Genomic DNA, 120,931 nt, shown 5'->3' on the forward strand with positions numbered 1-120,931 from the left:
TTCAGTTTATTAATTTATTTTTATTTTGGTGCAATATTAGTTGTGCTATTAGTATTATTACAAATGTTTTATTTAGGAAAATTGACACCAAATTTATTTTTTAAATGGTGCTACGCACAGGACACTCAGTGGTGATGTTTGTTCCATGTGAAAGCAGCTTTAAGTTTTTATATAATAGTTATTTATTAATTTTATTTTATGAAAATATGAAATATAGCTGGTGCTATTCTTATTTTTTCCTTTTACTTTTTGTTAACAAGTAATAATTTTAAATTATTCTTTTATTTAGTATCTCAAATTAAAATTCCTTAAAATTGTTCAATGACTTTAATTTATTTTTCAACACATTAATAAGGAAATGTCTTTCAATTGTAATAGAATAGAATAGAGTACTTACTTAAATATAAGCTCTCCCCTAAAGCTCTGTCCACACTATCAAACTTTATGTGACAACAAAATATGATGTGCCCATATATGGACATGATGATGTTGTATCACTACCATATTTAAGCATATCACTACCATATTTGGGTACATCACACTTTTTTGTCACCTAAAGTTTGATAGTGTAGACAGAGCTTTAAAAGTTTTACCAATGGGCTTATATACAAAAACAATATATCAGAATGGGCATGGTAGTCTTAATTTACCTGATGATAAGTAGCTAATCACCAAATTATCTCATTCATAAATCCTTTATATTCAGGCCAGTATAATATAAGAAAAAAACTTTTGTTTTGGAAGGTAGATGAAGGACGAATGTTAAAATGAACAAATACAGTTTAGATAATGAGCCAAAGGGTGTATACTGAGCTTACATGAATGCATAGATTAGTAATATCTTGTCTCGTTCTTAGTGGCCCAAATCGCTATTGTTCAGTACAGGTGGGTATACATGATGGGAACAGTTGACTGTACCTCTTTTGTATAATATTATCAGGAGCGTACTAATATATCTTTTTTTTTGTTATATTTCAATTCGATTTTATGGAATAATGTGTATGCTTTTATCCCTCTGGTAGTGTATCCTGAAGCAGTTTAAACATTTTAAAGTAATTTTGTTAAATGATTAAATGTACTGTATTATAATAAACAACTCATGTTTGTCATGTGAAAAATTCACTTACTTACTTCACTATATTGAATAATTACTTTCAATATAGTATAATAATAAGATTTATTGTAAAGAAGAATTCTGTTATCAGGTAAAGATAATTTTTAAAATAATATGTGTAAATGAAATTCAATTTTGCTCATTAAAAGTAAAGAAATGTGTTATTGACAGTTATTTGAACAAAGTGTCAGAGAGGTTTTAACAAGTTTTTATATAAAAATGTGTATATAAAGATTGTGGATCAAATATATAGTATTGAAAATAGTATTTATGTTAATTAAGGATATGTTAATGGTTGATATTAATAGGCCTATGTGTGTGTATTTTCTCATTTTGTGTATTATATTTCTAATAATAATTGATATTAATATTAATACAAATTGTTCTGTAAATTTAAAAGCAACAGGTGTATCTGTATGATAGCTGAGGAGTTAGTTTCGGATTTGTATGAGATACAAAATTGCAACACAATAGGCTTTATTTGAGATGAAAAGGTAACATTTCATAGCAGACAAGAATCTGTGATAGGCCTAGTTGTCGATCAGGGTAGAAATGTGTGTTCTTGTTTCATGAACTCATTGCATTATGATGGTGATTATGTAATAATATTGTGTATTTGTTATTTGTTGTAGTCACCTTTCAAATTTTCACCACCCCTTAAGTTTGTTAAATATGCGTAAGAATAACATAATTGTTAGTGGACAAAGCTAATAAGAATGAATAAGCACATTTTTTCTGTTCTACACTCTAACAATCTTATTCATTTTATAATTATTTTATAATTAATATAATTATTGCTAGAGTACATGTAGTATATTTTATTTTAAAACAATTATTAAATTTAACATTTATATAATACATTAAAAAATGTTAAATAACAATTATTTGAATAAATTAAGTAAATGTTGTAAATGTATGTATAAGATATTTTATGAGGCTGATATGTAATTAGATGCTGTAGTCTACGGTATGTAGAAATGACTGGGTTCAAATCCTAATGTGAACCTTCCAGAGTATACAAAAAAATTGTTATTGTAGTAAAAAAAAAATTGATGTTATTAGCAAAGTAAAGCATAAAGTAATATGCCAGAAATGGTAGGCTTCTAAATAATAGTACAGCTGATTATCCCATGTATTTTATAACCAATCATAACCCCAAAAATACCCCCTATTGCATTTCCCATTTACTGTATCTTTTTTTTTACTTTACCCTTTAAAATAATAATAATTACTATATTATTCTCTGTATTTTTAATAATATTTTTCCTGATAGTAATGTTATTCTCAAATCTATGTGTGTGTGTTAAAATTCCTTATAAATGTATAATATTAAAAATATTAGATTTAATTATATGCCTATATTGTATTTTAAACTGTTTAATGTTCTTTTTCTTCTTTCAACTTTAATAGATTGTTATTAACAGGGTTTTAAGGCACAACTGTATTGTGCGAGTAAATTTAGTAAACATTTACACCCTAAGCTCTGACAAATATTAAATTCTAAAACCATTAAACAATGTATAATGATAATTAAGGTGTATTTTCAACCTGAATTTAGATACTTTATGTGTAGTTTAGATAAAGATAAAACCCTAATAATCTACCCTGCGTGAGATTTTTTATTAGACCAAACTTACTTGCCAATATCCCTGGTCATCGCTAGTTAACAGTTGGCATTTTAGTACTTTTAAAAGTGTGTTGTATTGACAAATAAAATGTTTTACTGTTTTGATAATATTTTACTTCACACCAATGGGAGTCCTGCTTTAGGTTCGATGCGTACATATTTTAGCCTAAAATATTAAGTTAATCCACTGTGCACTGGTATGATATATTAGTGTAAGTTTCATCAGTTTGAGTCAGATATCTATATTTTTTCCCTCTTTCCGTTGCTTTATTGTATTCATATTTAATTCATTGCACAGAACAATTTTAAGTTTACAACACCTGCATGTAAAATTTGAACAATATGGGTATAAAGTATTTATGTTTATGTGTGTCACGCGGGGTGTCCGGTGCAATAAAATAGAAGCAAGGACATTAAAATCATCTGCAGTGTTTTCTTTTTAAGTACAAGTATGAAAGGTATAATAATGTCTACAGATAATTATTCAACTAAATTTTTTGTTTTTGAATTCAGTTTGTCTACTCCAGTTTTTTTATTTCACTGAAGTCAGTTTATCGAATCCAGTTTGTTACTGAAGCTAGTTTGTTACCAAAGCCAATTTGTCGACTAAAGTTTGCCACTGAAACCAGTTTGTTGATGCCAGTTGATCACTTAGGCCAGATTGTCGACTCCAGTTTGTCACCGGCAACAGTCTAACACCGAAGCCAGTTTGTCGACTACAGTTTGCCACTGAAACCAGATTGTCACCGAATCCAGTTTGTCTAATCCAGTTTGCCTAATCCAGTTTGCAACTGAAGCTAGTTTGTCGACTCCAGTTTGCCACCGAATCCAGTTGGCCACTGAAGCCAGTTTGTCACCGAATCCAGTTTGTCTAATCCAGTTTGCAACTGAAACCAGTTTGTCTAATCCAGTTTGCAACTGAAACCAGTTTGTCGACTCCAGTTTGCCGCAGAGCTAGTTTGTCACCAAAGCCAGTTTGTCGACTCCAGTTTGCCATGGAAGCCAGTTTGTCGCTGAAGCCAGGTCGTCACCGAAGCCAATTTGTCGACTCCAGTTTGCCATGGAAGCCAGTTTGTCGCTGAAGCCAGTTCGTTACCGAAGCCAGTTCGTTACCGAAGCCAGTTTGTCGACTCCAGTTTGCCATGGAAGCTAGTTTGTCACTGAAGCCAGTTCGTCACCGAAGCCAGTTTGTCGACTCCAGTTTGCCATGGAAGCCAGTTTGTCGCTGAAGCCCGTTCGTCACCGAAGCCAGTTTGTCGACTCCAGTTTGCCATGGAAGCCAGTTTGTCGCTGAAGCCAGTTTATCACCGAAGCCAGTTCGTCGCTGAAGCCAGTTCGTCGCCGAAGCCAGTTTGTCGACTCCAGTTTGCCATGGAAGCCAGTTTGTCGCTGAAGCCAGTTTGTCGCTGAAGCCAGTTTGTCGAATTATTTTTGCCACTGAAGCCACTTCATCACTTACTTAAGTTTGTCTAATCCAGTTCGTCACCGAATCCAGTTTGTTTAAGTCAGTTTGTCACCGAAGCCAGTTTGTCGAATTATTTTTGCCACTGAAGCCACTTCGTCACCGAATCCATTTTGTCTAATCCGGTTTGCCACTGAAGCCAGTTTTTCACCAAAGTGGGTCAAGTTAAGCATGATTCAGAGTTCGAGTCGCCATTAGGCTCACTGATTTATTTTATCGTATAGTTAGGCATATACATTGATTTTTTTCAGTGGGTCAAATCTGACAAATTAGATACCTCTTTTCGTTTAACATTTAAAAAAATAAAAAAGAAACATCTGAATAAATCGGCCTATTCGTTATGAACTACAACGTATACTGCCTCTACAAAAAAACAATTATTAGGTAGGACTTTATAAAGAAAGGTCAGTATGATCAGGTAGGAATAATTTGTTATTATCCTCAAAGTTAAATTAGAAAAGTGAATTAATTAAAGTTCGTTGAAATTGCATCTATTAAAGTATCTCCTAAATCCGTTGAATTGAGCAATACATTTGAAAAAAAACTACTAAATGTCTTGTATTTCATTCTAAATTGAATTCATTTATTTTATACGTCAAAGGGTGTTATGAAAATCAATATTTTCGAGATTGGGGCTCTTCGGGGAAATATGTGTCTATTTTTATTATAGATTGAAAGAGGCGTCTTCTAAATAATCTATTTACAGATTCTAAAGTTTATTTATTTTATGTATCGTTTTCATGCTGGTTTCATGATCGGGATTCTTTGAGGAAGAGTATCCATGTTTATATGCAGATGCAGATCACCAATATCTCCCATCGTACCACCTATCCGTCATCGAACCCCGTTTGGACACTGTCATCCAGGGCCCCTCTCACCGTACCTATTCGTTTGGACATGCCACTACTGTCACCCAGGATCCCTCCCACCGTACCTGTCCGTTTGGACACTGTCATCCAGGGCCCCTCCCATCGTACCCATCCGATTGAACATGCCACTACACGGTCTTCCAGGACCCCTCTCACCGTACCTATCCGTTTGGACATGCCACTACTGTCATCCATGGCCCCTCTCATCGTACCTATCCGTTTGGACATGCCACTACTGTCTTCCAGGGCCCATATCATCGTACCTGTCCGTTTGGACACTGTCATCCAGGGCCCCTCCCATCGTACCCATCCGCTTGAACATGCCACTACACTGTCTTCCAGGACCCCTCTCACCGTACCTATCCGTTTGGACATGCCACTACTGTCATCCAGGGCCCCTCTCATCGTACCTGTCCGTTTGGACACTGTCATCCAGGGCCCCTCCCATCGTACCCATACGCTTGAACATGCCACTACACTGTCTTCCAGGACCCCTCTCACCGTACCTATCCGTTTGGAAATGCCACTACTGTCATCCAGGGCCCATCTCATCGTACCTGTCCGTTTGGACACTGTCATCCAGGGCCCCTCCCATCGTACCCATCCGCTTGAACATGCCACTACACTGTATTCCAGGACCCCTCTCACCGTACCTATCCGTTTGGACATGCCACTACTGTCACCCAGGGCCCCTCCCATCGTACCACCTATTCGTTTGGACACGCCACTGTCATCTAGGGCCCCTCTCAGATCGTGCACCTATCCGTTTGGACACGCCACTGTAATCCAGGGCCCCTCTCCCATCGTACCACATATTCGTTTTTGGACCTTCCACTATCACCCAGGGCCCCTCCCATTGTACCTGTCCGTTTAGACACTTTCATTCAGGGCCCCTCTCATCGTACCATCCGTTTTGACATGCCACTATCATCCAGGGCCCCTCTAATCGTACCTGTCCGTATGGACATGCCACTACTGTCATCCAGGGCCCTCTCATCGTACCTATCCGTTTGGACTGTCATCCAGGGCCCCTATCACACTTAAATATCAAAATTCAAAGGATATAGATTTAACTCTAGGGAGCTCTTATTCCTTCAAAGTTGTGTATAGCTCTGAGTATACTTTGATCCTATTGATTTCGATAATAAAAACACGTAAAAGTAATTTTTTTTTATATTAAAACTCAGATTTTATACTAAATGTCATTTCAGAATTGAAGTAAATTTATCGAAATCCTTGAAACTAATAAAGAAAATCTACAAATGATATTCATACTAAGTACCTATATTAACTTATTTTATAGTAGTACAGTTTAAACAATAATCGCTGTTCCGCAACCTATGGGTCACGACCCAATGTTTGGCTCGCGAAAACAAATTGATGGGTGGCGAAATTGTTTCCGATACTGAAACTTTTTATCAATTATACACTGAACGATATGTGAAATATTCTCAGTTTTGTAGAATCTACAACACTGATTACATACAGTTTTACAGTTTTTATATGTTGACGTGCGGCGAGTCCGTAGCGTACACACAATTTGGGAATCGACGACGGGGCAATGGACGCTTTTGATGCATAGTTCGTTGTTACCTATGGCCTCATTAATAAAGATTACTATAACGATAGTGGTATTAATATGACGGTAGAAATCGCAAAGATAGCTTACCTATTTCCTAAATTAATTTAACTGTCTCAATATCTTTCAAAATAAAATAAAAACAATATTTATTTCATTAAAAAAAAAAAAAAAAGTCCGCAGAGTTTAGAACCCAAGCTAGCGCTTAGAGTATTCGAGCAGAGCATATATCCGTTAACGCCACAAAGTACATGACTGAGCAGCTGGCAATAGTCTATTTATACGTACTTCATATTACGTAACTCATCGTTACGTCATAAATACATTCATGACCGCCAAAGCTGATATTAACCTGTTTATATCCAAGATGACCGGTTAGCTCAGGTGAACAGCGTCGTGTTAACAACACGGATGTCATGGGTTCGTGGTGGAAAAGAGTTAAACCTTTCGAGGTACTGTGTTTAGGGTTCACAGAATAATACGTCCCCCATTCCATCACACAGGCAAGTCAATGCATCTGGTGATGCCGTGGAAACGACACAATGTCTCTGCCACAGCTTTGAGGTCGTTTCCACGACATTACCAGATGTAGGGAGAGGACTATGACATAGTAATAAATGGGTCACTTATCTTTTGGTTAAGTCAGTGTTTTTTTTCTCGTAAATTTTATGCTTAGCGCCCTCAATTTTAAGAACACAAATACATGTCAGCAAATTAGGAACAAATGTAGAACATTGTAAAGATGATGCCGATGGGGTGTTTCTGTAAGATCAAATACGCAATGTTGGGTCGCGAAAATTCCCAAAATAGGATCATGGGGTCGCGGTAAAAAAAGTTTGCGGAACGCTGATCTAAATGGTTCTTTTATGGCAATTATTAAATATAAATGTTAAAGTGGAGCTCCACTCAGACTTTCTCATCTTGTATTATGTTATGAGAACAGATCTCCAGCAGCAGCGTGTCGTGGAAAATGTTCACGTGATCATACTCCCTAGCACAATTTAAAAAAAACAGTTGCACCCTATTGGAGGAAAGTGTCTATGTATACTCGATAAAAAAATACCAGAAATAGAAATATCTGGAAAATTACATTAAAAAAAACATTTTAGGATTTTTTTAGTGAAGAAGTTAATTTGTTTGGATTATTCAAATATACCCCCTTATTTGCATGTAAAAGAATATAAAATTACATGGTATCCCCCAAATCGCGAAAAAACGTGATTTTCGAGAAAATCGTACACATCGAAAACAATTTCCAAAAAATATGAAATATGAGTGATGATATTTAAAAATAACAGTAGAAATGTATAAAAAAAATAGAAATATAGCTCTATAAAGTTTTAACGCCCTCAAAACTAATATAAGTTGTCATAGCTGCTGTTTCATGTACTGTAGTAGGCCTCTAATTTTGTACATTTTGCGCGTTTTCAGTGCAACGCTTATAAACTCAAATACATCTAAGGCACCTTAACTCTATCATTTAATACACTTTATCATCCGAATGAACTGTTAATGTGCATAATTAATGACCATTTCTTACGTAATATTCTTGTGTTCTATCATCTGGTGAACATTCATTTTCAAAGCTGGCCCGACTAAGTGGAACAACCTTACTAATACAATCACGAAATTCGCCATCAGTGACACATTTCAAAATCTCTTTTAAAACACACCCTTATTTTTTCTCGAAATAGTAACATTTGTCTGATGATCGGAAAACGCTTAGATTCCTGAACATGTGCTATCTGTTAGGTTAATTGCTAATGTTATATTAGTCTACCTAATTTATGTACTTTATCCATTTTTAAAAATTCAAATAGGTCAAAATCTAAAAGGCAAATGAAGTTGGTTCGGTGTGAAAGTCTTTAACATGGTGTTTTTCCATTAATATTTCTTTTGCTAGGTCTCTTAAGTAATCACGTTAATGTTATTACAACGTTTGGAAAATTCCCCGTGATGATTATTCTATGGCACATTTCATTGGAAATAGTTAAAGAATCATATAATAATAATAATAAACTGTATTGTTAAGAGACACAGTACTAAAGAAAGTTATCTCCAGCTGTCAGATGAAACTGATGATTTCCTCTTAGGGCTATTTCCCATCAGCGGTCTCTTTAGACCTCGAAAGTAATAATAATAACAAATACGTATTATATCGTTTATTATAAATAAACATTGTCGTAAAAGCAAGTTTGCTTGTAACAAATAACTACCAGGACATTGCTATATAATACAAACAGACATTAAAAATAGAAAAGAATAGAAATACATTCACGATATTGTCGTAATGCTGTGGTTCTTACTAGAGACGCAACGCAAGGACATAACGCAACGTAAGGGATTTGACCAATCACAAGCGATGGATTTATTCGACTGTCACTTGTCATTGGTCAACACGCTTGCGTTGCGTCTACGTCCTTGCGATGCGTCATAGTGGGAACCAAGCTTAGCTAAAGCTTTTCTCCCAGCGCAAGGACGTAGACGCAAAGTCAGCGAGTTGACCAATGGCAACCGACTGTTCCATCGCTTACTAAAGCGTGCCCACTAGCGACGCAACGCAAGGACGTAACGCAACGCAAGTGAATTGACCAATCACAAGCGATGGCTTATTCGCTTGTGATTGCTAACTGTCTATAACTTCGCTTGTCATTGGTTAAAACGCTTGCGTTGCGGTTACGTCCTTGCGTTACGTTCTAGTGGGAACCAAGCTTTACGGTACGTTACTGCGTTTGCGTCTCTAGTGGGAACCAAACTTTAGACTCATACCACAAAAAATGTATCACATCAGGGTCAAAATTTCACCAGCAATGCATTCTATTTATAACCATTCATCTTCAATATATACATACAATTTTGGGCAGAAAAACCTAATTTATTCATTGAAATGAAATGTACTCATTCTATTTTCTATTTTAATATTTGGACAAATAAATTGAATCTTGAATCATCATCAATTGCAATAATATAGTAGGTCTACAGTAGTAGATAACAATTTGTTTAATATGTTAGTTCAACAACATTCAAAGTGTTAAAAATATCTTGAATTATGCGTATTCTAATGGGAGATTGAAGAAAATGCAACAAGGGAAGTATACTGGATCGAGTGTGTGGTTAAATAGTACAGGAAGGGAAAGAAGATCATGCATTCAGTACAGTACATATATCTCGCATCGTTAAATATATTTTGCTTTTTAGGGGCATTGAAAAGCGAAAACCAATATTTAATGGCTGTATTAAAATGTAATTTAATATAATCAATATAACCACGGGATACGTAAACAAGATACCATGATAATGATGTCATATCCAGATACACTGTAAACAAACAACACTCTAGAATCAATGGATTTATAAATAGTAAATTTACACGATTGGTTAAAGAACGCCTACCTAGGCGCACGACCAATCATCATCGTATTTATTAGCGATGAGTTCGCATTGTGTTTGACTGTGAAATATTATAATTGTATATTTACAGTATTATGAGTAATTTAGCCTCATTGGTGAAATTTAGTAGAGTTTGCATTATAATAGTAGGCAATATTAAAGGTATTGTGGTGATTAAATTAAAAACGACGCTAGCGTTTAGATTTGTCAAGCGAAAACATCTCTACATGTTCACCACCATCAAAGCATGAAGTAGATTATTACTATATTATTATTATTACGGAACTCATAAGAGCGTATGTCGGGGGGTTCGAATCCCACGCTGGTCGGAACGTTCCGTGGTGGATTAGAGTTAAAGCTATGCGAACTACTGTGTTTAGGGTTCGCAGAATTATACGTCCCTCTTTCCACCAAATCATGAGGCAGCCAGATCAATGCATCTGATGTCGTGAAAACGACCCCAAGGCTGTGGCAGGGCCTTAGTGCTGGGGCAGGGAGAGCACACCATAACATTTTTTTTCTGTGGCTTCGCGTGCCACCCGCTTCGATCTCGTAAATGTTATGTTTAACGCCCTCAATTTTGAGAACGCCCGCGTTTTAATGTCAGAAAATTAGGAACAAATATTATAGAACATTAAAAAAGATGCAGATGTCTAGACCAACTTTGAAGTTGGAATAACCCGCCATCGGGCTAAGCATATGAAGCCGAGTTTTTTAAAATCCCACCTAAAACTTTGAAGGCCCAAATTAATAATTAGGCGTTTTTGTGGCTCGTGCTGTTTGTATTGTATAATTTTGTTCTGTTGGCCGCATGAATTGCATGCATTTGTATTCCTCGCTGGCTCGCACTTTGGCAACACTCACCATGTAGGGCTGGTCCTGCTTATTTATTTCGTTTCATATTTCAAAAACTGTATCATTTTTTGTTTAGAACCATTGTCTTGGAATTATTCTCATTTTGTAGTTCAGTGTCATAGTTTCTTCTTTTATAGTCATTTTATTAGGCCTATAGGGCTCAGACTGTGTAAAAACAATTGAAAATTTAAACTCAGCAACCGACAACAAATTACGCAACAGCTAATATAAGTCATTGTATATCAATTATTATTAATCAATATTTATTTATTTTTTATAATTACGTGCGTCCATTACTATTTTCAATCCGACAATTGTCAGTCAATCCATGAATTACATTTCGTTGAACCATAGAGATATTATAGTTCACTATAATATCTCTATGGTTGAACTATTTGAAATACATGATACTGAATGCCAGTGTCATCGTTTTTTTATGGTTGAATAGTCATTCAAACTGCGACATATCAAGGTAACAGGAAGGGTGTGGGATTCAGTCAAGTCAATTTCATAAATATATCGTGTATTAATTATCACCATTACATTACATACTTACTGTATTATTCAAAATAGCTAGCTAAAGTTAATTTATTATAGAAATTAAATTATTATACACGTTTTGTTGTTACATCTATGATGAATACATTATATACATTATTGCCCGATAATTAGGATGAAATAATAATAAAATCATTTATGGTATTAGTAGCCATGTGATATTGGAGGAATTAGTTTTAATTTCTTTTAATAAAGCCCAGACGATCAGTGATGTTGTAAGTTTAGTATTTTGGGGTTATGTACCCAGAGCTCCGCCCATCAAAGCCTTCAATCAATCTAGGACCGGCCTACTTGTTGTGACATCATACATAGCACAACACAGTGTACGCTGTCGTGTGCTTAGAACGTTTTCTTCCGGGTGTAACGTTGTTTTGCGGTAATAGTTTAACTCAAAAGAACCGCCTGTCATTTGAGTCTAGCTAACACGTTGGATAAGACATCCAGGCTAGTCGTACATAAAGACAAGAGAACATATATATACATATATATACAGAACATATATATATATATATATTTATTTATTTATTTGCCGTCGGATAACATAAATTCGCTAACTTTAAAATGTGGAGGACGTTATTTACGTTGTGTTTTTTCGCGATTTGTGGTGCGTATGTTTGCCAGGCGTGTGTACCTGATGAGAATGATGAATTTAGCATAGAATCAAAGACATACTTGGCTCCAATTGTAGTTGATGCCAAAGTTGTATCCTGGAACAAGGGTATGCCTGCTGCTACTGTTAACAAGATCAGAGTACTAAAAGGAGAGATCAACAGTAAAGAATTTATGGTTGTAGGACTAGGAACTGATGAGCCTTGCATCATAGAACCTATCATAGAGACGATATATTATTTATTTTTCTTAAATATCTCGGATGATGGGAATTACGTGGTAGTAGCAAATCCAGTCGAGTCAACTTCAAATAATAAAAGGAAAGTACGGCATTTCTTGAAAGAAGAAGGTATGTAAATTTACATATTTACAGATTTAGACATAAAAAATAGCGCAATTATTAGCGAATTCTGATATAGTAAATAATAATGATTACACAATACGGTTATCGCTGATGCAGTTTTTATCAAAAAATTAGCAACTAATACATACTAAAACATAATACTCAATTTGAGCAGAATGCTGTCGATATATTATAAAAATAATATTGTATAATTATTTTCCATTTATTTGCATTATGAGCAGAAGAAAAGACAAGGATTTATATGTACAGTAACATATAGTTATTTGTTTAATGACCAGTCCGTGTATCATTCATGTCTGAATCATGGAGTAGAACCATTTTTGTTCTGATTAATGTATCTGAAACCTTACTGGTCATGTCGTTTGCTTTGAAATGTGTTTTAACCAACATTCATTAGTCTAACCTTCGATTGTCACCAACAATGCATTTTTCACAATCACGACAACAATGGCAGCAGCATCGAGAATCGAACATTAATGTAGAACAAAAATGAATATAGTAAAAAAACATGCATGTAATTATTGTTTAACACATACAAAATAGTAAAAAAAATATAGAATAGTAGGTGCAAGAGCCTTGCAGTGTACAGTATCCAACAACATTTAAATGGATTAATTTTGATTTTGAAAGAAACAAATTGAAATGTTTATGTCCGCATCAAATACCGGTACTAATGATGATACTTCCATTGGTAACCGCTTTTTAAAAATAATTCTGATTTGTACTTTATGACCGCAAAAAAAAAGAAAATCGCAAGTCTGTAGGTCTGAACATGAACTAAGTACAGTCAATCAGGTCTTTGTATGTAGATATAACAATAGATTATCAATACATAATATCAGCCACACACCTATTGTGTTAAAGGCTTATAGTTCTTGTGGTAAATTTATTAGTAGAATCATTTTTAAAATGACAAAATAATCCTTTCATACCCATATACAATTCAACTGAAGGATGTGGTGTAAAAGTAAACTTGATAAAAATCCCACCCAGCTTTTCATATTATATGCAGTAACAACTGGTATCTAAACTATTTTTGTTAACAAAGAGTATTTATGTATGTTTAAAAGATAGATTTGTGCACATTATATAGAAAAATACATTACTGGAACAAGCAAAGGTATGTTACAAGTACTTAAAGTTGTTAAACATTAAATAGCATACATTTATTTATGGAACAGATACTGTAGGTTGTGTTTGAAATTGCCTGAGATTAATTATCTGGGAATAAAAATTGTGGTCTTTCTGTGTAATCCAGAGATTGTTATCCATGATGAAAAAATAGATGTTTATTTTCTTTGTTTTAAAAAAATAATGTCATACTACTCTAGCTTGTACAGAAATATTGCAGGTAGATTTATATTGAACCATGCTTACCTTTAGTGAGCATGGTAAGCATGTGCCTGTTATAATGGAACCCACACAATTCTTTGTTCTGTGATATTTCCTATTATATAATCAAGCTTTTGATTTTAGTGTTCCACAGAAAACAGGTTGATTTGTCATTAGGCCAGACCCTTTAATTACAAACACACTAATCAAATGTGAAATCCTTTTTTGCTTACCTGGATTCTAGGCCTATGAAACCTGTGGAATGCAGGTTTTAATATCATTTATCAAGGCTGGCCAGGGTGTAGTGATACAATTACAGGCTCTAGGTGTTTTATCATTCCTATAATCTCCCTATCTGTTTGCCAAAGCTGTATTTTTAGTGTGGAATGTACTATTAAGAATTATATTAACTGTAGTTCAGTGGTTGATACAGAATTGAATCCAAAATAGTAGAAATGACCTTGGTATACTACCAGGGTGATCTACTGTGTGGTTATAGCCATTTTCAAATATTGAATGGACCATACCATTGAAATATAAAATTTAAAAAGAAATATTGTGTATATTATTTCTGACTTGCCTATGAAAACTTAAATATCTTCTTCAATTCAGTGCCAGTATTTAAATATTTACATGTTCTGTACTATTAAAAAAAATATAATGTAAAAAAAAAAATCAGTCTTGATGTCTGAGATGAAGCCCCAAATAGGACAGTAGACAACAACTATCGTGCCAGCCATATATTTCCTTATATAATCCTCCGAGATCATACCTTTATGTGTAATCTGTCTAAAATAACCACACAGTTGATGTGTGTGTCTGTGTCGGAGGGGTGACGTCTGTCCTTGGTGGTGGATATTTTTTTGGATTATACTGTGTTACAAATAATTCAATTTTGGTATAGTGTACTGTAGGTTGTGTGGAATGGCTTGGAGGTGTACAGTCCATGTGGTTTGCAGGTTTTCATTCATAGTCTCATTTCATTAAACAAAATGCTAGTCATTGAGTTATTTTTAAATGAATATATTAGTTGGCAACCTTTAAAATGATTTCAAATAAGATTCCTCTATATCATTTTTTACAATTTCAATGATATTATTCAATGGTCAATAATTCAACAATATTGTTTCTGTTAATGTGGTAATGTTTTGTTTTCTACATTAAAAAAAAAACACTTCTGAGGACAGCTGTGAACAAGTTTTGATTTTAAGGCTATGGTTTTCTGCACCCCTGCCTTAACTGATCGGCCACTCGACTCAACAAAAAAGAGTTGCCTTGTAAATCATATGGTGGCATGGTCACATAATATAGTCAGTACAGAAAGTTAACATAAATATATCTATAAAGGTTCTTTAAAGTAAATAATACTGATGATAAATACTGACCTATTGAGTTCAAAGTAGAAAGTAAACTTAAAACGGTACCCTTTCAGATAATTAATTAATCAATTGTTGTTCACATCAATTACTATCATAATTTATGTAATTAGTCTCCTTTTTGATGTTTTGATTGGTTAATTTGTGAAGGCTACTTTGTGTTTCTTTACAATTACTGTTTCGTGTTTTGTAATTGCCGTACGGTACTGCTTTGATGTTTCATTAATTTGTGAAGGTCTAGTTATATTTTTGACAATGACGATGCTTACTTTCGTATTGCTTTTAAATGCCAGACAGGTTTGTGTACGCAAGATAGACAGAATGTTTCCACCCAATCTTGAAATCAAACGACATAACATGGTTTTTCCTGTTGTTTTCACCATTTGTCGTAAACTATTGTCTGCCCATTTGATTTCGTTTTCTAATGTCAGAAATTAAGCTTGCTGAACGGTAGTGGTCACGAATATTGAAATTATTTATTCTTACGGGAATGTTTTATTTTAATTATCATTATTTCTCCTGAATTTCTAATGCTGTGAGGTACTGTCTTGAGGTTTGTGGCATTTAACACAAGGGAGTGTGTTAATCTTATTACTGTGTGTAATTACTACGCTCTGTCTGATTCTTCACTATAAACACTGTATTGATAGACTGTATACACACAGAGCTACTCCATTTACATAATTTATACTCAAATCATAACCAAGAGCAGTATAATATTCCATACCTACAATCATAAATTGAATTTATACTTTTTACTGTTTTATTTTCAAAACCTACATTTCTGACCATGAGAAACATACTATGTAATTATTTATATTGTTATACAGGTATATCAAGTTTAAAATGCAATAATGTTGTAAAAACAGTAAGTAAATCTTATAGAGCTGTTATTAGACAGTTTGAATACAGGTCCAGTATTCTGGAGTTGGGATAGGGAAATTCCATTATTCAGTGCAGGTTTTAATCCCACTAGATGGGTGAAACCTAGAGAACACAAACCCAAAGTGAAACTTGTTAAATACACCAGTGTTGCCATTGATTTTCAGCTAGTTTTTTAAAACACAATTAAAATTGTAAACATTTATGACATACTGTATTTTATTTAACAATATCAATTATTGACAATAAAAGCATAAATAATGTATACCTGTACCTTATAACATACATATACAAATAATTATTAAAACATATTTAAGAATTAGGTTGTTTTACCATGAACCAATCGATGTCGCAAACTGCCTACTCACTGTCTGATCTCTTCATCATTCTTACATTTCTTATTTTAGTATTCAGGTAAATCCTTCAGGATCTTACATGACAAATATCTGCCTTTCCTTCCAAACACGTTAAAATTAGCATGTATATATTAAATTTTCAAACGAATTGTATAAATTATTTATTGCTTATATTAATTTGTCAGGCAGAAAACATTAATTTATTCACACTTAGTTTCTCTTTTAATTACTACTTAATAATGTCTAACACTCTATATACTAGGTCTTGTAATAAGCATATTAGCATAATTTAGCAAAGATTTGTGGAATGAATCATCATATTCTAACTGACTCAATCTGTTGACAAATTTCACATTGTCACAGATTCTGCAAGAAACGCAATAACGGCCATAACCTCATGTTGATGGTTGCGCACTATGTGATTCATCAACGACTAAGAGCTATTAATAGATCAGGCTCGTAGTTGCTCGTACGGTACAACGCATTAGAACGGTTTGCCCTGGTTAATATTGATAAATCAATTGAATTATCATATCATTCCACAAGTCTTTTTAAATTTTATTGTACGATTACTAAAGAAAAATACAGATTTCAATTTCGTGTCAAACATAAAAGCAAAGAATGTATAGTATTCAACAAAATGAATGAATACATACAGTACACACAATTTTCTCAGTAGATTACCTTCTTTCATAAATCATTTTTCCTATTCATTGTATACTTCTTAGTAGTTGTGAGTGGGAATTAAAATGATACATAATTTCTCAAGAAGTTTACAAATTATAAAAGTGCAAGCAAAAGGTACTGCAAAACCCACATCCATAAAACTTCTGATAGTGTTATTTTAAGCTGTTTGATTTATCCCTAATGCTTTGCAATTAATTAATTAAGTTTCTCTGATTTAACTGATATTTATCGATGTACTGTAATGCTGAACAACTAGGATTTCTTCTAAAGAGTTTGGCGTTCGTTTCAATGTTTTTCATCTTCACGGAACATGCTTGAAGCAAATGATCCTGATAAGAACGTCCTTTCAGTTTTCTAATTCTTCAAAATGTTTAGGATTTTATGAGTATTTAATCATTAATGAATGCAGATGAAATATATACAATTTCAAAAAAATTTCACTCTGTGCATAAAAAGTTGTAAAATTTAGTCTGGACTGTTCACTTTTATTTATCACAACCAATATCTGAATTCATTGACCCTATCATCTTATTAAAAATTAAGGGTTATTTAATTTACTAATGATACTTCAATTAAATAAATACATTACCCGAGATAGGTCTAATTCAATCATTCTGGTTTGATTTTCTGAAGATACTTTAAATTTGACCCTAGTGAATGTGTTCCTAATACATTTGTACCAATACATTTCCCTCAATAAATCTGTCTGCTAACTTCATGCTTGTTATAGACCCTGTCTTCAACTTCATCAAGTTTTGCTTAATTTGATTTAAAAAAAATGTATAATCCTTCAATAAATGTGTTACCAATAAATACTGTTTGAATACCAAATTACATTTTTACCCAATAAAATTGGCACTAAAGTAATAAGTTTTTTGTCATGGCGAGTAGGTTCACCAATATTGATCTTTACACTACCAAATAGATTATGTTATAGGGCCTAGTTCGTCTAACTTTTTGAACATAGTCGTACAATGTATTATGTGATGAAGGGTTGAACCCAAACATTTTCTTAAAGGCTTGCGTCTTAACCACAGTGCCATTTTAGTTCATGACCTGTAGAGTAATGACCTCTTTAATTATGATAAGCTTGATTAGCAATGGTCAGTATTGATGAACTAAGGACAATTACTACCTTAAGCGATAGAGCTATCGGCCCTTTATTTACCGTACATATGGTATCGATTTAATATTTTTATGATCTTGCTTATTCTTGATTACATTTTCATAATTAATATTCCAAAAAGTAACTATACAGAAGTGCAATTGCCTTAAGATATATAAGATATAATAAATAATAATGATAATCATTGATAAGTCTTATCAGTCAACTTCCTCTTCCATCACCAGGCCTGTTTCTGCTGTGACCTGATAATAAACCAATTAATTAACCTGTGAATAAATTAGAGTGTAGAAACAAGCTGCAGAAACTGGACAAACTTGAAATAAATGGTGTATTCAAAATATCGGTTAAAAGCACAAATAGATTGTTGGAATGCCATTTAACTGTTAATGTGCCAGTTTTATATACAACGCATCATAGATATTATTGACAGCAGAGGTAAAAGTTTTTCTTTTGTATAGCCCTATTTTCACTATCACACACTAATGTATGAAGTTATTTAAGGAGCAACAATGCAGTTATATCTGTCTGTCTATTTATATAAAAATATAGTATGACTATAAATAAACTGGTTATTTGAAGTTTATTTTGGCCTTTTTTCAATTGAAAACAGGTTATTAAAACCTTATCTCTGGTTTTCAACAGATTACTGATTTAATCTTATTTAAGCTGCTTGAAAGCATAATCCCTATCATATATAAGATTAAAATCTAGCAAAATAGTATAGTAGTCTGAAAATATGGTTGGTTGATTATATTTTACTATAGTTGGTTCCGGTATTAATATTGTTTCTGGTATTGGTTTATTGTATACTGGTATAATATTCCTTCTAGCCAACAATTTAAAGAAACCATGTGTTTATACTATGCATTAAATCACAACCAATGTAATGTACGTTTTCAATTTAACAACATTATGGCAATGATTTAAAACGTTTCCCCTGCAAGATGCTACTGTATGTACACATAACATTGAGCCTAATTCAATTTCACAGCGACTGATCAGCTGATTTGAGCGGTTGTACTTTAAAGTTTTCAATGCCAATTACAACAACCATGATAATCAATTTAATTAGTCACATTGATGAGTAAATATAATTAGTTGATTGTTATAGTGTATTGGAACAGTTTACCTGTGAGTAGATAAACAAACAATCATGGAGAAATCTCCATGGTAAAATATTAACATTGAATTTCTCCTATTAGTATTAATAAACATTATTATCTTATACGTATATATCACATGGCACATGGAGAAATAATTTCCATGCATGGCATGACCTTTCTAAAATAAAATTATATATCAGGTTTGTGGCCTGATAATGTACTAACTAAGCTATAGTAATTTGGTTTACTTTTAACCAGGGAATTGTGAACTTTTCCCTGCTTTTAACGCTTAAGCATCGCTTCAAGTGTGTCAATAATAATAATAATAACACTTTTTTACAAATTTGAGTAGAATTTGTTTATTTTTTTTAATTTACTGAAACATTTTCAGGTTCAAGGCTATATAGGTTACATTATGCTTGTTGTTAGAATAGAATTCTGGTTGTTGTTAAAACCAATTATTTCTTGATAAATGTTTGAATCGTTGGCGTCAATCTCATCATGAGGTTAAGTTTTTGCTACTTCTATTTATCCATCGGCAAGGATGATAATTTACCGCCATGATAAAAATAATAATTTGCTTTGTCCGATTTCACAAGGATAGTTTACCTGTGTTTTTTTAGGCCTCAAACCTGTTTATCTGTTTTTTTTTGTTACAAGTAACTATTTTATATTAGTGTGATTTTTATCTAATAGGCTCTTAGCAATGTCATTGATTCAAATTGTGTTGATTTATTAAAACAGATCAAGATGGCTTTAAATTATAAATTCAAATAAAACTGTTAAGTATCAAATGATTATCATTATTACTCCTATCTCTATGATATCATTCCTCGCTTTCTGAAAATGTTTGGATTTAGTACTTTATGATAGTGTCATTTTTGTGGATTTCCTTCTTTTTGTAAGATTTAAAATGTAACCACAGAAGCTTGGAAAACTTCTAAATGTGCTTTGTCACTGACATTGACAACTTGCACACAATCTTTGAATCGGAAGTAGCTATTGTATGGAATTCTTTAGAAACTAAATACTGCTTGAAAATGTGAACCTTAAGACCAATCTTTAACGTGCTGGGTGGGGTAGAACTAGTTATAACGTGCCCAAATGTATGTAAAAATATGTGTTGAACCGGATGAAACTACTGTACTTGAGAAACTGATAGACTGTCAATGGCCATACCTTAACAACTGGCATACCTTAAAGTAATTGTTCTGTAATCAAACAATATATGCCCTAGATTTATTTACCTAATATAAGGACATTCTCCCCTACCCTGTAGACCTATTTATTAATATCCAATCACCTGTAAAAGATTGTAAGGCGATTTCCTCTTTTATAAAATATTATGGAAGATTTTCTAATCCAGAGTATATATTGTCATTCCAGAAACCATTCTTATTGTCTGAATGTATTTAGTAAATGCCAATAGGCTTATATTTAGTAGTAGTGTTGGAGATATGTTCCATGTTCTTTTCTTTTATCACAGTTACATTTACAATTCACTTGCTATCCACTACAACAAACATTTTTAAGATTGCATTCATGGTATGAGTACGCCATGTTAAATATTTCATCATATGTAGGCCTAATTATATTAACTCATTTAAAGATTCATTCATGTAATTATTATACTTTTTTTGTGATAATCATACATGCTGTTCAAGTCCCTGGTTAATTCTTATGTGGGGAAAACATGTGTAATACACTGATAATCCACCACAATGTAATATACACACCGGAAGATTAGTTCTTCCCTTGATACTTTACGGAATTTGGACACAATCCTTGTGAAGTACCCTGACTCATTCGTCTAGCTTCTTACGCTGTAAAGTCTAGCCCACCTATCTATCCTGTAGCGTGGACATGCTGGTTAGCAAAGATTATCGTTTTCAACATCTTGATATGTTAAGACCGTAGGCTATGAAAACACAATTTTAGGCTCAAAGGTAACATTTTTTTCTTTTAAAATGAGAGTTCTTGAATTATTAATTTTAGTAGTCTTGATAAAGAATTTCCGTGGTAAATAGAAAATGTTTATGAGCATGCTCAAAACGATTTTCTGATTATTCGGAGTAGTTTGCATGTACTGTATTTCCATAATATTACCATTTTGGTAAATCTGTCACTATAAGTATGTGGTACCTGAAGTTTATTTAGTTGTAATTAACATGCTTTGAAAATACTATTTTTTTTAGGAATGCACTGATGATATCTGTCTGGTGCTTCATATATTGTGAAAGCCATATTCTTTATTTGATTACAATATACAGTAGGCCTATGCTTTGTAATTTTGTAGGGTAGATCATCATCAACAGATCTAACGAGATATACCTTTTAACCTCATTCAATGTATTTAAAACTATTTTTTGTTAGTGTATTGCATATATAGCAATGATTTATGATGTGTCGCACTTAGGTATTGTATAAGGTAGCATATAGAATAATCTATAGCATGGTATGGGCATTGATCATGTTGATAACTTCCTGTTCAACTTATTTGTTTGTTTTGCACAGATCGTTCACATTCAACCATAGAATTCCATTTGAAGTATTGCTGAATGCAATTGTCTACATGTTTATTTTTACAAATCATTTTATTAGACTTATTGAATTCTAACTGTTGTACTTTTAGTGGATAAAGCTGCCAATGTGTAGGGTGGTATTGACCACGAAACAAGGTGCATAGCTGCAGAGTTGGATATTTTAAAAAAATATATACAGTATTAGGTTCATTGTCTTTATTGAGGTCTTAATCATGGATAAGTTCATATTTTAGGAAGAAATTTGAAAGTTAATGTTTAGTTTCAGCTTAATCTTGACATCTCATAGTTTATTTTTAGAGTCCTTCACCTCTCCCCCTCCCTTCCTTCCACTAATTCCTACACTAATGATGGCATAAAAAAACTAAATAGTGTCCCAACAACGTTTTTGACCATGATGTTTTTTGGAATAATGTGTGACAAAAGGACCACTTAAATTTGAGAGCCCTTTTGTCGAAAGAGTTCAATACCTGAAAATTGTCAATAAATAGGATAGGCTACCGAGTAAATATAAAAAGTATTCAATTATACAATTTCTTTACTTCAAAGTGATATTAAAGATGTATTGTCCCTTGAAACACAAAAAAATGAAGGTCAAAATATTCTAAATTTAAATTGGCCATATCAAAGTAATATTAAAGTTATTCACTTTAAGTCGAAAATTCGAGCCAAAAACAACAAGTATACGTAATTAACAGGTAAATTAGTTTGATTACATTTCGTCTGGAAAATCGTCGCGAGCGAAAGTAAACAAAGATTTCAAACCACGAGTACGCATTATGCTTATGCTAATTAGGATTGTTTACAACTCGTCACGGTTGAGAAGGTATTTTCACACAGATCGTGAGGAAGTTTTATGATTATGCATACAGAGTAGCCAAACAAGCGCGTTTCATTATGGGATATGTTTTGATCGAAAACTTTGACTGGAAGTCAAAGTTATTTTTTTAACAAAAAAACGTCTGTATTTCAGTTAAATGATTTTTTTTTCGACAAATTTTTGGTGATAGTTAATAACTATTATGATACTTTAGAATGACCCACCTTTTTTCGAAATCTTTTATTTTTTATTTTTTTGGAATTAGTCAAAGGGACAATACATCTTTAAGAAATTAATCAATTCATTATTCTATAGTATTGTTAAAAATTAATAAATAGGGTGACCTATTTTACCTATACCCTATACTCATTTTATTTTCTGTGGGAAAATATTTTTCCCACGTCAGATTTTTTAATCATTGTACTTTGTGAATTGTATAGCTATAGTTATAGTACTTGAAATTGATGGTACTTAAACAATGTTTTAGTTTTAACAGTTTATATAAGAGGTGCTGAGGTACCATATTCACCAATCACACTTAAATGAGATATTTCATTATATTCACTTGTGTGTGGTAGACACACGCAAATCTAGATCGTATCTAATCCCAATCTACTTTATTGGTTTTTAATAATTATGATACCACAGTTAAAATTTCATCATTATCTTTTATTTGAGTTGGCTTTCTTCGCTACACCATCTCTTTACTTCTTCCTTTCTTGCTCGTCATGTTCCTCCAAATCAACTTTTCTGCTTTCCTTCTTTACCACATTTTTCCATGTTACCTTTGGCTGTCCTCTTTCTCTTTTACCTCCAACTTCCAAACTGCCAAGCTCTCTTTACTGGTTCATCTTCATCTTTTCTCCCATTCATCTCTTCTCCCATTCATCTCAAGCTACTCCTTATAAAGACTTCCACGATTGTTTCACTCAGACCTAGATGTTCCATGAGCTCCCTTGTGTTCCTCCTTTCTGCCAGCTTAACAGCACTCATCTTCCCTTTTACACCACGTGGGTTTACTTTGGCCTCTTCTACCACATGAATCATCTAGCACTTTCATCTTTGCCATGTTAAATTGCAGGCCTTTATTTTCCAAGGCCCCTTTCCACTCTATCGAAGGCCTTCTCCAGATCTCCAAAACAAAACTGAAACAAACACATGTCTCTGCACCCTCCTTAAAAGTTGAAATAGCCTGGTAATTTTTTGCACATAAGTTGTGCTTTAAGTAATAGGTCTACTGCATTGATAGAGGACTTCTTGCCATAATCACAGTCATGTTTAAAGCCTACTTGTGAAGATAAAAAACATGTAGGACAAATTTGTTCAAATAAGCTGAAAGGGAATTACAGCTGAGCTAGAATAACTCTTGTTTACTACAGTAGTAAAACATAAACTTGGAAATTATTTTTCCTACATGACAGATTCAAGATGGATTGAAATTCATATCATCCTGTTTATAGTTACAATACATAAAGTAAACAAAATGTTTTATTGCATGTTTTTAATGTGAGCTGAGCTAAGCAATTCGGTCAGTTTTTGTAGTTTCAATATTGTAATCTAACACTATATTTCATCAAACAATCGAATCGATTTTTATAGATCTCTGATCAAATTCAACAAGATTTTAAAATTGACATGAACAGGCGCTACTTCATATGTACGACTTTACAAGTATAATTTGGCATTATGTCTGTTGAGAGCATACGCTAATGCAAAATAATATGGCTGCTTCTGGTTGGTGTACTGAATCTAGGGATTATTGTTGAAGAACGGGATTAACGTGAGCATAAGCACAATATACTGACATAATGTATGCTTGCATTTAATAGCTTAATGAAAATACAGTATAGTAAAATAACTTGAAGGAACATAATAAGAATATTGATTTTGTATGATCTAAACATCCAGTACTGTACATACTGTACAATAATATGCAATTCTATTTCAATTTGTATGATGCGCAAATATTATTTTTTTTAGTTCTACAGTATTCATTATTACACAGAATGCATCTATATTTAGTTTTGCTTCAAAAAAACCTGTGTATGTACAGTACAGTAAAAGTAAGAGTGGAAAAGTATACTGGAAGTTGATTGATGAAATACTGTACGATCTATTATTATTATTATATAAGTTATTGTTATAAGTTTTAACACTTATTTTAGGTTTGCAATACATGTTCTGTAGCTAAATACTATAGTAGGTAATTTGTTCACACATTATGTGTAGTGTCATTCGTGCCAATAACAGACCTGAAGTTACCTCCATCATCAGAACATCGGCACAACAGCAAACTGTAGGTTTGATCATCAACCTTCAATTATCCATGAACTTACAGATGGACTCACTATCTATTTAGATCTAAACCTCAATTAATGTTTCTAATCAGATAGGTCAGGAAGTTGTAAACATCACTTAGGTGATTTTTTTCTCATAGTGACCTAAAATTAGTGAAAAAGGTGATTTCGGGGTCAATGGCAAAATAAATCGTGATGACAACAAATGCTAATGGAGTACATAGATGGCCAATGACAGTTACGACTGTATTTGTAATTTGGTTAAAATTGAGTTTCCTGTCATTATTTCACGCTTATTAGGTTTACACTGAGTGCTGTAGGGAAATATTTGGATTTAAGCCATCATAGTAACAGTCTAGAGTAAAAAAATTAATACAGTTACAGTTAATATAAATATAAAAATATTATATTAGAATTTCTTTGACCAATCTTTACATTTCATTTGAACTAGAACATGAACAACCACTGAACCATTCTGTAGCTACACTGTCTATCAGTGTCTCCTGGATGTCTAGTGTCTGTCTCTGCCCCCTGTCTGTCTCTGAATTTCCTGTGTGCCTTTCTTAAATTCCAGTTATCAGTATAGCACTGCAAAAAAAAACTGTAGACCCCCTGTTTACCTTATGAATAATAATAATAATATGCTTTTTTAATTTTAAGTAGAAAAAAATATCTATATATATTATATAATATACCAAGCTACCTTCTTTGTTTTCTACTCTCATTCAGACTCCACCCTGCCTCCTTTTGTTGTATTTCTTTTATTCCTGTCCACCCAGGCAGCACTTGCCAGCTCTTATACTATGACGTTATCCAAATTCCTTCACTTGCACTGATGAAGGGCTAGTGTTGCCCGAAAGCTCTGCAAACTTTTCTGGCTGTTTTACTTATCGTTTTGATTTAGCTTTTCGCTCTTTTTTTTCTGTATCTCCATTGAGATCCAGCCACTGATACCCACAGCATTGTCATTTTTTCAGTAATTTGCCTTTGGATTTATATAATATAATTATATAAATAATATTTAAAGCTGTGTTCACATGCATACTTTGAATAGAACAGGTTTAAGGACCTTTCACATCTCTTTCAGTTCCAGTGTCAACATATCAAATTATTTTATTTTTGTGACACGTAATGCAGCAATCTTTTTATTTGATACGTATGGCTTGTGAAGACGAAAATTCTGACACAAACATGAACTGGAGCCGTAGCCGGAATCTCTTATACCACAGTGTTGAACTGCAATGTTGATGGTATTTAGAGAAAAGAGCATATAAAACATACTTAAAATTTATCAAATTGCATTAATAGTCATTCAAAATTCATTTTCATATGGTATACCACAATGGTCAACAGCTACTGTACAGTATTTAGTATACCACAATGGTCAACAGCCCAACCCCTAATCTACACATTCTTTATCTCATATGTTGATAAATAGATCAAATCATTTTAACACCTATCAAACATCAGCACTGGGCTTAACAGTATGTTTTGACACTTTTATTTGAAAACAAGCAGCATATTTTGATACTAATGTCTTTATTTATGTCAACAAAATTGCTGATGAACCTGGTTACCATTATCATAAACCACACAATTTAACCCCAAAGGTGTCTACTAAAGTCTGTCCTACTTAAAGATAAATCAAAGTATAGTAATTAAGTGAAGAACACCAGGTAGTCTTCACCGCTCCTCAGGATGCTATCAATAAGGCCATCGATGATGAGTGGTATTTGTCAACACTCACCTGAAGTTAGGTGCTATTTGCTATAAACCACAGAGGTATTATATTAAAACTATAGAGAGTCAACTATGCCACAGAAAAGTGATGGGAACAGAGCAGGACAAAATTGCCATATAAAGTAATTTTTATAAAATCAATTCTTAATGACAATGAAATGAATCATTTTTTCGTGAAATGATAGTTTAGAATATGCTCTTGTGGATATGCCCAAAATGACTGAGTAGTGTGTGTGGCTACCAACTGATAATGATCAGTTGATTTCACACTGGCAGTTGGACACTGACGTTATTTTAGGTATAATAAAGAGCTATATTTAATATCTACCCATGAAGTATAAATACAACAAAAACTAAAAGAGCACTCCGACATAAAAATTTAATTACATGTTCGCAGCTACAGTATGAAACCACCCCTTAAAATCTTAGGGCAATACATTTTTTAGTAATCCTGCTAACCACCAAATATAGAAAGAAACAAACACACACACGCGTTCGACAACATCCCCTCGCTATTCTGGCAGAGGTAACAATTCATTAGATCGTACTGTATGTATTAACGACAGTCAAAAATGAAAACGAGACCCGGCTTTCTACAATATGATATCCAACGTACTATTCCTTTGCAAAAAAAAATGTATGTCATTTATCTTTCAATATATTATCCTTTTCTTTTACCGAGAAATCTATCTCTACCTTTCTTGCTTTTCATGAGTCGGACGTGACTAATTTGACGGAGAATAGCTTCCGAGAAACCTACTGAATGTTCTCAATTATGTGGCTTCTTTATTCAGTTCTTGTCTACATCATATCATGAAAATTGTATTCACATATTTATATTTCCCTCTTCTTTTGACATGAATCATCTTTGTATGGCAAAAACCATTATAAACATTATTATCTGGAAAGTTGATCTTCCCCCTAAAGATCTTGGCGATGATTGAAAATATACTCCCTTGGCTCGCAGCACACAAGTACCAGTTGTCAGCGACCCTTGACCTGTGGTGAGTTATTTCCCTTGTTGCCGACCATTCTCCATCATTGAACGCAACAGTAACATTGTGAGTGTTGAACTTTCTATTAAGGTGTATTGACTGATGACTAAAAAATGAAGGGCAATGCCACTACAAAAGTCAAATTAACCAACTTATCACTGATTATTCTTCATATCTTTACCAAACGTCTGAACATTTTTATTGTATGAACACATGTTATGAAAGATTAAAAACTATAGTGGCATTTTTTTAGGTTGGTGGTTAAACACACTTGCTTATCAATCACATGCTCTTATGTTCGAATCTTACTGCTTGATGTGTGCCATGTCTTATTCAGTATCTAAACAATTTGTGATTCTACATATTTTATTTATAAAAAATAACATAAATTAAATGATAATTAAATAATATATTTTAATTCATCAATATATAATTAATCACAATTAATATAGGCCTACTAACATTATTCTGACATCTAATTTTGTGACATATATTGCTTATTTGTATTTGAAAAGCAATGACAATGTAGTATTTGCAATCAATATGTTTTTCTCTTGGATCTTGTGTCCACTGTATTAGATCTTGTTGATATGAGATAGAGGCTGACAGTTTCCTGGAAGTACAGTTGAAGTATGCACAAACATGCCCTAAATGTATATGACTTTCATTAAGATGCTTTATGTCTGTCTTACTACATATCAACAGGGGTGTCTAAACCAGTTTTGACAGTAGCAACGTAAAATAACAAGTTTTTAATGAGGACAAATTTAGCACGCTAGGTGTTGATTACGTTACCTAATTGCCTCACTCTTTAGCCATTGTTTGGGACTGTGAGTAGACATTAAAGAAATTTGTAGCCAGGATGTTGAGTGGCTACCGCATCTAAATTAAATATATCACATGTGGAGAAACGGCAAAAGAATTAAGGGATAGGTTGAAGCACATACTGTGTTCACTTCTAAATCATAATGGCATACTTAATAATAAAAATATGGCCGGTTGATTTCAAAGGAGTGTATGATGAATGGATGTAGGAATATGATTAAATAGCCTGCACTTTCGATGAACGTATGCATGCTGTACCAATGAGACTAACAGGTTGTAATTGAACACGGCATACTGTTCGGGGCATGTGCTGATGTTTTTCTTGTAAGCTATCGTATAGATAAGAATTACATTTGATCAGTTAACAAATTGACAAATGTGGGATGATGTGATCTCGTCTGTAAACCAGAGGCGCCTGAAACAACAGAGTTAAATTGGTGATGTTAGAATAATTGTAACTATGTATCAGCAATACTCTGAAAACTTTAATGCATCTTCTGACTGCCATAGCACCAACACCATAGGTTCATGTTAACATTCAGTTTATGCAGATAGGTTTTCTGACTGACTCTTTCCCAATTTGAATTGGTAAATGGGTTAGTCAGAAAACCCTGCTATCATATCTGAAATATCTCTCTTAATTTTTGAATGCCTCAACATTTTTAAAATTCTTCTGTAACAAAATAAATCTATAGTAATTCATCAATTCATGTATAGTGAGACTAGAAATTATATTGTTATGAATGACAAGTAGTCTAATTTTATCATCATCTATTCTATGCATTAAATTGTAAAAAAAATGGTTGTAGAATACCATAACAGTATAATATAATACTAAAACTGTTTGGCTTCCATTTTATGTGGTCATGTGGTATCCTGGATTTATTGTACTATATCTGGGTTAAATTATTATTATTATTTATTAAATTATGAATTATAAGAATATTAGTGGTTATTTTTCTTTTAATGTTTTATAACAAACGTACTTTAATTCGTAATTAGTGGTTAAATACAATTTAACCCATTAACAAATCAGTTACTTATTTTAGAATGTTCTGTGTAAAAAAAGCCCCTAAAAAACTATAATATTATGAATTTGAAAAATAAACGGATGAAAGTATTTACTATTTTTTAGACTATGTAAGAAAAAAATTTCTCAGTATTGAAGCATATAATAAAAGAAAACAAAAACAACATGAATCGATGAAAATCATTGGAAGATAAAAAATGTTGAGAAAAGCTGATTGGAATGTTGAATTTTTAATCTAGCCATTACCAATGCTAAAATACATCAATTAAGACGTGGATATCAAATCAGAAAATGAACAATCTCTGCCATGACAACACAATGGCCGTGTAAAGAATGAATAATTTTACGTCAATGCTACGTGATAACAGCTTGCAAAGTCTATGCTTGGGTGGTATATTGGTAGACACTCAGTCCTCTAGGCCGATCATAACCCCATCATGCATGCCTTTAAACTGATCTACAGTAGGCCTATATTATGTTTACTCATTCGACTGAAAATCACTACCCTAATGGTTGAAATCGAAACATAAGAAGTTTTCACTGTTTACAGACTGAATCCACATCTAAAAGACCCCACCTGGCTTTATTTACATGCGTAATGTGATATTATTTATACAACACCTTCATTTGACCACCTGGAATAAGTCTTCCCAAATGCTTTGTAACCTTTATAAAAATGTGACAAACGTTACAATATCCAGAATTGATATAATTATACATGGCGTTTCAGAAAAGGTTAATAGAAATCTTTTTTGGCATATTCCGGTTCAACTGACCCGGGAACTGACCAATTGTGCCTGTAATTATTTATTGATAATAATATTAATTCTGACCATTTTACCAAGTCCGATAAAGGGCACGTATGTACGGGTAGACAGTTATACATTCTGGCTACAAGCAATAATTGAATTATGACCAACCAATAACAATAATAATCATAATTTATGTTGTGAAATTCATGAAATATCACTTGCTTTTTGTTCTGTATGTTATTGTTATGCATCATAGTAGACTATGAGACACGTAACACTGCTATAATTTGATTACTAGACCAACAAAATACATCAACAGTAATAATGATAATTTTCAGTTTCACATAATTGGTACACGTGTGTTAGGCTTAAATTATTGTTTGTTATTGGAAGACAGTTACGGATTTATAAATCAGAAAATTGCCCCTGGCATCTCTGGCCCTGTCTATTTCTTTACTACCCAGAGAACCTGTCCATCTAGGCCCTTGCGGTTATCATTGGAATGGTTGTTAAAGAATACAACAATGTCTTGCCAAGGAACCTTGTGGGTTAAGGAACACTCTTCCACAAAATATTTTCCCTTCATAGTATCTATTTCTAGGTTGATACCCTGGGAATATAGGGTCAAGGTAGCTAATTACTTTTTGTATGAAAGTTGTCTGTTTGGCATTGAGCCAAATAAAATAATATGTAACACATTAATATTAATAACATAATGTTAATGATATTGAAGAGTGTAATATAATAACACTTCATTAAATATCTTGAGTGAAATTGATAGAATTAAGGAAATCAAATATTGGTAATTATTAATTAAAACCAATAAGCAATTGAGGTTTGCCACAACGGAAATGATTAATATTATTACAGTTATTTTTACTGAAAGTATTGAAATTTGTGTCTCGTCTTGCAAAGTCCTGTCTGATGGTTTAGGTCACATGACCCTATTGTCAGCCCAGGTGATTATGCAAATGTACAAATAAATGTGGATTGTTTAGAGGAAAGTCTGTTATCTGTGATGTACAGGTGCAATTAATTTCCTACGTCGTTTTCTTTTTAATTGTTGTACCTACTCAGGGATTTAAGTCTTGGCTCAAAATCACAAATGAAGCTTTTTACAACTTTGTTCTATTAGAAATTTAAACATTTACATAAGATAATTATAAGGGGAAGATTTAAATAGAGGAGGTAGCTAGGAAGGGGAATATGACCATGTTTATTATGTATAATCTAATACAAGATTTCCCTATAGTTATGCTATTTTACTACTTTTATAGTAAAAATGTATTATTAAATAATGCATTTTTGAAGAAACAACTACACTGCTTAATTTATTCTTGAGCATGTTGTCATTGTCAATCATGATAATAGTTAGTCTTTACTGTTTACGCATTATTCATTTTTACTGGGCCGTTTAAAATTTCTCTCTTTCAGTTAAATTTATTTACAATACTCTACTATTCAATTTGATGCACTTCAAATTCATATATTCAATACTATGTCTACATACAATTACAAATAAAATGTTAGAAATGAGATTAAAATTCTATCAATTTTCATACCTGTATGTGTGTGTCTCTTTGCTCGCTGTAGGTTTTTATTGTATATTGGGTTCAATTTGCGTACACAGCTAATGTTATGAATGTGAATTCACTAATGCCATCGTACCAAAGCCATTAAAATCGCATTACAAATCATATTCGTATTCATCAATACTACGCAGACAATATTGTTGTGATGTGCATGTTCAGTTTATTTGTTATTGTATTTCAAGATGGAGTGTAATTTGCTTCTTATTTGCATAGTTGTTGTATTGACAAAGTTTATATTTAGAAATGACCTCGGGCTCTCTCTCTCTCTCTTATTTAGTGTGGAAATGCACACTAATAAATTACATTGCTTTTTGCCTGATTTTGTGATGTAATAACTTAATAAATAATTTCAGTTTGATTAACTGTAATAGTGATTTAAAAAATGTTAAAATCCTTGGGCTACAGATATCAATTCCTGTTTATTCCATTCTTGATCATTGTACATGATTGTACAAAATAGTTTGCAACAATACTCTAATAAATCTGAAAAATATGACTATTGCTGGCTGCTTCATCATTTATGGTATCATTTAAACTTCACAACATGTTCAAGATTGTGAAGTTTTTGGAAAATGGTGATGCAGTTTCATTTTTGGAATTATATGAAGGTGTACAGTATGGCGTGTCTATTTTATTTCCTGCCACCTGACTTGCTTTTATCATTAAAAATACATGAATATATAATTATTTAAAAATATTTATATAAACAAATGTTACAACTAAAGAGGAAATACTGTTTTTTTAATGAAAGTAATAATTAGAAAAAGGATTATGTTTGAAAGAGAGTCAAGATGTTGTCTACAGTTACACAAACCAGTTTTCAATGATCAAGTCAGCATATTAATGGCGAAATACCTATGTGTATATGGTTATCACAAGGAAGCCTGAGTTATTATTAGGAAATAGAGTGAGTAAAACAAGATAGAAAGAGAATACAACAGTAATAAATATAATAATGACAATATTTAGAAATCATAACAAATCTACAATTGCTGAAATTGCATATATTTATTAAATAAATAAATAATTTATTTTAGTTGAGTGTTGTGTACATAATAAACAATTCCACAGGTGCAAATCTATAGAATTGTTGATGTATATAAAATAAACTTTCTTTTCTCATACTGGTTAGATCACACACCTGCTGTATTGGTATGGTATATTCTTTAGGAATAAGTTACACCTTTTGTGTTGGTGGTGTACACAAGTGATACATCCCATTAGATATACCGGTAGTAAGAAACAAAACGCAAACAAAAAAAGGATATGAATTAACAGATTATTTCAACCATGAAGACATCCTAGAATATCTTTGAAATTGAATTAAATTGGATTTTAAAAAAACCCAGTCAATAGCCGATGTTCAGTAACACAATTTGCGAATAATAGAACTAATAATATATTATAAAAGAATATTTTTACTGGATTATGCACTTTTGCTACCCATTTGCAAACTGTTGATATCTTCATAGAAAGCTCAATAATAAAACATGGGGTCACCCTAGAATTGGTATAGATTGACAGTATGAAGTCAATGAGTTGCTCACACTTTTCAGAAAAATGGTTGTCGGCTAAATTGTGAAGAAATTCTGGGGATTGCTCAAGTAGGGCAGGTAAAATAAAAAGAAGGTTTGTGTCATTTTGATTGGAAGGTCGCGATTGCAAGAGTGAATGTGCATAACACAAATGTGCACACTCTTGATGTCAAATGGGTTCAATAGAGTATTTATTGAATATCAGGTGACCCACAATCCACCAATAAATTACAGGGAGATGGGTATGTTATATAAATATTGATTGACAATAAGATACTGTAGAGTAGAGTATTACTCCTGCATAGACACAGATATTTTTTATGTCCATTGAAATTGTTTGGTTTGAAATGGTTTTTGCCTTTATGTTGCTTGCAAAGGTTGCACCTTCAAACCCTTATGAATTGCTTAATATTCGAGGTATGCTAACTGGTTATTTATTAATTATCCAGTTTAGTTTATGCGTCTATTTATCTTTATTCTGTTCATGTGTCATAAACTGGGTAGTATAATAATATGCAATCTTTTATCTTTCCCTCAGGGTGTAAGCTCCTTCTTGTTAATGAGGAAAAGTTATTTATTGTGATCACAATAGTGTTAAGAATCTTTTACTACTAAATCCACTTATTTCCACGTTGGGATAAAGAAAATAAAATTCTAATAACAATAAACTTGGTTAAATTGTAACTTCCGATATAAAGGCTTAAACCGTGGCTTTACCGGTACTAATATTGTAAGGGTCACGCGATTAATATCTCCTTAGTTTGTAGTGCATTTGAATGCTTCAGATGTGGATAGTTTCCATGAAGAGAATGCTTAATGAAGCGTGTCTAAACAAACAATATGCTATTCATAAGTCTGCATGGCTTGTGTCTTCAATTAGTCGTCATTCAAATGTATACTGTGATTGACGATCCAAAAGAAAAACAAATTTGTGTAACCAGACATATACGTCAGACAAATGAAAATTTGGTTTAAAATATTTGATGAATGCAATGGTAATTTAACTGAACATGGCCTAACTGTAGTTTTGTCAATTTTGTTCTGTTTTAAATATGATTTTACTTATTTTATCAATTTAGTCCGAAATAAATATTGATTCTTTCAATATCTTTCTTTCTTCTAACCCTTGCATTTATATTAAGTGGTGGATTCAGGATTTTGAAATAGAAGAGCCTAATTGTAAAATGAAGTGCTGACATTAACCTATATTGTACCGTTTGTATTTTTTTTGTTTATGTTTTTCCATAATGTTATGTATATAGCCTTTAACAGGATAATTTTGTTCGAATTATACATAGAAACCAACTCCTGCTCCATAATGCCATTATTTATCCATTCAATGATCATGTAGCTATAGTGATGTGTTATTAGTGTAATAACATACAGCAAATAGAATACAAAAATATCAATGCAAATTCAAGATGACATTCCAAAGAGTCTAGAAATATGGAGACCTTTCATTAAATTATTAAAAGCAGTATTAAAAAGTATACTGATTCAAGGAGTGTACGTAGGGAGTGTGAAACAATTCTTTGTCTTGCTACTGTATTCTTATTAGAAAGTACATCAACTGAGAGGGTTATGCAGGGTGTGTGTAATTTGGTGCCATAGAAACATTCTTTGTCCTGCTATGTTCAAGATGCCGCCGCCGTTGTCGTTCTTGGCACCTAGAAAATGTCTCTTTATCTGCGTAGACTCTTAAATTTCTCTAGATCCAAGCATGAAACTTCACCTTTTGCACTCGTTATCAATACACTGAGAAAGCCGACATCAAGCCCTTAGAAATAAGTGTCAGCTACTCAAGAAGTTTAGGTAGGGGTCATCACTGAGATCTTAAAAATTAGGACATCCTAAATATAAGCCTAGATATAACATGCTAATGGTGTGTTATGTTGATGCCTGACTGATGAATTTCATGGTGCTCTACATTCACACTTAAGTATCCTTGCTTTAATCGGTTAAACAGATTTAAGAACATTTGGAAAGTTTAAACTTTAACTTATTGAATGTAATTGACCTTATTTTTAAAAATGATAATTATAAACTAATATATTTTATTGAAAGGTCATTAACCAACCATATTAAATTCAGTGCCTTGATACATTTGATGGTGAACATACTTTGAATCAAAAAGATTTAATTCTGAATCAAGTGAAAACAAACATTTCTTTTAATAACAAAGAAATATATATTTGCATTTTGATTAGAATTTTACAATAGTAATTATATATGTGTAAAGTCATAATTTCTTTTTCCATCTGAAAACGATGACTACACACTATGTATTAAGAAAGTTTTTGTTTTTGGAGGCCAAAATACTTTCGTTAGACAACAAAATGTTGATATGATAATCTTTTTATCATTGCATCATCTTCCAAGTTAATGTCAAATGAGCGTCTTGAATGACAAGAACACTGAATCATATTTATTCAGAAAGAAGAATGATGATTAGAGTGGAGTGGACAAACTCAACTCCTGAATTGTTGCTATCATTTAATATAGAATATAATATAGTGACTTAATTTACCTGTATTTAACCTTTAAAAAAGTTTGCCTAAAGTAAAAAAAAAATATATATATATAGTATAATAAAATAATAACTATGACAAAAAAGTGATTTTAATTTAAAATTAAGATTATGTTACATGTTATGTTATTGTTACATTATTACTAATAATAATTGTACAAATCGATAAATATTAATTTAGGGACAGGTCACTAAAACCATTTATACAGATAAATATTATTTGAATAGGTTAGGGTTCGAAATATGGGACTTTAGTAGAATATCCTAATTCATATTAGTCCATATTGCAGTATTCTGTGCAGATGCCTACTTTTACACATGACACATATTAAAGATGTATTGTCCCCCAAAATCATGAAAAATAAAGATTTTTAAAATCGGACTTTGAATAGGCCATTTTGCAGTTTTAATGAAGTTGTTCACTTCCATAAGAAAAAAAAACGGGGGAAAAAATTATTTCACCTATAAAAAGACAAAATAAACAGTTAAATTACCCAAAAACTCATTGTCTTCCAGACAATTTGACCATTTTTTGCTTTAAATTACATTTTTCTCAGGTAAATAAATTTTTTTCAGACCCAATTTTTTGTGAGAGTGAATAACTATTATGTGACATTAAAATAACATATTCAACAAAAAAATTTAAAAAAATATTTTTTAGGGGAACAATATATCTTTAACATCTACAAGATGCTTATACTGTAATATGCTAATGGGGCCTGTTAGTAGAGTACTTCTTTCTGTACTTCAATTCACATTTTTTTTACCACCTCTTTGGGCTCATCTTCGGTTTTATTGATTTCTACTGTCAACACTGACTTATTAGACAATGTTGAATGATTTTAGGATCATACTGATTTAACGAGGATGTTTTTAGTGTCCATTGGTATGTGGGCACAATCACCTGGCCAAAGGTCATGAAATGCCTGATCTTAATTTTCAATACATATTAGTATTGAACTAAATTTTTAACAAAGGTTATCCAACATCTAGTTACTGGTGGATTCTAAAGAGATAAGCTTTCTTTGCTGTCTTTCAGCAACTCTTAAGTTATAATTTTTAAGCAAGGTAACACCGAATATAGTGTCCTTGTTTACCGCTGCCGTATTCAAATTTATTTATTCATCTTTGTTTTAAAGTTACAAATTCAGGTATTGCAGACATCTCGGGAGATTTATGTAAAATTGAGCAAAGTCATGAACTTGGAAGGAAGTTGGATTTCTTGTTTTATTCCCCCGTTCGTTTGCCTGTAGGTTTCATTGTAGGTAGATTGTTCAGGTCAAAGGTTAATTATTAATATATATGTTCATTTTTAGTCTGTGTTATGACTGTTCTATAATGTGCTGGCATAGATTGCAATTTGCTGAAAATAGAACATTTTGGATTGAATACTGAATTTGCAATAGTCTGATCTGTATCAAGTCTGATGATGCAGTTTTTGGACAAAAATAATATTTTGATGATTCAATATTATATTTCCAGTTAATATCAAACACAAATTTTGAAAACACCAACAAAAAATTAAAAAATAATAACACGGAGGAATTGATTAACTAATCCTCTATGCTAATAGAAAATAATTTTAAAGTATTTGTCAATACTTCGGAGAATTGGTAGAAAACAGTCAACAACGCAATACTTGTTTGTCTTCACTTTGCTAGTTGACCACACGAGATGGTACGTAGTTCGATGTGCTGACACATATAGACACATCCAATTTCTTTGTTCTTTAGAGTCGTTAAGTACTTCAAGACCAGAATATTTCGCCCACCCAAAACTTAGTTCAGTATGTCACTTCTTGCTTCCATACCAAAATGTATCTTACATTTTGATGCATCTTGTTATTAAATGGTAAGAATTTTGACATAAATAATGTATTTTCAATTTAGGATATTATTAAGATTATACTAATGGACAATATCGAGCTCCTATTAGATAATCCTTGCTATCCTGTGTTTTTAGGCTGTAGGCTTGAGAAGTTTCCTCCATATATTTTTATTATCTTACACAATTTCATTTCCTGTTTCTGTACTTGAGTATATTCATAATAAGTTTTATGAATTGTATTGCCACCCAATTTGTGAAAATTATATTTATATACTTGAACCTAAAACTTCTTTTGTAAAAGAATTAATCATGACTGCCTTTAAATGTGTGTAATGACAATTTTCATAAAAATATGTTCACTTAAATGTTGTAAGTATAAAATTAAAGAAGACAAACAATTCTTTTCTACTCTTTGCTTGGTTTTATTTCTCATAGAGGAAATTAATTTTTTTATAAGCAATATATCATTTTAGAATCGCAAACCAGCACAAATGATGAAACCTTATCAAATTATTTGATCAATGTAAACAAAAAAATACAATAAAGGCAGTCATCCTGAATAATAAAGAAACAGTAATCACTTGTTAGATATGATATGAAAGATATAATATTTGTTATTGTATCATGATTTTGTTTCATTATTTTGATAATAATTGGCAGAAATTATGTAGCATTCACATGCTGCCCCAATGTTGTCATGGTCCAATTCTCACATTAATATTCTTTGTAATCGTGAATGAAATTTCTCTACAAAACACCCCCAGAAAGATCAAATTAATGTTGCCGTTTATTGTTTACAAACAAGAAGGTTGGATATACTGTATTAATTTTTAGGCCTATATTTCTAAGGTTAATATTGATTCACCATTATCTTGTTTATGATTGGATTATCAATTAGGTTATCAGACTTAAGATAATCAATAAAGTCACACATTAGGTCAACATGTGTAAATATATTACATTTTTCACATATAAAAACTACTGCTTCAGTTGCAAAAGTGCTGTAGACGTCTTGTCAAATTTTAAGCCTTTTTAGTTTAACTAGAAATTATTTGTTGTTGTTTAATAATTAAACAATATTGTTGTCGTATGTGGACTACTATGCTACTCTGTTACGACTGAGTTAAAAATGCTTTTCTAATTGCAATTCACATCTGGTGTGAATACAGCCTTAATCATGTTTTACTCAGGAACTACCGTTCCCACCAGATAAAACATGTTATCTGCCACACTGAATTTTCACACACAAAAAAAATTCTTACACAAACAAGTTGTGTGGTTGTGTCTGAAGCCATAGGTTCTTGATACAGGTTGTTGAAGCCAAAAAACAAGGTCAATATAACTGGTACTAATTATTACTGTCACTATACTGTAACAGTGAAAGCTTTGATACACATGTGTGGATGATGTGTGTACTGATGACCATATGTATAAATTATGCTTGCTTGCATTCAAGAAATAAAAATTCTAAAGTGTTTGATCCCAGCATTTGGACATGAAATGAAAGGATGATAAAATGTTTCTTTCTGTTGCTATAAACAGCATGCACTAATATAGTAGAACCCCTCCTTTGGAACACCTATTAAGGGGACACTTTCCTGTGAAATGAACAAGGGGAAATGTTTTAATAAGTAATACTATGGCCAACCCTTATTCAGAGGGTGTTCCTTAATTAATATGAGTTTTACTGTATATTAATTTACAATCAAGACTGTAGTAGGTATTTCATAGTGTTGTGAGAAGTGTATTCTCTTGAAACAATTAATGTGTACTAGATATGAAACTATTGTACAATAACCAGAGTTCAAATGAAGGTTTCAAACTGCTTGAGAGTTTCTATGCATTAATGTCAGGAGTGTATCTTCCTATTCTGCTGTTTCCAATAACTGATAATTATGTAGTGTATTTATCAGTTGAACGACCGACAATCTTGTAAATCCACTGACTGAAACCTTCCAATGATGCATTGTTTATTTACAATTTTTAAACCAAAAATATTATAGTAAAAAAAAACCATATTAATGTTCACGAATACAGGGCACTTTGAATACTCATGCTGAAAATAGTGGCTGGAATTTTAATATTTTAAAAAAGAGATGTTGAAACAAAAATAAACACTGAAACTCAACTTCTTGGAACAAACATTTAAAAAAAATCACAGAATTCCTTTCAGGGTTCCAAATATCCCAAATTCATTCATTCAATTAGTTATAGCTTTATTTGGGTGTCGATATAGTTCAATAACATGTTATTAACAGTTTTTTGTTGGTTTTGAAAATGAGAAAGGTAAAAATACTATACGTTACATCATAAATTAGGTCATAGATGGACTGTTAAATTTGCTATATGATTATTTAATTTCCTGACTGTGATTGAAATAAATGATAAATAGACCAAAGTCATCCATATCTATAAAAACAATTGTAAAAAAGATTTAGTAAATCATGAAATTTTGATGATGATTTACTGCACCTTTTCTTTAAAATTATTAATGCAATTATGAAATAGTAGAAACAACATATGGCAGATTCTCTTTAGTGAAAATAATATTTTTTTATTTTTTACTTTTTCAATTTTCTAGGCCAACTCTTCTTTTAAAAGAGTGAGCCTTGAAATAATAATTTTAATGTCTAACTAGATTTTTTCAAGTGACAGTTATGGCGCGCCAAATCTGTATTTAGTTACGTGTCCTTCACGGACTGCAAATCACAATAATTTGCATGCTCAAAAACGATATTTACAAATGTCTGAGCATAATAATGTATATTGAGCATATTGTCTTGGCTTATTGAGAAATCAGATTGGCCATATAAAATGCGGTTTCATTATAATTTTGGGTTTGCTAGGTCAGCATAACTTGGATTGCTACTATTTTGTTCAATGAATCCAAAGATTTTATAGATTATTAAACTATTTACTTTAATTTTATTCCTAACTGTCAATATGTCTTACTTATGGAACACAATCTGTGCATAGCATGTTTTTCGAAAAACCAGATCCGGAATTTAACTTTTTAAAATATAGAAATAATATTTGCTTGAATCAATCAATGAAGTGATAATGTGTTTCCTTCATAGATGCATACTAAAGTATATATTTCAAAGAAATTATGCATAAGGATGTTGCTTTATAAATGTATGTATGGTTTATTTACATTCATTAATTCATAATGTTGATTAAATCCATGCCTTTGCACTTTTGCTGCTGCAGTGGCGACTATCAAGTTGTCCAAACTGTTTATAACATGGTTCCGCTGCAGGCTAGTATATTCTGTCAGCAAATCCCATCCACCCATCACTTGCTATAGATCATAGGAAACGATACCATGTGTCATTGATTTTGGTACATAATCAAACTCTATCTTCCTCTAGGGATTTTTGTATAAACTCATCCACACTTATGTCAGCGTACTGTCCTTCATTTATGAACAAAATATTAATCATGGACATCCAACGAGTAGTTATGAAATCCTTATATGATATGTTAGTAGATTCTGTTTACAGATTTGTCTTTCAATTATATTATTTTAAAGTTTCTAATAAAGTAAAAGAACTTACCATACTTTATGACGCATCATAGAATTTGGCAGGCATGCTCACACAGTGTGCAGCCGACCATTCACAGATGGGAAAGTTTTAAAGTTAGTTAAAATATGCATACATTTACATAATTTGTTATTTGGGATGCCAATAATAAACATGTATATGTAAACAACAAAGGATTTGAACCAGAACCTTGGGATCAACTCCATTCATTCTGTCACTCCACTGCTGGTCATTTCCAACCTTTGAATGTCATCATGTAAGAAGTTTACCTTCACTATGACAATTCTAGTCTTGTTGCACTGTCATTCTTTTCTGTACCTGTACATACATTAACCAGATGCTTGAAAAATAGGGTAATCATAATTAAATGGGAACATAATGTCAATGTATTGTTAGTGTATAGCATATAGTACGCAAATGTATGGTTAAAATCTATTTGTGAACATAAACAGATACCCAGAGTTAGCTTCTTATTACAATAGACACGTGTTTAAAAAACGCATTTAATTAGAATTTTATGCATGTTGGTTGTCAACTATAATATTTAGTAATTATTATTGAGAATATTCATTTGGTATTAATTATTTTTTGGTTGGGTGATAATGTTTTTTTTGTGAATTACTTTTAGTTCTTTTTTTTATTTTATCCTTAATATGTTTTGTTGTCCATTAATGTGTACACACTGAAGCTTACGAATATCAATTTGATATGTCTATAATGTTAATAGAGTCATAAATTATTATTTTATTCACAAATTCTATCTACAGCAAGCGGAGAGATAACTAGAGCAGAGGCTATGTTTAATCGGTTGCTATGGTAATCTTTACTGTTAAATTGGATGACTGCATTAATGGCCATGTTGTATCAATTCTGACCCATAATTTCTAAATGACATTGTGTTGTTTGTAAAATATTTCTAATGAAAAATTTGCATCTTAAAATGATAAATTGACCTTTCAAAATTGGATATAATTTTCTCATCAAACATAGGCCTTTTATGATGGTTTTATACCTTAATGCAAATAAAAAAAACAAATTCTATATTAGATATTTTATCATAATCCAACATATTTCTGAAAGATATTATCCCATTAATGTCTAATTTAAGTTTTCTCTTTCACTTTGTCCATATCCCACCCTTTTCCCAATTCAATACATTCCTTGCAAGTGTGTAACCTCTTAATTTGTTTTCATTTGGGTTACAATATGCATTATTATTTAAAAATTGTTGATTTCATAAGTCTGGCGGCTTTGATCGACTTCCTAAAGGTATAAAACAAACATATGTACAATTTGCAACCATTTCCTTTTCTTTAATATTGTTTCATTTTATACAAGAAAATTAATTATGTTTTCACCAAGTTTCAATTAGATTAGTCCAAAGAGTTCTATAACTAAAACTAAAAAGAAAACTTTTGATGCAAAAACAAAAAAAAATCATCAAATTCAAGACTCTATGAATATTGTTTTCCTTTGGTTTTATTCAATGATGGGAAAACATTTATTTTAAAAAGAAAATCTATGAAAACATGAATTTAGTTTTTTAAGTACAGTAGAACCTTTCCCTCCCTTTGTTACTAAACGAGAGGCAACATATGTCTTAACATGGCATTCATAGGAATTAAAGAGTTACTTTAATAGGGGTTCAACTGTATGTGGTTTGTGCCACGCTTTCAAGATGGTATTTAACCAAAATTCATCATAATAATATTTCTGTTCTCGATGGAAATAACTTAATTTTTTTAAATAATACTTCAATCTATAAAGACTACAATGCCAATTTACTAATTTGTCAGAAACTAGAAATTGCAACAAGTTACCAAATTTAAAAGGTGACCATCATAGTGGAGAACCTAACCTAGTTCTTCCATCATGTCCTTTATAGCTCCAGAGCTTCTACCATGGTTTGAAATATCGATTAATATACCAGACTATTTGTTTGCAAACTGTCACTTTCAAAAGGATCTTCATAATCGATGTTTGTTGAAGATTTCTGCAGAAAAAAAATTAAAATTCTTTGTATCTGTTTGTGTAAAGCATCAGCAATATTGACTTCAAAGGAAAATTTTAAGTAAATCTGGAAATACTATACAATATGTTGATAAATATAAACATTGTACATGCTTCATTTTGGCTATTTGAATTCTAGGCGAGGGCATACTACAATGTCAACATTACTCTTTCAGTTTGGTTATTTTTGTAAATCCCAATTGACTTTGAATGAATAATGTCAATAAAAATATAGATAATTTTGGCTATGTTTGTATAGCACTTGAACCTACATTGTGGGATGATAGCAAATATTAAATTGTCATCATGAATTCATTTGTACTAGATTCCTTACATATTTCTACCTTGATGTAAACATTTTCCTTTCAGTTATCTCTTTATTATTAATAAATTTCAAACCTGTATCCATGGATACAATATTTTTTTATTAATCTTACATCATTGGCTCATTTTTGTTTATGATTCATGTAAACATTCAATGTGAAAATTCAGGTTTAAATGCGTGTTAAATTTTGTATCCGCCAATGTGTTCCTATTTTCCACTGTGTAACACTTTCTTTATTTAGGCCCTACCACCCAAAATGTATTACATTAAAATATTCCTTCACAGTATTCTTAATCAACTTGATACTTTAATTTATCATTTTAAATTGAGTAACTAAATATAATTGAAAATAGATAAGATATCAAGGATTTCCTTGGGGGATTAATGCACTCTTTTTAGAAAGTTAATTTTAACAAAACTGTTAACAATTAAAATTAAATTGATACTTTCTGTCATTGAATGAAGGAAGTAACCAAACACTTCAGATTGCTGACATTCACAACAAATTAACTTGACATGCTAATGAGGCCGCAGCATTAATAGCTAAGTGTAGGCCTACTTTGCGAGTCTTTATAATTCTGCCTAGGTTAAGTTATAGTTTACGGGAAAGCCTTGGGCCTAGAGGTTTTCACACAGCAAAATTCTGATTCTTGTTTTAAGAAAAAAAAAACTTGTTTCAAGCAAAATATTTCTTGAAACAAGTAAATTTTGACTTGTCCGTATTTCAATACTTTTTTGCTTACCAAGAATCGTAAAATTCTTAACAAGAATCACACAAATTCTTATCAAGAAAATTATTCTTACCAAGAAATAATACTTAAGATCAATATTCTTACCAAGAATTTAATTGTTTTTTCATTCTTGTTTTAAGCAGTATCTGTCTTAAAATAAGTAACAATTTACCGATTTTTTAAAATAGAATTCTTGTTTCAAGCAATATTTTTCTCAATTTATTTGATAGAATTCTTGATTCAAGCAATATTTTTCTTAAAGTAGGTAAGAATATTCCGATTTTTTTTTTACAGAATTCTTGTTTCCAGTAATATTTTTCTTGAAATAAGTAAGAATTTACCGAATTTCATTTTATAGAGTTCTTGTTTCAAGCAATATTTGTCTTAAAATAAGTAAGAATATTCCGATTTGTATTTTATAGAATTCTTGTTTCAAGCAATATATTTCTTAAAATAAGTAAGAATATTCCCATTTGTATTTATTTAATTCTTATTTCAAGCAATATTTTTCTTAAAATAAGTAAGAATATTCCGATTTGTATTTTTTGAATTCTTGTTTCAAGCAATATTATTCTTAAAATAAGTAAGAATATTCCGATTTGTATTTTTTGAATTCTTGTTTCAAGCAGTATATTTCTTAAAATAAGCAAGAATATTCCGATTTGTATTTTCTAGAATTCTTGTTTTAAGCAAAATTTTCCTTAAAATAAGTAAGAATATTCCGATTTTTATTTTTAGTATTCTTGTTTCAAGCAATATATTTCTTAAAATAAGTAAGAATATTCCGATTTTTATTTGTAGAATTCTTGTTTCAAGCAATATTTTTCTTAAAATAAGTAAGAATATTCCGATTTGTATTTTTAGTATTCTTGTTTCAAGCAATATATTTCTTAAAATAAGTAAGAATGTTCCGATTTTTATTTGTAGAATTCTTGTTTCAAGCAATATATTTCTTAAAATAAGTAAGAATATTCCGATTTGTATTTTTTAGAATTCTTGTTTTAAGCAAGATATTTCTTAAAATAAGTAATAATATTCCGATTTGTATTTTTTAGAATTCTTGTTTTAAGCAAGATATTTCTTAAAATAAGTAAGAATATTCCGATTTTTATTTGTTGAATTCTTGTTTCAAGCAAGATATTTCTTAAAATAAGTAAGAATATTCCGATTTTTATTTGTAGAATTCTTGTTTCAAGCAAGATATTTCTTAAAATAAGTAAGAATATTCCGATTTTTATTTGTTGAATTCTTGTTTTAAGCAAGATATTTCTTAAAATAAGTAAGAATATTCCGATTTTTATTTGTAGAATTCTTAAATAATAATAAATTCTTACTTATATTGGGAAAAAAATTGCCTGAAACAAGAATTCTATAAAATATAAATCATTAAAAATTAATTTTAAGAACGATAAATGAATACTCATTTTAAGTAATATTTTACTTAAACAAATAAATTCAAGAATGTTATAAAACATAATATTAACAATACTGTTATTTTCATTAAGAACTACAATTTACGTACAAATATGACATTAGGTACAATAATATATACAACTTCTTTAAAAAAAACTTGTTTTTATTAATAATTAAATGCCATCAAAAGAAAACTTAAAAACATTAAAATGGTCAAATACAAATTTCGTAAAATTCTTCTCCCGCACCTGGGCTTTAAACTATTAGGTGTCTTTAAATTTACTAATGTCTATTAATGATGCTTCAACAGCCTTTGCCAAGTGTACAGGTGTCTCTTCATCACCAATCACTAACTGTTGAAGGATAGTGAGGCCTACTTCTTGTCATTTTGGATAATCGAAATTCAGAAGGTAAAAAGTGGAGAGGAGAGTAACTAGAGCCTCATCTAATTTTGCTTTCTCCATTGTAGTTAGAATTGTTTGCTCAACTTTAATGTAGGCCATTTCTGTGTCCAAAAGCAATACCGGCATATTGCCTGATCGGCGTGAAGACCAGGTTTCTGGATCTTCATTCATGTTCCTAAACATGAAAAGAGATTAATAATAGTTTTAGTATTTATAAAACTATTACTGTAATTGGGTACGGTATGGTTTTTAGAGTCCTATATCTGGGGCGGTAAACACAAAAACATGACGCAATATTAGAACAGTGGTAAGAAGAATTTTACATTATAAGACATAAGGGTGGGTGGAATATGCATTTGAATTTTTTAATTACAAACGTTGCCTGTTTATACCGATCCCAAAGAAAGGCCTGGCTGTATATCTATTATTCTTATTTTTAGTTAAATTATTAAGATCTAAATTTATTTTTAATATTACTATTTAGGAAGACAATATGCAAAACGGTGCTCAATCCTGATTGATGCTTTTATTCCGTATCAATATGTTTATAATAACAATCATACAATTAAATGTAAATTTTGTTTAATTGTTTGATTTTAATAAATTATTGTAAACATATACCTCAAATTTTAAGCTACGATAAATTTGATTTTTAAAAAACACTTTTCAACTAAAGACAACTTTTTTTTTAATGTACATAATATTATTTTAAATTTTAAAAACACTAAATACCTTCAGGTTGTCTACAAGGTCGGCAGACTTTTTTTGACGATTTTTTCCCAACAAATATGTTTGACAGATTTGACAATATATGGGTTATCTTTGAACCTAAACAAAAATAACAAATTGAAAACATTATATAAATTTATTTAAATTAATAAATGAGTGGAATAATGTACGGACATAAACTTGATATAGCTCAAATTGTTAATGTAGCCTACAGTTTTGTAGGTAGTCAAGGTAAAAGGAAGGGGAAAGGGTGGGCTGGCCAGGAGAGCATTAATCTGTCAAAAATTATTATTCATAAGTCATTTATTTAATTTTAGTTGTTAAAGGGAGGAGTGCATGACACTAGCTTGAACGGTGAAACCAAGCTGTTAAATACGTACACAATATGTACACGTATTTTCCTCATTACCATTATAAAACTATTTATGAATAGATAAAGGCATAACAACATACACTGTACTTACCAGATGGAGGACTGGTGTTTCTTTTTGAAATACCAAAATAAACTATATTATTCACTTCTTCGGACAAATTTGCTAAGCACTTTTTTAAAAAGCTTTCTTTTGTTTTTGATTCCTCTGCCTATCCTAGTAGTATCCTTCGAACTTCTTCAATTATCTAAAAAATAATTTAAATAACGTTTTTTTTAAAAAGAAATTTGATATAACAATTTTAGTTATGCAGTACAATGGTTTTTTTAAATGTCATTATATTTCTCATTGGAATATGTGTATATAAACATGAGGGCATTAATTGAAATAATGGCAAAACAAATACAATATAATTAAACACTTAGTTATTCATATACATCTACCTTAAAACAAATCCTTCGTAGATATTTCATGGCTACATTACAAAATAACTGTTACATTATAGTCTATTATTTATTATTAATATTAGGCCATATACCTAGCTGAAATAGCCTAGGTCCGACAATATTTGTCCTCTCTGTCAAAGTCTGAACTAAAATGCTAAGCTATACCTATACACCTCCTGTCAGTACAGGCATAGTAGGCTAGACCAACTAACTAGGAAGGGAGCCTAGCCGCCTAGAGGCCTAGGTTAGGCCTAGACTGCTGGCAGTGGTAGATTAAAAAAAAATATTATTAAAATATAGGCCTAGCCTAGGCCTAGGCCTAGCCTAATTATTATTGACGAACCTGTTAAAATGTTGGCCACTTCATCATCTATTTCTCGGATCTTCGACAAAACGTCTTCCTTCGACATTATATTAGACTAATCTTACTATTGAAGCATTGAATATATAAATTGCGATGAAAGGTGTCTTTTACTTATAAACTCTAGATTTTGAATGATTACTTTAAAAAAACCGTTGGCCATGATCCGGGAGCTAGCTGGGTCATCGACCCCACACAGTGTTGTTTCAACTATCCAAAAAGTTATCGCTGGCCTTTACCCCAGAATGTATAAGGTCATTATACTGCTCAACGTTAAAGCAAATCTATAAAACGTCTGGACCAACAGTAATACGACATACATAAATAATGACACATGTTTGTGGCAGTCCGAAAAATGCGACAAGTTGGTGCCAGTAAACCGAAGTAGGTACAGTATTGTGATTGTTGATTTATGAATAATGGAGGAATTTTCCCCATCCATCATGATGACACATTTCCCAATCTGTATATACAATCACAACAGGTCTAGGCTAGGCTAGGCCTAAGCCTGGTTGCTTAGCCTTCATTGAGGGCGTGTGGCGCTGTGTGTTGGACGTTCGACTACTGATCGTTAGACCGAGGTTCGAATCCAACTCTCGCCGCATTGCTTGTATCCTTAGGCAAGATACTTTACTTACGTTTGCCTCTCTCCACCCAGGTGTATAAATGGGTACCCGGTTAGATCAAGACACAACTTTGCGCTGATTACTAGCTGCATATATGGGAGTATGTTTCCATAGGTGTTTGATCAGGAAATGACTGGGGTAATAATGTTCAGCGCATTGAGAGCTTGCTTATATGCGCTATATAAGAATGAACTATTATTATTATTATTATTGAAGAAAATGTGGTCTTATTCAACTTGTTGTACGCTGAATTGTACGTTTAACGCGCCTATCTAGGCCTACTCTATATTTATTGCTAAGGCATTATAATTCAATTCATGGAAATATTCCGAATTTTCCAATAACATATGGAATTGGTGGTTGCCCGGCAAGCTTTGGAATTTACAATTCGTTTTACAAGCATGTCATAAGACGCCATTTTAAAGACGAGTATAACAATCGGCAACCTCCTGCAGTTGACGATGGTAACATCAGTATGCCTGGAGAAAACGAGGATGCCAATTGAGGATGAAGTAGAACTAGGCCTAGCTAGACCCGGAGACTGACGAAGTTAATGAAGAAAACAACAATTAAAAAAGGGATGATTTATCAACTGACGATAGTACCGATAATTCTAGTATTGTTACTCACTGTTAATGATTATTTAATATAATGATCTTGTTGATGTTCAGCAAGAAGGCCTACTAACTAGAGGATGAACAAGCAGATAATAGTATAAAAAAATGCTGCTTTCTTTCTACTAAAATTAAAGGAAAGAAACAAGATTCCACAGGTAAGCTATTTTACTTCAAAATTACAACAATTATGCATTTTAAACTATTTTTTATTAGAGAAATACGTACGTCTATTTCCTAGGCCTAGCTGGTACTGTTATACAAGACTATTACCTATAGTAACTATAGGACTTTGGGTACTATTCTAGGCCCCCGGCATTATACACTCTAAAAGTTTATGTTGCATTTTTTTTGACCAATTTCATTGTTACATTGCATAGCTCCCCAACTAAAGCACAACTTAGTTTTTAAGCATATTAACTTGAATATTTATAAAAAAATATTAAATCAATATTATTTTCTTTAGGTTGCAGTGCAATCATTATTCAAAGCGCAGCTTGATTACCCAGATTCTTTCATCAGTTGAAACTGAAGTGCTAACTGCTCTGACAGTTGTGTGTATATAAGGATATTGACAATCTATTTTAAGTAAAACATTCTCAAAATAAGTATTTTTAAGAATATTGCGAATCTTGATTCAAGCAAAAATAGTCTTGATAGGATAGTATTATTATGACTTCTTATGTTGAGTAAAACATTTCTCAAAATAAGTATTTTTTAAAATATTGCGAATCTCAATTTAAGCAAAAACAGTCTTGATAAGATAGTATGATATTGACAATCTATTTTAAGTAAAACATTTCTCAAAATAAGTATTTTTTAAAATATTGCGAATCTCAATTCAAGCAAAAATAGTCTTGATAGGATAGTATGATATTGACTTCTTATGTTGAGTAAAACATTTCTCAAAATAAGTTTTTTTTAAAATATTGCGAATCTCAATTTAAGCAAAAATAGTCTTGATAAGATAGTATGATATTGACAATCTATTTTAAGTAAAACATTTCTCAAAATAAGTATTTTAAAATTATTGCGAATCTGAATTCAAGCAAAAATAGTCTTGATAAGATAGTATGATATTGACAATCTATTTTAAGTAAAGCATTTCTCAAAATAAGTATTTTAAAAATTATTGCGAATCTGAATTCAAGCAAAAATAGTCTTGATAAGATAGTATGATATTGACTTCTTATTTTAAGTGAAACATTTCTCAAAATAAGTATTTTGGAGAATATTGCGAATCTCAATTCAAGCAAAAATAGTCTTGATAGGATAGTATGATATTGACTTCTTATTTTAAGTGAAACATTTCTCAAAATAAGTATTTTTAAGAATATTGCGAATCTTGATTCAAGTAAAAATAGTCTTGATAAGATAGTATGATATTGACTTCTTATTTTAAGTGAAACATTTCTCAAAATAAGTATTTTAAAGAATATTGCGAATCTTGATTCAAGTAAAAATTATCTTGATAAGGGTAGTGTGAAATTGACTTCTTATTTTAAGTAAAATATTTCTCAAAACAAGTATTTTCAAGAATATTGCGATTCTTGATTTAAGAAAAATATTCTTGATAAGGATAGTATAATATTAACATCTTATTTTAAGAAAAATATTTCTCAAAATAAGTATTTACAAGAATATTGCGATTCTTGATTTAAGAAAAATAGTCTTGATAAGGATATTATGATATTAACATCTTATTTTAAGTAAAATATTTCTCAAAATAAGTATTACAAGAATATCGCTATTCTTGATTCAAGCAAATCTATTCTTGATAAGGATAGTATGATATTGACCTCTTATTTTAAGTAAAATATTTCTCAAAATAAGTATTACAAGAATATCGCGATTCTTGATTCAAGCAAAAATATTCTTGATTCAAGCAAAAATATTCTTGATAAGGATAGTATACGATATTGACATCTTATTTTAAGTAAATTATTTCTCAAAATTAGCATTTATAAGAATATCGCGATTCTTGATTCAAGCAAAAATATTTTTGATAGAAATAGTACAATATTTTTTCTTATTTTAAGTAAAATATTTCTGAAAATAAGTATTTTCAAGAATTTGCACAACTTGTTTTAAGCAAAAACAATCTTAATAAGGATAGTTTTATAATGACTTCTTAATTTAAGTAAAATATTTCTTAAAATAAGTAAAATTGCAAGACTTAATTCGAGAAACTTTTTCTGTCTTAGTAAAATTTTTCTTGTTTTAAGTAATTTTAAATCTTGACAAGAAGAAAATTACTTATTTCAAGAAATAAATCTTAAAACAAGATTTTTTTTTCTTGCTAAGAATTTGAAATTTTGCTGTGCACATTTGTTGTATAGGCCTACTCAATTTGTACTTGAGGCTAGTCACAGCTGCATTTGCTTGTCCGTGTTCAGTTCGGTACTTGATGATTCCTTCCTGCAGCTGGGTAGGGTTTATGCCACGTCCATGACATATTTTACATAAGAGATCAGTTGCCAGGAACAGGAACTGAGAGCTATGATACCATGTCCCTAGGGTTTGCTGATGCACCGGCATTTATGTTTTACAACGAACATTCAACTATTTTAAGGTGTTGGAATGTTCAGTTAACGTACAGTAACAGTCATTTTTGCGGAAATGTTTGATCATTTTGTCATACTAGTTTTGTAGTGAATTAGCATCAAGCATTCGGGCACATTTCCTATTTGTATCACTTTATTTGTTTCTTATCAACATATTTCTTAATATTTTATGTTGTTTAAATACATTTTTTACAAGTATACAAAATGTTGGTTGATGTGAAATCAGATTTTTTTTCTTCTAAAAACTGCAAAATGAATGTGATTGTAGCATGTTAGGTAGAGTAATTGGTTTTGTTTTGATTTCCATTTTGTATTCTCAACTCAATATAATATTTGATCAGCTTCTTACGTGGTATGTATGTTAATAAGTTTTCAGGTTCCTGCATTGTTTATCAATTCTGACAAAGTTAATATACACTGTATTAACATTACTTGAATGTGAATTAAAATGTATTTGAAATACATTAAGCATATTTAAGTGGTGGCTACCATCACGTAAGTAATCAAATGTGTCGGCCTGATTTTCCCAGCATCCACTCTTCAACCCCTAAAGTCAAAATGTATTGTATTATTTTCACTGTGACAATGTTACCAATAGAATGCTTTATATCCCATTCAAGATAAAGATATGACTCAACTAAAATATGTATGATGTTCAGAAAACTTTTATTTTATTTTAACCCAGACAACCTGTTGATTAGCAACAAGATACATGCATTGTTTTCAGTAAAATTGAAATACATATCTTAACAATGAAATTGCTAAAAACATTGTTAAAAATACATTCACACAACATTTAAAATATCTAATATAATAATATCCATTTATTTCTAGTAATTTGTACAAAATACACATCGAGAATGCAGAAAAACAAAGCAATAAATAACAATTTTTTTGTTACCATCCCATTTTAATTCTGACGTTTCCACTTTCACTGTTGCACTTCCCAGGAGATATATCTTACTAATTATTTTCTGACCACAGTCATCATTCATTATTCACAACAGAAATATTACTTAGTTCTTGTTACTAAAAATAGCCACAGATATTTTACTGTATTTGACGAGTATAATCCTATACTTCGTTATAATCCTAGCTTCTAATTTCGAACCTGTAGTATTTAGATAGCATGGTTGTCCCACAGTATAAAAATGGAATAGCCTTGACAACCAACAAACAAATTTTGTACACAAAATCTAAATATTACTTGCACTCATGTAGCTTGATCATTTCTTTTTTCTATTGCTTTCATAGCTCTGATGAAGGGTTAGCATTTTCTGGCGGTTTTATTTTAATGTTTTGATTTAGTTTTCTGACAACCACTGACACCCACAGCATTGTCATTTTTTCAGTAATTTGCCTTTGGATTTATTATTTTAAACTTTGTTACATATAATCACAATTATATTATTGTTTTTGCCAAATTTTGATTGTGGCACCTATATATAGTGGCAACTATAATCATCCAAATTACTACAGTGGTAATAGCCGATACTTTTCTGATGTTGCATTTCGCTCAACAAACAATTATAAAACTGTAATATCCTATATTGAAAATGACAGATATGTGTTATGTAACGTTGGATATTACTTGACGGTTGGATTGAAGTGACAAGTATTTTGATGGGTAAAGATGTTGATGAAAGATGGGAGAAATATGATGGTAGTTTGTACATACTGTACAAATGATTGAGCATGTTAAATCAAGGGAAAAGTTGTACTAGAAAGATATATAGAGAGATATATAAAGAGAGAATATTAACATAACTGTATATCCTCTAAATGAAGCCATAAGGTTTTATGCTAAGCCATTATACATATTCATGTATTTAATTCAATCATGAAATTAGTGCAAAATAAATTGTCACTGTATCAACCTCATTATATTGGAAATGTATAGACTATTAATATAAAAATTACTATATGTGCTTAAATATTATGAAGAAATATTTCAAGTTAAATTGTGGATGGAAAAACTAATGAATCCATTGTTCCATGTAATCAATTACCAGTCATAAAAATTGGTTTAAATCTGAATAATAAGGTGGCCATGCCATCGCGCAAATGGCAGAATAAATGGAAGAATAACTCTTGACATATAGAATAATAGTGAGCTGTCCAAGTGTTTTTCACACAGTGCAATACAAGTATATTTTATTGCTGAAAATATTTCCACAATCAATGTTTCTTACTTCATACATGGAGTTATAAAATTTATAACTCTATGCTTCAAGTATAGCAGCAATTGTTTACTCACTAAAAATCATGATACAAACATCATAGAATGAACTAAGGTGTTAAAATTGTATGCCTCAGTAAACATGTAATTAATTATGTATGCGTTAAGATGATGACATACATTTGAATATAAGTTCATGATTGACTAAGCAGAAATCATACTTATGAATATAGCTGATGTAAGTAATGAATACATTAAGTCAGACACATTGTTATGCTATTTGAAAGTTTGGAATGGTTGTTGTGATCGAGCTGATAAATAAAGCCTGTTGTCCGAAATGTGCATGAGAAAATCAATCATGGTTCTGAGAGATTCATAAATAGCAAACAATTATATTAGATCAATAAGTATATAGGATAAATTAGTTTGATTTAGTAAGAATAAATTAAATGTAAGTACTCAATATACCAATGGACTGGTATTGTTTACCTCTCTGTGACCTGAATAAATGGCCGAGAATTCCTGAACTTAAGTTCTGCTCTTTCACAGAAATTGGTTTAAAAACATCATGTTGCATGTAAACTGTTGTTCTAAATATGGCGTGAACACTTTGGTGGAATTAGAAAGTCCCTCTAGCTCAAACTGTGCAAGTATTTGCCCCATGGTTTAAGGAAATGGCGTAGGGCTAGGGACTACTGTATATATAAAGTATATAAAATAGATATTTGTTTAAAACCAGTGAACGTATAGTAGTTTCAGTGTACACATTAAATCATATAATTTATACATCTTTCGTTTACATATAGCAAGTAATCAAAATAACCCTGATTACAAATTATTCCATGCACAGATTACATCTAGACATTTTCTCAACTCGACATTCAATTTACAAATCAATTGCATTTTAGCTTGGCTATTTTTTTTCCTCATTTAATATTATTCGTTATGCAGTAGCACTACACTCTTATATGGTGAACTTTTATAATGACCTCCATTAATACGATATACACTTAGATTTAATGAATGTATATTTAATTATTTTATTAGAGAAATAAGAATTCTAAATATAAAACAAAGTGGTAAAACAGATCCATTGACGCAATAAGATTAAATGATTTTTACCTCTTTAAAAGAGCTCATCTTCCTAACATTTTCATTGTTTTTCCTTTTTTAGGTTATCTGAATTATTCTCTTAGTTCTATTACATAATCTTAATTTTAAATTGATTCCAGCCTGAAATTGTTCTTATTTTATTATTCTTTTATTTGTGTCTGATGATTTAATTTTGATTTTTCGTAAAAATATGCTCAATGATTACAGTTCCAGCTTGCAACTGTCATATTCTCAATTGTTCATTTTTGTGGAGACAGTTTTATAATATTGTATTCGACCTTTAAATTTTTTTTTATAAACAGAATTTATAAAATCTTTTAGCTTGATATTCCCAATTGTTCAGATTTGTGGAGACAGTTTTATAATATTACAGTCCAGTTAAATAATATCATTTGCCTTATTTTTTGTTCATTTTGTAAGGAAAGTTTTATAATATTATAGTCGACCTTTACATTTACTCAATAAGTTACTCCCTGGTTTGACAATGTTTCTTAATAGGTTTCCTGGATAGCTTACCGAAGTCTGCAAACTTAATGGATGTTCTAATGGCAATAATAAATTACTTAGTATTGTATAAGTAATCATAAGTTTAAACGTTGCATACTCCCAGGAAATAAACGCAAATCTAATAATAATAATAATAATATGTATACTATACTTGCGCAAAAACTGTACATGTACAACAACACACAGTCAATTATTTTTCAGGATTGTCATGGTAGCCATATTACCTGTTTCATTTTTAATTTTCACATTTTTGTCTATCGTACACTTTTGAACATCCTCTAAACTATTCTACTTTTGTGTAGAGGGACTTTGGTCTATATCTACACAATAACCAAACATGTTGTGGGTGGCATTTTAAGGTTGTCTGCCAACAATTTAACGACGGGGCTGAGATGAAAACACTGCAACCCCCTCCTACCCCTATGCTTTGAGCAGTGGATTATTTAAAGTGCACACGAGGTAGATATTTACTATAGTTTGAAGTCCTTGGAGAAGATTTGTAATTCTATCACCAGAAATGGTCACTCACGGACTGTCCAATGACAGAATAAAAGTTCAATATGATTTAATTGCTTTTAACGTTTTAACCAGTAACCGGTTGATAATATTGTAATACTTTTTTATTTACGATAGTTATCTTTTGATAGATACATAATCATAATCTTAAAACGCATAGTATAACCTGATTGTAATCAGGCTTTTTAGATGAACCTAAATTAGATTCTTACTGATCAGATATGTAATAATTAGTTTTCCTTAAAATTACAATAGATATATTAATGGTACGTAAACCAGAAAGATTTAAATAGTAGATTATTTTGTTACACATTAGTGGTTTATAAAGGGTGAAGGTGAAGTTAAATGGTTATTCACCACTGTTTAGAGCCAAATTATAGCATAAATCCATTTACACTATAAGCTGCTCCTCCCAGGGTTGAGAGTGGCCTAAGGCAGTTACAGAAAATGTAATACTGTAAACGTATTTTCACACACTTAATTTTATCTTTAGGGTATCTGCTCAGTTTACCCCTATATTATTGTGTATCAATTTGTTCATCCATGGAACACTCCAAGTATTAAACTTGCTACTCATTTATAACTGCTGTCTATCACTGTTTGTCTCTTTGAATACATGATCTTTATTCATTAATGTTATGGAACTAAATGATCCAGCTGATAAATATTAATATCATATTAGATTAGTTCTACGATCATCAGCCCCAGAATGTTTGCAAGTCAAGTGGAAAGAAGTTCCTGCCTGAACTTTCTTCACTTTGATCAAGGAGAAACTTCCATGCTTTGATCTAACCCTTAAGCCATCTGTCTGTCTGTTCCACCCTCTGTTTCCGTCAAACCACAACCCTTTATCGTTATGTGCTAATATAATTGATTCATAATTTTATGCATCATTGCAAATTTTTAAAAATTATTTGATGGTATTACATTACTGACATTTATTTAAATGTCCAATTTGTAAACATTCTCTTGGGAATTCATCTCACATTGGCTTATAATGTTTAGAGACATTTCAATATCATAAAATTTACAGGGAGACACACCTAATTTCAATGCGACAATTTTGTCCAAATTAGGATGATGTTAAATGCATATGTTTACAGTTGTGGGTGTGGCAGGGCTTAATTAAATTTAATGTACTTGAGTCAATAAATGTAGAATTTCCTAGGTCATTGTATAGTCACCTCAATGATTTTTTCCTGAAATATTTAAATGACTAATATTGCAAATACAGCTGTTAAAATACGGCCATACTGCGTTGAAACACCGGTTCTCGTCAGATCAACGAAGTTAAGCAACGTTGGGCCCGGTTGCGTTCTGGATGGGAGACCGTCGAGAAATAGCGGAGGGTGCTGTATATACTGGAGAGTGATGGTGTAATGGTAATATCGGACTAGCATGGAATAGGCATGGGTTTGAGGTTATCTGTACCATACTAATTGCATCCTTAGGCAAGATGCTTTAGTCTCATTGCCTCGTCCTTCGGATGGGATGTAAAGTCGTTGGTCCCATGTACTTAACAGTGCACGTTAAAGAACTTGGTACACTATTCGAAAATAGTAGGGGATCGTCTCCCGGTGTGCTGATCTGGTAGGCGCTGCACTGCTGGCTGCATTGGGTCCGTGGAGGGCCTAATCCGAATTTCCTCAGTTTCCAGTTAAGCTTGAGAACAAAAATATAAATACCTTTACCTTTAAAACTATAGAAGAACGAATACATTTATATTTAATTCTATCTAGGTTATAAATCCTAGATAACTCCAACCAATTTCAGACCTGTTTGGGTTTCTAAATCCAAGGATTGTGTAGGTTTATCTAAATTCAAATCAAAGTGTGACTTGAACAAATCTATCAATAACTGTCTAAATCCTATTGTTCAATCCCTCTTAATCAGTATTCCAGCCACTAGATCAGTAATCTCATTTTTAATCCTCAGAGCCTAAGTTGTTTTTTTCATGGTCTGGCTTAATGTTGAATAATTGGTTACTACTTAATAGACATTATACATGGTTTATCCCTAAAGTAAGACGCTAAGCCTCAACTTGCGTTGTCTGTGTATCTGTCTTAACAGGTTAAAGCTTTCTAATAAAAAAAAAACACCCTTTTTAGGACATGTCATACCTGAAACGTGAATCATGAATATATTTATTTTTCATATTACTGTATGATTTACTTTCAATTCATTTCACAATTTGTTTTTCATTTTATCTCTTATCACAGACATGTGAAAAAAACCAGTTTACATTATTATAATATAATATACAATATATTTATTGTACAAGATTAATAATGGAGATTAGATTAGATTAAGGATTAGAGTAAAATACAAGGGTTGCATTTATCTAAACATGTAAATAAAAGATAAGCCCTCTAAATTGTTTAAAAAATGTTTAATTTGTTAAGAACCTTGATACAGAAAGTAAATGGGAGGAACATAAAAGTTTATTTGTAAAACGTTATCATTCGACTTGAGCCTGCAAGGATAACTTTTTATGAAATTTACTTTACGCTCTATATACCTCCATTAATCAACTTAATGCTAAAGATTCACCTAATGCGGTTAAAATTACTTTACTTGTTTCAGTAATTTTGGTTTCTATTGTCTTGCCCTTGCGTGCCATAACTAGGAAAAATAAGCTCAAAAGGTATCTAGAGTAAATTACACATGGAAATAAGTCTTTCCGTTTGTTACCTTCATTTATAAAATATTTAAATTCCTATATTAATGCAATTAAATGTCCAGGTCTCGCATTCATTTTCCCTATTGTATTTAATATACTAACATGTTATTTGTTCAGAACAGAAACTAAAAAAAAAACTTTGGTTTGAGAGTCTTGCATAACATAACAAGTATCTCGAGAAAAGGTATGGGATGTTATGAATTATTGTTTTTATATGTCTGAATTTGCAAATGGTTTACCTTTGCAAATATGTACAATAAAACTATGTACATACAGTCAATTTGCTGTACGCTGAATTATATATCAAGGTCTATACAAATTGACACATTTACCATTAGTATACCTAACAGGAAGGATTGATAGTTTTTAATTTTGTTTTACCTTAACAAACTTTGTTGTCTGTTCTCAGGGGAATCACACCGAACTAGAATTTTGTAATTGCTTTACATATTTGGCGACATAAGGTTATGAATTTAAATGGAAAGAACATGAACCTTTTTCTGCCTTTTTAAACCATGATATCCTTCCACAAGGAACCTGGGTGAATTCAGAAGAGCATAACAAAATGCATAATTCCCCCTGTCTCTTTCTCTCCTGACAAACATCATTATACAATATTAAAATATGTGCATAGAGCAGTAGAAACAATTTACTGCTGGTTGTAAATGTTATAAATTTAAATGTTCTTGTTTACATGTTTTGTTTTACTATATTATAGTGCATTTGTTTTTGCAAAATTTTAACAGATAGATTGTCCACTAATAATTACAATCAAAATATTTGAATTTGATAGTCAATCTTTAACTGTCCAGAAAGATACATTAATTGGAAGTGTAAAATCACCGGCAATCTCCGGGTCTGGTTACCTATCCCCTCCTGCCTCGTAGAATTTTTTTTTACTTCATCATTGTGTCATATGTGGTAAAGTGTAGTATTATTAAAATATTCCCTACTGGTCGTGCTAGACACGATGGCCTAAATTAATTCCATATCAAGATGAACCGGCGTTAGTTATAAACACCTTTCAATTGTAAAGTCTAACTTTCGTTTCACCTGTCCAAAAAACGTATGTGTGAACTAAAAGTACATACGAGAATTGTCTGAGCACTAACCAATCATAGTGACTTCCTTACAAAATTATTGCTTTACATGCATAATGACATCATATCTTGGCCCATAGCAAGCAAACACATTCTCTTTAGAGGAAGCTAAAGGGAGCCCAAGAGATGGTGTAGTTCCTGATTTGTTTACAACTCTGTTGTCCTGAAGACATTAATCTTATTATTTGAAGGTGTTAGCAATTAGTGTATTCAATTTTACATGGTCAGGTTTTTGCACATAAATTGAAGAGTGGCATGTTCTATAATGTTTAGTAATTGATATATTACTGTAGGGATGTAGTAACTGTGAACTGGTGTTTTTTGTTGCATCATGTTCGGATCTTCTTAACTATGTCATGATATTGTTTGATTTAATGCTTTGTGGACTAATAAAAGCAAAGAAATAGATTACTGCTCATATGATATTCATACAAACAATAGTTATTGTATATACTAAAATAATTCTGTAGTAACACCAGGTAAAACAAATTTGTAATACCCACCAAACACACACCACAATTTCTTTCTAGAATAATTAGCAAAAGTTAATGTAAAGGCTGCAGATGACATGCGTAATAGCAATTACACCCTAGGTGTTTGTTCTATGTGAACAGTTGAATCATCTCTGTTTTACAAGTTTAAAACCTGAGCAGGTTGAATATTTTTTGTATTGGCCTTTAGGGACAATGAACTTCAGTCAATTAAGGAACCTTGTTATATTCTAACATCTCAGAGGCAAATGTTTTCCAAGTATATTGTCAATTTGACAGCCACAGTTATTCGCCAATTCACTGTTCGCCACAATTTTATTTATACACATTAAAAAATGTTTATGCCGATATCAGTAGCTGGAAGGCAAGATGTGGCTTGTCTTCTTTGTTTTTTTACTTTGAGGTCCTGAAATATCTGATTTTATTACAAATATCACACACAAGTACATCAACCTCAATAAAATGGATATAGATTGCATGTATTTGTGACTAAGGAAAGTTAGTATTTAACAAATAAACAAATTGTTGCTTTTTTAACAGAAAAATATATAAATCACTATTGAAAGAAATGGTGGAAAGTCCAAAATCTGTAAAAAAGTTAAAAGCGTCATCATTTCCTCATCTTTCAGATGGGTTGTTCAGTCAAGGTGCTGATATAATGTAATGGGTTTGTAGAAGACCTAATCCTATAACATAATGATTGTTCAAAAGAAAATTACTAACACCACTACTGGTTTGTACTAGATGTAGTACTAAAAGTTACTTACTTAAGTCCTCAAGGTTTTTACAGAATTATGTTTATCCCTTTAGGACAATGACACTTCTGCTGTTTATTTTCATCATTAACCATTGTAGTTATTAAAAGCAAGATTCTTCTTTACTCTCTAGGGCATTGACTCTATCCCTCATCCTTTAACACATTGTGGGATATGTTTGTTTATTTTGATACCAAGCAGAGTAACATCCCAAATGGCTATGATATGATTAATTGATATTAAAATTTAAGTTTTTTGTTTGAGTCTGTGACACAAGATGTTTATTTGTGTACTTTCCTTCCCAGTTTTATAATAGCACCTTCTTGTCGCCAACTCTGATTTGGTAATATTTTGTTCCTATTAAGAATAGACCAAGAAGAAATAATTACAAATTTTATTATCTGTGAACAGTGCATCAATGACATAAAACAGACCGTAAATACATATCAATCAAGGGTACAAATGACAAACAATTTACTACATTTACTCAACTGTTAAAAGGATGGCTCTAAAGTTTGGTAAATTGTCCTCGGATTTATTATTAAAGATTTTGGTTGAAATTAAACATTCATATAGTAAGTTGAAAATTATTAATAGATAAAATAATTTAAAAAAACCTAAACTTTTATCCAAAGTTAAAAAACTTTTGAACAAATTGAATTTAAATATTCATAAAATATTAATTATGTCATTATTTTTATAGTTCACCAGGATGTTATTACAAATATCAATACACCAGGATCTATTAACTTTTTATTGCCCTTAGGGTCATGTAATAGTGGCCTAAATGTCTTATACATTACATCAAAATTGACTTGGTTCTCTTTAAAATAAACACTTTCACAGCTTCACTGAAAAAGATCCGATGGTTATGATTCATTGAGGAAGATCCAGTGTCTTGTGTCTTTAATTGTGGAATTAAACGACTTCTGTTTATTTGGAAATAGTTCTGGCTCCAAACTTCTACTCCACGGGTGCAATCTGTGGCAACTCTATTTATTCTTACTGGTTTTAAAAAGTACTCTAAAGTGATGTTTGTTTAGTTGTTTAGAGGTAATTGGCAGTTTAGCCTAGTTTAAGTAGACATGAAGTAAAGTAAATACTATAAAGTTTCTGAAGATGTATATTTAAGTGGCTCAGTGTAAAATATATACACTTGACTTGTCCTCGATTTGTACTACAGGTGTGCTGTGGTAGAATAAAGGGCCTAAAAGTCCAGTTTAATCACCTAGTGATGACACTGATGTGGAGTAGTTGATGCAAGACAATGAGTATATTAGATGACATTATTTGACCTCCTCAAGACAATGATTTTTCACCAAGTGCCAGGTGTATATCATTCTAAAGCCTACAATTTTATTGATTTTTAAATGTGAACATTATTTTAATAAACATAATATGCAAATTAAAAGATATAATAGTAAATAATATGTTTTACCTTGAACAATATATTTATTACAATTATCTTATTAATAAACATTGTCTTAATGTATTATACCTGAAAACCCCATGTTTCTTTTTCATTTCAAACGGCAATAATTCAGACAATGATAGACACAGAGATGGACTAGAGCACGGGATAATCCTACTCTGAAAGATAGATGAACAGGGTTCTCTTATGCACACATTAGACGGATGTGTACACTGGACCTCCAGTTCCTTGTCCATGAAATTTTTTTTTACCACCAGAACTAAAGTTGAGGAGATGCCGATTTTATTCTGTGGTTCGAGTCGTTTTTACTTTATATGATAGAGGGATTTGAACCAGAACCCTTGAATTACTGACATTTTGCCTAAAAATCCACTCATTTATTTTGTATATTTACATGTTTATATTCTGCCCACAAATAATGAAAAAAGCTCTTTTTGCAAACAAAATGCCAACATTACAATTCTCTATTGACAAATTTAAAATTTATTTTATTTGTATGTTAATCCAACAATTTACTGTAAACAACATCAAAGTTTCATTGCAAGCATATCGCAAAAGTACCTCCATTGATTCATTATTTTGAAGACCCACATTTTAAATAATGTCTCGTAAAGAATCAGAAAAGCTGTTTTGCCTTGTTTAATGTGTCCATTTATATACTCATTAATTACCAGATTTAATGGGAATACCATTTAGCTACGCAAAGACTAATAGAAACGGCATAATACAACTGACGTCACCGTGGGGGTGTATAGTAGCTGTCATCTCATTTCATCATTTCTCCTTTTGTTACTATTCCATTTTCTTTAGGATAGTGTGTTATACGATTCTAAAAATACAACATTATAATACATAAATTAACATGCAGGTTATCAGCTTTTATGTTTGCCCTGACCTGGCTACAAATGTAGGTTTTCATGCAAGTAAACAGTGTCAGGATTCTATGCTGTTGTTTTTGCTTTAAATTAGCTTTATGAATAAAGAAGAAAGAACAACTACACTATGGCTTGTTTGAATTATGTCATAATTACATTTTAGTAATTAATTTAGATGAGAAAAAAAATGCCAACTTCTTAAAATAATACTATGTATGAATAAAGAAGAAAGAACAAACACTATGGCTTGTTTGAGTTATGTAATAATTACATTTTATTAATTAATTTAGATGAGAAAAAAATTGCCAACTTCTTAAAATCATACTATGTATGAATAAAGAAGAAAGAACAAACACTATGGCTTGTTTGAATTATGTCATAATTACATTTTAGTAATTAATTTAGATGAGAAAAAAATTGCCAACTTCTTAAAATAATACTATGTATGAATAAAGAAGAAAGAACAAACACTATGGCTTGTTTGAGTTATGTAATAATTACATTTTATTAATTAATTTAGATGAGAAAAAAATTGCCAACTTCTTAAAATCATACTATGTATGAATAAAGAAGAAAGAACAAACACTATGGCTTGTTTGAATTATGTCATAATTACATTTTAGTAATTAATTTAGATGAGAAAAAAATTGCCAACTTCTTAAAATCATACTATGTATGAATAAAGAAGAAAGAACAAACACTATGGCTTGTTTGAGTTATGTAATAATTACATTTTATTAATTAATTTAGATGAGAACAAAATTGCCAATTTCTTAAAATCATACTAATATAAAAAAACTTGAAGTGAACTATATAAACAAAAAAAAGAAACAACTAAATGTTTTGTAATTTCATTGTGGCAGAGTTTATCTAAACACAACAAACTATCATCTTGGGTATAAGAACAACAACCGTTTTCCTGTTTTGACCAACACGGTAAAGGTGTATGTACAGTATGCCTATACTCAAAATGAGAAAAATAATACAATTATTCAAATATAAGTAAATATATAGAAAACCATCAGCAAAATAAAACTAGAAAAAAAACCCCAATGTGATTATATTGCCAAAATTATCAACAATAAATCATAGTAACATACAATTTATTATCTTATTTATATATGGGCAAGAATATTATATAATAACAATTGAAATATGAGTGACAATGCAAAGATGGTTTCAGACATAGATAATTGTTGGTCATCATTTCTCGACAGTCTGCCAATCTTTTTCATCATTTTGTTGTTAAAAATCATCTGCCTGCAAAAATCATGCCAATTGCGTGTTTGTATGTCATCTATTCTTTCCCTTCTATAAATAAAATCTATAAACAAAAATTAGTAACTGATAAACAGTCATATAAACCATAGGGTATAAACTATAAGTGGGGATAACCATAAACATAGACTATACATTTTTCTACAAAGCCCCATCCTCTCAGTCTCGGTCCATCCTCTTGGCCCATCCTTTCAGCCCATCCTGTCGGCCCATCCTCTCCCCTGAAACATATCCCAACTAAGTAGGATTTTATTAGTTGGCAATAATTTTGATAAATGCTTTTAACTAAATCTTATTTTTAATTCTAAGTCTGTCTGAAAATGTCCGTTTTCGGAAATGAATGTATTTACTGATAATAAGCCAATATAATAATAATTTTTTTTAAATAACCCTTTCTTTTAAACAGCCCTAAATGTTTGCAAATCAAAGGATATTGTTGCCAACTGCATTTGGTATTATTGTGATCAATATATTTGTGCAAAATTTAAAGATGCATGAAACTTAAAGATATGCAAAAATTAAAGATTCATGAATATTAAGGATGCACGAAAATAGTCTACAGCAATTAGATTTTTTTTGTTTCAAGCACAAATGTTATTGAATGTCTTTATATTTGCGGTTAATATTTCGGGGTCGAATATGGATTTCAAAAGTGAAAGTTTCTATGTCTGGAAAGGCTGCTTCGTTTAAAGTTGACATTTTTGTTGACAGTAACACATGACTTGAAAGGGTTTTCATTATAGCTGTCTACAATAAAATAAGCATAAATTTGATTAATATGGTTTAATATAAATATCAATCATGAATATGAATATACTTTTTTTTTCATTTTCATTATGTTTGATATATATAGCATTACTGAATGATTTAGTAAAAGATAAGATATTTAAATTTCTATAATGTATGCTGAAATCAAATATAATTAACTAGTCTGCCAATCTTCATAATCTATACATAAAGATTTTAATTTTCTATATTTAAATTTTCTAGAAAATTTCAAACTAAACAAATAAGGAATTACCTTGGTAGAAGTACAAGAAAATAAATCTTATTATTACATCATCATTTCACAACTTATAAAAGTATGAAGAATAATACTTCTCCATAGGAAGTAATAGAAATAAATGTTTATCAAACTTAATAAAGTTATGTCGGGTTTTGTATTTCAAACATTCCAGATTGGTTTATTTCATCATCAAAGTAGTGCTTAAATAGTGTTGGTAATTTCCTGTCATCACGTATATTCTTAAAGATTTTGAAAGATAAAATCTCTTTACACATTCTTTAACGAGATCAGAATTCCGACGGTAATTAGCCCAAGGTCTCATCTTTATGTCTTTTATTGGTAGAATCCGAAATTGTTATTTGATTGCGAATGCCAACCTTTTCCAAGATATAAACTATGTTATACCACGTATGTAGGATGCAGAGTGCCAGTGTCATTGTGTTCGTAGTCTGACTGGCGAGCACATTGAAGTTAAAGTACCCCCTCCCTTGGTTTGGAATGTCATTGATGTTTTCTGATGTGGTCTTGTTTGCCGACAGATATTTCAAAGAAATTATAAATCAAAGAAGGTGTAATAATTTGATAATTATCAACTTTATTTTATATTGTATTGAATCCTGTATAGAACCCCTCTTAAGAGGCTCTACAAAGTGTCTTTCTTATTTCAGAGTGGGTGGGTGTCCCTATGTTTTTGATATTTATATAGTGTGAAGATTTGAATTTCAATTTTTATTAATAATTAAAGGCATAAGAAACTTAATATTGTTATACTCTTGGTGTCTTTGTAAATAAATATCTGTAACTGTATTTCTTTCAATCTTGATTTTTTATAAAACATGTTTATATATTCTTGTTTGAACTTTAAACTTATACATTTCATATAAACCTAAACCTCAGTTAAAACAAATGATCGTAATCATGTATGGAATTTAAAGTTAAATTTGTTCAGGAAAAGCTTAGTTTAAGTAATAAATATTGAGTGACCAAAACTTGTAGCACTACAGTGCCTCTGCCTTACAACAGTAAGCTTGCCCTGGTAAATTTACACAGGGGATTTTAATATGTCAAGGGAAAGAAGGGCATTTCACGGCTAGGGAAATTTGCAAATTACTCACTACCGTATAGTAATCTCATAAATTCTATAGCTTTTGTAACGAGAATAGATGCAACATTTTATCAATCTATTAACGAAAACACTATAACACAATTTTACTAATAAAAATAAAATGTTCCTCTTTCAAGTAATGCAATATACATCTAGTGAACATCAATGGTAATAACCTCTTGGTCATTGAACTTTTCATATACCAGCAATAGTACCCATCATGCCTGTGGTAGTAAACCAATATAATACAACTTTCAACCAATCAGATTTGAGCACAGACATTTTGTCTTGAGATGGCTATTAAAGCCCCTTAGGCAGTGCACTAAAGGCAAAAGCATTGGCATAGCCTTCTTTAGGCAAGTTCATTGCCTGGAAATGTTGGTTTTATTGAGTGAAGGCCTAGTCAATGCTACTTTAGCTCTGGCAGGCCAATTATTTTATAGCCAAATAGTAATCCAACATGTTTATGCCTGCTGGGTTTCAAATCTTTAAAAAGAAACTGTTCTAGAATGTTTCTGATACAAAAACAAACAAAATTATAAATACTTAATTGTAAGAAGCATGCAGACTAACATAACATTTATTTAGTATTATTTAAACTTGATTGACTTATTGTAACAATTATTTTAAAATTATTCTGATTTTTATCAATGTTAATTAAACAAAGAAAAACATTTGTTTTACTGATAACATGCCTTTAGGTGCAAATTATGGTTTAGGGCATTTTTACAGTTCTCTGATTATAGCTCTCAGTTAGTATGTATACAGGACCTTTTTTGCCTTCATAAGTTTTGGGGTGGTACGTAATTATAGGTATCATTAGAAAAAATACTGAATAGATTGCAAACATATTTACAGTGATTATAAATCAATCAAAACATTTATAATTTTCACTTAGGAAATTTAATTGAAATTTCATAACATGACAAGTATTAACTGTGATGTCACCAGTTTTCGTGTAGATTGATCATCAGTTCTCTTGTAGATTGATAAGCATGTTATGATTGCACTTCAAATCCTTCATGATTTATTAAAGATTTTTTTTATAGTTGTGTCATCAATTATGTCAGAATGGTGTGTTAACAGTAACCATTGGTGATTATATGAACTTGCATGTTTAATATTTTATTAGTAGTGGATATATTTTAAACTTTGACCTTTGATAAATTGTTTTAGCATTTTTATATATTTTTAAGGTTATAATTGACAGATTTCAAGAATTATAATTATTAATAATAAAAAACAATTGACTGGTATGTTAGGTTTTATAAGATGCAATAAGTTCAATTACTTACACATTCAATTTTGTTATGTTTACATTAAAAGATTCCATAAAAGTATGACGTAATTGTTATTTAATATAGACCTCATTTTACCTTCAGATATCCGACTAAACTAACAAATTAGGATGTTTATGGGACCATGGGTATTATTTCAAAAAACAAGTTATTTAATTTATAGTTTGTAGAGTTTATAATTATGTGAAATACACTATTAAAGTGCTCTTATCCAAACTGTTAAGTATGCTTTTATTGCATCCTATTGTTTCCCTTTCTACTGTATCTACTTCCTTCAGGATTTACTCAGTTTTCCTATTGACTGGAATCGTGGAAATAGTTGAAATTCTAGTCACCTTTCAACATCTAGATCCTGGTGCTCTTCCTATGTAGACCTACTTTAATAGTTTAGTACATTTCAAAGGACAATGTGACTTTGATTCTTTTAGTATTGCAGCATTCAAGTATAAGGAACATGCTGTTAAATCACCCTTTAATAGACCTATGCTACATAATTGTTATTAACTTGTTAACGAATGATATATGACCGGGGAAACTTAATTATTCTCAGTCGTACGTGCTATTTTTGTTTCACAATTAAAATTGGTTTTTTTGTTCCTATACTGTTTATTCATAGAATTTGAACATCACCATTTTATTTAATTAATATGATTTATATGATGAGGCTATGTAGTCCAGATGAATGGCACTTGTGCACTTTTGTACTGTACAAGTCCATTTCTTATCTTGTGGTATAGCAGTTGTCAGCAAACACTTTAAACCACAAAACAAACCCATGAGGCCTACTTGGATTTTTAATTGCCTCCTTAATTTTTTAACCTCAATGTTTATTTATTAGTAACTCAACATAACAGTTTATTTTACAATGGTTCAAATGAAAATAAATGCAAACTATCATGTTTGTTGAGGTATAAATTGAGTAACCTCAAGTGTGGCTGTTTGTGTGTGTAGCAGCAGTAGTCCAGGTTCTACAAAGCTTTTACAGGAGTCAAAACGCCTGCCTGTATCTGGAAAAGAAAAACATACAGGAGTCGGCCAATAATTAGAATCTGCAGATGAAACAGAAATCCAAAGTGACATTTATTTTTGTTTTGTTGTGTGGTGAAGATATTTCTTTATTGCTCTGTGAACAGTGAAACTTCAGGGCAATCAGTCCTAACATCAAATCACTAGTCACAAAAAAAAATTAAATTCTTTTTAAACTTTAACTACTGAATCTTCTCAGATAATTTGGTAAGCTATTGTATAAACTGAAACAATGGTCATTTTTTTGCAAAAAGTTAACTTTGACCTCTTCATGCCTAGCATATTGAAACGTAAATGGTCTATACCACAACTGCTCCAGCTGCCCCTTCGTACTTAACTCCAATAAGACTTAACAATTCCTTGTGGAATCAGTAACTTGGATTAGTCACTTAAGACAACTACTAAGGGATCGATCAATTGGAATATACATCTGTTTCTGGATTAACACATCTTGACATAATTCTGAGCAATCAAAACCTATTACATTGTATTAACTTTCACTTACGGACTAATTGTCTCAAATTATGAAATTAATGTGGATTATTAGAACTTTATCTGATATAGAGGTTATTTTAAGTAAACATGCATGAAATTAATGATTACATTAATTAACAATAACCTATTTTATAAGTTACCTTGCATTAATGATATTAATAATCAGTATTCCACACAATCAACTTGAATTGTCTTTCACTTAAAAGCAAATGTTATCATCAAAGAAAAAACTACAACTTTTACCATAATGCTAACAAACTAGAGTACAGTTTGGATTTCACTTTTGTACATACTTTAGTTTAACCTTTTAACTAGTTTGTTAATTATTAAGAAATGTACCATAGTTAAGTCACCTTGGACGTACTTTCATTCACAAGCTTGCCACAGTTTAGAAAAGTATAGTTTCAAAATAAATTATTATTATTTTCAATTTAATACAACTTAAAGGTTGAAAATGTAGAAAAGGAAATTTTATCAGAGCTCATTAATATTTTTTTCTGTGTATAAGAAAATTTAATGAAATATAATACATGATTTATACAGTATGCTTTCAGCGATTATACACTATAGTTATGAACTATCAATTTTACAGTACAGTATATAGAAAATAATATAGTATCTAGAAAAAAAGTAGCATAGCCTGTAGTCTAATGACAGTTAATGAACTGACTAGACAATAATTCTTTTTATACATTTTTAATACAATTTCTGTTTGTAATGTTGTGAATTGTTGGCTTGATTTTTTTTTAAATGTATAAGCTTTTACTCTACTACTTATTTGTTTGTTTATTTGCTGGTATGTTGTCGAGTATGTTTGAATTAGAACTATTCCCAAAAGAGAGCCCAATTATAAAGACGAAACGAATTAAATTCTCATTAGTAAGTACGTGCTTTCAGAAACTAAGTTTTGAGTGTCACAAAAATCAAACAAGGCGCAACAATAAATACAAGAAAACAATTAGGCATCGGCATGACAGAGCTCTATGGGGTGGAACCATAATATGACGTTTTTAATTACATTTTCCTATGCAGTTGTGCACGTCATTTCTTGTTCTCGTTTGGCCTCCCATAGTTTTGGACTCGAATCTCTACATGATGTTGATTTGTATTGAAGTTTATTTATAGGATTATGTAAACCAACTCAGTTTTTTAGACCGAAGCATGTGGATTTAAGTTTATTTATAATTATTTGCGAATTGTTCCAGGTAATAATTTCTTGGGCCACTCCATGATATGCATTGTATTCGAAAATAGCGAAATTTATTATTTTATGGTGTGTCATCGTTAAAACATTATTTGCTGAACTTATGAACTTTATGTAATGAAATTTGTAGTATTAACAGAGAGATAAATAATGAAGACGGTGTGATAATTGTCATTTTTAAAGACCCCTTCCCTGCAATTTTGGACGTTTTTTGGAAAATAATACATATATATCACTTTAAAAACATTAAACCATGTCATTCCTTGTCTTAAATGTACGTTTTATGGTAAATTATGATAAAAAGTGAGAAACAATGCACTACCTAAGTAGCTCGCGGCGATCGACCTCTCGTGGACGGTCTTAGGCCTAGCCTAGCTAGGCTTAGTTTTGTAGGCCTAGCTGGTAAACATCGGTAACGTACGAACATCGTACGCTAGCTATATACCTAGCCTGACGTTGTATAGTTGCTGCATTAATTGTCTTTCTATTTTTGCCAGACTCCGTTGATACAAATTGGGGAAAACCCGGTATTTTCGCTGAAAAGTTAGGAGTCTTCCATTTGTTTTGGCCTCACGATCGATCGAAAAGTGGGCGAATTACAGGTGAAAAACAAAAATATCAATCCGCGCGCAATGCATTTTGGGATTTATAGCGGGCCGCTATAATTATTAGAATCGACTTATTTTTCACATTTTAACCGTTTAAAGACGAAAAAAGTTATCGCAATATGACCATATAGTATTATTTTTACATTGAATATAGTTTGTGATCTTAAATTAGATCTAAAAAACGTAGGGAAGAGGGCTTTAATCTAAAATTGTTTATAGTGTAATAAATTCACATCAATGTGTGTATGCTTGTACATTTAGATCATGGAGCAATACCCCTTTTAATACATGAACCAGTTTTTAAACAATGTTGTGTGTGTAAATCCAATCCTTAATAACAAAATTAATACTGCTATTCATTATAAACACTTTCTAATTAAACCTATACACTATTAATCTATTAATAATCCTTTCTTCTAAAAATAAATGATTATGTTATGTTGTTTTTCAAACCAAGGTCAACTATTTAGTTGAGATTTATTTTCATTGAATATGTTACATGTTAGCATTTAGTTTTTAATGTGTATTACTAGAATATCTTGATAAGTTGATGAGGCATCTGAAAAGGTTAATAAGCTATTTGATTCTAAATGCAATTATCTATAGGAATTCAAGGTCCACCAATGAATAACAAAATAAATGTCACGATTTATATTATAAACGAAAATTATCTTTCATATGTATAATTAAAAAGTTAAGTTTTTTATTTATTGAGTGGATAAAATTGAAGCAAAATTAAATCAATTTTAAAAAGTGAGTTATTTGATTTTCTTAATAGATGTCAAATTCTTGAACTTAAATCATTAAACTATAGAGGGCTCTTTATCTATATTTATAAGTACAAAGCATCTTTTTGTTTGTGTATAGAAAAGTATAATGACTATTTAAGATTTACCAATACACACATAAAGGTTTGGTTTGGGATAAACCGCATTTATTTTTGTTTAAGTCAACATAGTTAAGCAACGCTTAAAATGAAAAATTGAAGCTTTATTTATAAAACCTATTTATCTTTGAAGAATCGACTTTTCATTGTATTGTATTGCTTTATTATTTGAAAACTGACAATTTAATCACTAAGCAAGTTTTATAAATTTGACGCCTGGTATAATGTACTGTAAATACAAACTCTCATTCAATTTCTAGTACAAAGTGACAAAACATGCATGCAAATGAGATCTTGCTATGTTAGACCAAATAAACTACTATAGAGGACAGCACAGTAGTTGTTAGATCAGATAAAAATGTGTTTAAATTTTTATACTCCACATACAATATGTTAATATTACGCTAGTGATTTCACAAGACAATTTTACCTAATTATAATTACTTAATTTGTTTTTTTCTTCTTTTATAGTTATAAAACCAAATTTCACAAAGCTGATAAGAGATAGATATGTTAGTGAAGGTGAAAAGGTGACAATAACATGTGATGTCATTGGCCATCCAGTACCAAAAGTGTACTGGAAAAAAGATGGAGAAGTCATAGATAAAATAAAAGGAATCAAAATATCAAAGTAAGTTTTTTAAAAACTGCATGTACAATGATCTTGTGATGAATTAATATTAATAATGGGGAAAAAACAACAGAGCAAGTACAGTTTCTGTGATTTTATTTATTTATTTAAAAAAATGCTTGTTAGTAACATCCTGCAAAATAATTTTAAAATTAATTTCCATCTTATGTAATTTTGTGTTCATTTGATTACATTATTTTAAAGTTTGTGGAAGATTTATAATCGTTATATTATTTGATATCAAACTATGTTATCTGGTATTTCCAAAAAGTATATTTTATGCCACATATTTTCTAGCTATATTTTCCAGAAATATTCAAAAACACATTTTTTACTTGTAACATAAATTTGATACTGCTTGTACACACTTTTAATATTAATTTATCTCAAGAGAGTCTTGGTTATTTTTGGTGTTTTCTGCATTTATATTGATAAAAAGATGTGCTGTGAATATTCAGCGCCAAATATTTAAAATTAGGTTTTCGACAAGAATAATATAGGATTAATAAATTGTCTGTGTCATCAAGAAATGTTTTCTTTGGAGGACTACATTTATTCAGACAGAATTGTCAGGCATACTGATATGCTCAGCATGTTCATGACATGAAGACGTAAAAATTAAGTTTTTCCTCTTTTTCTGATCATTTACTAAGCCAGGGTAAACCCCTTGATAGCATTCTCGTCACAGAAGCACATTTTTATAGAAATGGCACAGAAATTCTTGAAATTGTGTGTACATTTAAGGCAATAATTAAATTAAAATGAAAGCACATGTACCGGTGTGATAAATAAAAAATGAAATTATAGTAAGAGACAGAAAAGTATTTAAAGATTAAAAAAAAAACATTAGCAATATCTGTAAAAGAAGCACAGAAACATAAAATGTTGTGAAGTTTCATTGCTACAGGTATTAGTTAGTGGCCAGTCTAAAGCTCTGTCTACACTATCAAACTAGTTTGACAAAAAAGGTGTAATGTGCCTAAATTTTGTAGTGATATGATGGCATCACTACCATATTTGGGCAAATCACTTTTTTTTTATAATGTAGACAGAGCTTAACATAGTTATTCTTACAATATAGTTAAAAGCTCTACATGCCAGAATAGTCTTATCAACATTAATAAAGTTAAATTGAAAACCTGTTTATTATATGATTTTTCTGATTTTAAAATTATAAACTTGTTTATTACATGATTTTAATTGCAATGTGTCAGCAGTTTGTCAGTATTGCCCGATTTATTAAATTTATATTTTATTTAATCAGACATTTTTATGCGACCTAGTTTTATTTTGTAACAATTTATTAGTAGACGGCCAATTTACAGTCACTCAAATAGGGAATACATGCAATTTTAAAATATAACAGTAAGAGCAATGTTTGTTGTTATAGTAAATTATGAAAACATTAAAACAAGTTTGTACATGTATTAAACATGATATATTACAATTTGGCTTTGTAGTCTATTTCGTGCCTAGCTTACCTGGATAAACTGACAATAGCTCTTTCTCCTCAAAGAGCAAGGTATAACTCGAAAAGTAGACATTTTCATTGAATATTGTGGGGAGACTCCCACCTCAATGAAAATTTCTACTTTTTTTCTACTCTTCTTTTTTGGAGGTTTAGCAAAACCCCAAGGGGAAAGGGCTATTGGTTTATCCAGGTAAGCTAGCACTTTTGGTTTGTGTAACATTGTTCAGCAATAAGTATGTATTTTATTTAACTTCATTTGGTTTATATAGTATATAAATCAAATTAATAAAATTACAGATACACTAAATGTCACATATAATAAAATGTAAATAAACTATTGATTATTGCCTGCAATGTTGAGCAATTTAAACAATAACATTTACCATGATGATTACAAAATAAATAAACCCTAATTTTTATTAAATTATAAATGTCCTATTTGAAATTTAAATTATTGAAATCAATAAGTTGAGAAATATATATTTTTTTAATTATCAAAATAAAGAAAGCCTAACTTTTATTATATTATAAATGTCTTGAAAGATGAAATTTAACCTTTTAATGTTTTAAATTAAAATGATTGGATTTAATGTTGAGGACATTTTTTTTTCAATTATCAAACTGATTTAAAAAAAAAGAAAAACAATTATAAATGTCTTAAAAGTTGAAATTTAAGTCCTTTCAATGGTCCAAACAAAATGATTTATATTTTAATCTACTGGATTATTGATTATAGTTAAATGTATTATAAAGGAATATGCAGTTTTGATTCATTTAAATGAATTTTTTTTATTATAAAAAGTGTTTTTGACATTAATTAAAAGCATTAACATCTTGTATTAAGGGAAGTTGAGGGCAGCATATTGATAACAGACTATCTGTACATTGCAAATTTAAAATTATTATCTGTATAAGTATAATAAGCTAAAACAAATAATAAATAATGTATAATCGCTTTATAAGTACAAATATTTATACACTTTTAAGAGGTTGCCTGTTAAATTATTATTTTGTCTCAAGTATTATGTAAACGATTTTAACTCTTGAAATATTCAGGCTGTGAACTCAAAATTATTATTAATTATGTGTCCTTCTGGCTGTATTATGTATTTATGTAATTTTGGCTTGTCCGCATATCGGAAGACTTGGAAGTAATGTATAAAATGAATGATATCCTAAAAGTTAAGGTTAAATTATCTGATTGTGGATATATGATATCTACTTGAATTTGAAGAACATTTTTTGGTAGGGGTGTGGGGGATGTGTTGGCGGCTACTGTGGAGAAGATATGGAGATAATAGATTTTTGTCAAAATTTTTGAAAATAGACTGTGTTAAGTTTATTATTATTATTTATCACGCCATTAAACAACAAATTAAGTAATCTTAAAAAGAGCAATTTGAATTGGTGCCGACATTTATTTGTCCACGACCCTACAATCGTTTAAACATTATTATATCCAATACAGTACATAAAATTTGAAAATTGTATTTTTGTGTACAGCCCAAGGGAAGAACAACATAGTGACTTGATCTGTGCCTCCGTGTTTTAAATAAAGTATATGAATTTAATATTGTAACATATGATTTAGTATGTTTATGTATTGTTGATCAATTGGAATTATTAAGTGTTTTTTACATTTTCAGAGGAAAAAATAAACTTCGTTTCAAGGCCATATCTAAGGAAAAGCATGAAGGCGCTTATGAGTGTGTTGCTGATAATGGGGTTGATCCGCCAATTTCAAACAAACTTTTTGTCAGTAAGTAGCCAGTAATCATATCTAAATAGGGACTTTACGATTCATGACTTTAACCTGATTTACAAATGCGTGATGTCTAAGCTCTGTCTCTCATGTAATGTTGTTGGCATACGTTGAGAATCTTAAATCTTAATTTGGTGAATTTAACGTTTTTCAAATTCTTTCAAACTTATAATATACAAGTCAAGAAGATTAAATCAAAGGTTCAAGTTGTTGATCAAAAAGTTTCTATTAATTGCAAATTATCCTTTAAGCACGGTTTTACTTTCATAAGATGGAACGCAAGAAGTAAGTTGCTTAATGGGTTGTATCTCTACTTTTAGTAGATGCACAGAGGCATAGTATTAACGTATGTCTGCCAGGTTAAAACGACAAATATCATACAATTTGTTACTCAGCTTAATTTAATATTACAGAAATAGCGTACATTCTCAAAATGTGTAACAATTTATTTTAAATGAATAAATGGAATATGAAATCATCAATTAACTATGACTATTTCACTTACATGCTTTTGGTAAATAAATTCAACCTTAACTATTCCAATTTTAGAATCAAGATTCCATAAAATAGAATGGTAATAATTAATGTTTAGGGTTCTTCTTAGTTGTGAGTATTTACAGTTTTAATTTATCATTTAATTAGGTTTCATAGTTTCATAAATGTATTCATAATTTAATATCAACTAAATAATTAGACTATATTGTTTCATTGGATATACATAAATTAGTTTCTTGAGATATAGATTAATGGAATCAAGTTTCATAAGATCAATTATCACCGTATCATCACGACCACTATATTGCACTTAGTTCTCAAAAGCAATTTTTCCAGAAGCTCTGAAACTATACAGTGGATTGAAATGATACTTTACTGTTATGCAGATCCTTTCAACAAAGAGTAAATAAGTTTTACAGTTTACATTATAAACCTCTGTTGTCTGCCATACCTGTCACCTAGGGCCAATCACTACCAGTTATTTACATATATCAATCTTTCCGACAACATATTGCATAGATATACTGTAGTGAGCAGTGTATTCCCAACAAACAATGAATATTAAGCATCAAGGATGCCTCAATCCAACATAGACTTTTCCGGTTGCATTAGGTACTCTGCATCACAAAATTGAGTCTTCGAGCAAAACATAATTACTAAATTACTAGTTTAAGCATTAGACTAGATACTTCGGCTCCAAGAGACAATTTTGTAGTCTGTGTAAAAAATATCTACACATTTGCTACTTAATTATCCCACGTACCCACTACACTGACTTCCTGAGAAGAATTCGGTTATTTATCTGATTTACCAGAAATTGACACACCTGGTCTCCAGAGAGGCAAGCATTTGGTAATTTATGTATATAGACTTGTCGTTGGATATTTAGATTCCTTCAACCAATATATACAGTATGTATGATTCATAATAACGATCATCATGCATAGATGTATTAATATCGCTTAGTCGATAGATAGTGATTACCATCTGAATTGATGAATTACAAATGACAATTTACAGATCCGCTCATGATTACATCTGTTTTTCATCTTGATCACATGACACCAACAAAAACTGACGCGTATGACACATTTGAAACGTCTCTTCACATTTGAAATGTCTATTTGGGTTTGAAATAGAAAGAGATTTTTCAAATACTTTTCATTTCTGTTATCTTGGATGCTGTTACTTTATGATTATGATAGGATAGATGAGGTTTAGTTTGAAAATGAATGTGTTTTCGTTGTCAGTACGCATGTCTGGTTTATGTGTGCAAGTGTTAGATTAATTTGATTGTATGAAAACGTTTTTTAACGGAGGAATGACAGTCTCGTATACTTCAGAAATTTCATCCACTTCTGTTTGAATTTATCATGTATTCATTAATCGAATTGGTTTCAATTATGGATTAGAATTGTCAAGCCTTATTATAATACGATTGACCATTTGCAAAGTGTATAAAGTTTAGGTATTAAAAATAGGTATTAATGATTTGCTTATACTATTTTTGTATACATTTTGAAATACATTACAACTTTTTAACAATATTGAGAAATGTGGATAATAAAACGGTAACAAATCGTAACATTTTACAATGTATATTTAATAATAAATTTTAATTTAATAAATCTCAATTGTTACATATTGCAATAAAGTTTTATAATCTTTGATTAAATCTCTATTACATTGAAATACCAGTACATTCTTTTACCAGTACATTTTTCTGCAAACACATATTAAAATCTATCAGCTCTCATCAATTAAAATGCATTGTCTGTATAAGGGTCAATCAAAATTGATCAGTTGATCATCTCAACCAATCATGACAATGTGTCATCTGAATTTATATAACCAAAAATAATGAATACGTATCAATCATTTCATTTTTTTGTTTTCCAAAAAAATAATAAGCTCATCAATCATGTTGCTTATTATTGAAAACCTGTCTGAAAGTCCATTAGTGAAGTTTTACAGTATTTGTACATTAATGTGTTATGAATGTTTAATAATGTGAACAATTGATTTGTTAGTCCTGTTCATGTCTGTAAATGCCAATGCTTTTAGACGTCTTCAGATGTTTTAGAAAAGAATGGGGTATTAATGAGATCATATCTAGTTAACTTTTATATTAGGTTATTATATTTTGTTCTATTATAAATTTCCACATTCTTCTTCATTCTTCTACTCACTTATTTTAGATATTCACACAAGCAAATTAAGTATAACTCTTAAATTGGTTTATTATGATTTAGTCCGCGGCCTGATGAATTGAGCATTCAAAGATTTTGATTTGTTTCGTCTACCTTATTTTGATCGATTCTTGGAATTACTGTAGATAAGGACTGATTGAGTGACGTTTTTGATTGAAACAGCTTCCACATACTCATTAACGTAATGATTGATTAGTAGAATAGAATTCATATGCTTGATTTTAAGATAGATTTTAAATAGACAATATTAGAATCAACATTCACTAACAGGTGAAAATTGAGTGTGTAGTTTGTGTGTTTGAGTGTATCAATTTTTGGGAAAATTTCTATCGTTTCCCTTTCACAATTCCACTAATGTGATTGTCCTTTAATCACAGCTATGTTAATGAACTCTGTTAATTACACTACAGTACAAGATATTAATCTCGTTTACAAGTAGTGTTCCATGCCCTGATGTAATTATATGTAGGCCTACTATAGATTAAGTCATTTGTATATTTACAGGTGGATAGATGATGATTTCTACAGAGAATCTTATAGCATTATTTACTTTATAATCAAGTCTTATAAATCTTTATGGTTGAATGATTCAGATTAGCGTTGCTTGACAGGAATGCAAGACAACAAATTAATTTGTGCTGTCTTTAGTAATTGCCCATAGCTTTGCATTCTAATGTTCAATAGTTGGTCCAAAATTATGTTGTACGAGTTTCACAGATAAATGAAGACCGAAAGTCTTATCATATTATCAACATCTTTTTCTATCATCTTTATCATCATTTTGTTATCAACATCTTGTTGTATATTTGTCAATAACATTATTGATATCTTGTCTTGATAATCTTATCAACATCTTATGATCTTATTTATGATACATATTTATAAGTATTTTGATTCAAATTCAAATCTTAATTGTCATGTTGCATCATTTTTATCAACATCTTTTCTTTCTGATGATCATATTTTTTCCCCTACAGTATCAGCTTATCAATGTTACTAATATTACAATTACAAACTATTCTTTTTACAGCCTACAATATTTAATAGTTACATCTTTTAACTAGATAATGTGAAGTAATAACTTAAATGTTGCATAATATTTTGAAAGTCCCAAAAGGTTATTTGAATTCCTCTCTGTATAATGAATAGACTAGGCCATCTCTGTGCCCAACCATGTAGAACTGGGCCACACCATTCTCAATTAAGGTATGTTAGTTTGACAATTACTATTCAGCACACTGAGAAAATGTCAATATTAATGGTACATGTTTACTAAAGACTAAAGTCCAAAATCCCACAGTGATGCTACTTAAATTGCAGCACTATACATACTCTACGTATCACTTAATATAAGTACTTAGTGGGATCTATTGGCCCACATAATCCAAACTATGATCACATGACAGTTTTAGAATAGCATGTTAATCATAGCACACTGCAGATCACATAACAAGTTGAGCAAGCTGAGCGGAACAGTTCACTACCAATTTTCTCTCTGCTCATATTGATTTTCCCATCGTCGGCTGGCTTGATTTCTGATTGAGTTTAACAACACCAATATGGATTCTTCGGATGAATATGATGATCCGAAAGGACTTCTCCTGGTGGAGAAAACCAAGTCTCAGCTTCGAATGTCGCTGGCTTTGCGCCTTGCAATCTTAGGCACGATAGTGGTTGGATTGGTATTTATAGTATTGAATTTATCTGTGGGAGACTGGTGGAAACTTGAGTATTCAACCAGTGAGTAACGTACCTGCTGTTTTATTGATAATTGTTTGGTGTTTAATTAACCATTGTATAACCGCATTCAAAACAAAACGTGTTTTAGCTCATAGACCAATTATCAATACATCATACATCACCAAAGAAGTAATTATTTGTAACCTCTATTTAATAGATATTATAGAATTGGAAATAATTGCTTTCTAATATGTATATAAAAAATTTTTTAAAACATTGCTGATTAAATATTACACACATTTATAGACTGCTTCAATTGTGCATGCATGCTTGGTAAAATACTATAAAATCTAAAGAATTCATAACCGTAACTAAATCCTATTGTTAATATTTTAAAGATGAACACAGCATTTTCTTACAAATTTCAGTTCTGAGTGTCTCTAAAGTGTGAGAAACTATTTTAAAGTCAGACATGCTAACAATGCCTTTGTATAATATAAATATTTACTTATTCATTTTTTACATAATAGCTTTGAGTATGACATGAATTCCAGAACAAATTCCAAACTACCTCCTTCAAATTAAATTCAGAATATTGACATTGAGCATACATGATTTTTACCTATTCATGTTTAAGGATTTTTCCAAAGTGAATTAATAAGTACTAGTTTTAAAATGTCTTGCCTACTTTTTTATTATACTTCATAGTACACATATTATTGTATAAATAATTATGTTTATTGATCAAGTTTTTTTGTTTTGTACTGTTCATGTATACAGTATATTTTTTACTGTAAATGTATTTGATGTGTTTATTATATGACCATTACTTTACCACAAAATACTGTAAAATTGCTCATTCTTCACCTTATGAATGTTTTTCCTTTACTATACAGATGTATTACCATTACAAAGTGAGTCATGTTCATTTTATGAAATGTTTTATTCAATCTTAATGCTTTCACATGAGCTATTAAACATTTATTTCTTTTATAGTTTTATACTGCTTTTTTTGCCATTTTAGTGTAGTTATAAAAAGGCAAATATTTTTTTCTTTCAGTTGCTCAATTTTGGGGATTCTTCTCCATCGACCTTTTTCCCCATCTCAGCAAGTTTCTTTTTCATAAATCCTTCATTTCTGGAATATTTCTACTTTCCCTTTTTCCCAAATCCCCACCTTTTTAAGCCAGGAAAATATCGTTTTTTGTTGCATGTTTAAAAGAAAAAATATCTTTTTTCTTTAATTTATAATTATCTTTAATTTACAATTGCCAAATTTATAAGCAATGTTCCTTGGGTAATATAGTTGTCCTACTGTTTGTGCGTTTCTGTATGTTGCTAAGTGCAGACGTTTACTCTAAAAGTGCTTTAAATTATATTTTAATTTTGTGATAATGATTCATTATTATTATATTAACTTTTTTTAAACATCATCGATGATGCTAATGTTAATTACTTATAAACATATGAATTTTGTAATAATAGTATTTTTAATAGAAACCAACATTTTAAAAGCTTTTTGTGAATTATAATTACTGGATACTCTATAGAGTATTTGAAACTTGACTTTAAAAGATTGATTACATAATTGATCAATCATAATTCAAAACATGTTTCTAATTTATTTTTAACAATAACTTAATATGTAATGTAAAAGTGATTAAATCATGGTAGATTTACTTTTTCTTTACATTACAAGTTGTAGTTTTTGTCAAGCCTGTACATTCCATACTAGCCAGATCTAAATCAAAGTTAGACAGAAGAATACACTGTATATTTTACAAATATAGGATAGTGAATCAAATTCTTATTAGTGATTGACACAAAGCTAGATTTATTGTAATAGCTCAAATTCAAAGAATTAATTACTAGCCTAGGTTTTTACTCACTTACTTACAATGTACTCTGTGCTAGTAGTAAAAAAAAAAAGAATAGAGCAAATCTATACTATAATAAAGTGAATAGTGATAGATGATTGAAACATCACAAGTTAATAAAAATAAGTTAGAAAGCAGAGTTAATTGCATTCAAGTTGAATCAATATCAATTCTGCAGGGTCTCCTCCTTAAAGTACAGTAGACTTATTTACACTTGTAATCGTTGTATATACGTAAAAACCACGGATCCATATATCATCTGCGTGCCAAATTCTAATTCTGTGACGCATCTTAAGATATGATAATTACCATCGTTGAATGTGTTGTTGATTTTTATCTTAACTGCCAGAGAATGTTTGTCCATAAGTGTTTTAACAATTCAATTCCAAAATGTTATAATGCGGTGGAGTTGTGCAGAGCTATATTGGATTATCTCGATTGCTTTTATGTATTTCAGCCATTACTGTAAAGATTTAGAACATGCTTTCAGAATGTTGTTAGTGCTAGATGACTAATATGGATTGTAGGAATGTAAATACAGTATATGCAAATTAACTTTACAATTTTTACCTAAAAACCTACATATTTAATTTTGTTTTTTTGGAATGAATATTCAATAGCTGAAGTTACTGTATCTTCATGTCTCTTCCTTTTCAGTAGCTAACCTATATTGAGTACTTAAAAGTATATTGCAACCATTGCCCTGAGCTTCATTCTTATTCAGGATAATTTAGCAGATAACAGCGATTCATAGCTGAACTCGCACTCATTATGACGTGGGATAACTCATCAGACTTTATTGAAAACCATAAAGTACAATTAGTTTGCTATAAGTGGCAATTCACTGTCAGGCTGGTAGCATCTACAATAATTATAATTTCTACCAGGTTTTCTTCTTTTTTTGTAGAATAACATAAATTGATGCAGTATCATATTGATTCAGATAAGCCCATCCTTGGGTACAAGCACATCCTTGGAGCATAAGCTCATCCTTGGGTTTAAGCCCATCCTTCTACGATATATTTCCACCTTATGTTGCTAAGCTCATATTTGTCATATGTTGCAGAGGCTGTGCCTCTGTGCTGTGCCTTGTGAGGAGCCTCTGGGTGAAATATTGAATTTAAAAATAAAAGAAGCCCATCCTTGTGTATATAAGCAGGAATTGTGTGAAAACAAAGTTTAACACGATTCTATTTTGAGAACTGAGAGGGCGTGGTACAATCCTCTTGGACCACGCTGCTCTCACGTCTCCAACAATTATTCAGTAAGATAATTTTAATCTTCATTTTCGTCACTTTTCAGTTACCATCTGACAATATTTTCCTTAACCACCACTTCTTATAAACCACAGTATTTTTACTCATATCGATATACAATAGTTAAAAACTGACTGTATTCAATTAGTTACTTTTTATTCTCATGAAATCATGACATTTTGAGACTCAAAGGAATCTATAGAAATGTTCCACAAATCTTTATAAATGTTAGTCAATTAGTTTTTTGTTCCACCTATACAATATCTGTCAGAGGAAAATAGAGCTTAACTTTATATATTTAAAAAGTCATTCATGCTTAACTTGTGGCCTTAAGCTTATGTACAAAGTATGTAAAAATATCCACCATATAATTTATTTACTGAAAACTGTATAAGCATACAAATTCATTAAAATTATGAAAGCCAACAGCAGTTGTATTAACATACAATTATATATACAATGTTAAATGTAAAGTCATTAAATTTATATTATTAAAAGTGCCAAAACGATTCTCCTTGCGACCATTTGCTTGATAGTACATATCACCTCCAATTATCCTCAAATCCAGAGGAATTTTCGGCCAATATAAGAAATCGGTAAAACAGCAGCTGATTTAATGAAGTGCTCAATGTCATGGTTCAAACACTGACAAGCTTATCTTTATTCTTTACTCATTAGCTGTCTTGATTTGATAGATTGAATAGAATATTGGCAATGTTTCTGGCAAAACCACTTGCAACAAAATACAAAAATTCAAACATCACCTTAATAATCATTGTTCTAAGAATATTGACCTCTTTAGAATTTAATAACATTTACAACTTTGTTTTGTATATGGTATAGTTTTTTCAACATTATATTTCATAATCGTAGAGAAATTATGTGAACCACTTTGGCTAATGGTTTTATTAAAAGATAATTTTGTGTAGTACAGTCCTATAGTAAACATTGTATATAATAAACTCTCTAAATAACACATTCTCAATGTTTGAAAGTTTAAAAATACAGTAGAAGAAAGTTGTTCCTTGATGCCCTCTCAAATAGGGATTCTTTTCTGAAGGAGAGGTCCACTGTATAATTTAGTTAATTTAATATTGTTCATATGTAGCTTAGTGATAAATTATTTACATGGATCTTCAAATTACTTTATTATCATCCTCCTCTCATACATCAAAATTATCTTTATTAAGAAAAACTAATTAAAATCTGTTTCAAGTTATTAGTAGTTGCTACAGAGAAGGGAATATATAACATTATTTTCCTGCATACCCTGTAATTACTTTATTATCATCCTCCTCTTACACATCAAAATTATCTTTATTAAGAAAAACTAATTAAAATCTGTTGGAATTAGTTATTAGTAGTTTGCTACGGAGAAGGGTAATATAACATTATTTTCCTGCGTACCCTGTAATTACTTTATTATCATCCTCCTCTTACACATCAAAATTATCTTTATTAAGAAAAACTAATTAAAATCTGTTGGAATTAGTTATTAGTAGTTTGCTACGGAGAAGGGTAATATAACATTATTTTCCTGCGTACCCTGTCTGTATGTGTTTGTATGGATGATACTATTATTATTATTATTTTGGGTTTGTGTTTTATTGATTACAAGCTAAGTTCACCTATTGTAATCCCACCTTATTTCAACATTTCTTTTATATAATTCCAAGATATTTATTATAATTTATTTTATTTTATTAGTTATTTTGCCATTCATATTAGCAATATTTGTACAGGCATCATGTTATGTGAAGTTAAATTGATTTTTTTTCTAAACCTATCTTTAGAAATGTGTCAGAGGCTTGTTATGAGAGTCCTCCCAACTTGTTTGTTTTTGTCGAAGCGGCAAGTTAAAACGTGTCATCAATTGATTATCCGGAAGTGGTTTTGAAATAATGAAAGAAAATGTCACACATACTTGGCTATAATTACAAACAATAAAAACAATGAATAGAATATATGAAATTCTACGGGGAAAATATTAAAAACAATAGTAAACAGTTAGTTTATTTGTAAAATTAGAAAAGTCATTTTTATTTGCTTATTTATTTAATTTTATGAGATGATGCATGTAATATTGTGCTTTGATTTTTAGTAAAAGTACACTGAAATTTAATTTTATATTTAAGAAAAGTAGTGACTATATAGTTAACCATAACTAGTTAGACATACTTAATAATTTCCTATTTATTATTTTAAAATTTCTAATTATTAATTTAATAATTTTTATTTAAATATGGTTCATTTATTAGTTTGTAATCTGCTTTTTCTTGTTTTATTCAAGTTTAGAAAAATTACAACTGACATATATTTGTTATTGTTGGTATACTACATTATTTTTTTCCCAGATCACTTTTGTTCTGTCAAAATCAATTACAGTATATAGATGTATTGTGCATGATTTTGCATAAATTACAGACATACTCAATAAGCACATCAAGTTTAGCCCATCATCAAATAATGTTTTAATTTCTTGTATTATAAATATCTCACAAGGTTCAAACCTGACATATTTTTTATCGTCTTTCTGTAGATGTATGTGCAGTGAACTGTTACAATGGAGGTACCTTGAACGATAAAAAATGCAACTGCGCTTGCCCAGAAGGATTCATTGGAGAGTTTTGCGAAAATTCAGATATAGTAACAACAAAAGCACCACCAGCTTGTGACGGAATGTCATGTGGGGATTACGGTACACTTAATGAAACAAGGTAAACATGACTTTATTGTGTAATACCTCTGTTTCAAAATCCATACCTTATGTATAATTAATGAATGATTGCAAAACAGAAGTATTCATATGTTTATGTTCACGCCTTTGTTACATCAAGGCTAGACTGTTGTAACTCATTACTTTATGGCTTACCAGCAAAGGATATCTCTAAAATTCAGCGAGTCCAGAACACAGCTGCCCGATTGGTCGTTCAAAGCCCCATAAGGCAACATATCACACCTGTGCTGAGACAGCTTCACTGGCTTCCGGTAACACAAAGAATTACATTCAAGATCCTGCTCTTTGTTTTCAAAGCTCTTCATAATTCTTCATCTAAGTTCATTTCTGAACTTATTCAACCTTATGTTCCTAAGCGGTCTCTGAGATCTCGATCTGAGTCTCTTCTTGCCCATATATTTCATCCCTCCACTAAGTTTTATGGAAATCGTTCATTTTCTTCGGCATCCGTTTCTCTATGGAATGCGTTGCCTATTGAAATCCGTCAGGCTACTTCCACCAGTGTCTTCAAATCTCTCCTCAAAACCCACCTTTTTAATTTGTAATTTTTCAAAATTTTCTGTCTTTGTAAAGCGCATTGAGGCTTTCAGCATAATGCGCTATATCAAGTACCAGTTATTATTATTATTATTATTATATTATAGTCTTATCATTCGGGATCGAAATATACTTATTAAAATTTACCTTTACAGGTCAAAAATACTACTCAGACAAGTAATGTACATACTTGCTTAGTACAGTAATTCATTATGTATTAACAATTAGATATTTCTCTTTTTCCTGGGAAGTCCCAAAACTACTACAAGTTCTGTACTTTGGCAATAATGACACCTTTTATTTCAGTTGTACCTGTAAGTGCCAAAAGTATTACTCAGGCAAGTACTGTACAGAGGATGACACGCCCCCACCGTGTACGCTTCAGTGTGTAAATGGCGTACTTGATCACGACAATTGTAGCTGTAATTGTGATCTTATGTACACAGGCCGTACTTGTAACAGTGAGTTTTTATTTGATTCATGTTTGGACCTGATATTCAGAGTTTTCTAATAATTCTTCATCTAGAAAATGGATTTTTCATTTTAGTAGGAAATACTACCTATTATCCCTCTCATCAATAATTTAGATGAAATATTATTTTTCAATAATTGACAGTTTTCTTTTGACTGTTTAAAATATAGAGATTAAAAATGCAAATATTTGTTTTGATAAGTTTCGGAATATTAAATATTAATCTGATAAAAACCAACTCAATTTTGATAAACCTTTCAGGGAATCCTGTTGGGAACATCACCATAGCATAATATATTATTACAGTTATCGTTTCTGTATTTCTGTCTTTAAGAAAAACTTACACCTACGTTTATAAAGAGGAAATTACAGTGCATTAACTAAAACAATTGTTTGTTAATATCATTATAAATAATAACGTTTTATTTTTAGAAAAAGATGAGATGCCTTGCAGTAGACCAGATATTTGTCTTAATGGAGGAACATGTTATGCAACAAATAATAATGATGTTATTGAGTTGTGCTAGTAAGTTTATCGATCATTTTATTGCATCATGTTCCTTGAATTTTCATTTTGGTTCTATGTACATTGCTGATGTAGGCTCATAGAAGCCACATTTATAATTATAAATTCAATATGTACCAAATGAAAAAAGTAAATAAATAAAATTTCTATAAACCATAGAAATACTCTATGCATAAAAAGATTTATAGAACATATTTTTATACTCTTATGACTAAAAGACAAATGTTGCCGGTAATGGCTAGCTTATGTACAAAGTATAGGTCCCATTTGTTGTATTGTTATTGGAAATTTTATGTATCGCTAAAATTAAAGCTGCTTTACATGCGTGTTATTTATATATTCAGTTCTAAATTTCAGTGTGAACTGATGATTATTGCCTCTTATTTTCAGGTGTAAAATCGGTAATATATGGAGATGATACTTTTTATTGAACCAAATACATATCAGATTTGTTTTGTATATATTATAATATATATGATATTATTATATATACAGTAGATGATAAAATTGTCCTTGATATTGTGAATTGCAGTTACTATTTATTTAATGGAAACAATATAAGTTTATTTTAATCACTACATCTTTCTTCAGCTGTCCTGATGGGTATTCTGGTAATAATTGTGGAATCAAGAACTGTAATTTAAATTGTGGAGATCATGGAGAACTGATGACAGACCCTTGTAGTTGTGTTTGTGATAAAGGTTACAAAGGTGCCCTTTGTGATGGTAAGTGTTTTAATAGAGATAGTAGAAGATAAATTTATTTGGAAACTACAATATTTAACTTTAACTTGTTATAAGTGTAGTTTAAGGATGTTTACATTTTTGAAAAATGATTGAAATAAAAGAATGGTATTGTACTCATCTTTCAAAGGTATATAGCCACTTTATAGTGATAATAGATGATAAATTTATATTGATTTAGTAAAGTCTACAATATTGAACCACTTACAATGTTAAATCACATTTAGTTCTTTTATGATGATTTTCCAAATAAATTCAAATCAAAAATCTTTTTAAGCTAAAAAAATTGGTTGAAATCCTCTAAAAAGATATATTATAATTGCGATAAAAATGTGTGCTATTTTGACAAATGACTAAACGCTTTTAAATAACATTGATTTCAGACGAGATTGTAGCAACGCCAACCAACAGCTTTTTACAACAGTGTACAGATGAAAACTATAACAAGAACTACTGTTTTAATGAGGGAACATGTTACGAGTTTATTAGCGATCCCAACAAACACTTGTGTTTGTAAGTATTATTAAATTAGTTTTTACAGATAATAATAATAATAATAATAATATATACGAATTTGTGATTAAAGGCGCTGTGGACTTAGATGTTACAATATTTTATTTCAAAATAAATTTAAACAGTAAACAATTAAATTTAAAATAATTTATAAAAAGAACCTTTACATTTAGAAAACATTTTAGCATCACTAAAATCATTTCGCAATAGACAGATTTTTATAAAACGACAGAATACCATTTAAAATAAATGTGCTGACGCTTCAGTTAGTATCATCAATATAGCTACTATAATTATAATATAATTTTTTATTATGAAACAATTGGTTTATCATTTTGTTTACTAATAATTAGCAGTTGATATAGATGCAGTAATAATACAAATTTTACAAGTAAATATTTTGGTATCTAGTATTTAACCTTCTAACTTTAAAATTCATTAATATAATAATGGTAATAATTCAATAATTAACTTAATCTTTGTTATGTTTATTCTTTTTTCATTGTGATGTGTTGTTATATTCAATTAGTACTGAACCATAATTTGCCTTACATTGTTCTTATACTGTCCATTAAAACTAAATAAAGTGTTTATGCCCTTAAAAAAAATATATATATTTGGAATACCCTCAAAATTAAGTTAAATTTCTATGAAATTTAAGGGACATTACATCATAAGTGTTGTATTTTTGTACTGCACTTTTCTGTATTGCACTTTGCTTGTTTGTACTGCACATGTTGTATGTTTCTCAATCTCATTTAAAACAATTAAAATCACTCATTTCAAAATAATATTTAAAAATTTGACAATTTTAAATTTGAGAAAAAAATGTCTCTTCACCTTAAGGATTATTATTTTTCACTCAAATTTTGTTTTTGAATTAGTAAAAGATTAATCTAAAATGGTTATGAGTACAATTATAGAGGAAAAACTGCTTGTACTATTTGGAAAGTCAATCGTCCAACTTTAATTTTTGCTCATCAGTTATAAAAACATTTATGTATCTCTTGCAACATAAAATCATTGTGATAAATTGTGTTGTACATTTATACATCATCTTCTTCAGTGCATGTCATTAAATGGAACATTTGCATGCTGTCATTTGAAACATTTGCATGCTTTCCGTTTTTGTGTGCTACATTACAATAGCATAATTGTTTACATAATGCATCTCAATGGATGCATTATGTAAATTGAACAGAATCTTTGTATTATCATAAACATTTTAGTGCATGTCTTATTTCACATTTATGCACTTTTGCATGTTTTTCTTCGTATTTTAGTTTATGTATTTAAAATATTTGTTTATATATTTATATAATACTAATACTTGATAAAGGAAATTTATAATTTACATAATTAATAATGTAAATTAAAAAATTCACAAGTTTAATTTAAGAAATAAATATTTATATTTCAGTCACTACTAATATGTATATAATAAAAATATGTAAACGAACAGACACCGAACAAATTCTAAATTGCACGGTGATGGACTGAAAATTAATTAATTTAGGAATGATAAAGATGAGGAAGTCTGTGAGAATGAGAAAAAGCTGCAAAACTGAGAATGACCTAATAAAGTAGAAATATTATTACATCCCGAATAATAATATAAAATTAAAAATATATATATGTAAATGAATATTCATATTAAATTAGGTACATTGGTATGAATGATAAATCATTAGTTGAAGTGTCATTTTTCATACAAATTTGAAACTTTTATGTCACCTGTCATGATAAAATTATGCTCAGCCATTGTGTACAACTGTTTTTATTTTCATTTTATGTTTTGACATTTGTCATGTTTTCACTATATGCTCCAAACATGAATTAAATGAATATGCATAATTAAAAAAAAACAAAATTGTTAAATTTAAGAATAGACAATCAACAGTTTAAATTATAAATTACCGTAACGAAATACTTCAAATTTTAAAGAATGATATTCACGTTTCTGTTTTCTTACAGCTAAAAGTTGATGTGTCCCTAATAATTCTTTGCTTTCCTTTTAAAATTTCAATATTCTTTACTTGTGGTCTTCTTAATTCAATATAAAATATTTAATAATATTACAGACATCTTAATTATGTATCTACAAAGTGTAAGTATTTTTAATGAAAAATATGTGTTAAATTGGCTGAGCATATCTTTTGATTGGCAGATGTCCAAATGGTGCAGAAGGGACGCGATGCCAACTCCTCACCACTAGTTTTGGTGACTGCCTTTGCCTCAACGGGGGCGTTTGTGTGCGCCATCCCGACGAGCAAAATGCTGTATGTTTGTGAGTACTGAGGTTATTGCTACGGATGTAGATTACATCGCTACTTTTCTTTTCTTCCATGTGTTTCATTTCATTTACATCTTTTTTAAAATCTTAAAAATCATAAACCATATACCAACACTTTTGAATATTTTCAGTTTATTCCTTAAAATCATCTTTTTATTATATAAACAAACATTTAAGAAGAAGTAGCTTGTTCGCTTTTTCGCTTATTATATGAAACTGTTTATAATAAAAATCAATTTTCAAAAAAGTAGTAAATTGGTAGAGATTTAGAGTTTCATTTAGTTTTGGAATCTTTTTCATTTATCCAATTTGCAACAGAAATTATGAAGCACTTATCTGTCAAATTTATCAAAAATTGTGTAATTTCAATGTTTGCCTTGGCAATCCACATCTTACTGCAGGGATAGTAAATTAAGGAAATGAATTACTGTGACATTCCTTTTAAGTAGAAACGAAATCAATTTACAACAAATTCCCAAACTGTCCAGATATAATCGGTTTATCCATATCCCACTTAAATCTTCAATGATGATATGAATGATAGATAATAACAACATTATTTGTCTGTTTGATTTCAAATATCATAATCACCTGTTGTTTTTTTCAATTGAATAATTTACTTTCATTAACCACCAACACTAACATACGTCATAATGTTGAGTTCTGCATTACATAATTGAAAGTTTACATAGACATTTTCCGATATATTTTGTATACTCCTTGTTAACAAATCTTAAAATGGCAGGTTTAGTAAGTGTTTGTTTTTCATGGAGTGACTGTTTCTAGTGTGTTTGGGATACTTCTCTTACTAGATATTCTCCTATGTATTTAAATGTACTAGTTTGACTGAGTGACTAAATTATTTTGTTTGCTTATTACTTGCATCTGGTAAATTATGTACTTTTTTTAAACTATACATAATATTATTATTCCTGTTTGAACATTTAAGAATAAGTATAAGAAATATAGAAATTTCATTTAACATTGTTTCAGTCATTTTCTTACTTAAAAACTACACAATGTATTTTTGTACTAATACTGTAGTATACTTTACATTTAACATAAAATAACAATAATAGATAACAATAAAGAGTTCAATATTTGAAAATAGTTACCATTTAAAAAGCTGAATACAGTTGTGAACTCTTTATTGTTTTATACTTCATTGATTAGTTCATCTTCTTATCATAATGACGTGAGTATAAGCCTGCCCCCTAATATGGAGTAATCTAATGAAAACTATTCTTCTCAGACTTTATACTCAAGTTTGTGTTTAAGGGGTGAGGCTTATACTCGACTTGGTAAGGTTTTTAATTTGTTGACACATCATAACTAACGATAGTTGACAATTAACATAACATGTAGTGGTTAAATGTAATGATTTGCTTGTGCACTGATGCCTGTGTATGTTTGTCTCTGTTGTTTCCAGTTGCCCCGCTCCACACGGCGGCAATCGTTGCCAGCTAATTTTACCGGTGGTTGACATAAAAGATGGTGAGAACGCCAATCATCAAAGTAAGTTTGTGCATGGAATGCGCACTTTTCTTATTTTATGTGTTTTGTTTTTTACCTCGTCTTGAAACTTTACTTACAGATGTCTCAAAAACTTTATGGGTTTACGATGTGAATTGGTTAAAGCAGCCAAAACTTTCGATAGTAAGTAATTATCAGGCCAAGAAACTGCGTGACCTCTGAACCCTTCTCTTCATCAAAGCTGAACTATGTTAACAACCTCATCCATTTGATTCCTCTCAACTAGCAGTAAACTCACAGATGCAATAACAACTTTCCTCATCTCCTCTAGCGCTAATAGTTTTAGTAATCATTTCTATTAACCATAACGCTTTTGTAGTTTTTCACAGGAATTTCACACAATTACATTCCAAATATGGAGTGTGATAATGCTTTGGAGCGGTTTGCTTGCTTTTTACATATTATATCTAACTTTGATCACTAAAAAAAATGATTATTCAAATTACTAACCTTTGTTTCAATTGAAAAATAAAAACTTCCAAATATTATTATACAGTAATTTGTTAAAGCTTAAAATTGTCAATGGTTCATTTTTACATGAATCCTGTTGAAAGTAAATCAAAATTTAATCAGCTCATTGACATCATTAACAATGCATATAAGAAGGCACGCCAAAGAGCATGGTGGGTGACCGCTGTTTAGAAGAGCCTAGGTGCAAGTTAAACTGAATGAATAAAATGTAGGCTGCCTTGGTGTTCTTACCATGTAGCTATAAATTAGTCTTACCATGAACAGCATATGGACAATTCTTGCAGTAAACTACATACTATTATATTTCCTCTCTTCTCATTCTTCATTACCAAGTAGTTACTGTAGTTCTCCCTTCATTGATCTATTCTTCATACTGAATCTATAGAAACATCTTGCATGCATTTTTGCTATTTCTTTATATAATAATATAGAAGAAATGTATTGAAATTCTAAAAGACTAATATCTATCGAATAACCAAAATTCAGAAGCTCTATACTAGCTGTAAACTGGTGATACCGTATGTTGGAATGATTCTAACTTTGTGGAATTTTCCAACCAAACACCACCAGTCTGTACTGGAGACAGTGACAGCTTCTACATTCAGAAACCAAAATGTAGATGTTCAATACATTTTATTATAGTATTTTCATACACTCCAAAATTCCAACTTTCCAGAACTCTTCCAGTACTATATATAAAGAAATAGCAAAACTTTATCAACAATGTAAAATTTAATTTATTCAAAATTATGCATGAAATTTTGATAAAATTATTAGTTTTGTTTTAGTCATACTGAATTTTTGATATCCACAAGTCATTTTTTTTCAACATTTTATAATTCATATTTACTGTATACTGTTATTATATATCATGGTGGATTCATACCTATTAAATAATGTTAAATATTGACAATTTATAGTTTTTCTACTTCTAAGAAGGTAAACCTTTCTTGTCTAAATTATACTGAATAAATATATTTTATTCCCTACATTATGTCTTTAAAGAAAAACCACTTTAACCAAAACTAACGCTGTAAAGCTTTTTAAATAAAATTTAAAACTCAACTCGTCATTCTATGCCTTCTCTTCCCCATAGCACGCGAATTTGTTTACTACTAAATTCTAAATTACAAATTAATAGTTGGTAGCAAACCTTTTAATAATAATACTTCTATAATATTTAAATTAATTTTTCTCGCTAACTATTCTCGGTCATCAAATTGGAAATTCTAATTTCTTCTAGCTTAGCTAATACATCAATAAGAGGTTGCCAGTTCCTTATCCAAATTCACCCCAATTGAATTGCTTACTAAAGTCAGAGGGTCTCTTTTTTGCCTTAACAAGCCAAATATTATTATTATTATATATATTATAGTATATACAGTATTTAATATATGTAATATTATGATAATATATTTGTTGTAATAATGATAATCTGCCTATTAAACTAAAGATTTAAATTTAATTAACCCATACCATAATCATAAAAATGTATTTAAACCTTGAAATTGCTAAAAAGTGGTACAGTATACAACTAAAGAGAACATCCGTGTGTTTCATTCAGATTGGTTCACAAGAGGCAGCTTGCATAGAAGACATGTACATATATATAATCACATTTTATATCTATTTGATAGTGGTGTCAATAACAATTTTAAGTATTTTTATTTCAACAAAAATAATGATATATTATGTGTAATTATTATTTGTAATTCATTCACTAATATTTTACAATGATTTTAGATTTTAAAACATTTCTTTTTCATGATTACTGAATTTTGCAACTTTAAAGAGCATCTTTAAAGGATATTATAGACAATTACAGTTAATCTATGTATATATATATATGAATAACTTGAATTGTTTCATTAATAGCATTGTAGAATTTGTACAACATTTTTCAAATGTAATGTTATGATTTATTGAACAGCGGGACAACAAGACCAGCGAAAGGTCATAGTGTACATGACGGTTATATTTGTTGCATTTCTTGTCACCATTGGACTATGCTTGATATGCTATCTTAGATACAGGTTCGTTAAATAATTTCTTTCTTTCTGTTTTTAACTTTTTCTTTTTAATGTTGTCTTTATTGTCAATAACCAAGAGTTATTGATAAAATAAAAAATGATTTTTATAGAAAAGGTCCACCTTTTTATTGCAGCAAAAGGAAGATGTGTAAATATTGTCTTTCACCTACTGGTTTAAAAATAGAGTTGAGCTAAAGCTAGTTGAGCTAAATGATGAGATTATATTAAATCTTTATTATACTGTACTATGTCAAATATGGTAATACAAATTATCTTAATCCATGGAAGGATCTAATACAACCTATTTAAATAATTCTGTAATATTATTCATAGTTATTGATTAACTTCTATTAATAAATGTTGATACATTGTTTTTCCCAGAAAATCAAAAGAAACGGAGCGTTATGAAAAACAAGTTGAAAATCTCCGAAAACACCAATCTAAACGATCAAATGGAATGAGTGGCCAAAATAAGGACATCGAAAACCAAATGGTGAGAATTTAAAAAAAAAATCATAGCAGTGCTTCAATTTATCTCAAGGTGGCCAAGATAGTTAAATCACAAATAAATGTGATCAGTGTAGTTCTGGATGCCAATAAGTGAACCAAAAAATCTCCTGAAGATGCATACAACTTGGGCATATATCATATTGCAGCAACATTTTTTTGGCTGATAAAATAATAGTCTTACACATTTTTTGTTACTTCCATAGCTTTGGCTTCAACATTATTTGTCAAGACTTGGGGTAAAGAGAAATATATCTCTGTTAAAACTATTGCACTATTTCCAACGCATGTTATAAGTTTATCTTTTCTAATTGAAAGTTTTGTTTTATTTTTCATTAAATAACGCATGTTTATTAATGCAAGACCTTTTTTTTATCGTGAATTCTACAAACGTAATAGCACTGAATTTTGTGGTTACTGTATTATATCTCTTTATATGGTTAAGATTTAATAATTTTTTAAATATATATTTTAAAGAGTGATGGTTCTATTAGTATTGGTTGTATTTTATTCATTTCAAATTTAATATTGAAAGTTTATCAAGTTTAATTAGTTAATTGAAATTGGAAATGGTCAAATAAATACACATTTGACATTAATTAACAGTGACATTAACAATGGCTACTAAACCGATGAACTTTCAATATTTAAAATTCATGATTTTAATGAATACTTCATTGTTTGTTTATTATTTTTTGTTTTGTTGCACAGCCAATTCTCTCAAAACAACATGGATAAAAACAGATTTCATGGTCGATATTTTGGAAGATCTATTCCAAATTCTATTCATTTTTACTACTTATTTTAATAACATTTTTTTAAACCTAAAGTTATAAAGGATTATAATTTATTTGGTTTCATATTTTTAATTTATAGATTAAATTCTTTCTTTTTAGTTTTTAAAAAATTATTTTTAGTTGATTTTATTTTCTGTTGTATATTATTTTAGGCTGAGGAAGAGTTATGATTTTTAGCCTGATATTTCACCTTTATTATTTTATGTAAGTACCCTTCAAGATCAGCACATTTTTGGCTTATGGTTTAATTTGAATTAACATCTTTGGGGTGCTAACAATAAAGCATTTTATTTCATCGATATTCAACAATATTAACTGCAAAGCAAAATATATAACTATTTATACTACCATCACTCCATTAGATTTATATCATATCACTCATAACATCACGCAATAATAAAATTAATTAATCATGACATCATCATAATATATCATTCTATTAGTAACATTAACATTTATTAAGAATAATGGGATTCCAATGTCATTACCTGACAATTGATTTGAAGGTCTTAACTGTATCATGCCTGGAAAGACATGCTTTTACAAGCCCACTATGACCATTTAGAAAAGGAATAATTTCCTCTTTCTTTGATAACCTTACTGGCCATAAAACTTTCAATTGTGACAGACCTCGGTACTGTACATATGATCATTAAGGGTCCTTTTAAATTTCTATTTTCTAGTACTACCTCATTTTCATAATTCCTTTCTTAGGCGTTATAGCATTGTTATCTATCCTAATATTCTACCTCAGCTTTTGGTTTTCTATATATAATTTATGTTTAGGTTTTAGAAACCAAAATAACTGCCATACTAACCCTTCTTTCCTGTTGTTATAGTCTGTTTGATGTGTCTAGTAAAAGACAATGTATTAGAAATGTCTTGATAAACTTGGTAATATTTATAACTGTTCCAATTGTATACTTCTGTCAATGCTGTCGAAGTGTCGTTTTAGTTTCAAAATAAATATAACTACTTTTATGGATTTTTTTTTCTTCTGTATTTTGCATAGCATAAACACTAGGAATAGGCCAGCTTTATGTTAAAAGCTAAATACCTGAATTTTCCTATATCTTTACAAATAATTTGTGAACATGAACAGTCCCATAATTTCAGAGTTTTTATTTTGATATATCATCTTTATTACAAACTGTAAAGATATTTAGACTGCCTAGTTTATAATTACTAAAATATTTTTATTGATTATTTTCTTAGAATAATTTATTTTTATTAAACTTAAATGGTTTAATAGTCAGTGTACCTAGTGGTAAAATGTTAAATTCTAGTGCACAGATTTTTTTATATATTTTATTATCTAATTTTGTAACAAAATTCTGTTTGTAATTGTTTTGAACTGACATATTTCTGTTTAATTTGTGCTTAAGTGGTGAAAATATGCAAGAAATTATTTATCAATTTTATCGTAAACATGGTAATGCATATTGAAATAAAACTTTTTTCTCTCTTTTTATCTTGCCCTGTATTTTTAATATTTGTTCTAGTGCATGGCATTATATTTGTATTATTTCTACATGGATTTGATTTATGTTTGTAAAATGATAAGTGTGTTATTTATAAAACAGGTGCTACAGTATTAACATAATATCTTTATATTTCTAAGCCTCTTACCGCCTCTTCCTTTTTTCCATGCAATATCATACTGATTTCAAAAGTAGGATTACAGGGTACAGGAAAGATATTAAAGTGACATTGTTTACACAATAATAATCTAACTAATAACAGGCATTGGAATGAGGCATAATAATGCTACCAGAAATATTGAAATTATGATGGAAGTCTCCTATACGACAAAATCTATTTATAATGTTGTTATTGATTTATTCTTCTTGTGCAAGTGATCTTATATGTTTGATGTGAAAATGCTAACCCAATTTATTGAAAGTTAATGAAGCAAGTTTGGTCAAGATAATAATTAATATTGTTACTGTTAACATTTGATTGAATATGAGAAAAAAACCTTTTTTCTAAGTAACATTAGATTTAGATTTTTTCTCCTACAAAATTCAAACTTGCATTTTTACCATTTTTGTTGAGAAACAGTACTCAAATATCATGTGTGAGCTTTTCACTATCTGCTTACATATTATAGTCCTTTCGCATCGCCTAACTAAACTCCGAAGTTTTTTCACATCGGGGCGTTTTGTATGGTGTGCGTCCTGGTGTGTGATACACTTCTGAGTACTGCTAGGCATTTAAAAGGGTATTAGCTTATTCCAGTTTTTCATGCATTCAAATTTCATTTAAAAGTCTAATGTAGTTATTTAAAGCACTTCTACATTATATAAATATGGAAATAAATTGATTAACCTTTTTCTTTTGATTATTTTAAATAGGTTATACCGGAAGAGGTATTAAACAGTCGTCCAGAAAATGCTTATATAAGACCTCTACCATGTATGGGGTCACGTAACTCATCCACTACAAGTGCAGCACAGACTGTTATCGAGATGAATCATCTAGCAGCCTCTAAGGGGTCACAGTTCAATGAAAGTACCGTGCAAACGGGCAGTGCTGATAAAGTATCTGGTCATGGTAGTGCAACAAGCGTTCATGGCAAATCGTCACGATCTGGAAGCACAGGCAGTGGTCATCACTCACAACAGTCTAGTCCACCATCTTCAGGAGCAAGTCAGAGGCGACGTACAGAGTATGAGAAAGTCCCCAGCGAAGATCCAGACAACTGTGTATATAAACGTCAAGGCGGAACTGCGTGTGTTAGAGAGCAAGACTTTTGCGTGTCAAAAATGGATAGTGACAGTGCTTCTGATAAAGACAGTGAAACGTCGAGTGTATGCGAAGGTGATAGCATTGATATGCCAAACCCACAGATTCAAGCCTTCAATACGTTACGTTCTAGCGACCGCGATAGTGCAGAATATACATGGGATGACTACGGACAGCTCGCAAGGTTCACCCCTAACGGTTTCAAAGGTGATTCCCCTTTACATCATCCGATGGGCAGAGGGAGGCTGTACGGTACAAGTAGCGGGGTACGACCCAGTATGAACGTTGTTGCAAACCCAATGAACTGTGGCTTACAGAACAATGCGATGGGAGACAGTATAAATAATCCTAACGATGCATATTATCAATCCACGCTTAATAATTTAGACATCTCCGCTTCTCCTGCAGCTGTATAGCATGTCAGGACCTTGTTGTAGATAAATAACGTAAATATTTATAAATTAAAGAGAGTAAGCATACAAAGTATAGTATTATGAAAGATTATGAAAGAAATTAAGATGATTGGAAAGAAATATTAATGAAGTATGTGATGCAACATTGAACATATCTCTATTGGGAGTGGTTAAACTTCGAAAGAAAGTAAGTAAGGTCGTAATGTGAAATAGGCTATAGACAATTAACTTTTAAGAGACATAGTTGACTGAAATAATGTACTAATGACTGCATTGTAGTTTACAAAACTTAGTTTATGAATAAATTAAACTATTGAAGAATATATATAGTTTTATATACAGTGTAATTATGTAGTTCAATATACATTAAATTAGTGTAGCGGTTGAGTAATGGAAAAGTCATTGTTAATAATGGTTTGAGATATATATGGAAAAAGTTTAACCATCACGAGTGTTAGTACAGTAAGATGGTCAATAATATATATGATCTTGAAGGAAAGTATATAAGTTTGCTCAGTAATTGAATAGGCTTGAAAGGGTAATAAAATTTAATAATCAAATATTATTTTTGATATGATAAACATGATTTAGATCATGTAGGAAAGGTACTCAAACTATTTAACTTGATTCTTTTACAAAAAAGTTGTGGTTATATGTAATTTAGGAAGAGTAGGAAAAGGTCTAAAGTTATGTAGCAACAAATGGAAAGATGATTGTTTTCCTAATGGAATATAGGTTGAGTTTGCGAGTGTTCAAAATGTATGCAAAGAATGAAGTTTAAAATTTAATTAGTGTTTGTGCGTTTGTCTGTAAAGCTGTTGATGACTAGCATATGCTGTCATGCAACATAGCTAAGCAGTTGAATGCGCGTTTTTATACTGCACCTTATTGGATTAATTGGTTAGTTTTCACATCATTCCCTGAGTCTGTGTTGTGTGTGTGTGTGTGATGCTTTTAATTTATGTTGTTTAAACTGTTTTTAGCACATATAATGTAAATAATTGTTTCTATAAATAAATATTAATTCAGTATTAATATTATCTGAATTAATTTTTTAGATAAATTTTTATATATTTTTGTTTTTTTAATTGTTTGCATCGATGGGACGCAATCAAATGCTGCCGCAGATCATGACTAAATTGAACCAATTTATGACGTATAGATATGTGATCATTTTTTTAGTTATAAATTTAAAAAATCTAATTTTGTATCAATACAAATACATAGACTTTAATGTTGGTAATAATACTCATAATATAAACATCTTAGTTTTTATATGTTTGAATCTAAATTGTTTCCATTGTTACCATAACTATTAAGTGACAATTTACAAAGTTTGTTTTACTATTAATTTTTATTTAATTTTTATTACAAGACAGCCAAAGATTTCATTTGTATAAATGCAGATAGGAATTTATTTAGGAAAGTTATAAGATATACATAGTAAAATAAAATATAAATAAAAAATGTTAACCTTTTAAAGTAAAAAATCTACTTATTTTTATTTGTTTTAAAAGGCTGAATCTAAATTTTAACAAAACCTTTGTTCTCAATTTGTTTAAATAAGAAAAAAATACCTTTACCAATTCCAGCATATTTTTATCTTATAAATAATATAGTATATGATATATAGTATATATATATTGCCTTGTACAGATGTAGTAAGAGTTTTAAGAAGTTAAGGAGTTGTTCAAAGCCTAGAATAGTCACATGATTTTACTTCTATACAATAAGTAACAAGGGGCTATAAAATATATATACGAATATATAAACTTTGGTGTAAATTCTAAATATTTTTGTAATAATCATTGCAGAATGAGGGAAAATGATAAAAGAATGTGTACATTTTCAAAGCAATGTGGTGAGGCTGGTAAACTAAGTAAGCTAGCTAATACTATTCTACTACTACTAAGTACTTTCCCAATTCATTTAAAATCAATTTTGCCATGTGCCTATTCATTTGAATGTATTCATCATGTGTTGTGTCCACAATGTACAATAATGCTACATCTTTGTTTTTATTTTTTAAAATGTTGGTATGAAAAGTGTTTTAGGTACTTTTGTAAAACGAATGCTTTGACTCAATATACATACTGTATAGCATTATATTATCAATATGACTGATTTGGGTGGCCCACCCTGTGGTATAATCATATATAATTCTACTTCAAAGTCGTTTTCATGTAAAAACAATTCAAGCAGATAAGCTTTTTTTTTCTTAACAAAACAAAAATAAAAGTATAATAAATACTTTTACCATATTTATTGTTTGTAAATTTTAATTTTAAGGTAGCTGTAATTATTATTAATTGTATTTCTAGTTTTAGTTATTATTTATTTTGATAACATTGCCTTAAGAAAACCAGTTGCTTTGCTGTATCTTATCCTGCAATGCAGTTAACTAAAATACTCCCCTCTATGGTGTATTTTTTCTTGACAATAGTTGTATATTTGTGGATACGACTTGCTGTAATTTAATATTCATGAGACTAATTGCATATGCATAATTTGCTTCAACTTGTTAGCATAATTATTTATAATGTGGATGTAAGCTGTGATTTTTTTTAATGAATATTCATGAGAATAATTGCATATGCATAATTTGCTTCAACTTGTTAGCATAATTATTTATAATGTGGATGTAAGCTGTGATTTATTTTAATGAATATCCATGAGAATAATTGCATATTAATACTTGCTTCAACTTTGACACATGTAAATTTGATTGGATGAAAGTTAATGAATGTTAAATAGTTTTACTGCACTGTTTATACTACTTTCTTAATAGTGTAGTTCTTCACTAGAAATTATGAAAAAATGAACTATTTGCAAAAAAAAAAATTTAAATGTAAAAATATTAATTAATCATGCAGCGTGTTTGTGTATTTTCATATGTATTGTTTACTAAAAATTTATTTATTAACATTTGGTATGTGATTTAGCTGAAGTTTCAAAACAATAATGATGTTCTACATATCTTCCTCAGGATAAAGACACCTCTCAACTCCTCCAATTAGATACTATTTACACTTGGCCCTGATAAACACCCACATTATAAATATAAGCATCAGTTACTCTTAATTAGAGACCAAACCTGGTAATAACAACTACTTGTTTTTATCGGGTCTTGTCTTTAAATCGGTACTTAATGTTTGTTTTGGAGCATGCTCAGTACATGCTTGTAATCTAGTTCAGCTTTTATGACAAGTAAATGCAAAGATTCCAAAAAAAAAACAATTTGATGTGTCATTTAACTTGAAACTTATTTTAAAGCAAAATAGTACTGAAGAGTATAAAATATGTGATATCGCTATATGTGCACATATATCACGCTATTATCCTCTTATGCTGTCATAGGACGAAGTTATGTAAAAAAATAACAAGGTTGTAATTTGCCCATTTTGGACAAAATCCCTGTGCTATAGTACAGTAATTTTTCAAAAAATCACCCAAAATACAAACTTTTCAAAATGCGGTAATATCGCTATATGTACACGTATATCACGTTATTATCCTCTTATGCTGTCATAGGACGAAGTTATGTAAAAAAATAACAATGTTTTAATTTGCCCATTTTTGGACAAAATCACCCAAAATACTAACTTTTCAAAATGCAGTAATATCGCTATATGTGCACGTATATCACCCTATTATCCTCTTATGCTGTCATAGGACGAAGTTATGTAAACAAATAACAAGGTTGTAATTTGCCCATTTTTTTGACAAAATCGCTGTGATATAGTACATGTTTTTTTTTTTAAATCGCCCAAAATACAAACTTTTAAAAATGCGGTAATATCGCTATAAGTGCACGTATATCACCCTATTATCCTCTTCTGCTGTCATAGGACGAAGTTACGTAAAAATATAACAAGGTTGTAATTTGCCCATTTTTTGACAAAATCCCTGTGCTATAGTACAGGGATTTTTCCAAAAATCGGCCAAAATACATACTTTTTAAAATGCGATAATATCGCTATATGTCCACATACATTATGCTATTATCCTCTTATGCTGTCATAGGACGAAGTTATGTAAAAAAATAACAAGGTTGTAATTTGCTCATTTTTGAAAAAAATCCCTGTGCTGTAGTACAGGGATTTTTCAAAAAATCGCCCAAAATACAAACTTTTCCAAAATTCGGTAATATCGCTATATGTGCATGTATATCACGTTATTATTCTCTTATGCTGTCATAGGACAAAGTTATGTAAAAATAAAATAACAAGGTTTTAATTTGCCCAATTTTTGACAAAATCCCTGTGCTATAGTACAGGGATTTTAAAAAAATCAGCAAAAAAACATACTTTTCAAAATGTGGTAATATCGCTATATGTCAACGTATATCACATTATTCTCCTCTTATGCTGTAATAGGACGAAGTTATGTAAAAAAATAACAAGGTTGTAATTTACCCATTTTTGGACAAAATTTCTGTGCTATAGTGCAGGGATTTTTAAAAAAAATCGGCCAAAATACAAACTTTTAAAATGCGGTAATATGGATATACAGTATGTGCACGTATATCACGTTATTATCCTCTTATGCTGTCATAGGACAAAGTTATGTAAAAAAATAATACGGTTGTAATTTGCCCATTTTTGAAAAAAATCCCTGTGCTATAGTACAGAGATTTTGTCAAAAAATCGGCCAAAATACAAACTTTTAAAAATGTGGTAATATCGCTATATGTACACGTATATCACATTATTATCCTCTTATGCTGTCATACGACGAAGTTATGTAAAAAAAACACGTATATCACGTTATTATCCTCTTATGCTGTCATACGATGAAGTTATGTAAAAAAATAACAAAGTTGTAATTTGCCCATTTTTGAAAAAATCCCTGTGCTATATATAGTACAGGGATTTTTTTTAAAAATCGGCCAAAATACAAACTTTTCAAAATGCGGTAATATCGCTATATGTGCACGTATATCATGTTATTATACTCTTATGCTGTCATAGGACAAAGTTATGTAAAAAAATGACAAGGTTGTAATTTGCCCAATTTTGAACAAAATCCCTGTGCTATAGTACAGGGATTTTTTAAAAAATCGGCCAAAATACATACATTTCAAAATGCGATAATATCGCTACAGTATATGTCCACATACATTACGCTATTATCCTCGTAGCTGTCATAGGACGAAGATATGTAAAACATAACAAGGTTGTAATTTGCCCATTTTTTTAGAAATCGCCCAAAATACAAACTTTTCAAAATGCGGTAATATAGCTATATGTGCACGCATATCACGTTATTATTATTATTTGTGAATGGGAATTTTGCAATAGAAAAATTTAATCTAAAAAATATGATTTATTGGTCCTCATTGACTGTTAAAATAGAATTTCTTTAAATATAAATAAAATTAATTTAAAAGATATTTGGGTAATACTTATCTATTGTTACAAAACCTGTCATGAGCATGTTTAGACTGACCTGCCACTACTTTTAACAAGGATTCTGTTTAGAGATATTTGGCAACAATAAAGAAATTAATCTTCACACACTAATAATTATAATTGGTACATGTACAACATAAATAACAAACTGTGATTCTTCTCACAGCAACACACATGATACACAGTATACACTGTTAGGAAAGTGTGCACCATAAACAAATTAGATTCTTTCAAAGTCAACACAGCAAGCAATCAACTATCTATTTTATACTTGGCCTCTCATTGGTCACCTGCACAAGCAGTTAATAAGTTAAAATAATATTTAGAAATCGTACACAACCTTACAGACATTGCCTGTAGTGTAAGACTCTAAAAACAAGTAAACATGAAAATGTTTAAAATATTCACGTCTACATTTGTTTCCGATATATTTTTTATTATAGAAATTTTAAAACTTGATAAGTGAGCACAGTCTATCATCACATCTCAATTATTTCACAAGTTCACAATATCTTAAGATTTAGACAAATGTTTGTTTGTAACTGTCAGATTCTGATGTTTTGTCATCCACTTCACCAGATACTTCTCCATTTGCAGTCTTGGTTGCCAAGTCTGGATCTTTCTCATCTGCCATCACCTCAACATATTCATGAAGTGTATTTTTTGGTAGTGCATTGCTTTGCAGAAGCTTTGGTCCAGTCACCATGATTAGGATTGCACCAATAGGAGCAGTGATGAGAATGACAAGAACTGCTATTGTTAAGATCTGTGAATGTAAAGATTGCACCAATAGGAACAGTGAGGAGAATGACAAGAACTGCTATTGTTAAGATCTGTGAATGTAAAGATTGCACCAATAAGAACAGTGAAGAGAATGACAAGAACTGCTATTGTTAAGATCTGTGAATGTAAAGATTGCACCAATAGGAACAGTGAGGAGAATGACAAGAACTGCTATTGTTAAGATATGTGAATGTACAGATTGCACCAATAGGAACAGTGAGGAGAATGACAAGAACTGCTATTGTTAAGATCTGTGAATGTAAAGATTGCACCAATAAGAACAGTGAAGAGAATGACAAGAACTGCTATTGTTAAGATCTGTGGATGTAAAGATTGCACCAATAGGAGCAGTGAGGAGAATGACAAGAACTGCTATTGTTAAGATCTGTGAATGTAGGGATTGCACCAATAGGAACAGTGAGGAGAATGACAAGAACTGCTATTGTTAAGATCTGTGAATGTAAAGATTGCACCAATAGGAGCAGTGAGGAGAATGACAAGAACTGCTATTGTTAAGATCTGTGAATGTAAAGATTGCACCAATAGGAGCAGTGAGGAGAATGACAAGAACTGCTATTGTTAAGATCTGTGAATGTAAAGATTGCACCAATAGGAACAGTGAGCAGAATGACAAGAACTGCTATTGTTAAGATCTGTGAATGTAAAGATTGCACCAATAGGAGCAGTGAGGAGAATGACAAGAACTGCTATTGTTAAGATCTGTGAATGTAAAGATTGCACCAATAGGAACAGCGAAGAGAATGACAAGAATTGCTATTGTTAAGATCTGTGAATGTAGATATCTTTTGTTTATTTTTTTTAATAGAACTGGAATTTACAATAATTTATTATTGAGAGGCTCAAAGTACAAATTATTGCATTAGGTTACTCTCAAAACAAGATTAATGTAAATAATATGTGGACTAAGAATAAGATAAGCCTACTACTTACTAGGCAAAATAAACAATAACATCAGATCAAACAAATTTAGATTACTAACAAATATTGAATCATTTTAGGCTAGATATCAGAGCTATCTATAAACCCATATCTATAGCAGCCCTGGCCATAGTCCAGGTTTACTTCTTCATCATATCTATGAGGTGCATTGAGCAATAAAACAATTGTATTTAACTTTGGTTCTACTAGGTTTATATAGATAGCAGTAGCAGGTATTAAATATGCTGTCAAACAATATACTGTAATTTACATGCTAAATGTATACAATGTCTTACTTGTCTTCCTAGATCTTCAAGGTGTTCTTCAGCCCCACGTTCTCTTGCTGTATCCAAAGCAACTGATCCAATTGCAGCCTGTAATCAATAACATTTTATCCTTCTTATAACCTTTTTAGTAACATTTAAGATATTTGATTTAGTTGCGAGGTTAGTATTTATAGTCTTTGCATAGCGAGTATATATTGTGGAATTATCAAAATATACTGCTTCTCGTATTTAAAAGTATATTTGTAAATTATAATCAATCTTCCTTGCCATTCCACAGTATTCTTGCTACCATTATAATAACAGTTCTATAAACATTTTCAGGAAAAACTTAACTTTAACAATCTACTGAGTGACATACCTGTACTGTAGCCTTAGGTAGCCAGGCTATTGCAACAAACACCTTTTCTTTAATAGTAAGACCAGCGCCACTTACAGCCAGTATGGAGACTAATATTCGAGCCGTAAGACCAGTAAAAACAACAGCCAAACCGAGACCTATAAATATAATATAATTGGTCAAAATTAGCATATGAGTATGTGCTTTGAGTCTTTTTACAGATGTGTGAGCTTGTATTACACAACACAACACTAGCCAGGATTTTTTTTTAAGAAAATGCACTCTAATATCTGCAGTGAATTATTGCTTGGAAATTTTATTATGAACATACAAAACAGTTTATAAAAGGCTCCTCCTTACCAATTGATGATGGTTCAAGGTAGCTTAGTTTGACCTCTGCACCAATAAGGCCAAAAAGTAAAGGTTGGAATATTATCCACATGAATTCCATCAATTTTTCAATTGGTTCCTAAAATACAAAGAAAAAGAACAAAGGGCTTATATACTTTTGATTCTTCATCAATGCATTTAAAGATTAGTATTGTTATAAATGATTAACATAAGACAAAGTTGAGCTATGGATGGAAATCAAAGACAGCCTATCAACACTACTGATGTCTGTTTTGTGTTGCAGTGTTACATTGAACCTCACAGACCCCACAATGATGTCTCTACCTTATTTTGTTTCCAACCGTATCCAGCCACAAACGCCATCGTAAGGCAACCTAAAGCACCTGCACCGGACAACTCAGCAACATTACTCCCAAAAATATAAAACAGACCTGTACAAAACAGAAGCAGGAATCTCACAAACGAAACTTTAACCTGGAAAAAGAATTGAGAACAATTTATTTTCAAACTAGGTATCATTATGGCTGGTTACATTGTGGCTGTGTTAAAATATCTATGAACAGGAAGGCTAACCATCAACATATATTATTCATATTCTACACTAAATCTTCTCCAAGCAGAAGGTAGGCATTTATCATTGCTTTATGTAGTGCAGGGGTATAAACAATTCTTTACCTGATTTTGATTTGGTATATACCAAAGAATGACACCAGACAAAACACCAACACTAACCCCAATGATTAACTCAAGTGGACCACGGAAAATGCTGTACAACAAGTTTCCTACCGAAAAAATAAATAAAATGACAATAAATTACATTTCCCAAGATTTAAATTAGGTGAAATTAATTATATGGAAACTAGCAAGCATTTAAGTACTAATAAATAAAACTATAAAATAAAATGATTTCTTACATTATTTCAATATCATTATACACTTTTTCCCAACATTTGATATAGTAAAACCAAAAACCATAACACAAAATAATCTGTATGCACAAAATATGGTAATGGCAGGGACTAGGGCATTCTGCAAAAGATGCATGCAGTCTACCCCTGAGCTACACCTTTAGACAGTGAGAGTATACCTGTTGAAAATGCTGATCCAAGTAGCACACCAAACACACTAATGGCAAGGACATCATCACAACTAGCTGCAGCTATCACCAGTGTTGGGATACCTTTAGTGACTCCATATCCTCTATCTTGTAAACTTAGAAGGGTTGGTACAATCACAGCAGGCGTTACTGCTCCCAAGACAAACCTGATAAAACAAAGTATGGCATTAGTCATTTAAAACTTCAAACCATAATCTTCCACATGGCACAAACACCAGCATGTCTAATAACAACAATTATGTTAAAATGTTTGAAAAATAGACAATGGGGTATGTTATAAACAAATAGGGTTGGGTTATTTGTACACAACATGATCATTATAATAATGGAAAGGGATAACCCATTTAAACTGCCTCAGGTATAATTACACTCTAAATATTATTGAAGTTTACTTTCAATTAACCATCAGGCAGATCCAGAGGGGTCTGTCAAATTTGTTTATAAAATATGATGTACACACTAGAGTCAGCACTTCATTTTATAAATTTTTAGGTCCTAGCCATCCACCATCTCGATTTCAAAAATCCTGGATTCACCACTGTTAATTGGTAGAAACTAATTCTATGTTTGTGTTGAGTTAAATATTTTAATAAAAAAATAACCCTAAATATACTATACCCCAACATAAATCCCCACACCCATGGGAAGCCCAGCAACAGGTTTGCAGTAATGCCTACTGTAACTGCTTCAGCTACACACGGCATACAGCATAAACGGACACATACACAACTGAGCCTTCGTAGTGCATCAGCATCTAGACCTAGCCCTGCACGAATCAGGATAACAACCAATGCCATGCTGCGTAGAGATGATGACCATTCTGGATAAATATCCTCCGCAAAGTTTATAGCAGGAACATTTCCAAGTACAAATCCAACAATTAACATTCCTAAAATGAACAATCAATAAGCGAAATATAAAACATTTTAATATTGATAGATAACAGTGTTTCCTAAAAAATAATGTATTATTATAATTAGCTATTAAGCCATTCAAATTCTTTATATTAATCTTTTAAAATAGGAGCATATAATAATTATGATAATGCTGGTTTTTAATTCAGTTTTTAAAACATAAAATAACAATTCACCTTCAGGCAGAATTAAAGATGGAATAAATAATAACATAAATAATGATGCTGATATTGATGATGTTGAGAAGGATGAGGGTTAACAATGGCTTAATACTTTTAAACTTCCAGTCTAAGGTCTGTCTACACTATCAAACTAGTTTGAAAATGTGCCCAATTATGGTAGTGATAATATGACAACATCATTATATCCATACATGGGCACATTTTTTTGTCACATAAAGTTTGATAGTGGAGACAGAGCTTAATGTAATATTTCAAGGAAAATATTTTTGTCTCTTTATCACACAGATCATATTTTAATCTAAAAAATCCAGAACATAATCCATTGTTCTTCTTTAAAAATAAACTTACCAAGAAGTTCGGGTAGCCTAATCAGTTGTATAAGAACACCACCAAGTTGACAAAGAACAACCAAAAGAAAGAGTCCAAATAGGTTTCCTCCAGGAAGAGCCTCCTCTCCTGTTATTGCCCACAGCATGCCCCAGCTTACACCTAATAGCAGTACACACAGCAAGAGGTTAGCAAATGTTCCATGAGGAGGGCACATCATTGAATATTTCAGCCGTTGCATTATGGTGGGATTTTGTCTGGGTTTATAATACTTTGACATCCATGGCTTAAAAGCAACCTTACAAGATTGTTTACAGTTATCGCAGCAACCGCTCTTGTCATCCTTTGCATTTTCGTTTAATTTTATGTTTCTTTCACAATTTATTTGCCCATCATCACTAATTGTGGACAATCTATTTTGTATAGTATTTATTGTGTTGGTAACTGTCTCCTCCATCTCATAGATGCAATATCTTTGTTAAAATTCAGTCACTGAAAATAATTTTAAAAAAATTTATCAACCAATAAGCCACTAAAGCCTGTCTGTGAAACTAATAATAAACGTGGCGGCGCACTGGGTATTGGAACACATGACTTAATTAAAAGCTTATATAATTATCTTTAAAATAATTATGTTCATCATAGATAGATGATATAGATCTGATAAAAACTTTATTGCAATTTATAAAACAAAAATTGAAATACAAATTGAAGTTGAACAATTCAACAAATTAAGAAAATATATACAAAACTAGAGGGTACTCTGAGAGTACAAACCTCCGCCTACTGTAAAATTTCCCTACATAAAATGTCCCCGGAAAATATATATATATATTTTTTTACATTTTTTGTTATAAGTTCTAAGTGTAAATAGGCTAAATGTACACTACAAAGTTGTGGATGAGAGTTTGATCATTGTGGCTAAGTTTGGTGAGAATCGGATAAAAACTGTGGTCTCTAGGCAGTAAAATAGTTTTTTATTAGTTGTGACCTTGACCTATGACCAAATTTAATGAGAATCGGATAAAAACTGTGGCCTCCAGGCTGTTCACAGACAGACACACAAACATACAGGGGTGAAAATATAACCTCCTTGGCAGAGGTAATTACGAATTATATAAGTTATAAATAAGGGAACTATTACAATATAAATCTTAGTATAAATCTTATTATAAATCTTAGTACCCGACTGCGCAAGAAAAACCATCTACCAACCATTAAAAATACCAGTGTTAATAATGAAGTTCTGATGTATTGCAGTTTGGTAGAGGAAATTTATTGACTGATCTTAATTTATATGGTACATGACGCGGTTGTGGCAGTAGGTTGTGGAGAATATGGCTAGGAATTTTCTGTTTTGGAAAGTATTCCTTGGACAGTCGGGTACGTCGGTCCTCAAGCAAAGAAATATTTAAAAAATAAAGTGCCTCATTATACAAAAACCATGGGGTTATAACTCTAAAAGCCCTCCTCTGAAGTTGTCCAATAGTATTGATTTGTAAGCGGGTCAAACAAGTATCCTACACTGGTGCAGCATATTCAACTACAGGCCAGACAATACTACAATAAAAAAAAACTTAATTCGTCAAAGACCTGCTCTACGCATTTGCCTTAGGAAATAAAGTCTAGAATTAGCCTTCCTACACATGCAATCGACTTGGACATTCCAAGTCAGATTAGCAGTGAGGGTAACACCCAGAAGTTTGGTTTGATCTACACATTCGATGGGGGTTCCATTTAGGATCAATGGGTCAAAATTTGATTTAACCATTTCGCAGCTAACTCGAAACGCGACAGTTTTTTTTTAGTTTAATTCCATATGATTATCATTAGCCCAAGCGGTGTCAGCAAGTGGCTGGAGCCCACTCATACCATCCTTACCAATGCGCTCATAGACGGTGGTGTCGTGTGGCACCACCGCCATAAGATCATCAGCAAAGAGAATGGGCCCCAGCCACAAACCTTGGGGGATACCACCATTTACACCCTTCAAATATGAAAAAAAGGCGTTACCTATCTTTACACGTTGTTGGCAATGGCAAAGGAAAGCTCTAATCCAAGATAGAAGGTAGGAATCTATCCCAAGTTTCCTAATTTTTTTAATAAGTGTTCCATGATCTATCAGATCCCAAGCTTTGCAAAAGTCTAACAGAAGTGTACGAACTTCTTGTTTTTTATCCGTCGCGGAAAAACATTCATTTAAAAATGTTATAAGGGCATCAAAAGTTGACACTCCTTTGCTGCATCCAAACTGATTAAGATTAATTTTATATTTAATTTGGGCCCAAATTTGTTCTCCAATTAAACTTTCAAAAACGTTCATTGTTGTAGACGTAAGTGAATGGGGTGAATATCATTCTCAATACTTCTAGGTGGACTAGCTTTCGGGAGAGGCACTACATTTGCGCATTTCCAAATATCAGGTATAACCCCTTCCCTGAGACTAGAATTAAAGATAACACATAGAAGGCCTGCAATTATGCTACTGTTATCTTTCAGAAACCATGGGGGAATCATGTCCGGCCAAGGTGCTTTATTGCACCTAATCTGGTTGAGTTTAGCTCAATACTATCTCTCTCAATAATCAGATTCAGGGGAACTAGCTCATTTAACATACTAGTATCTCTAACTATAAAGGCAACAGTTTGTTAAATCAGGACGTTAGTGAAATAAAGAAATCATTAATAGTATTAGAGAGAACATTAAGGTCACCCCGGCACACTTCATTAGCTAAATTAGTAATCCATTTATCTGAACCACCAAGGTTTAAAAATCTCTTAACGCCACTCCAACAAGTACAACTATCGGATCTGAAAAAGAACTGATCTCTATAATGCTCTTTATGCAATAGTTTAGCTTCACGATTGACTTGGTTCCTAAGTTGGCAGAATTCAACGAATGCTGCTTGGCGTTTACAAATTAGCTTTTTAAACCTTGGTGTAATCCAGGGTTTACTACAACTCTTATATACAGTCCATGGGAAATGTTTATTGATAAGTTCATTCACTTTTCCACTATAATATACAAATTGACTTGCACAATCATTCAGCCTATAAAGTTCTTGCCATCTAACACATGCTCCATGTTGATGATCCGTTTATATTTGGTAACAAAGGTAATACCATTCCTAACAGGATTCACCAACGGTTGAAATAATACAACATTATGGTCTGAAAGACCGAGGGAAGCTATTCCTTCAGGAATGCATCATACAAGTTATATATATGATCCAGCGTAGCACCTCCTCGAAATATCCTCGGAATGGATAGCGAATCAACTCGAGCATCATAATGTTAAAGACAGGCCAATTTTCTTTAAAAAATACTATTTTGATAGATTTAATATATGTTTATACAAATGTATTGATTTGCGATGAATGGAACATTCTAATATTACTATTTGGTTTAACACAAGTACCTGTAGGTAAATTTATGGGCCCTTGGGGAATTAACCGAAAACCTTTAGATAGTATTGCAATACTTGGACATTAAACTGTAAATACGTATACTGTGAGTGTGGTTACTGATATATAAACAGATGTACAAACTAGACATGAAACTCGTCACTTTGACGAGTTAGTTATCCGCACAACGACAAACGCCACGTGCACGTCATACGTTGGAATATTGCACACAGATAAAGATTATGGCATTATGACAAGAACTGAAGAATATGATATGCTGTTAGTGCTGAATTCTGTCAATTTGTGTCATATAGTATATACATGCAAACAGTATAATCTGTATACATATTACATACAGTGTAGAATAGGTGAAATTACGGGACCCGCCATTTATTCCAATTTTTAACATGGCGACGGTATCAAAATGAAACACTTAAATAGCAATTTCTGAAGGAAATTATCTCAGGAACAACATATTAACGTGTAGAAGAAATTTGAATACGTAAAATATAGATGCGCACCCTTTTAAATGTGATGAACTATTACGCAAAATATGAAAATACGACTTTTTTTATTCAACTGGCCATATGATGACGTCACAACATCCGATTGGCAAAATGTTTACATGAATTCGTATCTACAATCCAATAGCTTCCAGAAAACGTTTTAATCGTGATTATCACATTTTATTCTTACGAGCTATTACAGATTAAAATTTACTGTAAAGATGAAATTAATGACCCACGTAATTAAAATTTTTAGGCATGATGACGTCATAAAAATTAAAATATTTTTATCTCATGCTAAAGAAAGTTGATTGACCTACACAATATATAAATTTAGGAGAAAAAGGAATACAGATAAGCGTGATGCGCTCCATTGAATGTGATGAGCAATAACGAAAGAGACAAAAATCCTATATTTTACATTCGTGTGGCCATACGATGACGTCACAATGTTTTTTTAGCCCTATCGATGCATGATCCGATATCTACAACTCATCAACTTCTAGATTTTGTAATAAAAATAAACGGTTCACGGTTTACTTTAGAAACTATGACTGTTTAAAAAAAGACATAATTTTGACAATTTTTTAAGCTTTTTCATAAAAAACGCGCACGAATTGTCTTATTCAACGTGTTCGTATGGCGTTATTTAAACTGGAAAAGGTCTAAATTGTTTTCAAAATTACTAGGAAAGACTTGAAAAATATAATTCAAGAGAAAAAAATATGTTTTTAACGCTACGTGCGCACCGCGTGCGTAAAAAATTGCGCGCCCGTGGGAATTTTTGACATGCTCAAAATGACAAGAAACGCATAAAAAGTTGATTAGAAATTAATTTTGCGCATTTTGAAATTTTAAATGCGCGTGCGCGCGTAACTTCTTGTGAAACATGCCATTTTTAATCCGTAGAAAGTTTGCCCCTGATATGACTTAAATTTTGTCAAAGTGTCAATACTAAATGACTTTTGGTTTTTAATCTATAATCAATCATTGAAATTCATAAAATTGCGCGTAAGTCACGTTGCGCAACTATGACGTCATTCAAAAATAGGAGGTGCACAACTTCACGTAAATGCCCATATGTTGTCAAAGTTATGAAATGTTATGTTTACACATTTTAGAGAAACGCGACTCACAAAAAGGAAGGAAGGAAAGAAGAATAATACAGAAAAACTAGATTTAAACTCGTCACTTTGACGAGTTCGGGTTATCCGCGCAAACGCAACATGCACATACGTTTAAAATATATGAACGCCGACAATTATTGTGCCATCCTATGACATGAATTAAATATGTTTACAGTGCTGAATTGTACCTATTTTGTAGCATACAGCATATTAATTACAGTATTTACAGAATACACTGTATTATGTTATATACAGTGTAGCATAGACGAAATTACGAGACCCATCTTCTAAATCCAATTATTAACACGATGACATCATCAAATTGACATATAAAGATAACAATTTTAGAAGATAATTATCTAAATAATTACATTAAAACAAATTTGAAGAATTTTGGGTACGTAAAAGTGAGATGCGCTCTCGTTTAAATGCAATTAACTTTTACGCAAGAGATGAAAATATGACTTTTTGAATTCAACTGGCCATATGATGACGTCACAACATCTGATTGGCAAAATATTCACATACATTCGTATCTACAATCCAATAGCTTCCAGAAAACGTTTTAATCATGATTATCACTTTTTATTCTAACGAGCTATAACAGATTGAAATTTACTGTAAAGATGAAAATAGGGGACCCACGTTATTTACTTTTTTATACATGATGACGTCATAAAAAATAAAATATTTTTAACTCATGCGAAAGATAGTTGATTGACCTAGAGAGTATTAAAATATCTGTGGAAATGGAATACGTATAAGCGAGATGCGCTCTATTTAATGTGATGAGCAATAACGAAAGAGTAAAAAATCCTATATTTTACATTCGTGTGGCCATACGATGACGTCATAACATTCGAGGGGTAAAGATTCTGCATGAATTCATATCTACAACATATCTGCTTACATATTAAATTAAAAAAATTGGGGGTCATGGATGATCCGGAGGAGCTATAGAAGATTAAAAATAGGCATAATTTTGACAATATGTTGTCACTTTTGCAACTAAAACGCGCGCAAATGGTCTCAATCAACGTGTTTGTATGACGTCATTTTAATTTGAAATGATGTCAATCTTTTTTAAAATAACTAGGAAAGACTGTAAAATCTTAATTCAAGAAAAAAACACATGATTTTCATGCTCCGTGCGCACCTTACGCGTAATTTTTTTCGCGCGCGTGGGAATTTTTGACATGCTCAAAATGTCATGATCAGCGTAGAAAGTTGATTAGAAATTAATTTTGCGCATTTTGAAATTTTAAATGCGCGTGCGCGCGTAACTTCTTGTGAAACATGCTATTTTTAATCCATAGAAAGTTTTCCCATGATATGACTTAAATTTTCACCAAGTGTCAATACAAAATGACTTTTGGTTTATAATCTATGATCAATCATTGAAATTCATAAAATCGCGCGTAACTTACGCTGCGCGACTCTAACGTCATATAACGAAGTTTCTTGCACATCTACAGCTGCAGGCCAATCATTTGACAAAGTTATACAAAGTTACGTTCACAAGCAATAGGGGATATGCGACACACAAAAATCCGGGAAAGAAAGAAGAATAACAAAGAAGATGATGAAGAAAAAGATATTTACAATCACATGGGTTATCCTGCAACTAAGTTGCGGATAACCAAAAATATTGATCTCATACAATAACAAGGAGTTATCCGCTTGGTATACCAAGCGGATAACTAATAAACTTATTACTGTGAGTGTGGGTAGGCCCTACTGTTAGTTATATAAACACACAATATACAAATAAGCTTTATTACTGACAGTTGCTTCTCAACGTTTGTATTAATCCTTTAATTACTCATATTGCTAACTGCTCTTATGTGTCGGGGAGTTTCCCTCTGATCTAAGAATGGCAGCAATAAATCCTATAATTAAGAAACCATCTCTCGACAGTATCCAACTTAGTAACTATAGACCCATATCGAATTTGCCAACGTTGAGTAAGATCATTGAACGTCCAATTGTTAAGCTATTTAATGATCATCTGCAGAAGAATAATTTAAATGAACCCCTCCAATCGGCGTACAAATTAGCACATAGTACCGAAACGTCTCTATAAAAAGTTAAGACTGATATTCTAAATGAATTTGATAAATCTCGCGTGGTTATTTTAGTTTTATTAGACATGTCTTCAGCGTTCAACACTATAGATCACGCTACCCTGGTTGATAGATTGAAAAATGATTTTAATATTAAAGACAAAGCTTTAAACTGGTTCTAATCATCTGTAGTGAAACGAAACCAATCTCTGACATAATGCAATTACATCATGTATCATACCATCTATACGCGGATGATACTCAGATGTATGTCAGTTTTGATCCCAGAAAACCATGTGATTTGAACGCAGCAGTAAGCAGGCTGAATAAATGTATTGAAGATGTAAGGAAATGGATGTGTTAACAAGCTAAAATTAAATGACTCTAAAACTGAATTAGTAATCTTATGTCCACCAAGGTGTAAGTTTGATAGGACTAATATTGAAATTAGGGTGGGTGAACTCATTATAAATTCCAACAAATCTGATCGCAATCTCGGGGTTGTATTTGATGAAGGACTTAACATGACTGCCCATGTTAGTTCAATCTGCCGTAGTGTTAACAACTGTCTTCGAGGACTAGGAAAAATTCGCAAATACATTGATGCTGAATACATGTGCCCATGCTGTCCGTTCTGTTGTATTGACCAGGCTTGACTATTGCAATTCTCTCCTTGGCGGCGTCACTAAAGATAACATTAAAGATGTATTGTCCCTTGAAACACAAAAAAATGAAGGTCAAAATATTCTAAATTTAAATTGGCCATATCAAAGTAATATTAAAGTTATTCACTTTAAGTCGAAAATTCAAGCCAAAAGCAACAAGTTTACGTAATTAACAGGTAAATTAGTTTGATTACATATCGTCTTGAAAATCGTCGCGAGTGAAAGTAAACAAAGATTTCAAACCACGAGTATGCATTATGCATATGCTAATTAGGATTGTTTACAACTCGTCACGGTTGAGAAGGTATTTTCACACAGATCGTGAGGAAGTTTTATGATTATGCTGCATACAGAGTAGCCAAACAAGCGCGTTTCATTATGGGATATGTTTTGATTGAAAACTTTGACTGGAACAAAAAAACGTCTGTATTTCAGTTAAATGATTTTTTTTTCGACAAATTTTTGGTGATAGTTAATAACTATTATGATACTTCAAAATGACCCACCTTTTTTTTAAATCTGTTATTTTTATTTTTTTGGAATTAGTCAAAGGGACAATACATCTTTAATCGTTTACAGAAAATTCAGAATCGTTCGGCAAGATTGGTTTACAGTGTACCACGGCGTACTCATACTAGCCCGTTTCTGAAAGAATTGCATTTTGGTTGCCAGTTGAACAAAGGGTTAAGTTTAAAATTTTAGTTCAAGTTTATAATTGCGTAAATGGTCAAGCACTGGTTTACATGTGTGACTTAATTAGTAGGTACAATTGTCAAAGAGCAGGTCTTAGGTCAGAACACGATCCGACTAAACTCAATGTTCCTCGTGTTCACCGATCATCTGGTGAACATTCATTTTCAAAGCTAGGCCCAGACCTTTGGAATAACCTTTCAAGCACAATTCGTGACTCATCTTCAATTATAATTTTCAAAAAACTCTTGAAAACCCATCTTTTCCCGAAATAATTATGTTCACCAGATGATCGGTCATTGTAGCTCGCTTTGATCCTTGTAAAGGCGCTATATAAATTGAAATGTTACTGTTAATTAATAATTACAAAACCTATAAACGTTGTAGTGGTGTATCGTTACATGTACTTTACTATTTCAATTCAATTCAAGAAGCATTTATTGACCAAAAATATTATATCGTAACATTAACAATGGTTGGCATATAATATATATATAGTCGAGAGATGGGCCTGTCGCTGTAGTCCCTCTTTACTAATTATACAAATAATAATAATACAACACTTAGGCTAATCTTAATTAGCCGTTACGTACATTATATATAAAAAAAAAGAATACAGTATCTTCTTAATTAATTTGGTTACCATCTGAGGTATACTTTAATAAAAGATATTCTTTAATGGACCTTTTTAAACTTTTGCCATGCTTATGCATGCTTATTTCAATCGACTATGACAGTGACAGTGTCTATTTGAAATCGCCAGTTTTTTAATGCTGAAATTATACAATTATAACAAAATTGAAACGTTACATTACTAGCCTCCATTTTATAAATCAAATGTTTTCAGAATACATTAAGATCAAATGAAACACAAAATTGGAACTGCCCGATCTAATTAAATTATCTGAAAAAGGATGTATTCCTCAGACTCAGTTTATAAAAAGTTATCTGTCTGTATCCGGAAGTTTATTATTATACAGGCATTCTTTGGGCCTTCCGGGCGGGTTTTAGTAGGACCATCCTAAACTACTACAGGATCCCCCACTACCTAGGCCTATACTATACTACTAGCTAGGCCTAGCCTATATCCTGGCCCTAGTAGGCTCTAGCCAGCCTACCTAATCTCTAGCCCTACTACTACTATGTACTACTACTAGCCTAGGCATACTACTACTACAGGCACTAGCCTAGGCTAGGGCTAGGCCGGCCTAGAATAGCTTGCCTCTAGCTAGAGGTAGGGCATAGGATTGACTTGACAGACGATCGGGGCCAAATGATCAGGCTTTTTTAAAGACGATCGGGTACAAACGCGTGCAGCCCAAATTTGTGGACGATCGGGCCAAACGTATAAGACGCAAATAAAAAAATGGGCCCAATCGTCGGCGCTAGTTCCGTTTCGCACCTGTCGTTTATTTCGACTCAAAATTGGTTAAGTAACTTTATCGTGAGTACCACACCTTAGAATTAGGCCTCAAAAATACTTTTACGAAGGAGATCACACAGAAAGTAAAAAATAAATCCTTTAAATTGATGAATTTACAGACGTGTTTCTCGCACATCGGTTCGTGAATTTCGCATACTCCATGTTCAATGTTGTTGTTTCTATGGAGCGCCAAAAGAGCAATCATAATAGAGGGCTAAAAACTCAGTAAATTGCGTATATTTAAT

General features: G+C 30.9%; 2 protein-coding genes and 2 long non-coding RNA genes across 11 annotated transcripts; 2 read left to right on the top strand and 2 right to left on the bottom strand.

Moving 5' to 3' along the window:
* The first annotated feature begins 11,882 nt into the window (after positions 1 to 11,882).
* LOC144845293 (uncharacterized) lies at positions 11,883 to 102,378 on the top strand. Of its 5 annotated transcripts, XM_078702508.1 has the most exons (14): positions 11,883 to 12,412; positions 72,934 to 73,093; positions 76,211 to 76,323; positions 86,384 to 86,561; positions 87,425 to 87,579; positions 88,023 to 88,116; positions 88,708 to 88,841; positions 89,243 to 89,372; positions 93,095 to 93,180; positions 95,600 to 95,702; positions 96,081 to 96,192; positions 96,413 to 96,445; positions 97,156 to 97,207; positions 99,358 to 99,497. In XM_078702508.1, exons 1-13 carry the CDS (start codon positions 12,016 to 12,018, stop codon positions 97,171 to 97,173), a joined length of 1,713 nt encoding a protein of 570 aa, XP_078558634.1. In that variant the 5' UTR covers positions 11,883 to 12,015; the 3' UTR covers positions 97,174 to 97,207; positions 99,358 to 99,497. The 5 variants fall into 5 exon arrangements, with proteins under 5 accessions (XP_078558634.1, XP_078558630.1, XP_078558631.1 ...); XM_078702504.1 differs by lacking the exon at positions 97,156 to 97,207 and having other exon boundaries at positions 11,889 to 12,412; positions 99,358 to 102,378; XM_078702505.1 differs by lacking the exons at positions 93,095 to 93,180; positions 97,156 to 97,207 and adding an exon at positions 93,260 to 93,321 and having other exon boundaries at positions 11,889 to 12,412; positions 99,358 to 102,378.
* On the bottom strand, positions 46,243 to 48,296 carry LOC144844827 (uncharacterized). 3 transcript variants are annotated; one of them, XR_013612470.1, is made up of 4 exons: positions 48,087 to 48,285; positions 47,391 to 47,544; positions 46,930 to 47,025; positions 46,243 to 46,372 (listed from the first exon to the last, which is right to left on the bottom strand). It is a non-coding gene; the product is annotated as an uncharacterized LOC144844827 (long non-coding RNA). The 3 variants fall into 3 exon arrangements; XR_013612469.1 differs by lacking the exon at positions 47,391 to 47,544 and having other exon boundaries at positions 48,087 to 48,296; XR_013612471.1 differs by lacking the exon at positions 46,930 to 47,025.
* LOC144844828 (uncharacterized) lies at positions 48,379 to 50,352 on the top strand. Its single transcript, XR_013612472.1, has 3 exons — positions 48,379 to 48,497; positions 49,007 to 49,502; positions 49,811 to 50,352. It is a non-coding gene; the product is annotated as an uncharacterized LOC144844828 (long non-coding RNA).
* Positions 102,379 to 105,497: 3,119 nt separating the features above from the next.
* LOC144845294 (sodium/hydrogen exchanger 9B2-like) lies at positions 105,498 to 111,301 on the bottom strand. 2 transcript variants are annotated; one of them, XM_078702509.1, is made up of 9 exons: positions 110,831 to 111,295; positions 110,005 to 110,275; positions 109,357 to 109,532; positions 108,945 to 109,051; positions 108,594 to 108,743; positions 108,279 to 108,387; positions 107,940 to 108,076; positions 107,591 to 107,668; positions 105,498 to 106,338 (listed from the first exon to the last, which is right to left on the bottom strand). In XM_078702509.1, exons 1-9 carry the CDS (start codon positions 111,264 to 111,266, stop codon positions 106,093 to 106,095), a joined length of 1,710 nt encoding a protein of 569 aa, XP_078558635.1. In that variant the 5' UTR covers positions 111,267 to 111,295; the 3' UTR covers positions 105,498 to 106,092. The 2 variants fall into 2 exon arrangements, with proteins under 2 accessions (XP_078558635.1, XP_078558636.1); XM_078702510.1 differs by lacking the exon at positions 105,498 to 106,338 and adding an exon at positions 106,346 to 107,075 and having other exon boundaries at positions 110,831 to 111,301.
* Between the last annotated feature and the right edge of the window lie 9,630 nt (positions 111,302 to 120,931).

This window comes from Antedon bifida, chromosome 6 (genome assembly GCF_963402885.1).
Source record: "Antedon bifida chromosome 6, ecAntBifi1.1, whole genome shotgun sequence".
In the NCBI taxonomy this organism is placed as follows: domain Eukaryota; kingdom Metazoa; phylum Echinodermata; class Crinoidea; order Comatulida; family Antedonidae; genus Antedon; species Antedon bifida.

Excerpts from the sequence above, each read along its gene's own strand:
- LOC144845293 (XM_078702504.1), top strand. The coding sequence starts at position 12,016 with ATGTGGAGGACGTTATTTACGTTGTGTTTTTTCGCGATTTGTGGTGCG. Across the intron at positions 86,562-87,424 it reads GGTACACTTAATGAAACAAG|TTGTACCTGTAAGTGCCAAA; the intron begins GTAAACATGACT and ends CTTTTATTTCAG. Across the intron at positions 95,703-96,080 it reads ATATGCTATCTTAGATACAG|AAAATCAAAAGAAACGGAGC; the intron begins GTTCGTTAAATA and ends TGTTTTTCCCAG.
- LOC144845294 (XM_078702509.1), bottom strand. The coding sequence starts at position 111,266 with ATGGAGGAGACAGTTACCAACACAATAAATACTATACAAAATAGATTG. Across the intron at positions 110,276-110,830 it reads TAGGCTACCCGAACTTCTTG|GAATGTTAATTGTTGGATTT; the intron begins GTAAGTTTATTT and ends TGTTCATTTTAG. Across the intron at positions 108,077-108,278 it reads CCTTGAACCATCATCAATTG|GTCTCGGTTTGGCTGTTGTT; the intron begins GTAAGGAGGAGC and ends TTATATTTATAG.